The sequence below is a fragment of the Megascapheus bottae genome, chromosome 10 (assembly GCF_031878675.1).
Source record: "Megascapheus bottae isolate mThoBot1 chromosome 10, mThoBot2.hap1, whole genome shotgun sequence".
NCBI classification, from domain to species: domain Eukaryota; kingdom Metazoa; phylum Chordata; class Mammalia; order Rodentia; family Geomyidae; genus Megascapheus; species Megascapheus bottae.
Window position 1 is genome coordinate 50,733,154 of NC_143518.1, and position 143,756 is coordinate 50,876,909.

General features: G+C 42.2%; 2 protein-coding genes, 1 long non-coding RNA gene and 1 pseudogene across 10 annotated transcripts; 2 read left to right on the forward strand and 2 right to left on the reverse strand.

Moving 5' to 3' along the window:
* Window positions 1–17,611: 17,611 nt before the first annotated feature.
* LOC150058425 (acyl-CoA:lysophosphatidylglycerol acyltransferase 1) lies at window positions 17,612–90,177 on the forward strand. 7 transcript variants are annotated; one of them, XM_090341241.1, is made up of 8 exons: window positions 17,612–17,811; window positions 18,644–18,908; window positions 48,263–48,381; window positions 55,110–55,205; window positions 57,273–57,546; window positions 62,072–62,198; window positions 89,507–89,607; window positions 89,731–90,176. In XM_090341241.1, exons 1-8 carry the CDS (start codon window positions 17,692–17,694, stop codon window positions 89,748–89,750), a joined length of 1,122 nt encoding a protein of 373 aa, XP_090197367.1. In that variant the 5' UTR covers window positions 17,612–17,691; the 3' UTR covers window positions 89,751–90,176. The 7 variants fall into 7 exon arrangements, 6 of the variants coding, with proteins under 6 accessions (XP_090197367.1, XP_090197365.1, XP_090197368.1 ...); XR_016536883.1 differs by lacking the exons at window positions 89,507–89,607; window positions 89,731–90,176 and adding exons at window positions 64,674–64,741; window positions 72,089–72,170 and having other exon boundaries at window positions 17,613–17,811; XM_090341238.1 differs by lacking the exons at window positions 89,507–89,607; window positions 89,731–90,176 and adding exons at window positions 72,089–72,195; window positions 75,758–77,844 and having other exon boundaries at window positions 17,614–17,811.
* Window positions 24,851–25,090, reverse strand: LOC150058426 (ragulator complex protein LAMTOR5 pseudogene; annotated as a pseudogene).
* A 23,025-nt stretch (window positions 90,178–113,202) lies between the features above and the next one.
* Window positions 113,203–126,557, forward strand: LOC150058427 (serine/threonine-protein kinase Nek2). 2 transcript variants are annotated; one of them, XM_090341244.1, is made up of 8 exons: window positions 113,203–113,396; window positions 114,347–114,564; window positions 115,263–115,503; window positions 117,281–117,363; window positions 118,102–118,228; window positions 119,831–120,050; window positions 122,077–122,202; window positions 125,744–126,557. In XM_090341244.1, exons 1-8 carry the CDS (start codon window positions 113,301–113,303, stop codon window positions 125,965–125,967), a joined length of 1,335 nt encoding a protein of 444 aa, XP_090197370.1. In that variant the 5' UTR covers window positions 113,203–113,300; the 3' UTR covers window positions 125,968–126,557. The 2 variants fall into 2 exon arrangements, with proteins under 2 accessions (XP_090197370.1, XP_090197371.1); XM_090341245.1 differs by having other exon boundaries at window positions 125,768–126,557.
* Window positions 115,345–119,781, reverse strand: LOC150058428 (uncharacterized). The gene is made up of 3 exons (XR_016536884.1): window positions 119,657–119,781; window positions 117,529–117,617; window positions 115,345–115,431 (listed from the first exon to the last, which is right to left on the reverse strand). It is a non-coding gene; the product is annotated as an uncharacterized LOC150058428 (long non-coding RNA).
* Window positions 126,558–143,756: the final 17,199 nt, after the last annotated feature.

A 143,756-nucleotide genomic window follows, 5' to 3' on the forward strand; every position in this document is an offset into this window, starting at 1 on the left:
CTATGTTTTTTTAAAAAATTGTTTCAATACACTGTGGCAATTTGAGGTTTAACACAAACTTCTACAACTACAGCACACTAAAGGTTATAAAACAGTTGGAGAATTGGTTGTATTCCTCTGATTATTTATTTTCCCAACTGTGTTGAAACCTGATTAAAAAAATCTGTCAGAGCCAGGCCTATCCTGCTTTGATATCCACACTCAGTGAACTTTCCTCTACCAAGCAGTCTCACTGGACACAAAACATAGATGCTAAGGTAGTTTGCTTTTGAGGGAATTCAATAATAGCTTTTCATACTTTTGGTTGTAACTCTCCATCAATGTTATTAATAATTAATAAGATAATATGCTATAAATATATGTATTGTTACCCACAGAGTTGCAATGAAGAGCAAAGATAAATGTATATCAAGTGCTTGATATATAAATGATAGTTACAAAATAGTAGTTATTATTAATATTATTAATTTGCTCCAACTCTACAGTCAGAACTGATTTGAAATTCTGGTCTTGGATGTGCAATGTAGGGCAAGGTAGTTAAAGTCACAAACCCTCAATCTCCTCATCTACTAATGGTAGGAAATAGTCCCTCTTTAGAGTATTATTGTGAAGATTAGCCGTGATATTTCTATGAGAAGTTAGCATTGGGTCAGCTAGTGAGTAAGACTCTAGTCTCCAATTAACAAGCAAAAAGCCAGAAGTGGATCTGTGGCTCAAGTGGTAGAGCATCAGCCTTAAGTGAAAACATTAAGAAACAGCATCTAGGTGCAGAGTTCAAGCTCCAGGTAGGCATGCGTGGGCATGCACCCCCCCACACACACAAGTAACAATGCCTTTGTTTGGTTTGTGCCTGATGCCATCACATATGCTATCTCTTGTCATGTCTCTGCATGCCTTTCCCTCCTTTTGAAATGTCTATGCTTTGAAAATAATGAAGCCTACTTGGAAGAATTCCACTGGACTCTTCCCCTTGTACCCTCATCAAGTTGATTTTGAATACTTTTAATTTTCCTTAAATTCTCTTTGCCATTAAATTCTTGATGCAAAGCCCATTCTTCAGACTCAGCACATTTTGTGACTTGGAAACTTTTCGTTCAGTAATAGTCGTGCCATGTCCTTCCTTCATTGCAATCATGGTGCTTGACTTGCATTTGCACTTGTTTTCTCAAAATGTTTTCTTACCTTCTCTTGATCCTTGAGATTGAGAAATCCACATAATTTTTTACATCCATTTAGCAAGCAATTCCTTTTGCTAAAGGTACTTGGATTTCTCTCACCTATGGCTATCTTCTTATTGTGTCTATTTGTTACTCAAGGATCTTTAAGGTCTCTTTCAGTTTGTCCTCCTCTGTAGTTTCCCTTTATTTTTGAGGATGTAATAATGTTATTTGAGTGTGCCATTTTTCATTCCAGTTTCTAAAGTAAGTCAAGGGTTGGAGGCATAGTTCAGCCATAGAGAACCTACCTAGCAAGAGCAAGGTCCTGAGTTCTGCCTTTCTGCCCCCAAATCTTCCCACCAGGTACAGGTAACTCACACTTGTAATCCTAGCTAATAAGAAATCTGAGATCTGAGGATCATGGTTTGAAGTTAGCCAGGGTAGAAAAGTCCTATATACTTACATATATCTTTATATTTAGTTACAATATTTAATTACATTATTATTTATTTATACATCAATATTTCTCTGTAGATGTCTATCCACCTATCTCCCTATCTATAGAAAGTCATATCTTAAACTGTAACCCTTCCATACATTACCCTGACAATAAAATAAAAAAAGAAACTCATATCTTCTTTTTCTCATTAGTTGCTCAACGAGAACTCACTACTTAGAAATTTGATGTGTTTTTTTTTCTTAATTTGACAGTACCATAGTCTGAACTCAGTGTCTTGTACTTGTTAGACAAGTACTCTACAATTTGAGGTGTGCCCTGGCCTTGTACTGAGAGTCTCCTATCCATACCTCCAGAGTAGCTGAGCTTATAGGTGTGTGCCATTGTGGCTGGCCTTAATGGTTTTTAAATAACAGAACAAATTGAGAAATTCTAGCAACTCTTTGCTTACTACATTTTGAGAAACATGAATGAAAACTTTTCTAGTGGTGCTAAGCAGATAAAGATGACTGCAAATCTATTTGAGGGCAGGAAAATAAGACATGTTAAACCAAGAGGAGGTTTGTTTGTTTGTTTTGCCAGTCTTGGGGCTTGAACTCAGGGCCTGGGCACTGTTTCTGGGCTTCTTTTGTTAAAGGCTAGCATTCTACCACTTGAGTCACAGCTCTACTTCTGGCTTTTTCTGTTTTTGTAGTACTGAGGAATCAAATTCAGGGCTTCATGCATGGTAGGCAAGCACTCTACCACTAAGCTACATCCCAGGCCTAACAGGTCAGATGTTGATACATTGAAAATATGATTTAAGTTTTTAAAAATAGATGTAAAAGACTGATGTGTGGTTCAGTCAAGAATGTCCCTGACCACTGAGCTGCTGCTTGGTGAAGTGCAAGCCATAGCATTCCATGTCACCAGGGATATGAAAACTAATGCTAAACATAAGGTCGAGTCAAGGTCAGGTGCAAATCTTGTGTCTTGTGGCCACGACTGCAGCCTCCAAACCCAGGCAGAGGCCAATAATTGCTCTTGGAGACATTGGTAACAAAGTGAGTGAATAGGTACAGAATAGAGTGCCTCTGAGAAAGAAAGTAAAAACTACAGCTACTGGAAAAATTATTGCTGAGAAGCTCCTAACCCCTCTGGCAAATGTAAAATATACGTGTGTGTGTGTGTGTGTGTGTGTGTGTGTGTGTGTGTGTGTGTGTACCACATCTTGAACCTGAGTCTGAGCCTGAAGGAAGAAAAATTTGGTTGATATTTGGTCAAACCCCTGAAGAAGAATATCTACACGAGCCTTTCTCTAATGTAATTCTTACAGTGATAGCAGGGATAAGACGGAGATGATTCAGATCTTTGGGCAAATACATAAAAGATGTTATGGGTATCTGAGATAACTTGAAGAACAAAATAACCACTGGGTAGGGAAGTCACTGGGCTCACCAGTGCTAAATTGTCTAGTCATTATACACTCAAATGAAATTCAGGTTGCTGTTCCTTTATTCATCAGTTCATGCAAAATAACTGTGCTAGCTACTTAGGAGGCTGAGATCTGAGGATCAAGGTTCAAAGCCAGCCCGGGCATTAAAGAACCTGAGACTCTTATCTCCAATTAACCTCTAGAAAATGGGAAGTGGCGCTGTGGCTCAAGGGGAAGGGCAATAGCCTTGACCTGAAGAGCTCAGGGACAGCACCCATGCCCAGCGTTCAAGCCCCACCACCGTCAAAAGTACATAAATAAATAAAATAAATAAAAAACTGAGGGGCCGGGAGTTTGGCCTAGTGGTTAAAGTGCTTGCCTAGCATGCATGAAGACCTGGGTTCGATTCCTCGGTACCACATACATAGAAAAAAAAGCCGGAAGTGGTGCTGAGGCTCAAGTGGTAGAGCTCTAGCCTTGAGAAAGTCCAAGGACAGTGGTCAGGCCCTGAGCTCAAGCCCAGGACTGGCAAAAAAAAAAAAACAAAAAAAAAAAAACTGAGCCCCTTCCTCGGGGCCACCTACGGAGGTGGCTGCCATCTCCTGCCCTGCACCATGGCTGCCCTCAGACCTCGGGTGAAGCCCAAGATCCTTCAAAAGAGGACCAAGAAGTTCATCCGCCACCAACCAGGCCAAGATATCAAGACGAAGCGAACCTGGCGGAAACCCAGGGAATTGACAACAGGGTCCCCAGGGGATCCAAGGCCCAGAGTCACCAATCCGGCCTGTGCAGGGAAGAAAACGAATAGATGGCTCACACACACCTTTTATCTGTGCTTAAATAAACCACAAAACTGCACCATCATCATCATCATCATCATCATCATCATCATAACTGTGCCCAGACAGTGGCTGCAGCTGGTTGATATCACTGCCATGTTTATTGCAAGTAAAATAGGAAGACATGTACACTCCAAAATTTGGGGGTTTTGCTTTTGTGACTGATACACTAAACACCAGCTCAGACCAATGGAAAGGAGAACTGTAAATTTTCAACTTCCACCTGGGTTGCCCTCAATTTCAGATACAGAGCATGGTTCATTGAGCAACATCATTCGTTGAGCAACTTCATACCTTGAACAGCATTGAACTCGGAGCAACATCATACTTGGGTCAAATACCGGACAGAACTATGTGGGACCAGGATATGGTGTACTTTCTTCCTTCCAGAAGTGCAGAGGAGATTTTTGCTTAGTACCAAAATTTCTTGATAATGGCAAATTGACACCAATTACATAGTCTTACTTGTCATACACTGAAGAATTTCTTCCTCCTATTACGAAGCTCTGGCTTGGGATATCCTTGTGGTGAATCATGGGCTTTCAAGTACATGTCCATAAAGAATACGAACCAGCATAATGGCTCATAATCCCAGTTACTCAGGAGAGAGAGATGGAGAGGATTGTGGTTTGAGGTCAGCTTTTGCAAAACTTAGCAAGCTTCCACCCACCTCTACCAATAAACTGGGCATAGTACTATGTTATTGCAGTTATGTGGGAGGTCTAAATAGCAGGATGACAGTCCAGACTGACCTGAACAAAATAATATGAGACCCTATGTGGAAAGTAGAGACAAAATGGGCTTGTGGTATGGCCTGTAAAGAGACTGCCTAGCAAGCAGGAGGCCCTGAGTTCAAACTCTAGTCCTGCTACAAGCAATCCTACTCTTGCACAGCTGAATTCTGTTCTTGTTCAATATTTGGCCAAGGCTATGACAAAGATGTAATTCGTAAACCTGACTTAGAGTATTATGCCTACAAATAAAATTAGCAACACCAGCCACATGTACATATCATTCTTTTCAGTGAAGTTTTTTTAGTGATCACATTTTTACTTTTCATAGATTAAAAAAAATTAAAGCCTATGTAATATACCTTTACAAGCAGTCAGTACACTGGAGGTATTGACAGTTTACCCTATCATCTTATGACTGCCTGGCATCTTAGCTCTGTTGCCCAGAATCACAAGAGAGCATCCTACTAAATTTGCTAGCCTAGAGAAAGATCAACAGTCAAAACTGGAAGTACAGCTTCTGCTAACTGTACATCATGGTTGCACTATTGTAATATCAAAAATTATAATTCAAAGTTAAGCATGAAACAAATTGTATGGAATGCTGGTCAGGGAGCTAGCTATGGAAAAGATTTGCAAAGTGACTCAGGACTGGCTAGTTGAGATCAGAAGCCATATTATGTTGTGTTACTTTCCCCTACAGGGCTGGGTGATCTTTTGTCTTGTTTTATTTTGTTGTTAACTAAGCCCAAGAGTCCTGTGTAGGTGTGGAAAGAAAGAGGTCAAGTCGAATCCTAGTTTTCTGTGCAGGTGTAGTATAGACTAGAGGAAAGGCAAGATGAAGAGAAAGTAAGAATGGGAAGAGCAGCAAGTTGTGGTCAGAGGCTGATGTGGTCAGATCTCACACTTGAGCAGCTCCAGGTGGTAAGAAGCTCTGAGCTGACACAGAGTGAGTTGTTGGTGAACAGGTGCTATATAACCTCCAAATCAGCTTCCTCTAGTTTCTAGATATTGGGAAAGCTTTCTTTTCCCTTTCCTCCTCTTTCCTTTCTTTTTCTCTTCCTCCCCCCTTCCCCCACACTGTTCTTTTTCTTTTCCTTGCTGGTGGTGTTGGGGATTGAACTCAGGGCCTCATACTTGCCAAATAGTCACTGGATCACACGCCTAGTCCTTCCTTTTGTGTTTTGTGATTAGGACCTTGAGCTCTTTCCAGGGTAGATCTCAAACCACGATCCTTCTACAGGCACCTACCAGCCATATTTATTTTGTGATTACAGATGTGAACTACCATGCTTAACAGCTTTTAACTTTTTGACTGAATTGATTGTCTTCAAGGAATGGAAGCAGGATTTATTGCTAACTTAAAAGGTGGAAAAGCCATGTTTGGTGATACTTCTCATTCCAGCACTTGGGAAGTGAAAACTAAGAGAACACTGAATTTAAAGACAGGCTGAGCTTCATAGCAAGATCTTTTGTCAAAAGAAAGGAAACTTTCCTGGTCCTACTCCTGTCACATATTCAGTTGACTCCCAAAGCATCTAAATTTATGTAGTTCAAAAAAATCTTAAGACAAGCTAGGTGCGGTAGCTCACGCCTGTAATCCTAGCTACTCAGGAGGCTGAGATCTGAGGATCGAGGTTCAAAGCCATCTCCTGGCACCAAAGACCAAGAGACTTTTATCTCTAATTAATTACTAGAAAAGGGGAAGTTGGGCTGTAGCTCAAGGAGTAAGGAGGTAGCCTTGAGCTGAAGTGCTCAGGGACAGCACCCAGAGTTCAAGTCTCATGACCCCCACACATACAAACAAAACAAAACAAAACAACAACAACAAACAACCTTTGTGGTTTTAGAAGGCTGAGATCTGAGGATCGCAGTTCAAATCCAGCCCAGGCAATAAAGTCCATGAGACACTTATCTCCAGTTAACCACCAGAAAACCAGAAGTGGTGCTGTGGCTCAAGGGGTAGAACCTTAAGCTGAAGAGCTCAGGGACTGGGCCCAGGCCCAGAGTTCAAGTCCCATGACTGACAAAACAACAACAATAACAACAAAACAAAACAAAAAAACCAACAAAACACCTTTGTGTTGACCAGTCAAGTCCCATAGAGCTTGTGTCTTGCTACCCCTTCAGGACCTTTCTATCAGTCGCCACAAGAACTCAGCACTCTAGAAGTGCTGGCTCTATCCTCATTTCAAGAACACATTATGATATTGTTCACCACAAAATCTGTGCCCTTCATTTACCCTTTGAACCATAAGAGGTTCCATTTCCACAATGCAAACCACAGTGGAATCTATAGGTAGCAGAATAATTTTCATGGGAAAAAAAATAGACCTTCAGGAGTCAAGGATAAAACAGAGGAGCTAGAATAGAAAGTCAAAATTATGGGAAAAAAACCCATCCAGAACCTGCTAGAGAAGTCCAGGAATTAGCAGACTCAGCTAAGAAATCAAATGTATGTATAATTGGGATCAACGAGGGGAAAGAATTTAATAGTAAAGGTATTGAAAACCTATTCAGTAAAATAATAACTGAGAACTCCCCCAAGCTTAAGAGAGTAAATCTCACCTGCCTCGCAGAAGCATTTCACTTGAGTGAATATACTTTCTGCTCCCTTCTTTATAGGTATCTTGGGGTCATCACCCATTTCATAGCTTAATCCTATCTCACTATGGGAAGTCCCTTTAATGCAAGTGCTCAGAACATTCTGTTCCTTTCTTTCAGGACACTTAGTATTGTTTGTCATTACATAATTTTTTAAGTAGTTTTTATATCCAACTACCCTATCGGGCCACTCTATATGCTTCTCCTCCCCTCCCCTCGCCTCCCCCCTCTTCTTTCTTACTTCATGTCCAGGTTGCTTTATAAAGGTAGAGAAAAGAGTTGGGGTCCTGATAACCCCTTTGGGGGCACACCTTCATTGACTGGAAGATCTACTAGATACCATCTTCTAAATCTTCTAAATATTCCACTATCTTCCAGTAGTGCCACAGACTGGGGACCGCAAGCTTTCAACTCATAGACCTTTGGGAGATACTTCTCCAAACCACAACAGTACTTGAATACCATATTTATTATTTTGAATTAGAGTTGCCTGTGCATGACAGGACACTCCAAAGTACAGTACAAGAATGGTGGCTAAGGCTGGGAGTTTGGCCTAGTGATAGAGTGCTTGCCTAGCATGCACGAAGACCCGGGTTCGATTCCTTGGTACCACATACTTAGAAAAAGCCAGAAGTGGTGCTGAGACTCAAGTGGTAGAGCTCTAGCCTTGAGAAAAACCAAGGACAGGGCTCAGGCCCTGAGCTCAAGCCCAGGACTGGCAAAAAAAAAAAAAAAAAAAAAAAGAATGGTGGCTAAGAAAGTTGCATATCATTCATAATCTCTCTCATGTCAAAGATCAGAAGAAAGCAGTCTGGAGTTAGGTGGCTTGAGTATCAGGGGTTAGACATCTATTGTTGCTACTTTACTTGACACTTTCACCTTCAGGTCTAAAATGCCTAATTGAGCTCTAATAACCTTTCCTAGTTTGTTAATAAGAAGGAAAGATGTAACAAAGAATGACTCCTATCCTTTAACTTCAGAGAGGTCACAGCTGCTACTTCCATTTATATCCCATTGGCAAGAACATTGTCACATGATCACATCTCACTGCAAAGGAAGCTGGGAAATGTAATCTATGTTTTTGTCAGCTATGGCTCAGCATTAAAAATAAATCTTGGTGAGACAAAGGACAAAGGGTGAACCAATGTAACAGCAATACTCGCAAGATAATGAACTCTAGAAATGAACTTCAGAAATGAACCCTACAGCTTGGGGCATGGTGGGGGAGGGAAAATGGGAGAAAAATGTGGGAGGGGTAACAATGTTCAATAAGAAATGTACTCACACTAAATCCACCAGCACAACAATGTTCATTGCAGCACTATTTACCATAGCAAAGATATGGAACCAACTCAGATGTCCCTCAGTTGATGAGTGGATCAACAAGATGAGGTATTTGTACACAATGGAATTCTATGCTGCTGTCAGAAAGAATGACATCGCCCCATTTGTTAGGAAATGGAAAGACTTAGAAAAGATCATATTAAGTGAAGTAAGCCAGACTCAAAGGAACTCAGGCTCAATGGTTTCCCTCATTTGTCATAATCAGTAGAAACCTTGGGCTCTCCTAGCAGAGATTTGCAATAGAGCAAAACCTTGATACAAAAGGCCATATAGTAGGACGCTAAATGAAAGGATCTCTAGGATATAGAAACATAAGCCATATAATGAATGATTGTTGTCCTTAATGTACTATGTTATCACTCATCTCTTTTGCTGTCCCTTAGTTATCTCATATTGTTACAGTATCTCACTCTGTTACCTGATATATTGGATATATTTGTATTTGGTTATTTGAAATTGGATAGGGAACGGGGGAAAACAAGATGAGGGGTGGGGGTGGGGGTGGGGGGAGGGAAATAGGGACCAAGACATGTGAAAAGGTATCAATGTATGGGAATTAATGCACCATCTATCTGGCAAATATCATGTTACCTTTCTATTAATTACAATAAAAAATATATGAAAAAAAGAAATGTACTCACTACCTTACATATGTAGCTGTAACCCCTCTGTACATCACCCTGACAATAAAATTAAATTTTAAAAATTCTCCATAAAAATAATAAATCTTAGAAGCTAAACACAAAGAATGAAAACTGGGAAAAATTATCCCTACCTGCTAAACTCATGCACAGAAAGTTCTACTGCTGGCTTTCTAAATGATTTATGATTTACTTTCCCACTGCACAGCTATAGCTGTTTTTTCTTTTTTAATCATTGGTTCACTTTAAACCTTTGCCAAAATGAGGCCTTTTACCTCTTTGTCTCTAAGACTAATCAAGCCCTTTTTCATTTTTACTTTTTTGTATTCTCTCTTCCCAGGAAGGTTCCTGTCAGCTTACATAAATCCTACATACATTTGTTAGCCAGCACCGCCTACACCTCCCCAAAGGCTCAGTCTCTTGCCCCCTTTTGGGACTCCAATTGTAAGTACCAAATGCCCAAATAGCATAAGGTCATTTCATAATATTCTGAAAGTATATATAGCTAGGCACTGGTAGCTCACACCTGTAATCCTAGCTACACAAGGGGCTGAGATCTAAGGATCAGGATTCAAAGCCATCTTGGATAGGAAAGTCCATGAAACTCTTATCTCCAGTTAATCACAGAAAAAGCTGTGGAGCTGTGACTCCAGTGGTAGAGTACTAGCCTTGAGCAAAAAGAGTTCAGGGACAGCATATAGGCCCCGAGTTCAAGCCCTAGGACCAGCAAATATATATTTGCTTTTTTTCCTCCAAAAAGATGGGAGAAGCAAAGTCTAAGTACGTAGCAAACATCTAACAGTTAATAATATGTAAAAATAGCTCTATTTGTCTACTACTTATCTAGATCTCTGATTTGTTTAGGAGATTTTGTCAGTCCAAGTTAGTTTACATGATGATACACTTCAGTCTTTCTCCTATGAAAGCATACTCATCTTACAAATACCAACAGACTGTATGTTAAAAGCCCTCATGAAAACAAGGCTTGTTCTTTTATTCATTTGTAATCCTGGTTTGTTTCTAATTTCTGAATTGATGTGTTAGTGTTTGCTGTGTTGTGCTTCTCAAAACTGATATGTACTGGCATCACTGAGGACATCTTAATAAAATTCAGGTGGTCTGGAGTTGTGCATAAAATTCTGCATTTCCCCCAAAATTCCAGGTGACACCATGGTAACATTAGATAACAAGGCTATGAAATCATTCGATTACCTGCTTCATTACAAGAAGATTCTTTCTAAAGCCAAAGATCTCTGGGGCCACCCCAGACTTGCTGAATCTGGGACCTCCTTCAGAGGTCAAGCTTTTTCAGAAATCCACATAAATACCAAGGTTGAGGTTCAAAAGAACTCCAGATGGTTCCTATGATAAGGCACATGGAAGAATTATTAAAATAGAATTAAGGAGCTTTCTGAAGAAAGTTATCAGTGCAGCCTAAGGTGGAGTAACTGTAACTACCAACACTTGATTCAAGAACTGAATGTATACAATAATTTCACTTGAAATCTTCTAAGCTTTGAAATCCCTTACTTGCAGATGCAACAGTTCAACATCACTCTTTTGCCCATACATTCATTCCTAGTACTTAAAGTAGGAGCTGTTCTACGATCCCACAGCTTCACCTGAAGGCTTCTCATCGAGGCTGTTTGGTTTCCAACAACTGATTTCAAAAAATTTAGATTTTAATTTCAGAAAATGCTTTGAAGCAAACTTTGAGAAAAAAATAATTGTAAAGTATGTTTCATGAAGTATTTCTTAAAGGCATTTCTAGAGTTAAGAATTTTTTTTCACATCCTTCTACTTACCAATAATTACCTACCTATTGGTGTGTGTATGTGTGTGTGTGTGGTGGGGGGAGTTGTTAGCATCCAATAAGATTGTGTATGTGCAAAGAAGCTTTGTAGTCTACAAAGTGCTGAAAAAATGCAAAGTGGCATTTCAGTAAACAGTTTAAGTGCCCAATATGACTGATTTACTTCAAGCACATAGCTACAGTAAGAACAGAATAAAAACAACAAAAAAGCATTGCTTACACCTATTATGATGTAAGCTGATGAGAACCACAGAAAGAGTCAAGCTACTACAGTGCAGAAAGCTTGGATAAGAGGAGGAAATATAACCCAGGTTAAGGACAGGTAATACGCTTTAAAGGAAACATTAAACACCACTATCAGCTTCTTGGCTTTCGATTGATCAGATTATCAGAGAGGAGATATAAGAAAGCAAAAGATAAGGGTACTTGGAGAACAGGGTGTATAGGAAAGTTGGACCTCTATAACCTGGCTAAGAGAGTGCTCTGGGGCCCAGAAATCAATTGACTATAGAGGGTCAACAACAATCTGCCAGTGCTGAGGAATTTCCTAGAACTGAGGTCCAAAGGACCTCAGCCACCTGAGTAGTAGGTTTATATTCCTGAGCCACCAGCCCTGGGCTAGAGGGATTCTCTGATGTCTCAGCTGAACCATGAGGGATGAATTTGATTAACTAGACACAGAAAGGAAAAGTATGAGCTTGTAAGTACAAAGTTAATACATTCTTTCCCTAGTGTGGCCAGGACAATGAGAGACAGAGCCAGGAGTCAGGGGAGAAGAAAGGAGAAAGCGACGAGAGAAGAAACCAGAGAAAGTAATATCCTCTAGAAACTTCCTTTCACTCAGTGAACTGTTTTTTCTGCCAGCGGCTTCGTAGAGAGCCACGGCAGCGTGTATCAGGAATGGAGCTGTGGAGCTAGAAAACTGGGACTGAGTAGTCTCACTTCATCAAGGCCAAAATTGCTTAATCACCCGATTTGTAAAATGTAATAACGGGATCCTAACAAAGTTGTTATGAAGATTAAAAGAGTGAATACACATAAAGTACTGAGAAAGTGCCCTGGAATGTTCAGTGGTCAGTGCCAATGATTCTTACTATTTTAGCCTAACAGAAAGAACTGTTATTCATCAGTTTTGTTTATTTGGGCAGTTCTTTGTCATGGCCTATGTCATGTAATAACATGTCTTTCTTTCAGTTCTTATGTTAGGAAAACAAAAATTTAAATCAGAACCTTTTTTATTCAGGGGCATACTTTGTGATTTTTATAGATTCTATAATTTTAGTCTTGAGAGGGAGCAATAGCTGGGTGCCAGTTTACACCGGATCCTAGCTACACAAGAGGCTGAGATCTGAGGATTGAGATTCAAAGTCAACTTGGGAGGAAAAGTCTGTAAATTTTTTTTTTTTTTGGTGGGTCTTGGGAATTAAACTCAGCCTGGGCGCTGACCCTGAGCTCTTCACCTCAAGGCTACTGCCCTGCTCTTGAGCCAAGCTCCACTTCCCGTTTTTTAGAGGTTAACTGGGAGATAATACTCTCAGGTCCTTTTGTGCCCGGGCTGGCTTCGAACCTTGATCCTCAGATCTCAGCCTCCTGAATAGCTAGGATTACAAGCATGAGTTAAAAAAAAAAGCCGGAGATAGAGCTGTGTTCAAGCAGTAGAATGCCAGTTTGAGTAAAAAAGCTCAGAAAGCTGGTCACTGGTAGTTCACACCTATAATCCTAGAGACTCAGGAGGCTGAGATCTGAGGAGGGTGGTCTAAAGTCAGGCTGGGCGAAAAAGTCCTTGTGAGACTCTTATATTCAATTAACCACTCAAAAATAAGAAGTGGAGCTGTGGCTCAAAGTGGTAGAATGTTAACCTTGAGCACAAAAGCTCAGGATCAGTGAATGCCCAGACCTTGATTTTAAACCTTATAACCAGCACCAAAAAAAAGGGGGGGTGGTGGTGACAAAGGACATTGGGCATTATCTGAACAGGACAGAGGTATGAAAAAGACAGGCTTGTTTCCTTCACAGTATTGTGAAGGATCAATCCTGTCCATAAAGATTACTGATATCTTATCTAAAAGATTATAGATACCTTATCTAAAAGATTTTAAGGTAACAAGTCCATTATATATATAAAATAATTTCTGTTGGTGATAGAGAAGAAAATGATCTATCTATCTATCTATCAATGGATCTATCTGTTTTGCTTTGAGGATAAAGTTGACACAAATCAGAATGCCTGTTTATTTGGGGTTGCTTATGTGATGTGGTTGGGACCGGCAGGTTGGCTTTCCCCCTAGAGAAACAGTTCAATGGAATGTCAGTGCTTTCAGTGCCCAAACAAGCACAAGTAGGTAAAATACTATTGTAATTGCCACTAGGAAAAAGAGAGGGCCCAGGGAGGCTTCTTCTGCCCAAGGGAGCCCTTTCCTGATTCTAATCTAATCTGCTGTGTATGTGTGGACTAGATGGGTCCTTTCCAGGTATTGTGGTTAGATTGTTTACAAATGTTTGGTGACTCCAGGAAATGTGAGAAGTCCTAGTTTTCTTTCAAAGGATCATCAAAGATGTGGGCTTTGGAAACAAACAGTAAGACCTGTGGTCTATTCCTTTTTGTTTCCCCATTAGGGATGTTCAAGAAGGTTATAAAGTTTTGGACTTTAAGTTTATATTTTGAAAGGATGGCTTTAAGGTACTAGGATTGCAGACTAGAAGCATGTAGTCATTGAAAAAGGTCCTTGCTTTCTACAGGTCTGTTCACCTGACTATCCAAATCCCCGTTTCAGTCATTCACAGCATTCCCCATCCACCTGCAAGCAGTACAGTCGGAATAAAACACAGACAAATCTTAGCAGACTAAGTGATTAAGGGGTTATCATGGTAAGAGGGAAAAAAGAAACTTTTAAGTAAGAGGAAAGTGTTTTATGTAAGTTGAAAAAGGAAACACTCTGTAGCTAAAATAAACTTTAAAATACATGAACGGGACACAGTGCAAAAGCCTTGTGCTTTTAAGCAAGAGACTCTGAGATCAAACCTAGCATGTCTCATTTAGGCAACTGACTAATTAAACTGTCTACCTAGTACTGTGAGGTGTGCTTATGCTTTGCTAATAAATCATTCTTTACTGTTTAAAAACCAAGTATAAGAAATAAATAAGCATCATCTGAAATACTTCCTTGAAGAAATAGCCCACAAATAATTTCTCTTGCATTATATAATAGATGCTAAATTGTCTTAAGCTAAATCCACTGCTGTGGTTAGAAAGTTAAGAAAACCAACTCCTCTCTACATCTTTGGCATGAAACTAAGGCATATCTGCACCAGGAATATAATATGTTATATTATTTGCTGAGTTCTCAGAAAAATCTAACCGTGGACTGGGATTTATCAGCAGTGAGACCCTGGGTTCAGCTCCTAGCAAGTGCCTTTCATCCAAAAAGAACAAAAAGTCCAACAAGGTTGTGGCTAGTCAGTTGAACATGTGAAATGGTGATGATCAGAGCTTTCACGATGCCTGAACAGGGTGAATAAGGAGCAAGGGAAAAGTCAGGAATCTGCAGAGTAAAACTAGAAAGATAATTTTGTAGTTGAATTGTGCCACCTCAATTCCTACATTGGAGCCCTACCCCCTACCTGTTTGGAATGAGATATTTGGTCCTTTATATAAATCATTAAGTAAAAATGCAGTCTCAAACATGGTCCCTGATCCAATCGGATCGGTGTCCTTATGAGAGAAAAAGCTGGAGAGAGCAAGCAGACAAGTGCATACACAGTAAGATGACCCAGTAAGAAGACTGGCAATTCTAAGCCAGGGCAACATACCTTGCCCACACCTTAATCTTTGATTTTGGCCTCCAAAACTGTGAGGAAACTGGTTTCTGCTGTTCAAGTACCTAGTCTGGGGCATTTTGTTTAACAACCCTGGCAGATTAATACAAAGGAGACAGATATGATCAAATGATTTAAAAAAATTATAAAAGGTTGTGATTATCTTAGTATACAAGTAGATTGAGGTTTTTTTGTTTGTTTTTCAAATTATGGCCAGGTGTAATGGCTCGCGCCTGTAATCCTAGCTATTCAGGAGACTGAGATCTGAGGATCAAGGTTCAAAGCCAGCCTGAGCACTAAAGTCTGTGAGACTTTTATCCTTAAGTAACCATTAGAAAATGGGAAGTGGTCCTGTTCCTCAAGGGGTAGGGCAGAAGTTTTGAGCTGAAGAGCTCGGGGACAATGCCCAAGCCCAGAGGTCAAGCCCCATAACAACAACAAAAAAGGGCAAATTATGTACACTTTCTACATCAGAATCACCTAGGATACCTTTTTAAAAAGCAAGTTCCCAAGCACGCTGGAGAGAATCTGGCTGTCTGTTGGGATAGATACCCAAGTGATGTGTTTTGTATTCTCAGGCCTGAGGTATATTGCTAAAGGTATTGCTTACTCTTTGGCTCTTTTCTGTGTTTGGATACTGGGTGTTAATTCAAATGTTTGGTGGATCTGGTGCTCTGGCAGATGCTTTGCCATGCAAGAACCAATAATGATTCCCTTAGCAGGTTATTTCTCTCCAGGTATCAGCAGGTGTTTATCCAGCATGTGAGAAAGCTGATGGGCTGGAACACATGGAGTCCTCAGGGGGATTTACTTTCATTTCTGGGAAGAAATATGTGCCTCACTTATCTTACTTAAGAATATAACGAACATAGTTTAAACAATAATCTTCTGCACAAATCTTATTTCTCTAATTTGGTTTATTTAAAGGTCCTAAAACCTCGGCACATACATAAAGTATGAGTATAAGAAATAGAATGGGCATACATAACAACTATGGTTATGAATCAGTCTGGTTTCTTTGGACAGTTCTTTGTCATGGCCTATGCCTTCCATTTTGGTGTGTGGGGTAATGATGCTGGATTGAACCCAGGACATTGCACATTCTAGGCAAGAGCTCCACCAATGATCTACATTCCTGTCCAATGCCTTCTTATGGCCTATGCAGTTAAAATAGAATAGTAAAATACAGTTATAAAAGGCTATTAGGAAATGGAAAGGAATCTAGCATGTGTCACAAAGGCTCTATGCTTTCATTTATTTCTTCACCACTAACAGAAAATATTCTTTCACATGCATAAGACAAAGTTTCTTCCCTTCACCTGTGGACCAAAGAGGAACTCAAGAGAGAGGGAGAGAAAAGGGAGAGAGAGAAGGGAGACAGGGAATAGTTTCTGTTTGGAGAATCTCGGTGATGAAATTTTTCTTTTGTTGTTTTGAGACAGGGTGTCACAACGCATCCAGGGCTGGCCTGGAACTCCTTAAGCAACCAGACTGGCCTTGAACTCTAATTTCTCCTGCTTCATTCTCTTGAGTACTGAGATTGTAGTGCTATGCCCTCAGTCTGGGCTTGAACATTTTCAGAGTAGACAGAAGAGAAGGCACTTATTCAAATATGACCGTTCCTAGTTGCAAGTAAAAACTGTGCTATTTACAAATGTTATTAAGGGGCATAAGGTTTTATACATATCTTTTGTTGTTTTGTTTTTGGAAACACAAGTTTAGGCTTTTCTTTTTCTATTTTCCCATTGATAGCTTTTAAGCCATAACGCAGCTACACTAACTCTGGGGGTGACCAGGCCTGTCTGAATTCCCAGGACTACGGTTTTGTTTTTGTATTTTTCTCAGCACTTATTCAGTGTCGGGCAATCGACTTGGTGTTTCAGTCTCAACCACATTTCAGTTTCTCTGTGTACCCCACTGAGTTCCCACTGTATTCCTGCGGGCAGGGGTTGGGGGCGGCTGGGAAACTGGAATTGTCATTTATGTTCCAGGTGTTTTCCAGAACAAGCATTCTGGCATTTAGGAAGAATGGATTTAAAACTCTAGCCTTCGTACCCCGGGGAGGCGGGGGAGCTGTGCCCTGGGCACGACTGGCTTTCACTGGGAAGGGAAAAGGGACATTAGGTCTTCGGGAAGAAAGCGACCAAGTTTGGGGCGGGGAAGGGGTCCTAACAATGAAAGGCGGCCGCGTGAGCCGCCGAGGGCTCCGGGCTGGGGCGGTGGAACCCCTCGAGGGGCGAGAGGGGCACCCCCAGACCTTTCCGGCCCGCGCTCCGCCGGGCTCTGGGCGCCGCGAGGTCCCGGCCTAGCGGGCCCCGTGGCTCCGGGGGGCCCGACCCGCCAATCGGCGGGGACGGCCGCGCCTTCTGTAGGGGGCGCTCTGGGGGCGCAGTCCCGACTCCCGCCGCTTCCTCCCGCCGCCCCTCCCCGCCAGCGCCCGGGAACGAACGCAGCCCAGCCCGGGGGACCGAGCCTCGGAGCCGCCGGGGCCGGGCGGACCGCGGCCGCCGTCTCCTTCCGCCGGCCATGCATTCTTCCGGCTCCTCAGATTCCCGCGGCGCGGGCCGGGCCCCAGCCAGCCCGAGGTAACCCGGGGAGCGGCGGGGCGCAGGCCCCGGGGAGGGGGCGGGGAAGGGGTGTCGCCCGGCACGGGACGAGGGCGCGGTAGGCCCCGGGGAGGAGGCGGGAGTGCGGGGCAGCCGCCCTCCTCCTCCTCTCCCCCCTCCTCCGCCTCCTCGGGGCCCGCCCCGGTGACAGGTCCGGCCTCTCAGTCCTCGCCGTCCCTCTGTCCGCAGGCAGCCGCGAGGGGAGTAGGGCGCCCGCGCGCGCCCGCTCGCGCCGCGCGCCTCGGGCCGTCTCGGCCGCCGCCGCGTCCATGACCGCGACTCCTTGGCCGGGGACACCCGCCGCCGCCGCCGCTGCCGCCGTCGCCGCCGCCCCGCCCCGCGCCCCGAGCCGCCGGCCCCGGGTCCCGCTCGCCCCCGCGCCCGCTGAGGTGAGCCTGGAGCGCGGGCCGCGCCCGCCCGCCGCCGCCGACCCGGTCCTCAGCCTCATCCGCCCAAACCGCTGCGTCCCCCCCCCCCCCCCGCACGGCCGGCGTCCCGCTCCCCGGCTGCCTCCGCATCCCTCGGTTCCCGGCTCCCCGGGCGGTCCCGCCGGGCGTCTTCCCCTCGCCCCGCGCCCCGGGGCTTCGACCCCCGCCCCCCCTGCTCCCTTCCCCCTCCTCCCGCTTTTCGCCCCCTCGGCCGGCTCTCCTCCTCCACCTTCCCCTGCTCCATCCTAGGCCCCTTTCCGGTTATAATTGAGGGAGAGAAAAAGATAAAGGGGAAAGGAAACAAAAATCGGCCCCGTCTCCCCGCTACCCACCCCGCTCCCGGCTGCCAGTGAGGCACTGGCGGATGCCGGAGAGCCTGGAAAAGCACGAAGCCATGTGCGGGAGCCGGGGCCAGGGTCCCCGGGCTCGTCACTCGGGGCTCGCCCGGGGCGTCTGGAGCCGGAGGCTCTGCGGCTTCCTCCGAAAAGCCCCGAGGGACCGCCGCGGTGAGACGCGGTGCGGCGGAGGCCGCCGGCGGGGCGTGGGGATGGAGTCCTCGCTCGTCCGAGCGACCGCCCGCGTCCCCGCCGACAGCTCCCTTGACCTTGCGCGGCCGCTCCCCCCCTCCCCGCTCTCTGCCCCTCTGGAATTGCCCGGACACTGGCACCCAAGAAGCCCCAGACCCTCGCGGGGGTTCCCCCGCGAGTGTGTGCGCGTGTGCGACTCTTCCTAGATGCGTGCCATCCATGTTCCTTTTTAAAATGAATTTTCTTTTCACCCCCACCCCCACCAGAAAGACAGGATGGACTCCCAAGTGAGAATGGCCGTGACTCTGGACGAAGTTCCCTGGCTGGGCTGGATGTGGGTGAAAGCCCTGATGAGATTTGCCTTCATGGTCGCCAACAACCTGGTGGCTATCCCATCCTACATCTGCTATGTGATTATTCTGCAGCCCCTTCGGGTGCTGGACAGCAAGCGGTTCTGGCATATAGAGGGAATCATGTATAAATGGCTTTTAGGAATGGTGGCCTCCTGGGGATGGCATGCTGGATACACAGGTAAGAGCAGAAAGTGCTTTCGTGGAATGCATATGGGAAAAAAAGAACAAGACCGCGATGTTATGTTTAAAGTCCAGAGCCATGGCTGACGATACCTTATGCTTTGAGTTCAAGGTGCTTTTATGCGTTCAGTATTGAACAAGTAAATAGAAGACAGTGCCTGTGCTCTCTGGTTTCTCAATGAGGAAACATGATGTTCTCAGAAGTGTAATTTCATAATTAAGTATTGATAAGTTCCTCGAATTTTTTATGTGATTGACATTCATTTATTAAAACTGGTCTGTAAAAGCTCCCAGAAGGAGTGAGATATATAGCATTTATAGAGATATAAGATGGTCCATAAACGTTGGACTGCTAGTCCATAAACACTGGGAATTGAGAAAGGCATCTGGGCTCTGCTTGTGCTAACACATTGTAATACGTGCTTTAAAAAAATCGAATGTAATATTGTACCGTGTTGACATTTTAAGCCAAACCAGAAAAAAAAAAAGGATCTTTTCTGTTAGGCATGCTTCCTTTGTGCTCTAGCATCTATATTTTATCCCACTTGAGAGTATTAAATTATAAAAATTATCTGTGTTAAGACAACTTATTTCTTGAAATCTTTATGGAGATTTCTGTTTAAATTGCATTTTAGGGAGCAGGAGTAGAACTGTTCTGAAGTGGATTTTTTTATAAAACTAAATGAGAAGTAGATTTGTCAACCTCTGTAAATCCTCTCTGAGAGCTTCTGCTTTCACCTTGGCAATACCATTCCCTTTATTGTATTTACTTGATATTTTTCTCTAACAATTAGGATAATGAAGAAAGGTGTGAGTTATGCAGCACCTGTCAGACCTGAAGGTTTTACCCACAGGAATGTATAACTGATAGGCAGATTGCTTAGTGACCATAGTCTGCAGTTCATAGCGTGGAAAAGTGAGGAGGGTCAGGCTTCATGCAGTTCTCCATTTTAAATCCTGCCTTCCTCTTTCTTGCCCAAGCTGCAATTGCAGATTTTGTCCATACCCAGGAGAAAAGGACTGACAGCACACAGCTTTTATTCTGGCAGGCTCTTGCTATGTCAGAATTTTCTCAGATGCTTCACATGAAGCTTTCTCCCCTTTCCCTCTCCTTTTCAGCTGTGTTGTGGACTCTGCAAGCACTGAAGCCTTTAGGATACATTGCTTTCTTATCATTGTCTTGAGATTCTAATGCTCTTGGAAATAGTAGGTGATTTCTAGACCTTTTTAGGACTTTATGGTACCAGTAGCAGTGATAGAAGAGGGAGTGGGGGGAAAAGGAAAGTTCTAGTCTATGCTGTGCTGCTGAATTCTTACCTGACTCATGCTGCTGTCTTAAGAGTGGCTTTGCTTGATATAGTTTGTCAGATATGCTATGCAAAATGTGATGGCCCTCTTCTTTATACAACTTTCTTAAATTTGCTTCTTCCATTTGAAGTCAGTCTTTTTATTTATTTATTTATTTTACCAGTGCTAGGCTTGAGCTCAGGGCCTGAGCACTGTCTTTGGACTTTCTCAAGGCTAGAGCTCTACCACTTGAGCCGCAGCACCACTTCTGGCTTTTTCTATGTATGTGGTACCCAGGAATTGAACCCTGGTTTTGGAGCATGCAAGGCAAGCACTCTACCACTAGGCCAAACTCCCAGCCCCTTGAAGTCAGTCTTTTTAGAAACTGATTCTAAGTGTTTATTCTTTTTACATGATGCAGTTACTGGTGTTTAAGTTTATGTGTATGATATATCTATATATGAGTCAGTGTTTATATATATGATATATTTATGTATTATTGATAGAACAAATTAATTTGTAATTGACTTTGAGATTATGAAGAATGCAGTGCTGCTGGTTGAAGTTAGTTACCTTTTGCCCCAGCACAGCTGCAATGTCTTTTTAAGCGTATTTCCATGGGGTGTCTTTTCCTTTGCTAACCACAGAATGGCGACTTTACCCTGCCCCCCCCCCACTTGCTGGGGAAGTGCTCTTGGTATAATCTATATATTTGAGTCTCTCTGAAGCTTCTACAGTTCTTCAGGCTACTGTATTTTGACAATTAGATCAGTTTCTTATTCAAATATAGAGTACTTTAATGCATATATGATAAGTGGTTTTCTAATAAGCAGAATAGTTGATGCTAGAGAGTCTGGTCATCATCTAATCAAAAAGAGACCAAAAGAATGGAGGGATGAAATTTGTTGGAAAGTCATAACCAGGTGTAAAGAAGCCAGCCTACTCAAGAGTCGATAAACAAGTATACCCATAAGAAGTATGTCGGTGGTTACAAGCAGCCTTTCTTTGACCTATGTGCTTAATTTCTTCCTTTAGTTTGTGGAAGGTGGTGCATTTAATTTTTGTTCTTGTTGTTGCTAAGGCTTTTCTTTCCCTAACCCCAGTTTTCACAGATGGAAAATTAAACATTCCAAAGGAATTCTGCACAGCAGAATTAGTATGTCCATGTTTTAGAATAAAAATTTTATTGAGGAACCACTTATGAGAAGCCTTAAAATAGCAGTTAAGAAACTGAAAATTGAACATTTGTTTAGAATATCAAACTTTATATTGTGCCATTTCAAAATGTATAAGACTTAGCTGTGCTGATATAGACTTAGGGTGATTATCTAATCTCCATTGATTGCCCTGTATGATAGCTACTAATTGAATGCGATTATTTAAACTTAAATGAATTGAAATATAAAACTGAAATTCAGTGACACCAGCTACATTTAAAATGCTCAGAACTTGGAGGTGTACTGTTGGCCACTTAGTGGACAGTGCAGATACGGAACAATTGTATCATCACTTGTATCACCCCACTTGACGGAGCTAATAAGCAGTAATTAGGACTTTTCCCCTTAGGTCATTATATTTTATCTTTAAAAAGAACATTTGTCTCTAGTTCTAAACAGAGTTCTGGACCAGAGGTGCAACTTAGTGGTAAAGCATTTGTCTGGCATGCCTAGGTTTGGTCCCAGCATTGCAAATAACTCCTTTTGATATACAGGAAGATTTATTAAAGTTCTGCAGAATCGCTCCTTAATTTGAGACACACATTACAAAAACATTATGAGGAATGTAGAGGTCAGCAAGCCCAAGAAGTTAAATGAACTTTCTTGTATTTAGTTTGCATTCACAAGAGCTTGAGACTCAAAGATGAAAAAGGGATTTTCCTGGTCTTTCTGTCTTTGCTTAACTAATAATGAACTTCTGCATGTTTTATTTGGATCAGAGGTTAACCAGTACATCCCTCCCACCAGTTTAAGTGAAGGTTGGGGAATTTCAGAGATTTTGCACAAAATGTACTTATTTAAAATTGTTTGAGAATTTTTCATTTGTTTTAATAAACTCATTGTCCTTTAAGCACATTTGATTAAAATCTGTAAATAAAACAGTTTAAAGATTATCATTGTAAGTAGAAGCTGCAAGATGTCTGTATTGAATTGAATCTTTTGGGTCAGAGTCTGTCTGGTAGGGAATTGAGGGGTGCCTGGGGAATTGCTGTCAAGCTGGTTTTGCTTAGCAAATGCTCTTTCACTTAGATTGGGTATTTGCTTGGGGTGGCTTTAGGGTAAGCTGATGCAGATTAGTTTTAGCTTCCTCCCACTCCCCTGCTGTGGTGGCTGTATGTTTGTCTTCTTGTTTTATTTGATTTTGTGGATTATTTTAGTAGTGCTCTACTTTTTTTCTGTGGCATAGAAATTTGTTATGTACAAAAAAAATTACTGCTTAGGAATTATACTTTATCTTGAACTCCTAGAGAAAGTTTGAAAGGTGCACCTTTTAGAGAAGTTTTTTCTTTTTTCTTTTTTTTGCCAGTCCTGGGCTTGAGCTCAGGGCCTGAGCACTGTCCTTGGACTTTCTCAAGGCTAGAGGTCTACCACTTGAGCCTCAACACCACTTCCGGCTTTTTTCTATGTATGTGGTACCGAGGAATTGAACCCGGGTCTTCATGCATGCTAGGCAAGCACTTTAACCACTAGGCCAAACTCCCGGCCCTAGAGAAGTTTTTTCTGTCTTGGAGCCACAAAACTAGCTTAGTATGTCAAGATAGAGATATATATATATATATTTTTTTTTTTTTTTTTAAGGGAAATTGAATAGAATTTAAAAAAACACCAGAAACATCTATATCTGAACTAAGTGATGTTTCAGGTAGTATTTTTTATTATGAGTGCACTGAAAGGCACTGTTGTAGTGGAGCTAATGAGACTCTGAGAGTCAGTGGTATTGATCTAGCTTTAACTGTAATATTTCTGCTCACCAGTGGGGATGAGAGGCCTACCTGCTCCATGTCTGCTGGATCTTTTTATGGTCCTAGAACATAATTTGTTGTCTGATGCTCAGAGTGTTCAGTAGGTGTCTCCTTTTTGTTGTTGTTGTCACTTGTTATATATTTTTATTTTGATTTATTTTTGCAATGTTAGGGGTTGAATTCAGAGTCACACACATGCCATGCAGTTACTACAGAACTGTATCTTTAGCTCAAGTGTCTTTCTTTTATTTTAATTTTTGAGACAGAATCTTGCTATGTAGTCCAGGCTGGCATTACATGTGCAATCCACATGCCTTAGTGCCTGAGTGCTAGTATTACATACATGTGCCATTAAGCCTAGCTCCAAACATCTCTTCCTTGCATAATCTCTTTCTTTCCTGATCCTACCTGAGAGTCCCTTGGCTACCTGCCTTCCTAAAAGGTCTAATATTAAGGTGGTTGCAGTCCATAAAATATAAACCTAATCCAGATACTATAAAGTGGATATTTGTTAATGTTACACAGCTTTTATTGAGCTTCTGTTATGTATAGGAACAGGTGTCCTGAAAGTGCTGTCAGACATCACAAAACCTAATCACCAACTTTAAGGAACTCAGTCGTAATGGTGGAGAGGCAATATGATGCTGTCATAGAGATGTAGTGTAGAGTTTAAAAGAAGGGGCATCATTACCAGATCACTACTGACCAAGCGTCTGTTCTACTACTGTAGTAGGTGGTAGGAAGGGAATAGGAAACATAAAGAGAGACTTCAGATTCCTGGGTTCCTCACTCCCATTAGGGCAGCATTTCTCTGTAGGCATCTTGTCTAATTCTGTTATCAGAATTAGAGTAGATTTTGTTGTTGGTAGTAGGGCTTGGAACTCAGGGCCTAGGCACTGTCCCTGAGCTCTCATTGCTCAAGGCTAGTGCTCTACCACTTCTAGCCACAGCTCCACTTCTGGTTTTCTGGTGGCTAATTAGAGAGAAGAATCTCATGGCTTTCCTGCCGGGCCAGCTTTGAACCATGATCCTCAGATTTCAGCCTCCTAAATAGCTAGGATTACTGGTGGGAGCCGTTGTTCCTTGGCTGAGAGTAGATTTTTTTTTTCCTCTAACAGATTTATTTATTGTATATAGAAAATTCTATAGACAAGGTGACTTAGACCAAATTTTTCCCCTCTTGCTTACCCAATCAAAGTAGATCAACTTGCTATTACATAAATACTCATTTTGGTTAGTTCTGTCATAGCCATTTCCTCCTGCTGAAAACCCCTTGTTCCTCACTTTCTTTGGACACAAAGAAACATGCTTCAAAATGTGATCCTTTCTTAGCCAGATGCCAATGGCTCATGCCTGTACTTATTCCTGACTACTCAGGAGGCCAAGATTTGAGGACTGTAGTCTGAAAACAACCAGGATGGGAAAGTCCATGAGATTTGTTATTTCCGATTAACTACTCCCAAGAAGCTAGAAGTGGAGCTGTGGATCAAGTGGTAGAGCCTTGAGCATGAAAAATTCTTACATCTTGAGAGTTTAGGGTAAAAGCAACTTATATAAATAGAAAAGTCCCAAATGTATATTAAGTGAATGATCTAACCACTGGAACTTCAATAGTTTTACAAGTTTTATAAGTTTTTATTAGCACTGACAGGTTGAATCCCTATGATAGGTTTCTAGAAAACGGACATGAGATGTCAGGAGGCCATTTTGTGCACTGCCACTGTTATGCTGTCATGTTTTTGAATCATAATATTCCCATTATCTGACTCTAGACATACCACAGGAATATCAGTGGGGTCAGAGGTTAGCTTAGCTGCTTGCTGGGCAAGAACAGATATCACTCCGGCATGTTCATCCGACAGAGTACCCCGGCAGCCAAGATTAGGTCCTTGTGAATCTGTGCACAAGACTCCAACAATGGACGGATTCTTCATTCCTATTATAATGAATCAAACCATGTTTTTTCCTGGTGAGAGAAAAGTACCGAGGGCCCTAAAATGCAATACCAAAGATTTTTCGAGAGTAGATTTTTTTTTAAAGATTTGGGTAATGTGCCAGTTTGAAGTGTTATTTTTGTGGCAATAATATTAGTTTACATATACTGAAATTTAAGCTAAGTAGTATTCTAAGTGTCATTTCACTTTGCCACTTTTATTTTTATATTTAATGCTCACAACCATTATCATCTGGCTACCATTATTATCCCCTTTTCTTTTGTTATTGATGTTGAAAATGAAACAGGTTTTACAGTTACTTTCCCTTAAGCATTAACTGAATTGATGTTGCCACAAGTTTATTTTTATATTTAAAGAGCCAATATTGATCTTTCAATAATATTCCTAGTCTGTTCCTTAATTTTTACTAACTCTATTTGCCCCTTTGCTTTAGAAGTATGAAATTTCTTTCTGAAGCTAAAAGTCATATCTAAAAGCAACATCACATATATGGACTTCTGCAGGGGGCTATCAAAATAACACTTCAATGGAAATATTTGTGGTATACTGGAAGTTTCATAGTCCTACTTTGTGTTTTTAATCAACTATGTTAACTATGTTGTTCTATGTTGTTAATTATGTAGTTCCCTTTTGTTTGATATTTAAGAAGCTTATTTTATGTAATATTCTTAATTATCTATTGATAGTAACTCTTCATTGATCAAAGATTAAATTATTTTTTGTGCCAGTACTGAGGCTTGAACTCAGGACCTGGGTGCTATTCCTTGTCTTTTTTGCTCAAAGCTGGTGTTCTACCACTTGAGCCCTAGTTCCACTTCCAATCTTTTGCTGGTTAATTGGAGATAAGAGTCTCATGGGCTTTTCTGGTGGTTAATTAGAGAGAAGACAGGTCTTAGGGATATGTCTGCTCAGGCTGGCTTTGAAGTGGGATTCTCAAATCTCAGCCTCCTGAGTAGCTAAGATAAAGTCAAGCTTAGAGATAATTTTTACATTTTTAGAACTTCTTATTAATTTATATTTGAAGGACTAAACAGATTATGAAATGCTTGGTTCATCCTTTCCTAAGTATCTTGCAGTATTACACAAATGTCTTCTGGCATTAAATGTTTTTGTGGAGATGTGGAAAGCCAGCTGGATATTTTCCCAACATTAGTCATTTGATCTTTATAGCCTATGTACCCAAAGGATTCTCTGCCTCTGTTATCTAGAGATTTTACTGGGATATGTTCGTGTTGGCTTTTTAGCTCAAATTTTTGTGGAATACTGTGTTCTTTTAAAGTATAGATTTAAGTTTGGTTTTATTTCGGAATAGTTTTGTTTACTTCATCTTATTTATTCATCTTACATGAACATCATTTAATGTCTCATTGTTTTGTTTTTCTCTTTTGGAGACTCTAGTTGTATGTATGTCCTTTGTATGTTTTTCTATGTCAGTTATTTTCTTTCCCTATAATTCTTTTAAATACTTTTTCATTTCTGTCTTTTATGTTCTTTCTGTGTCTTGTGAAATGTCTTCTCTTTGTTCTTCTTTCAGTTTCTTTGTTTCTATAATAGTTTATTTATTTATTTTATTTTTTTCTTCAGTCCTGGGCCTTGAACTCAGGGCCTGGGCACTGTCTTTGGGCTTTCTCAAGGCTAGAGTTCTACCGCTTGAGCCACAGCCCCATTTCTGGCTTTTTTCTATGCACGTGGTACCGAGGAATCAATCCCGGATCTTCGTGCATGCTAGGCAAGCACCTTACCATTAGGCCAAACTCCCGGTCCTTCTGTAATAGTTTTATATATTCTTCTAGATACTTGTTTAGTGCTGGTAGTTTTTGCTTCCCTTGTTCCTCTTACCTAGATATTCTTCTTTGAGTTTGTATATTTCTGCTTTATGGTCTTGCTCATAGGGATGGTGTGGCTTCGTTGTTTCTTTTACTTTTTTTTTTTGCCAGTCCTGGGCTTGAGCTCAAGGCCTGAGCACTGTCCTTGGTCTTTCCCAAGGCTAGAACTCTACCACTTGAGCCTCAGCATCACTTCTGGCTTTTTCTATATATATGGTACCAAGGAATCGAACCTGGGTCTTCATGCATGCTAGACAAGCACTTTAACCACTAGGCCAAACTCCAAGCCCCTGTTTCTTTTACTTTTGTGCACAAATATTCAATCATTGGGCATGGTAGTGTATACCTAAATGAGTGACCTCAGAAAAAATTAACTAGATGGTAAAATTGGTCTTCATCCTGTAATAATCCACAGTACAGTAGATTGATAAAAGAAATATTTGTACAGGAAGGACTGAAGAATAAGAACTTATGCTGTACTTTCTGATAGTGATATAGACATAACTGTCTCTGGAAAGCAACAAGGAAATAGAAGAGAAAACACAGAGCTCTTCTTTCCTTCAACAAACCCAGGGAAACCTCCAAAGTACCTGAGAACAGGGCTGGAATCCAAGAAGGTTGGCAGAGGCCATACTGCAATGATGCAGAGATGGTGACATACCAGTGTTATGTGTTGAGCTGACAAGGCTCAGCTGCGGCAGATCTCTGCATCAGGTGCAGTGAACTTCCTTAAGGAAAGGGGTTTAGCTAGCATGCTCCAGTCACATCTGCAAAAGGCAACTAGATCTCACTTGAAGAGGAATAAGACTTGTGACAATAAAAACACATTCAGGCACCATGTGTGAAAAAGACTATCTATCTCAGCTGGGTGCCAGTGGTTCATGCCTGTAATCCTAATTAGCCTTGAGCTGAAGAGCTCAGGGACAGGGCCCAGGCCCAGAGTTCAAGCCCCAAGACCACCACCACCACCAAAAACAACAAAATACAGTAGTGTAAAATCTAGATCATTGGAAATTATTGTTTCATATTTTAAAACAGGAAGAACAAAGCAGACCTGTTTGATTTCTGCTTACATTAAACTATAGGTAACTAAAAAATAATATAAGAAAAAATTACATACAATGTTATACTTTTCCCCTGTGGTGTGGTAAAAGATTTGGTCAAATCTTGCTTCCAGAACACTTTGTCAAACTTTAAAACATTTGTTAAGCATTAAGAAATCATATAAATTTACTGGGTACGGTAGTGGGTGGTGCAAGACCGAACCTGGAGTCAGAGATTGGGGATAGTAAGTTTAGAGAAAAAAAGCTAGAGAGACTCCATCTCAATCAGTGGTGGGGCAGCTGTTATACCAGTGTTGGGAAGCTGGGCTCAGTGGCACACACCTGTCATTTCTAGCAACACAGGGAAGGACAAGTTAGGAAGGTTGTAGTCAAGGTCAGTCTGGGCATAAGGGAAATGGAACTGTGGCTCAAAGTGGTGTAGCATTAACTTTGAGCAAGGATAGTGCCCAGGCCCTGGGTTCAAGCCCTGATATCCACAAAACAGAAAAGAATCATCAATCTACAACATGTCCTTTGCATTGTATAATTAATATGCACTAGTAAAAATGAAAAATATACCAGGCACTGGTAGCTCATGCCTGTAACCATTGGTAGTCTAGAGGCTGAGATCTGAGGATCACAGTTGAAAGCCAGTCTGGACTGGAAAGTCTATGAGACTCTTACCTTATGGATACCAATTAACTACTAAAAGCGGGAAGTAGAACAGTGGCTCAGAGCAGTAGAGCTTTGAGCACAAAAACTCGGACAAGGTGGGAATTTGGCCTAGTGGTAGAGTGCTTGCCTAGCTTGTTCGATTCCTCAGTACCACATACATAGAAAAAAAGCCAGAAATGGTGCTATGGCTCAAGTGGTAGAGTTCTAGCTGTGAGAAAGCCCAAGGACAGTGCTCAGGTCCTGAGTTTAAGGCCCAGGACTAGCAAAAACAAAAACAAACAAAACAAAACAAAAAACCTCAGGGACAGCAATCAGGCACTGAGTTCAAGCCCTTGGACCAACATTAAAAAAAAATAGAAGAAAAGAGGATCATTTTTTGTTATATATTGTGACAATAGTAAGGCTGGTTCACCACTCAGTAATCCTAATTTAAAACTATTTCCGTCTCTCTGGGCCTGGATCTGAGTTGTGGCAATATGGCCAAATGCACCAAGAAGGTTGGCATCATCGGTAAATATGGCGCCCGCTATGGTGCCTTACTCTGGAAGATGGTTAAAAAAAAAAAAGTTGATGGCCGGGAGTTTGGCCTAGTGGTTAAAGTGCTTGTCTAGCATGCAGGAAGACCTGGGTTCGATTCCTTGGTACCACATACATAGAAAAAAAAGCCGGAAGTGGTGCTGAGGCTGAAGTGGTAGAGCTCTAGCCTTGAGAAAGTCCAAGAACAGTGCTCAGGCCCTGAGCTCAAGCCCAGGACTGGCAAAAGAAAAAAATCAATTAAAAAAAAAAAGTTGAAATCATCCAGCATGCTAAGTATACCTGCTCCTTCTGTGGTAAGACCAAGATGAAGGGGTGAGCTGTGGGCATCTGTCACTGTGGTTCCTGCATGAAAACAGTGGCTGGTGGAGCCTGGACCTAAAACACTGCCTCTGCTATCACAGTCAAGTCTGCTCTTAGAAGACTGAAGGAACTAAACGACCAGTAGAAGCTCTACCATCTGAGATATCCCTAGCCTACAATAAATGGATTAATTTATAAAAATAAATAAAACCATTTTGGATTTGAAACTCTTTCTTCCTATTTTATACTGAGAAAACATTTCACAAGTGGTTGTTTTATAAATATTGTTTTCAAAAGTTAAGACATCAGTTATAGAAGTGTGGAGTTTATGATTGATCCCTTAAATGTTTATTGACTGTTTACTACCAGTTAGGAAAGGTTTGTTGTTGTTGTTATTTTGGTGGTTCTATGATTTGAATTTGGGATCTTTGGTTTGCTAGACTCTCCCACAGCCCTGCAAAGTTATTGATTTATAAAATCACGGGCTAGAGACCGTGATTTAGAATAGCATGGTAACAGTCTAAAAAATTACAGCTTTGGGTAGTTTTATAAAAGGGAAGATCTTCAGGACTTGCTGAGGGATTGAGCATGTGGGAGTGGGGATTTTTTTTTTTTTTGGTCAAGGGCCATTTAGATATTTATAATATCTTTTGTGAGCCAGATAAAGTTATTAATACAGGCAGATAGATGATCATGAGCAGCTGATGAAGGGTACCTGTTTATAGCTGGACATTCTCTGCACTGCAAGTAACAGGGGTGCCCTTGAAGTTTCAAATAGGAGCTTCTGGGTAGATTGGGAAGCAACAAAAGGGAAGACTAACATTTAGCATAGGGTAGGTGAGAATTGTCCATTTGGAGTTATGAAATAGAAATGGATATACAGGCTGGGAGTTTGGCCTAGTGGTAGTGTGCTTGCCTAGCATGCACGAAGACCCAGGTTCGATTCCTCGGTACCACATACATAGAAAAAAGCCGGAAATGGTGTTGAGGCTCAAGGGATAGAGCTCTAGCCTTGAGAAAGTCCAAGGACAGTGCTCAGGCCCTGAGGTCAAGCCCAGGACTGGAAAAACAAAAAAACAAAAAACAAAAAAAAACCAAGAAATGGATATACATTTTGAAACTCAAAATGGGAGCTGAGCTAGAAAGAGAAGTGGGCATTTCAAGGCTTTTAAATCTGACCAGGTGGGTGAAATGACCTAAGGAAGACTTTAATTTTGGATATTGAATGGCCCAAGTACTGCTAGCCCACGGTACAGACCTAAGAGGATCAGCTAGAGCGGCAGTGGAAGGAATTCTTGCTGTTAGAGTGCAGCAAGAAATCAACAGCCTTTCAAGACGTGTGCAGGGCAGCAGGGCGGGGTTGCAGAATACTCTTGAGAGCTTTGGGTTTATAAGATAAGAGCTAATATATCTTTTAATACTTTTGGCAAGAGCAGCCTCATTGAGGTGGCAGAACTAGAAAGTAGATTGACGTAGGTTGGAGATTAGGGATGAATGGAAGAGAAAATGGAGACAAGATGTTTGGCTTGAAGGAGTAGAGGGTGGGAGTTGCAGAAGGATACAGGGCTAGGGGAAGGCCCTTTAAAATTTTTTATTTTTGCCTGATGCCAGTGGCTCATACCTGTAATCCTAGCTATTCAGGAGGCTGTGATTTGAGGATGAGGGTTCAAAGCCAGTTCAAGCAGGAAAGTCTGTGAGCCCTTTATATCCAATTAAGCACAGAAAAAGTCAGACATGGTGCTATAGCTCATATAGTCCTAATTGAGCAAAAAGGAATTTAGGGATAGTGCCTAGGCCCAGAGTTCAAGGCCCAGGCCCAGCCCAAAATTTATATTATTATTATTATTATTATTATTATTATTATTATTATTATTATTTTGCCTGGTCCTGGGGCTTGAACTCAGGCCCTCAGCACTATTCTTGGGTTTTTCTCAATGCTAGAGTTCTACCACTTGAGCCACAGCACCACTTCCAGTTTTTTCTATGTATGTACGGAGGAATCAACCTGAGTCTTCATGCATGCTAGGCAAGCACTCTACTACTAGGCTAAACTCCCAGCCTCAGAATTTTCTTTCCTCTTTCTTTTTTGCCAGTCCTGGGTCTTGAATTCAGAGCCGTGTGTGTGTGTGTGTGTGTGTGTGTGTGTGTGTGTGTGTGTGTGTGTCTCGGTTGTGGGACTTGAATTCTGTGCCTAGGTGTTGTCCCTGAGCTCTTCAGCTCAAGGCTAGGGCTCTACCACTTGAGCCACAGTGCCACTTCTGGTTTTCTGGTGGAGATAGGAGTCTCACAGACTTTTTGTGCCCCAACTGGTTTTGAACTATGATCCTCAGATCTCAATCTCCAGAGTAGTTAGTATTACAGGTATGAGCCACCAGTGCCTGGCTCTGGGTTCTGTCTTTGGACACATTTTGCTCAAGGCTAGTGCTTTGCCACTTGAGCCACAGTGCCACTTCTGGACTTTTCTGTCTATGTGTACAGAGGAATCAAACCCAGGGCTTCATGCATGCTAGGCTAGCACTTTCACACTAGGTTATGCTTCCAAAACAGTGATTTTTAAAGAGGGAAAAATCTGTAACCTGCTGGAACAGGCATCATTTACTTACACAGCTAATATATTTAGAAAACTAGGCTTGTTGGGATTGAACAAGAAAATGTCTATCAGCATTCAATACATGGAAAGTACTTAAGTATTGGCTCTGGTGGTAGAGACAAGCAGAGAGGTTCAAAGCCTCCATAAACTATTCTAGGGGCAGGGAGTGTGGCCCAGTCATAGAGTGCTTGCCTAGCATGCATGAATATTGGATTTGATTCCTCAGTACCACATACACAAAAAGCCATAAGCCCAAGGACAGTGCTCAGGCCCTGAGTCTAAGCCCCAGGATTGGCAAAAAAAACAAAACGAAACAGACCAAAACCCACAACTTGTCTATTTCCAAACAGTTTAGTAGTAAAACTGCTTTCCTGTAGTTCTTCGGCATCCCCTCTCCCCTTCCCTGTCTCCCCTCTCCTTTTGCCCTTTTCTTAACCCCCTTCTTTTTGTGCTAGTATTGACTGGGCTTGAATTCAGTGTCTGGGTGCTGTTCTTGACCTTTTTCACTCAAGGCCAGAGTTTTATTACTTGAGCCATAGCTCTACTTCTGGCTTTTTTTGCTATAGCTAGTTGTAGATAAAAGTCTCCTAGACTTTTTTGGCCTACTAGCATCAAACTAGCATGTTCAAATCTTAGCCTCCTGGGTAGTTAAGATTACATGTGTGAGCCATTGGTGCTTGGCCTGAATTTTCTTATTTGCTTTTTTCCTTGCCTTAAAGTTTCTTGTTCCATTTCTTTTAAAGTTTGAATTTGCCTTTCTTAACCCCACAGTAATAACCCCTTTCCACTGTTCCAGTTGCCACCGTCTTCTTTCTTAACCTCTATGGTATCTCTTCAGTAACTGTGGTTTCTAACTACCAGGCTGGGATTTTCCTCAGTGCTTAGTTATTCCCCAAGACCAGAAATATGCATATACATATTAAGAACTATCTGTGGGTAATAAGTTCTTATTTGTGCAAATATTTTCCTAATATATATAACTTTTTGCTAGGAAATCTTCTAAAAGCATTGTGAACAGGTAGTTGATTTTGTTACAGTTGCTTTTATGTTATTTTCACTCAGTGGTAGAACTACTGTGTAGAGGTCTGCCTTATTTCTTGGCCTTGTAAAGAATGCTCATACTTGAAAGATTATTCATCATTGCACTAAAAATACTCAACATTTTGCATTCTGCTTCATGTTCTTCACCATTTTACCTTTGCTGTACCAGTCTCTTTAAGCAAAAATTGCTTGGACAAAGGTTATGATTCTTCTACTTCACTTCAGAGATTAGCCCTTGGGTTATATCCTGTTCACTTCCTGTTTTGTAAGTCCCCTCCAGCTAAAAGTTTTACAGCTGAACATTTGCAGTCAATCTGATGAACAAACTGACTACACTCCAGTTGAATGTATTCCTAAGAGAAAATTTCATGCTTCTTATTGATAGCTCTGAATCACTTGTAATATTCAATGTACATATGTGAAAATAGAACGAGGTAACTTGGAATAGGTGGGATTGGGAGAGATGGAGGAGAAAGAATGCATGACAGTGGATTAAGATGCATTGTATTCATAAACTGATGAATTGAAACCACTTTGTACAATGATGTAAAGATAATTTAAAAATTAAAAATAAATAAGCAAACGGTCTTGAGAAGAGTTCACTTCAAGTTCACTATATGAGTAATGGTTAGGTAACTTGCTCAGTGAGCTTGAAAGAGCCTACAACAGACCTACCTGGTCTGAATGAAGCTCTTTGCTCTGTTGTTTTATTTTTGTTTTTTGCCAGTCCTGGGCTTGAGCTCAAGGCCTGAGCTCTGTCCTTGGACTTTCTCAAGGCTAGAGCTCTACCACTTGAGCCTCAGCACCATTTCTGGCTTTTTTTCTATGTATGTGGTACAGAGGAATTGAACCCGGGTCTTTGTGCATGCTAGGCAAGCACTCCCGGCCAAAGCTCTTTACTCTGAAGCCCAATCTGCCACAAGAACATAGCACATTTGACTTTTAGTTGTGTGGTTAGTACTCACATTAAATGGGGGAATCTTTGCTTTGGTTTCAGTTGTTAGCAAGTCCTCAATCATTGTCAGAGTTATGGTGCTTAGTTGAGAGTGTTACCTTACATGAGTATCATATCTGATCCTTAGCTTTATAAATAAGACTAATTCCTAGTCCTGGCTTATGTATCTTTGCAGGTATTGTAGACATTGAGACAATGAATGAATGCTTTTCCAAGTAAGAAAACTTCACTAATAGGTAGTTCAGTTCCTCATTCACTCATTTCCTTAAGACTTCCTTTTTTCTTTCTAGATTTCAAATTTAGGGAATGTAGCCAAGCCTCAAACCAGAAGCTACATTAACCCCAACTGTGAATTTCTTTGCTTAAGAAATTAGTGGGTATTTGGCTAATGCGAACACTCATATTCTGCTTTCTGCTTGTTAACTTTATGGGCTTCCTCAATTTTATCCCACATTTTTATTAAAAAAAAATACTTTTGGGCTGGGCGTTTGGCTTAGTGGTAGAGTGCTTGCCTAGCATGCACGAAGACCCGGGTTTGATTCCTCGGTACCACATACATAGAAAAAAAAAACCCGGAAGTGGTGCTGAGGCTCAAGTGGTAGAGCTCTATCCTTGAGAAAGTCCAAGGACAGTGCTCAGGCCCTGAGCTCAAGTACAAGACTGGCCAAAAAAAAACTACTTCCATAGGGCCAGGAGTTTGGCCTAGAGGATTAGTGCATGCCTAGCATGCACGAAGACCCAGGTTCGATTCCATTGTACCACATACATAGAAAAAGCCAGAAGTGGTGCTGAGGCTCAAGTGGTAGAGCTCTAGCCTTGAGAAAGTCCAAGGACAGTGCTCAGGCCCTGAGCTCAAGCCCAGGACTGGCACACACACAAAAAAATACTTCCATGTGGCAAGCTAATTTTATCCCTCATACTCAGAGCCTTCATTTCTTCCTTTATTGTATCAGTTTTGCTCATCTGTTGGTTTTCTGTTTTTAAAATAATGTCAAGCGTTCTGGTCTCTAATAAGCTCGCTTTCCAAACCTGCCTCTTCAGCCATATCTCTGGAAACTCTTCTGGCTGCACTGTAGAATATTCCCTCTTTGTTTAGATTCCTTTCCTTTCCCTTGCCTCAGGAACCTTCCTCCATGATTAATTTACTCTTTCTTTAACTTCCATAAAAATTCTTGGATATCAATTTATAATTATGGGTTGCTTAGTGATAGAGATACTTTGAGAACTTTATCATTAGACAATTTTGTCCTCTATAAACATCATAGAATGTATTTACATGAACTTAAATTACACATCCAGGTTATATAATATAGCCACTTGTGTGTATGCAGCTCTTCATTGCTTAAGACATCCTTATGGGACTCAGACTCTTAAAGAATTGAGGATACTCCAGTGCAAGGCATGAATGTGAGACTGGTCCTGGCTAGTAGCTGTCCTCCTTGTGTGGAACCTGTATTTCTTTTTAAATAAGTTGTCACTTGGCATGGTGACTTAAAACTTTTATATTCTATTATATGACTTTCAAAAGTAATCCTACAAGCCAAACTTAAATTTACAGATGAGCTTTATTTTCTGTTTATCCTCCAGGTCTCTGCCCAGGAGTAGTATCCATGGCTTTGGTATCTCTTCCCTTCATGTTTCAGCTCAAAAGAATTTCTGTTCCTTCCTCCTGTGGTGCATGTTATTTTATGTCTCCCCAGTTTGTCTTATACTTCCAATGAAGGAGCAATAAAGGACTCCTTAAGAACAGGGGTCATATTTTAAAAGCTAGCTTATGTTGTATATGGAAGGAAACATCTTTAAAAACTAAAATCACACAAGTCAATGAGATGTTGGCATGATGCTGGGCACATGAGAACTGCAGGTGACAGGGTGCAGCAGATTCATGATTCCAGTCTCATGCCTACTGCAGGGCATACATCTGTTGAGTGAAAAGGCAGCCACAATTGCATATATGAATCAAAATAATTATGTGTCTTTCTTTCTGCCCACTCTTTTCCTCATCCACTTGATCTTCTATTTCTGTTTGCTAAGCTCTTAGAGTTGACTTTCGTACATTAATAACTTCATGGTAGAATTCCAGTATACTTTTATATCTCCCACAATGATGGAACCCAATGTCTCTGTGCAGAGAATAAACCTAGTTGAATGAATGAATGCAGAATCCAGTGCTTTGGGGATAGTGAGCAGGAGGCGGTGCAAATTAATTATACTTGCCATCTGTGCGAATTTTTTTTTAAATTACTCAATCAAGCAAGGAGCAGCCATGGAGTTATGTTGCTTGTATTTGTTGAAAATACCTGTAAAGATTTTGGGTGGAAATATATTTAAATTCTTTTCTAGTTCTAAATTTCTTTAAGATCCAAGGCCTTATTGTTGCCTATTTGGAAATAACCATGATAGCATAAAAGGAATAGTTACATAATGTACTTATTTTCTGGCAATTGACTGTAATTATTTATCATTAGAAGAACTTAGCATTTTTTAATTGTTTTCTAGAGTGTCATTTTAAGAATCTAAAGTAGTTGCTGCTTAATTTCATTACCCAGTTTTCCCAACAGGATAAGATTACATGATCTTTGATTTACATTGTAATCCCTGGTCAATTTACAGGTAAATGAAGAGGAGCTTTTTTTTTTAAAGGGTTGAGAAAACCTATTAATATAGCTTATTACTGGTTGCTAATGATATTAATGATGTTTAATGATATTAAACATCCTTTCAGATTTCATAGTTGAATATATGAATATATATCTTTGTAATATTGATTCTTAGTCCATGAACATTATTTAGATTCTTGATTTCTTACTTTCGTGTTTGATAGTTTTTAATATATAGATTCTAGGTGCTTTAGATTTAGGGTTACATATTTTATTTTGGGAGGTTTGAAAAAGATTTCAGAGTCCTGTTGTTCATTTCTAGAATAAAGAAGTGATAGATATTTTGGTATTGATCTTGTAACCTGCCGCTTTGTAATTTTACTCATAAGGATCTCTTTTTATAGATAAACTGGATATTCTAAATAGGCGATCATGTCAACTATGAGAGGTTTTTGTTTTTTTGTGCAATCCTGGGGCTTGAACTCAGAGCCTGGGTACTATCCCTGAGCTTCTTTTGCTTAAGACTAGAGCTCTTCTACTTGAGCCAGAGCTTCATTTCTGGCCTTTTTTTTTTTCTTCGTGGTGTGAGGAGGTAGTAGTTTATTGGAGACAAGACTCAAGGACTTTCTTGCCCAGGCTGGCTTCCAATTGTGATCATCAGATCTCAGCCTCCTGTGTAGTTAGGATTATGGTCATGAGCCACTGGTGCCCAACTTGTGAAGATTAAAAATATATTTTTAAACTTCAAGTGGTTCTACAAAGAGCTACAGTTTAACAAGCCCATTTATGTGTTTCAGTGCTTCTTGATTAGTCACCCCTGCCATCACTCACCCCATCTTAACTGCCCTTTCCCTCCAGACTCATTTCACATTTCCCACTTCCTAAATCATATATTAAATATTGATTTTGTTGAATATTCTGCTTTTGTTTGTCCCATTCTCTTTTTCATTCATCCATTCCTCTTCTCCTGAGCTTCCCCCATTCAAACTTACTTCAGCTTTCTGATACTCATCTTGTTAAACTGTTTATTGTTTAAAAAGAAGATTAACTTTGTGGATTTCCATTCCTGCATAAGGAGACTGTGCATCACTCTCCGTTGAGTTTTATACCTCCCTTTACAGCCAGTTTCTTTTTATTACATCATTAATCTGGTTAGGATCTCTGGCACAATGTTAAGGAAAAATGGTGACCTGGCTGATCCTTGCTTTGATTTCAGCCTAAGAGAGAAACACCACTAAACTGTTCACACTCCCAAGATAGTAACCTCAGTCCATTTATGAGGGCAAAGTCCTTATGGCTTAATCACTTCTCATTAGGCCTCATTTCTCAGCTTTATTGCATTAGGGAAGGAGATTTCAATACATGAGCTTTGGAGGATGCATTTGAAGAGTAGCACATGTTGTATGTAAGAGATTGAACCTAGATGTTTCTGTTATTCCTTGGATCTCTCTTTTTCTCTCTCTCCCTCTCCCTTTCTCTCTTCTGTAACTCCTATTCTTTGAATGGACTTTGTTTAGATCTTTTCTCTCCTTGTTTTCATCTTGACTTTTGACCTACTGTAAGTTATCCCAACTTATCTCTCCATCTTCTATTGAGGCTTACTGTTTTCTGTCATATTTCCAACAGGTTCCTTTTCATTTTAAAAGCACATTGTTCATATCTCTTAGATATTATCTCATCTTACACTTCAGTATAGGGTTTTTTTTTTTTGGTGTGATATGGAACCTAAAGTTGTTTTTTGTTTGTTTGTTTGTTTGTTTTGGCCAGTCGTGGGGCTTGAACTCAGGGCCTGAGCACTGTCCTTGGACTTTTCTCAAGGCTAGTGCTCTACCACTTGAGCCACAGCACCACCTCCAGCTTTCCTGGGTCTTTGTGCATGCTGGACAAGCATTCTACCACTAGGCCAAACTTCTGGCCAAACCTAAAGTTTTAATCATGCTAGGATCTGTACCACTGAGCCAGATCTCCAGTCCCATGATGTGAGTATTAATGTGGTTCAAGTTTTCATTTTCATGTAATATCACTGTTTCCCCCAGGTTTTTCATTTTTCTGTTTGCTTTGATCTCTTTCACATGAAGAGTCTTTTTTTTCCCCCTTGAGCAATCTAGTAGTATATGATATAAGGAAGGTAAAGCCACTCTCTTGTGAATAGACCTATGAAATCATCCAACAAAACAAAAGTATTAGTCCAGGAGCAGGGTACCAGTGGCTCATGCTTGTGATCCTAGCTACTCAGAAGGCTGATATTTGAGAATGGGGTTCAAAGCCAGCCTAGTCAAGAAAGTTCTCAAGACACTTAGCTCCAATTAATCACCAGAAAAACTGGCTCAAGTGGTAGAGTGCAAGCTTTGAGCAAAATAACCCAGAGACAGCTCTCAAGCCCTGAGTTCAAACCCCCAAAATCACACACACACACACACACACACACACACATACACACACACTTAGTCTAGGGCCATGATATCTACCTGTTATTTCAGATAGGCAGCTTTAGATAGGAGGATCATGGTATGATCAAGCAAAAATGTGAGACTCTATCCAGAAAAACAACTGAAAGCAAAAAGGACTAGAAGTGTGGCTCAAGTAATTAACATAAGATCCCGAGTTCAAGTATGGATTCTGCCCCAAACAACAGATTGGCATTAGAAAGGCATACATATTTTTCATTTTGTTTTAATATAGTTATGTGGGATTAGGGACTTCATAGGAAAAAACCTAAAATTTACAAAGAAATATTTAGATTTAAACTCTTACATACGATTTTATCAAACAGCAATAAATTATGAAGAAGCAACTAGACAATGAAAGAGTATATGGGGGGAAAATAAGGGTCATTTTGGTTAAGTTTATTTGTACATCTCCATGTTGTCATCTCCTTGTTGACAACTGACTTCCAGTAGTGAGAATGTTCTCTTCTTCATACCTGGAGGCCATCTTCTAATGGAGAATTTATACTTTGCTTCGAGGCAGATAAGGGGAATGCTGCCCTCTCTCACCTGCTATTGCTCAACTTCCTTCAAAAATACTTTAGAAGGGATCCCTTTCAACTACCTCCTCATCCTTTTAGGTTTTTTTTCTTTTAATTTTGTTTGTAGGAGTAAAAAACTAAAAAGTTCATTGATAGACATGCAAGTGGCTGAGGCTTGTTGACAGAGAGGATTTTTGTTTCCAGTAAGATTCCTGTTCATTATTTACTTCACTCAGGCTTATATTGACCTAATTCATCTTGAAGCTAGAAGTTTCAGAATACAAATGACAGGGGAAGAATTTTCTTTCTTGCCCCATTTGCCCCTAACCTTACCTAAGTTCATTGCACTCTGAGTATAACCTAGACAATGAAAAGCCATAATTGTTAAGCTTTTGGAGATTCATTCATGGATGTATTATCCATGTTGGCATATCTAACTTTACATGATACAAGAGGCATATGCTTTTCAGATATAGCAATTGTAAAAGTGACTTTACTATTATATAACCTCTAGGATAATACTAGGTTATATTTCATTCATATTTACAACATCAATGAATAGCATTAATGCTTTTAGTAATGTTTCATAAATGAGAAGACTAAAGCACAGACAGAATGGTAAAAATAGTTTATGACATAACCAGGTAGGCACAATACTTTATTAACTGTTACTTGTGGGGGATAGTTCTGGGATTTGAGTTCAGGGCCTTGGGTGTGCTAGGCAAGTGCTATATTACTTGATCTATGTCTCCAGCACTTCTTGCTTTTAGATTATTTTTCATATGGGGTCTCACATGTTGTCTGAAAGGCCTCACACCATGAGCCGCCTACATATGGCCTTCCATGTAGCTGGAATGAGTTTGGTCCTCTTTAGCCTTGAACTATGATCTTCCTGATCCTCCCAAGTAGCTGAGAGTACAGGAATGAGCCACTATGCTAAAAGATAACTTATTGTTTATAAATTAAATATATAATATTAATAATGATTTATATGATTAATACAATTTTTTTTGATTGTGAGGCTTGAATTGAAGGCCTGGGTGCTCCCCCTGAGCCTCTTTGTGCTCAAGGCTAGTGCTCTACTCCTTGAGTCACAGCACAGCTTCTGGCCTTTTCTGTGTATATGGTACCAAGGAATCAAACCCAGGGTGGGCAAAAAAGTTCTTGTGAGACTATCTCCAGTTGAGACCTCAAAAACTGGAACTTGGCTAGGAGTTTGGCCTAGAGGTAGAGTGCTTGCCTAGTATACAAGAAGACCTAGGTTCGATTCCTCAGTACCATATACATAGAAAAAAGCCGAAAGTGGTGTTATGGCTCAAGTGGTAGAGCCCAAGGACTGGCAAAAAAAAAAAAAAAAAAAAAAAAAAGTAGAAGTGGGTTAAAAGCGTGCCCAGCCTGGCTTTGAACAGCGACCCTCAGATCTCAGCCTCCTTGAGTAGCCTCTAGTGCCCAGCTAATCAATAGTTTTTTTAAAACATTTTTGATGAGTTACCATTTTTTTCTTTCTGAAACGTGAACTGTCGTGATCAATTGTAATCTATAACTGTTGATTATGTGGGAGGGTATATGAAAAAGAGAGAGAATTTAACAAGAAATTTTCATACTACATTACAACCAAAAGACTTTTCTTTCGGCTGTTATTGTTACCCTTCAGTCCCTTTGGAAATAGTAGACCTGACCCAATTCTCTTTTAGAATGAATTCCCAGAACAGTATGTTGTATTTTTGTTCTTCTAATCAAGTACAGTGTAAGAATTGGCTTGTAGCCATTGCTTCTATTTTTAAACATAACAATATTCCTATCAATTCATTAAGATATTAGCTTTACTATATTTACTGATCCTGAGAGGAACATAGCTACTTTATATATAAACTGTTCTTTCTTTACCATGGTTTTTATTTTTTGTTAGTCATTTAATTTCCCAACAGTGATCCTTGAACTATATATTCTAAAAGAAAAATTGCATCTACTAGAAATTTAATGTTGAATAATAATGCTATTTGTTTGTGAAGCTGAGATTGGGAGGATTGAAGTTTGAGACCACCCAGGTCAAGAATTTGCAAGAACCCATCTCACCCAATGTAAAGTTGGAAGCCATAGTGTAGGCCTGTTATCCCAACTACATTGGAAATGTAAATAGGATGTATAAGCATGGCGGTTGGGAGCTGGGAGTGTGCTCTAGGTCTTGTGTTCAAACCTCAGTTTTCTTTCTCTCCCATACCCCAAATACTTTGGTATTCAGTGTATTTATGTTGATATGCAACCAGTCTCCTAAAGTTTTAATTTCTGAAGACTAAAACTTGTTGGCCTTCCGTGTGTGTGGTTCTACACTATGGACTCAACCAACTGCAGATTGACCATACTTGAAAAAAAATTGCCCCTGAAAGAAACTTGCACAGGCTTTTTTCTTGTCATTAATTTGCTAGCTAGCTAGCGTTTACATTGTACTAGGTACCAGGCTAAGTAATCTAGAGATGATTTAAAGTATTCTGGAGAATACACATATAGGTAACTACCATGTCTCTTTACAAGGCCTGGAGCATCCACAGATTTGGGTATGTTCAGGGGCTCCTAGAACCAGATCACTGCAAATAAGGAAGGGTAGCTAGTCACTGCACACCACCATCCCCTCCCTCAGACCTTAGCAGCCATCGTTCTGTTTTCTGCTTTATTGATTTTGAACTAGTCTCCGTTTTTGTTGTTTTCATAAAGATGTAAATGCTCTGGCATATAGTGTTGCCAGTCTTACATACATGTCATTTTGCAGATGAATGAGTGTATCTGTAGGATGAATCCCTAGAAGGGAAATGGCTGGGTAAAATGGTTTGTGAACTACTTTTGAAATGTAGTGACAAATTGACTTTTAAAAAAGTACCAATTTGGGGGCCGAGAGTTTGGCCTAGTGGTTAAAGTGCTTGCCTAGCATGCATGAAGACCCGGGTTTGATTCCTCGGTACCACATACATAGAAAAAAAGCCGGAAGTGGTGCTGAGGCTCAAGTGGTAAAGCTCTAGCCTTGAGAAAGTCCAAGGACAGTGCTCAGGCCCTGAGCCCAAGCCCAGGACTGGCAAAAAAAAAAAAAAAAAAAAAGTACCAATTTGGCCTGGGAGTTTGGCCTAGTGGTAGAGTGCTTGCCTAGCATGCATGAAGACCCGGGTTCGATTCCTTGGTACCGCATATGTAGAAAAAAGCTGGAATTGGTGCCGAGGCTCAAGTGGTAGAGCTCTGGCCTTGAGAAAGTCCAAGGACAGTGCTCAGGCCCTGAGCTCAAGCCCAGGACTGGCAAAAAAAAAAAAAAAAAAAAGAGAGTACCAATTTCAGCTACTTAAGCCCAGGGACTGGCAAAAAATGATAGAGCAATAGAAAGAAATAACCTGTATTATTATAATTTTTCGTTGCTGTATAATATTCCAATGTCCACTGTTACTTTTTTATTTAAAGAATTTATTCAGATTGATTTTTACATCATATTTTATTATTTTTATTTATTTATTTATTTATTTATTTATTTATTTATTTATTTGCCAGTCCTGGGCTTGAGCTCAGGGCTTGAGCACTGTCCTTGGACTTTCTCAAGGCTAGAGCTCTACCACTTGAGCCTCAACACCACTTCCGGCTTTTTTCTATGTATGTGGTACCAAGGAATCGAACCTGGGTCTTCGTGCATGCTAGGCAAGCACTTTAACCACTAGGCCAAACTCCCGGCCCTACATCATATTTTAAATGACGTGTTTAACAAACAAGTATTCAAGAAGGGAATCTCTACATACAATCACTGGCTCTTAGATTTTAGAACATAATTAAAATTAGGCTGAGGGTTTATATGTCATAGATACATATTAATCTATGTAATAAAACATTATGTCTATAGAGTCATAAAAAAAGTACCAATTTCAACATCCCCCAGCAATGTATCGGTTGTTTAAATTTGCTTCAGTGAAGCGAGCTTGTCAACTGAACTGAATTGGAAAGTTGCAAAGGAATGGTTCTGACAAAGCTATGCTGCTGAAGTTTGCAAGAAGCTAAGCTCTCCAGGTTTTACCACTGTTCCTAAGGATTGTATTGTATTCTACTTTTTTGGGGCCGTGGTGGGGGCGGGGGTTTATTACTGGGACTTGAATTCAGGCCTTGGGCACTGTTGCTTATTCCACTTGAGGCTAGAATTCTGCCACTGGAACCCCAGCTCTTCGCCTGGCTTTTTGCTGATTAATTGGAGTTAAGAGTCTCACAGACTTTCTTGCTCAGGCTGGCTTTGAACCAAGATCCTCAGATCCTAGTCTCCTGAGATCTTGGGATTAGAGGTATGAGCCACCAGCACCTGGCTTTCATTAATTTTTTTTTTTTCCCATCCTGGGTTTGAGCTCAGGGCCTGAGCACTGGCCTTGGACTTTCTCAAGGCTCTAGACCACTTGAGCCTCAGCACCACTTCTGGCTTTCGGATCTTTGTGCATGCTAGGCAAGCACTCTACCGCTAGGCCAAACTCCTGGCCCTATTTTTTTCTTTTTCATTTAAATATTTTTCATAGATACCACAAACTATTACAGCATCTGACAGAATGATGGTATTTACCTCACTTTGTGTGTAGGTACCACACTTAGCACACTGATACATTTTTAGTTCTGCTGAAAATTTTTTCACAGATGACTAAGATCATTAAAGGGGATAGACACCTTGCTTAATTGAGTTTCAACAGATAGAAATAGGGCCCTTCTCTTAAACCAACTCTTAGGAGCAACTCCACCATGTTATGAGAAGATCCAGTGGTGATAGTAAGAGGGAGATGGGGAAGAGGATGTTGAGGACTGTGAAGCAGGGACTCTGGGCCTCCTGATCCCTGGGTATCCAGCACTGTCAACACATCATGCTTATCCTCTTCCTGATACCAGAGTGAGATGAGGCTAAAGTGTAAGTGACTATAATGTATAGTGAACTTCTGGTGATTCACATTAGGCAGCTGAAGAACCCTTTTGAAAACTGAGGTCCAATTTTATTTTTAAAAATAACTTTACGGGCCGGGAGTTTGGCCTAGTGGTAGAGTGCTTGCCTAGCATGCACAAATACCCAGGTTCAATTCCTCGGTACCACATACATAGAAAAAAGCCAGAAGTGGTGCTGAGGCTCAAGGGGTAGAGCTCTAGCCTTGAGAAAGTCCAAGGACAGTGCTCAGGCCCTGAGCCCAAGCCCAAGACTGGCAAAAAAAAATAAAAATAAAATAAAAATAAAAAAAATAAATTTACTATATAAAATGAGTCAGAGAATATACATATAGTTTTGTGCAATACTTTTATCTATAGATTTTAGATAAATTTATTCCCTCCATGCATTGAATAACAAATATTATTCCTTCTTTAAAAAGATGGAATACTCGGGGCCCGAGTTTGGCCTAGTGGTAGAATGTTTGCCTAGCAAAGACCCGGATTCGATTCCTCGGTACCACATACATAGGGAAAAAAGCCGGAAGTGGTGCTGAGGCTCAAGTGGTAGAGCTCTAGCCTTGAGAAAGTCCAAGGACAGTGCTCAGGCCCTGAGCTCAAGCCCAGGACTGGCAAAAAAAAAAAAAAAAAAAAAAAAAAAAAGATGGAATACTCTGTGTATAGATTGTCTTATGATTTGTCTGTATAGGAATAGTGGTCCAGAGATACAGTGAAAAGACAAAACTCGGCTGGAAATTTGGCCTAGTGGTTAAAGTGCTTGCCTAGCATGCACGAAGACCCGGGTTCGATTCCTCGGTACCACATACATAGAAAAAAGCCGGAAGTGGTGCTGAGGCTCAAGCGGTAGAGCTCTAGCCTTGAGAAAGTCCAAGGACAGTGCTCAGGCCCTGAGCTCAAGCCCAGGACTGGCAAAAAAAAAAAAAAAAAAAAAAAAAGACAAAACTCAAGCCTAAAGGATGGGATTTATCTCAGTAATAAAGTTTGCCCATGGGCCCGGGAGTTTGGCCTAGCGGTTAAAGTGCTTGCCTAGCATGCACAAAGACCCGGGTTCGATTCCTCGGTATCCCACATACACAACCAAGCCGGAAGTGGCAGAGACGAGACTGCGACGGCGACAGAGAGCGAAAGAAGCGAGCTGAGCTGAAGTGAACAGAGCCCAACCGAGTGGTGGCCGGAGCGAGCGGGGCCGGAGCGAGCAGGGCCGGAGCGTGCGGGAGCGAGCCGAGCCAGAGCCAGCGAAGCCGAAGCGAGCGGGGCCGGAGCGAGCAGAGCCAGGAGCAAGCGAGAGCTGGCAGGGCCGGAGCGAGCGGGGCCAGAGCAAGCCAGGAGCAGGGCCGGCCGGAGCGAGCGGGGCCAAGAGCAAGCTGGAGCGAGCGGGGCCAAGAGCAAGCTGGAGCGAGCAGGGCGGAAGCGAGCAGGGCCAGAGCGAGCGGGGCCGGAGCGAGCGGGGCCGGAGCGAGCGGGGCCGGAGTGAGCGGGGGCCAGAAAGAGAAGGGGGCCAAAAAAAAATAAAATAAATAAAGTTTGCCTTGCATGTGAAAGGCCTTGAGTTTGATTCCCAAAACCATGTTAAAAAAAAAGCAAGTTTCTCCTACTATGCTCGCAACACTGACCACTGACTGGTTTTGTGTATACTGGCTGTGGCTTGAACTCAAGGCGGCCTGCTGCTCTCACTTGGCTTTTTCCACTCAAGACTGTACCACTCCGGGGCCGGGAGTTTGGCCTAGTGGTTAAAGTGCTTGCCTAGCATGCATGAAGACCCGGGTTCGATTCCTCGGTACCACATACATAGAAAAAAAAGTTGAAAGTGGTGCTGAGGCTCAAGTGGTAGAGCTGTAGCCTTGAGAAAGTCCAAGGACAGTGCTCAGGCCCTGAGCTCAAGCCCAGGACTGGCAAAAAAAAAAAAAAAGACTGTACCACTTGAGGCACAGCTTTTACTGATTAACTGGAGATAAGAGTCTAGTAGACTTTGCTGCCAAGGCTGGGTTTGAACCTTGATCACCAGATATCAGCCTCCTGAGTAGCTAGGATAACAAATATGAGCCACCAATGTTGTACTAACACTGATTACTTGTAATGCCAGATGTGTAGGGGAGGTCCTCCGCCCCCGCCACCTTGCACTAATCAAGAAGTCACTTCAACAGTGGACACCAGTTGGGCATCCTCTAATCTAAGTCAGTTTAGACATCATCAACCTGAACATGGTATCAGATTTCATAGGTTGGGGATTAATCGTCAGAGCTCCCCTTCCCCCATACACTATCTTTAGGTGTCAGTCACCAGCCCCAAGTTGTTTATCTGTGTCTTTGGTATATCTTCTATAATAAACTGGCAAATTCTTCCCTGGGTTCCGTAAGCTACTTGGGCAGATTAACTGAACCTGAGCAAAGGGTTGTGGGAACACACATTTTATAGCTACTTGGAAAGGTACAAAGGGAGGATCATAGAGCTTCTATGCCTTCTCTGGGGTGCTACTCTCCAAGAACCCCTAGATAATCAGCTCCTTGAACCCCATCCTTGGGGATTTTATGGAAACTTAATTGCATATCAAATAATAAATACTAACATGTGTGGAGATACCCGCAAGACCTGTCTGCTCAGCATTCCTTCCTTATTACATCCTTCTTAGAGATATGGGTCTGAATTCTTTCTGAATGATATCATATCAGACAAGAAAGATCAGAGAAAGACAGGGAAGATTAGATGACCTATGACTACCACAAGAAAAAGAAATTCAAGTTTCTATGGTCTGCCTTGAGGAAGCAGTTAGGAGCTAAGAACCTTAAACAATAGCTATATATATTATAGCTCATAATATCACAGTTAGTAATATAGTATAGTTTGGGGGTTATTATACAGATATGCTCTATATCTTTTAATGGATTTATACTCTTCTTTTACATTATCATTTTGTTGTTTATTCTCATACAGGTAAACATTTAACTTGTAACAAATGTCCTACATACCTATCTATATTTTTCCTATTTGGGTAATCCTATTTGTAGTTTATAGAATAAGTTCCAGGAAAGAGAGTTTTTGCATTAAAAATATTGACCATTTTATATATATATATATTTTTTGCCAGTCCTGGACTTGAGCTCAGGGCCTGAGCACTGTCCTTGGACTTTCTCAAGGCTAGAGCTCTACCACTTGAGCCTCAGCACCACTTCCAGCTTTTTTGTATGTATGTTGTACCAAGGAATCAAACCCGGGTCTTCGTGCATGCTAGGCAAGCACTTTAACCACTAGGCCAAACTCCCGGCCCAACCATTTTATATTTTAGTAGATATTTGGGTCTCTATAAAATGATCTGTCAATATCCTGATTGTGTATGCATGTGTGCCTGTGCACGTGTGCATGTGCTGAACCTGAGGTTTGAACTTAGGGTTTGGTCACTATAACTGAGCTGCTTTTGCTCAAGGTTAGCACTCTACCACTTGAGCCATAGCTCCATTTCCAGATTTTTCTGTGGTTAGTAAGATAAGAGTCTTCCTGTCTAGGCTGGCTTCTAGCTGTGATCCTCAGATCTCAGCCTTCTAAGTAGCTAGGATTATAGGCATGAGCCACTGGCAACCTGTTCATGGTATAGAAGGTGTCCTCATTAATGTATGCCATTTTTTCCTAATAGTGGGTTTCCAATTATATAAAAACTTTAACACTTTGAAATGTTTTAATTTACAGTGATGGAATGGGGAGAAGATATTAAAGAAATTTCAAAAGATGAAGCAGTGATGTTGGTGAACCATCAGGCAACAGGAGATGTATGCACACTGATGATGTGCCTACAGGACAAGGGACTGGTAAGCCATCCTGAAGGCAGCATGCCACTATTGTTTGACACATAGACTTATACTTTGTATGTATAGTTTTCCCAGAACTATAGAAAATCTTGGTAAGAAAAAAAATAAGTAACTTGAAGTAACTTCAGAATAATGACTGAGGAACTTAAAAAGGTAAACAAATGGGATAGTGTGAATTACATCTCAATAAAACTACTTAAAAATAGTAAATCAGGGCTGGGAGTTTGGCCTAGTGGTAGAGGGCTTGTCTGGCATGCACGAAGACCTGGGTTCGATGCCTTGTTACCACATACATAGAAAAAAGCCAGAAGTGGTGCTGTGGCTCAAGTGGTAGAGCTCTAGCCTTGAGAAAACCCAAGGACAGTGCTCAGGCCCTGATCCCAAGCCCAGGACTGGCCAAAAAAAAAAAAAAAAAAAAAAAAATAGTAAATGAAAATGAAGAAAAGTTAATGCAGTCTAAGTGCATAAGTGATAAGTAATCATTTTGAGAAATGCAACCAAAAATTTGCTTAAAATTTGCTTAAGGAAAGAGCGTAAAAGCAATGAGAATATTATGTTAGCATGGGATCTAGGCCAGGAGAAATTAAGTTCATTGTTATTTTGGGTTGCATTTACAAAGACAGAGACATTGGGCTAGTTTTATCTAGTTTTATTTCAAGTTTGTGTTTGAACTGTTGATTTTTACATTACTTATATTAATAACTAAAGTATATCTATAAGTATATTTTAATTTTTTTTTGCCAGTCCTAGGGCTTGAACTCAGGGTCTGAGCACTGTCCTTGGACTTTCTCAAGGCTAGAGCTGTACCACTTAAGCCATAACACAATTTCTGGCTTTTTCTATCTATATGGTACCAAGGAACCAAACCCAGGTCTTCATGCATGCTAGGCACTCTTAGTGCTAGGTCAAACTCCTGGCCTATAAGTATATTTTAAAAATAAATTTGATCTTCATCATTAGAAAGAACTACTACCTAAGAAGTTAAAGAAGTTAAGTTTATAGAAACTAAATGAATGAATAGTGTTTAAAATCAGTTGAGTTAGTATTTGGCCTAATTGTAAGTAAACAAAACACTACATGTTAGTTAAGTGCTTAATGTTTATAGCCAATGACTATAAGAAGTATAGAGGCACTGTCCTTTCCTCAAGGAGACAGCAGTTCAATGAGAGGTGTAGCAACAGTGTCATGAGCAATTCTTAGTTGTAAAATGAAAGGACTTTAGCTGAGAGTGAGCTCACTGTTATGTGGTGAATACAGAAAACGTGGAGCTAGCACAACGGTGTTCATTGCAGCATTATTTACCATAGCAAAGATATGGAACCAACCCAGAAGCCCCTAGTTGATGAGTGGATCAACAAGATGTGGTATTTATACACAATGGAATTCTATGCTGCTGTCAGAAAGAATGACATCACCCCTTTTGTAAGGAAATGGAAAGGCTTGGAAAAAATCATATTAAGTGAAGTAAGCCAGACCCAAAGGAACCATACTCATGGAGCTGAGATCTGAGGATCAGTCTGGGCATGATCCATGAGATTCACCACCAGAAAACCAGAAGTGGTACTGTGGCTCAAGTGATAGAGCCATAGCCCTGAGCTGAACAGCTCAGGGACAACACCCCTGACTTTAAGCCTCATAACTGACAAAAAACAAACAAACAAAAAAAACAGTGATTACTCTGAGATCATCCAGTGTTCTTAAGTGGTTTTTGAGTCTCAAAGAATGACTAAAATGAGCAGCATAATATACCTAATTGTATTCTGTCTCCAGATAATAACTGTACTAACCAGAATGTTAGATAAGCTGAAATTCATACGTCATGTTGACAAGGGGAAGGTTGGTTGGTTTGATTACATAAAAAGTTTCTAATTAATTTGTGGTTCATTTTCCTGTCCTAAGTAATTTTGTTTTTATTTTAAGGTTAGTTAATACTGATTTTTTTAAATTAATTAATTAATTTATTTTTGTGCCAGTCTGGGCTTGAACTCAGGGCCAAGGCACTATTGTGATCTTTTTGCTCACAGCTAGTGTTCTATCACTTGAGCCACACCTCCACTTCCAGCTTTGTTGTTGTTATTGTTAGTTAACTTGAGATAAGAGATTCTCAGACTTTTGTACCTAGGCTGGCTTTTGTTTGTAATCCTCAGATTTTAGCGTCCTGAATAACTAGGATTACAGATATGAGCCACCAGCACCTGGCATTACCAATCGGTTTTGATAATGCTCTGAAATTACTAAGTAATTTTAAACCTAGGATTTTTCTTATTTCAGGAAATGGAAATTGAGAAATATAAGAGCAAAAGCGTTAAAATAATCTCTACTTCCTGCTTAGTAAGCATGGATATATATTAGGTTATATTTGTATGTGGGAATGCTCATTTGCATTCATTCATTTCTCCATAACATAATTTATATCCGTTTACAGAAGGAAGGTTATTGCTAAATTGTGAATAGTCTTAAAGTATTCTACAGTATTTTGAATTCCAGAGACTTCAGGGACACCCACTCATGATTTCTAGTGGACACACGTGTTAGTACAACCACACTGTTGCTCAGAGCTGTCCTGGGCATTGCTGGATGTTTTGCATATCTTATTGCACACACTAAATGCCTTTTTTTTTCTTCTTTCTTGATAAACCATGGCACATTTCAAATGAAGTTATACATGGCTTATCTTGCATTTATTTTTGCACTGGTGTATTAAACATGTTTTCCATGTTAAATGTGAACTGAATATGTACTGCTGTTTCTAATGTCTCCCACCTTAAAGCTTTCATTTTATTACCTGAATATTTTCTGAGGAGAGAAAAAAGTAAAATAAGTATGTATACATTAACAAATTAGTTTAAAGTTTATTGATTTACAACATTTTACCTAAAATAAATTATAGGAAATTTCAGAATATAGCTTTACTAACTCAATTTAAGTGACTCTTCATTTTGAAGAGATAAATCTACAATAAATGAAAGATTAAACATATGAAGCTAATTGCTTCCATGTTGATATTTTAAACCCAGAAGCCAATAAATTATAGCTATACTTCATATGGTCTGTGAAGTTAAAATGTTTCATAGGCTGAATTCATTTTTTATGTCTATATTTTTCAACAAACTCCACTTAATTTAAGTCTTGGTTAAGTCAAACAAAATAGCCATTATTGCAAAGCTAAACTAGAATGAAAAATCAGATCCTAGTGATTTGATACAGAGGGATCATCTAACTGATGATATATGGTAACTCAGTTCTTCACTGGGTACATATGTCTCTGTTTTATTTTATTTTTTTTACTTTTGGTAGTTTGAACTTGGGGCTTCCTGCTTACTCAGCCGGTGTTCTACCACTTTCACCATACCTCTAACCCAGGTCTTTACTGAGTATTTTGCTTTGAACCTTGATCCTCTAGCTCTCCTGAGAGCGAGGATCACAGGCATGAGCCCCTGGTCTCCAGCTTAAAAATCTTTAAGTGATTTAGCCAGGCATGGTGGCTCACACTTGTAATCATAGCTACTTAGTAGGCTGAGATCTAAGGATCGCAATTCAAAGCCAGCCCGGACACTAAAGTCACTAAAGTCTGTGAGACTCTTTTTTTTTTTTTTTTTTTAATTTTTTATTGTAATTAGTAAAAGGGTTACATGATATTTGCCAGATAGAAGGTGCATTAATTCACATACATTGATACCCTTTCACATGTCTTGGTACCCATTACCCCCCCGCCCTCCCGTGAGACTCTTATCTCCAATTAACCACTCTAAAACTGGAAGTAGCCCTGTGGCTCAATGAGTAGGGCAATAACCTTGAGCTGAAGAACTCAAGGACAACCCCCAGGACCAGAGTTCAAGTCCCATGACCAACCCAAAAAAATCTTCAAGTGATTTAATACAGTAAAGTTGATAGCGTGGAAAAACTAAGGAACTAACTGTAATTTGTCACCTTTGAACTTTTTTTTTTTTTTTTTTTGCCAGTCCTGGGCTTGAGCACCACTTCCAGCTTTTTTCTATGTATGTGGTACTGAGGAATCAAACCCGGGTCTTCATGCTTGCTAAGCAAGCACTTTAACCATTAGGCCAAACTCCCGGCCCCACCTTTGAACTTTTATAATGCTTTGTAAGTAGACATGAATACCAGTTACTTACAGTTTTTTTTTTTCTTTTTTTTGTGGGTCATGGGGCTTGAACTTGGCCTAGGCGCTGTCCCTGAGCTCTTCAGCTCATGGCTACCACCCTACCTCTGGGCTTGGGCATGGTCCCTGAGCTCTTCAGTCCAAGGCTACCACCCTACCCTTGAGCCAAGCCCCACTTCCCGTTTTCTAGGTTTTCTAGAGATTAATTGGAGATAAGAGTCTTAGGTCCTTTTGTGCCGGGGCTGGCTTTGAGCCTAGATCCTCAGATCTCAGCCTCCTGAGTAGCTAGGATTACAGGCATGAGCCACCTTGCCTGGCTTAGTTTTTTTTTTTTTTTCTAACATGCAAATTAACATAATTCTTTGGCTGGAGATGGTGTTTACATTTATAATTCCCAAGGGATGCCAAAGTAAAACTCATTGCATTTTACAATGAACTTATAGCTTTTACTTTAAGGCTTATAATAAGGATTTCCTTGTTATTTTCCTCAGCAGGAAATAACAATTAGTCACTTCATTGATTAGATCCTGTTTGTACTTTGAATTTTAAAATTTGCTTGATAGGAAGTCTTCTGCTCTTACAATGAGAATCTTGTCAGCAATGGATTGTGTTTAAGGCCTGAGACATTATAAATACACCAGCAAGCGTATGGATTTCCACACACAAATAACTATTCTTTTTTTTTTTTTTTGCCAGTCGTGGGCTAGGGCTCAGGGCCTGAGCACTGCCCTTGGACTTTCTCAAGGATAGAGCTCTACCACTTGAGCCTCAGCACCACTTCCGGCTTTTTACTATGTATGTGGTACAGAGGAATCAAACCCAGGTCTTTGTGCATGCTAGGCAAGCACTCTACCACTAGGCCAAACTCCTGGCCCAAATAACTATTCTTTATAGCGTAATAGAACATATGAATCATCCTATTAAATTATTTTATAATTTTTTAAAAGTTTGAACAGTAACTTTTTATATCTTAGCCATTAAGGTATGTTCACATTTTTATAAAGTTTTAGTGCTTACTAATTAAGTGTATAAACTTTGTTAACATTAACCATTTATTTGTATTGATTCAATATGATTTCATAAACTTCATTTAGGTAAAACAGATTTGAAATCTTGTCTTTATTTATTTATTTATTTGCCAGTCCTGGGCTTGAGCTCAGGGCCTGAGCGCTGTCCTTGTACTTTCTCAAGGCTAGAGCTCTACCACTTGAGCCTCAGCACCACTTCCGACTTTTTTTTGTATGTATGTGGTACCAAGGAATCAAACCCAGGTCTTCGTGCATGCTAGGCAAGCACTTTAACCACTAGGCCAAACTCCCGGCCCCTTAAGTCTATATTTAAGAAGCTAATTTGTGCTGGGAATTTCGATTTCTTGTTACCCCATACAAAAAAAAAAAGCCAGAAGTGGTGCTGTGGCTCAAGTGGTAGAGCTCTATCCCTGAGAAAGCCCTAGGACAGTGCTCAGGCCCAGAGTACAAGCCCCTGGACTGGCCAAAAAAAAAAAAAAAGTTAATTCATCTTGGCTTGTTATATAGTGATATGTGTGTTTATTAGATTTAACGTATTTAGTCATTGAGAATATATCTGAGCTGGGTGTGGTGGCTCACACCTGTACTCTTAGCTACTCAGGAGGCTGAGATCTGAGGATCCCTGTTCAAAGCAATCCAGGCAGGAAAGTCCATGAGACTCTTGTTGTTTTTGCCATTCCTAGTCTTGAACCCAGGGCCTGAGCACTGTCATTGGGCTTTCCTCAAGGCTAGCGCTTGAAGCCACAGCACCACTTCTAGCTTTTTCTATGTATGTGGTATGGAGGAATTAAACCCAGGTCTTCGTGCATGCTAGGCAAGCACTCTACCAACTAGGCCAAACTCCCAGCTCCTAAAGCAAATGACGAAAGTCTTAAGTCACTTGTCTTTCCTTCTCTGTCTTTTTTCTTCCTGTCAGTCCTGGGGCTTGAACTCAGGGCACTGTCCGTAATCTTCTCTTTGCTCAAGGTTAGCACTGTTATCAGTTAGGCCTCAGTGCCACTTCCAACATTTTCTGTTTATGTGGTACTGGGGAATCGAACCCAGGGCTTCCTGCATGCTAGGCAAGCACTCTACCACTAAGCCACATTTCCCGTGAGACTATTATCTCCAATTAACCACCAGAAAACTGGAAGTGGTGCTGTGACTCTAGTGGTAGAGTATAGCCTTGAGCTAAACAGCTCATGGACAGTGCCCAGGCCCAGAGTTCAAGCCCTATGACTGACCAAAAAAAAAAAAAAAGTCTAAGAAGAATATATCTGAGTCAGGTACCAGTGGCTCACATTTGTAATCCTAGCTACTCAGGAGGCTGAAATCTGAGGATCATGGTTTGAAGCCAGCAGAAAAGTCTATGAGACTCTTATCTCTAATAAACTACTCAGAAAAAGCTAATAGTACCACTGCGGCATAAGTGGTAAACAGCTAGCCTTGAGCAAAAAAAGCTCAGAGACAACATCCAGTCCCAGAATTCAAACCTCAGGACCAGCAAAAATAAAAAGAGAAAAATGTCTAGATAATTATATTTCAAACTTAAAGTTGACGCTCTTTGTCCAATAGTTAATTATCTCTTTTGAACATTTTAGGTTGTTGCACAAATGATGTGGCTGATGGATCACATTTTTAAGTATACAAACTTTGGAATTGTTTCGCTAATTCATGGGGACTTCTTTATAAGACAAGTAAGTGCTTAATATATTTTCCTTCAGTGATAGCTTGGTCAAACTGATTACTGATTTTGAAATGAGGCATAACAAGACAGCAGAGCCAGTTCTGGTGTCTTAGAGCTCTGCCTTTGAGTCTTTGTCTCTTAAACATTTATTTCAGCATGAATTTAAGAATACCTAAGTAATAAGACCCTTATAATGCCCTTGCCAAAAATCTGTGACATTCCTGCTCTTCATCTTTTTAGCTATATGAATTGGGCATGTTACTCAAAGAGTCAAAGTTTCATTTTTCACTTGGAAGTAACAGGTAGCAAATCCCCACAGATTTTGGGAATTAGATAAAGCACTCAGAAAGAATAGTGCTTGCAAACTACATCATCATCATTTTGTCAGGATAACCTTTTTTTTTTTTTTTTTTTTTTTTTTTGCCAGTCCTGGGCTTGAGCTCAGGGCCTAAGCACTGTCCTTGGACTTTCTCAAGGATAGAGCTCTACCACTTGAGCCTCTGCACCATTTCTGGCTTTTTTTCTATGTATGTGGTACTGAGCTATCGAACCTAGGTCTTTGTGCATGCTAGGCAAGCACTCTACCACTAGGCCAAACTCCCGGCCCCAACCATTGTTATTATATTATTATTTTTTTTTTTAGTTGCAAAGCTTTATCATATGATGTAGAAGATATATTAACTACTAGTAGGGAGCTCATTACATATAAAAATAAGTAATAATAATAGGAAATGTTTGGAAATTCATACTAGTGAAAGTATACCAGGTTTCTGTGAACCCAGAAAAAACATTGCAGAAGATCATATTTGGCATAAATTTTAAAGAGGGTAAGTGGATTTATGGATGAAAATAGATTAAGAAGGGTCCCAACAACCAGGCTCGGTGGCTCACACCTGTAATCTTAGTTACTCAGGAAGCTGAGATCTGAGGATCACAGTTCAAAGCCATTCTGGGCACTAAAGTCCATGAAACTCTTATCTCTAGCTAACCAGTAGAAAACTGGAAGTGGCACTGTGGCTCAAGGGGTAGGACAGTAGCCTTGAGCTGCAGAGCTCAGGGACAACACCCAGGCCCAGAGTTCAAGTCCTATGACCAACCAACAAAAAAAACAACAACAAAAACAAAACAAAAAAAGAAGGATCCCAACCATGAGAAATAGTTTAGGGTAAGAAAAAGCAGCAGCACTAGCAGGGCCTGGTGGCCCATGCCTGTAATCCTAGCTACTCAGGGGGCTGAGATCTGAGGATCAAGGTTCAAAGCCAGCCTGGGTACTCTTATCTCCAATTAACCACAAGAAAACTGGAATTGGTGCTTTGGCTCAAGGGTTAAGGCAGTAGCCTTGAGCTGAAGAGCTCAGGGACAATGCCCAGGCCCAGGGTTCAGCCCCACAACTAACAACAACAACAACAAAAGCATTAGAACTTAGCCTGCTAAGAGATTAGTTTAGATTATGATACTTCCTGGTTCCAAACTACAGATTTTGCATCTGAAACGTCTTACTTATGACAAGTCCATTTTTATTTGGCCTCTATCTCCCTCTGCAATGTCATATTCTCTCAGTAACTACTTTGTGCATGCCTTCAGCCACATTGGCCTTAGTGTACTGTTCTTTGAACATTCCAAGTCTGTTCCCACCGCTGGGCCTTCATCTCTTTTTTGTTCTTGTCATTTGGAATATTCTGCCTCTTATCTTCATATTTTCTCACAGTAGCAGAATCTTGCTCAATTGTCACCTCCTTGCAGCAGCTTGTCCCAACCCTCTTAACCCTCTTTTCTTCCCAATACATGTCACCAACTGAATTTACACCCTAGATTTACCCGCTATGCTTCTCAGATAGTAGGCATTCCATCACTATGTTGGTGAATGAGCAAATTGCTTTGCTTTCAGAAACAAAGATTGGTTGAATCACTAATAATGTCTCTCGTTTTACCACTGGAGTCACAAAGAGAAGGGTATGTGTGTGTTGTGTCACTGTTCTATCCTATTGTTGGATTTTAGAAGCCACTATTTCTACTTAATTTTTCAGCATTTCAGTTTCAGAGGTACCTGTCCTTACTATGTACATGTACCTTCTAGGGCAAATCTCATCGTGACCAGCAACTGCTTCTTCTCAGGAAGCACCTAGAAAATAAGTACAGGAGCAGAGATCGAAAGTGGATTGTTTTGTTCCCCGAAGGGGGCTTCCTCAGGAAGAGGCGAGAAACGAGTCAGGCATTTGCAAAGAAGAACAACTTGCCATTTCTTACACACGTCACTTTGCCAAGGTTTGGGGCCACACAAATTATTCTGAGTGCACTGGTAGCGCGACAGGAGAATGGAAGTCCAGCAGGAGGAGATGCCAAACAATTAGGTATGATGGCTTTTAGCATTTCAAACCTGATAGGAATTGAAGGTTATTCTGGAGTTCCAGAATGTGTAATTGGTTTTTAAAGATCATTTTTATCAAATAGAAGTAATACTCAGGAAGATGAAACAATTCGTCTGTGCTTACAATAATTTGTTCAACTAATACAGAAATGTTTATAGTCAAAGGTGTCTTACCTGCCCACATATCTTTCCTTAGGATAAATTTCACTGCAAATTAAACCTTCCTAGAAATATAAAGATATGTTATGAAATTCTTTGTGTGGCACAGTTGCCTAGAATTGAAATTGCTAAGTTAAAAGAAAAACAAAAATAAATTGTTGGAAAAAACTATCACAGTAATGGTACATTTTTTTTTAATAATTGTTTTTTCTTTTTGGCCTGGAGCTTGAACTGAGGGCCTGGGCACTGTCTTTGGACAGGTTGTGCTCAAGGCTAGTGCTCTGCCACTTTCCGCTTTTTCTGTGTATGTGGTACCAAGAAATCAAACCTGGAGCTTCATGCATGATAGTCAAGCACTCTACCACTAGGCTATGCTCCCAGCCTCACTGGTCAATTTTTTTCTTTTAAAGCTTCCTGGTTTTGGGGCCGGGAGTTTGGCCTAGTGGCAGAGTGCTTGCCTAGCATTCATGAAGAGCCGGGAAAAGCCAGAAGTGGTGCTGAGGCTCAAATGGTAGAGCTCTAGCCTTGAGAAAGCCTAAGGATAGTGCTTAGGCCCTGAGCTCAAACCCAGGACTGGCAAAAAAGAAAGAAAAAAAAACCTTCCTGGTGTTTGTTTGCTTTTAGTAAGGAATAAATTGAATGTAGTTTGACATTTTTTAAAGTGTTTTTAAAAATGGATTTGCTATTTCATTGCAAATTGAAATTTATCACAGCATTTGTTGTAATAGAAATGATCAGAGGGAGAATGGATAAGTAATTATTAAATACCTGTTCTATGGAATACAACATCACTACAATGATGATTTTGGAGAGTTTTTATTGGCTCAGCAAAATGCTTTTGCTGTATTGTTAGTAAGGTGGGAAACACACGACTCTTGTGAAGCTGTTAACAAAGGCTATACACTATATGGCAGTAAAAAAGATAGTAACAGTGTTGGCATTGATTGTTTCTGAGTCGTTGCATTATGGATGTTGCCCTTGTTTTTAGTACTTCTTGAGTTTCTTTTTTTTTAATTTTCTGGTACCAGGACTTGAATTCGAGGCCTTAAGCTGCTCGGCTTGCTTATTTGGCTGGTACTTTATCACTTGAGCCATGCTTTCGGTCTTGGGTTTGCTTTTTTTTTTTTTTTTTTTTGGTCGATTGTGGGCTTGAACTGTGGGCCTGGGCTCACCCACTTCCAGTTTTCTGGTGGATAATCGGAGATAAGAGTTTCACAGACTAGAGACCGGGCTGGCTTTGACCAAGATCCTCAGATATTAGCTTCCTGGGTAGGTAGTTAGGATTACAAGCATGAGCCACCAAGGCCCGACTGCTTTTGCTTGTTAATTGGTGGTATGTCTCCCTGACTTAGTTACCCAGGCTGAGATTCTCAACATCTGAGTCTTGAGAATAGGTAGATTTATATGAGTAATCCAGTAAGTAGCACCTTGTTGAGTTTCCCATTTTTAAAAGTAATTCCTTTTATGACAAAGAGTATGTAGGCAGCCATAAAAAGACAAAATTGTCTTGTGAAGGTTTGCAGAAGGTGTTTGTATCAATTGTGTGAATCTTCTAAGCAAGCTGAAAGCCACTACCACTATAGAAATTTAGGGGAAAATTACAAATTCAGAAGCTGAATAATAATTAGCAGGCCTTTTTCTCTAGTCACATTTATTATTTTAATATTCTTTGAATAAAATAAAGATTGAAAAATTGACTCTTGGAAATATCTTTTTAAAAGATGACAGAGTGTGTAAACATAATGCGCATTAGATTGCACTGAGTTTTTCTGTTCACTTGTTTTTTTTTTTTTTTTTCAAGAAACTGCTTGGCAGTCAACTATCTTTCATCATCCATTAAAAAGCCAAATTGAAAGAGTCTTTTAATAGAAAAGGGAAGTTCAGAATGGATGGAGAGACGCTGGCAGTTGCCAAGCCAAAGCTGAAAGCAAAGGTCTTTCAAGCAGAATTAATCTCACTAAGGCTAACTGTTGTCTTAATAGTCTGTTGGTCATTACCTTGACCTTGTGCTGTTCCAGGTCTCAAAGGAGGGGCAAATGTCATACCAATTGCTTAGAAATAAAGAAAGATGGTTCTCTTTTCGAGAAAGACAGTTTCTCTTTATAACCCAAGCAAAGTGCTTTATTGTTTATGCTTCCTTAATTTTTTAAAATTGTAACTGTTTAGAAAAGGTCATAATTATTTCTGAAGTTTGACCTGTATTAGACTACTTTCTTCTTTCTATTTTGATAATCTGTATTCTGTTTTCCTTATTGTTCATATTTTCTAGTGTTTTTGTGTGTGTTCGTTTGCCAGTCTTGGGGCTTGAACTCAGGGCTTTTTTGGGGGTGCTGTCACTGAGCATCTTTTGCTCAAGGCTAGTACTCTACTGCTTGAGCCACAGTGCCATTTCTAACTTTTTCTGAGTAGTTTATTGGAGATAAGAGTCTCTCATATTTTTCAGCCTGAACTAGTGCTTTATCCCCTGTAAATACAAACCATAATTTTTCACTTCTTTTACTGAGTGATGCATGTAACATACAGTTAAATCCTCTCTGGTTAATTTTAGATGCATTAGTATTTTTTGTGTGTTTAATGTATAGTTCATCACATATTAAATTGAACTATGAAGGTTTCCTTCATTACTTTATTATGAAAGTTTTCACATAAAACTTAAAAAATTTACAGTGACGGCCGGGAGTTTGGCCTCATGGTTAAAGTGCTTGCCTAGCATGCACAAAGACCTGGGTTCGATTCCTTGGAACCACATATATACAAAAAAGCCAGAAGTGGTGCTCAAGTGGTAGAGGTCTAGCCTTGAGAAAGTCCAAGAACAGCGCTCAGGCCTTGAGCTCAAGCCCAGGACTGGCAAAAAAAAAAAAAAAAAAATTTACAGTGACTATCTATGAGCTGCCCAACTAAATTCTTTTTCTTTTGTTGTTGGTGGTGGGACTTGAACTCTGGGGCTGGGAGCTGTCCCAGAGCTCTTCACTGATGGCTACCACCCTACCCCTTGAGCCACAGCACTACTTCCAGTTTTCTGGTGGTTAATTAGACATAAGAGTTTCATGGACATTTTAGTGCTCAAACTGCCTTTGAACTGCAATCCTCAGATCTCAGCCTCCTGAATAGCTAGGATTACAGGCATGAGCTACCACGCCCAGCTTTCCTAACTAAGTTCTATAAGAAATTGCTTTATTTGCTTCACATTTCTTTCTACTCTTCTCTCCATCCATCTTGTTGGGTTTTTTTCCTTAATGTATGTCAGAGATAATTAGTATCCTTTATCCAGAATATATAAAAATGTTTACACAGAATCTATTCCTTTAATGGTACAGATTATGATTTGTTTGTTTTCTTTTGAGATGAGACAGTCTTGCTATGTCTTCCAGGCTAACCTTGAACTCACAGTCTTCCCACATAGTGCTGGAATTACAGTCATGTGCCCCTCCTCCCCAGCAAGTTACTTTTAAATGAGTTTAATTAAGAGTTTTTTGTTTGTTTGCTTGCTTGTTTGTTTTTGCCAGTCCTGTGGCTTGAACTCATGACCTGGGCACTGTTCTTGGGCTTTATTAAGGTTAGGGCTCTACCACTTGAGCCACAGCACCACTTCTGGCTTTTTCTGTGTATGTGGTATTGAGTAATTGAACCCAGGGCTTTGTGCATGCTAGGCAAGCACTCTACCACTAGGCTATGCTCCTGCTCACTCCCCCCCCCTCCCTTTTTTTTTTTTTTTTTTAACTTTTTAAAAGTTATTTTACTTCCTTTGGAATCTTGTTCTAAAATCTTTAAAGAACTTATGGCCAGATTTTAATGTATCAAAGTAAAAATAATGTTTCATTGGTTCTTGATGTTCATTTAGGTTTAGGCTTGCAAATAAGAGATTTTTTTAAATTTTCTGTTTGTTTTTTGTTTTGGTCAGTTCTGGGACTTGAACTCAGGGCCTGGGCACTATCCCTAAGCTTCTTTGTGCTCAAGGCTAACATTTTATCATTTGAGCTGCAGTGCCACTTACAGTTTTTGTTTTTGTTTTTTTGCCAGTCCTGGGCTTGAGCTCAGGGCCTGAGCACTGTCCTTGGGTTTTCTCAAGGCTAGAGCTCTACCACTTGAGCCACAACACCATTTCTGGCTTTTTTCTATGTATGTGGTACCGAGGAATTGAACCCGGGTCTTCATGCATGCTAGGCAAGCACTCTACCACTAGGCCAAACTCTCGGCCCCCACTTCCATTTTTTGAGTGGCTAATTGGAGATAAATGTCTCATGGAAACTTTTAACTTCGTGCTGTTCAAATAATATATACCATATCATCTGCCACACATAACATAAAATCTGATCCTACCTTAAATAATTTTTTTAATTTGTTCTCAGAGAGCAAATCAACAGGCCTCCAGTGGATAATAGATACAACCATAGCTTATCCCAAAGCTGAGCCTCTAGATATTCAAACCTGGATCCTTGGGTACAGGAAACCAACAGTCACACATGTACACTACAGGTAAGAATTCTTCATCAGTACTCAGTATATATCCAGCCATACTACCTCAGGACAGTATGAAGGTTTTAATTATTTTTGTTGTACTGGAGTTTGAACTTGGGATCTTGCGCTTGTTAGCTTGAATCACATTTCATGGTTCATGTTACAGGAATAAAAATTACTCTTATGCTGAATCTTTAATTTTAAACATTTGAAGTAGTTTTCACTCACTGAATAATACAGGTCTCTAAAAACGATCCTCTGCAAATATTTATTGAATATTCTTGCTAACATCTTGAGATTTTTTTAATGTACATTTTTGGAGAGAGTTTCCTGTAAATCTCTGAAGTTATTCATATTAAAGCATGATATGGATAAGGCTTGTATAGTCCATTTTGCTTTCATCTCCTTGTCACACACTTCAGCATAGTAACTAATTTAAAATGTGAGGAATTAGTCCCAAGGAAGATAACAGTAGCCATAAAGGATACTTCAAGACAAGAGGAAACTTGCTCAAATTGCATAGCCATTGTTAGCAAATGGCCAGCTTGTTTTCTTATGTGTTTTGTGTGTTTAATCAGCATTCTCTAAGTATAGAGTTGGAAGAATACTTATATATAAATATAAGTGTACAGTTGAAAAGATTTAGAACTTAAATTTTGTGACTTAAAAGTAAACACTAGTCAGGCATTGGTGGCTCACGCCTATAATTTTAGCTACCCAGAAGGTTGAGAGCTGAGCATTGCAGTTTGAAGCCAGCCCAGGTAAGAAGATTTTTCTCCAATTAATTACCAAAAAGCTAGAAGTAAAGCTATGGCTCAAATGGTAGAGAGCCAGCTTTGCACAAAATGTCTATGGGACAGATAGCACCTAGGTCTTGAGTTCAAGCCTGAGTACTAACAGCAAGAAAAAAAAAAGCAAATACTAAAGTTTGGACTTTTGATGTATGATAGATGGCTGTAAAATTACAGCTGATTCTACTGTTTGATTTAAACTTCCAAAGTAGAGTGTAATTCTCTCCCTCCCCCCCCCCCTTTTTTTTGTGGTATGCTCGGGGCTTCATGCTTGCTAGGCAGATACTCTACCACCTGAGCCACATCCTTGGCCCTTTTTGCTTTTGTTATTCTTTGAATAGGATCTTGCTTTTTACTTGGGCTGGCTTGGACTGCATTCTTCCTTATTTTGCTTCCCACCTAGATGAGATAAAAAATGTACACTACCACTCCTAGATTTTTATTGGTTAAGATAGGAGTCTCACAGCTTCTTTGCCTGGACTGATTTTGAACCATAATCTTCCCAAGCTTAGCCTCTGGAGTAGGTAGGATTATTGGCATGAGCCACTACACCAAGTTGTAAGAGTGTACTTCTTCGGACTGCTTTGAATCTATTCCATGAATGTTGTGTGTTTTTCTTAAGTTATTGAATATTACTATATATAAGGTGATACACTAGACCCTGGAAGAATTGCTCTAGGAATAGTTTTATTTCTTGTATATGAAACATACCTAACCTTAGATACTTAAGTTATAATTAGTAAAGTTCAATATTAATGTCCAAGCTAGGGTTACATGGTAACCGGATATGCTTACCATATAGGCAGATTACATTTGTATTGGATGTACATGATATTCCTAACAAACTGTACCCTGAGGAACTGAAACTAAGAAGAAAACACTCTAGTATACAGACATTCGGTTATAGTTAACCCTACTTTCCTTTTTTTTTTTTTGGGGTGTGCATATGCCCTGTCCTGGGGCTTAAACTTGGGGCCTAGGTGCTGTCCCTGAGCTTTTTTTTGCTCAAGGCTAGTGCTCTACTACTAAAACCACAGCTCCACTTCTGAATTTCTTTTGGTGCTTAGTTGAAGATAAGAGTTTCATGGACTTTTTTGCCTGGGCTGTTAGGAAGTAGAAGGAATTTACTTGAAGATAATCAGAAAAAAAATAAATGATGAAGGATCTTAAAAACTGAAGAACTGACCTATTTTTAGAAAAATTAACAGGAATAAGGATAAGACTTTTAAATTCACTTGAAACAGAGGTTCTTTACCATTGGGCTCATAGATAGCTCTCAGAACCTTTTCACTGAATTGATTTGCAAACTTTTGTATATAATGTGGTATTTTTCACAAAGAAGGCTCATAGCATTCACTGTATTTTCAAAATTATTCATGTCCTAAAAATAAATAATTTATATCTTAGAGAACAAAACTATATTGTTGATAGAGAATGAGAACTGTTTGATTTGATATAGAATAATACTTCTAATGATTAAAAAGAAGCTTCACAGAAGTATGTTTCTTTATAAAAATGTTATTGATAGAATACAGATTTAAAAAAGAAAAAGCTTTGTTGTGTTTGGTTTGTGAAAATTAAATTAAGGTATGGAATAATACTCTGAAAATTTCATTAAAATTACACGTTATACCCAGCTATTTATATGCATACCCTAGGACTTATGGGACAGGTGAGGAAATATACTTTCCTTTTCTTTCAGGAATTTGTAAGACATTGTGACTGAGGCAAGAGGATTGAGTTCAAGGCCAGGAGGATCTAGAGTTCAAGGTCAGCCTGCTATAGTAGTGAGACCCTGTGTCAAAAAGCTAAAAAACAGGGAAGTGGTGCTGTGGCTCAGGGGATAGGGCGGTAGCCTTGAGCTGAAGAGCTCAGGGACAATACCCAGGTCCAGAGTTCAAGTCACACAACTGACAGAAAAAAAAAAAAGAAAACCTAAAAAACAGGAGGGAGAGAGGGAGGTGTAAAGTTTTAAAAGGGGAATTAAGGTTTAACTATGGAAAACATTTGAGAAGAAATAACTTTCCCTTCCCCTCTCCCTTTTTATTTTAGTTAAACTGGAAGATAGTTTATTACTACTAAATAAGTAGTAGACACAGTACACTGCTGTTAAATAACCAGCAAATTAAACATGATTAGATTTTAGTTGTAGGCAAGAGTTCCCACTGGGGTAAAAGGAACTTTAATTTCTCTCCTTGAAATAAGGAGAGTGTCTGCACCATTCCAAATTGGGACAGTAGATTAGAGAAGATGATGCTTTTATTTTTTATAAATTTGAGAAAAAATGCAGTCTTAAGTGTAGTGGCATAGATAGATGACCAAAAGCAGAGGCATTGTTGTCATTTCTGATTTGATGGCAGAAATACTTTGGAGAGGGTATTTAATTAGGCACTTGAGGCAAGAATTTACTTTTCTACTTGGGGGTATTAATTCAGGGAAGAAATATCTAAATATATTTTAAGACAAATACGCTCACTGCCTAGATAGTGTATGTACATATTAACATTTTGACATATTTGCTCCAAGGTTTTAATTAATTGTAATGAGTCTATATATGAAGCCTCAAGTATATTTCTCTTTTATTGCCTAGAACCAACTGGATTATTTTTTTTTGCATTTTTTTATTGTAATTAGTAAAAGGGTTACATGATATTTGCCAGATAGAAAGTGCATTAATTCACATACATTGATCCCCTTTCACATGTCTTGGCCAACTGGATTATTTTGAAGTAAAACTTGAACATCATTTCATTTGTCATTGGGTATTATGTAAAATATTAAAACATAAAATATGGAAATTTTACTATTTGTAGAGGGGAAAACTCAAAATTATAAATAGTTTAGTTACTCCAAATGAATCTGTAATTTTAATGTAATTCTAGGATGGTTCTAGGAAACTTGACACAATAGTTATAAAATTCATTTGAGGGACTAAAGATAAATGAAAAGCTGCAGTAGATGTGTGTGTGTGTTGGTCCTGGCGCTTGAACTCAGCCTGGATACTGTCCCTGAGCATTTTTGCTCAAGGCTACTGCTCTACCACTTGAGCCACAGTTCCACTTTCAGCTTTTTGGGTGCTTAATTGGTTCACTATACAATCCTTTGGGTTTTAAACTCAAAGGTCTGACCACTTCTTTTCATACTGTTTGTAGCTACCACCACTTCTAGCCTGTTCCAAGAAGACTGTATTTTGTCCTAATACCTCACCTAGTTTTAACTTTTGCTCCTCTAGCATCTATTTCCCACATAGTATCTAAAGTAATCCGTTTGCATTCTAAGTCAGCTTGTGTCAGTGTGTTAGGCTGGCAATCTTGCTGTGGCCTCTTCGTCTAAACTGGGAATCTTGCAGTGCTGTGGAAGGCCCCTTTGCTTCCTTCTGACTTCATGCCCACTCCTACTTACCTCCCTTTGGTTGCACTGGTTTTCTTGCTGTTACTGAACACATTCCTACCTCAAGGGACTTGGTGCTGGCTGTTTCCTCTACAAAGAGCCTTCCTTTAGAAATCTGCAGGATTAATTCCCTCTTTCCCTCTTTTAAATTGTTCTTGTCCCCTAAGCCCAATATGATCTTACAGTTCTTGTTCCTTTTCTTTCTTTCTTTTTTTCTTTCTTTTTTTGTCAGTTGTGGGGCTTGAACTCCTGGCCTGGGCACTGTCCCTGAACTCTTCAGCTCAAGGCTAGTGCTCTACCATGTTGAGCCACAGCACCACTTCCAGAGATAAGAGTCTCAAGGTCTTTTGTGCCTGGGTTGGCTTTGAACCGAGATCCTCAGGTCTCAGCTTTCTGCGTAGCTAGGATTGTGCCCAGTATAACTTTTAAAAATTTATTATTATAAAAGTGATATCCAGAGAGGCTACAGTTAAAGTCAGGTAAAGAGAAGGAAGCTTTAATTGATGAAGAGAGAAGGAAGAGTAATGGAAAAGAGAAGAAATGGTGGAAGATAAGCAAATACTTGTTTTTTTGTTTTTGTTTTTTTTGGACAGTCATAGGGCTTGAACTCTGGGCCTGGAAGGTTGTCACTAAGCTTTTCAGCTCAAGGCTAATGCCTACCCCTTGAGCCACAGTGCCACTTCCAGTTTTCTGGTGGTTAATTGGAGATAAGAGTCACAGACTTTAGTGCCCAGGCTGGCTTTGAACCTCAATCCTCAGGTCTCAGCCTCCTGAGAAGCTAGGATTACAGGCATGTGCCATCATGCCCGGCTAGACACTTATCTTCCAGAGCAGGAATCAGTGAGCACATTCGCAGTGTAATCATCTCGAAATAGTAACACTTGGGACAGGAGCATCACCTAGCATGCATAAAGTCTTAGGTTTAATTCCCTGGTACCACATACACAGAGAAAGCTGAAAGCAGCACTGTGGCTCAAGTGGTAGAGGGCCAGCCTTGAGAAAGCCCAAGTAATTCATGTTCATAAACTAGATGGAAGCAGCAAAAGATGCTGTTAGAAGTTAGTGGGACTTTATCTGAGATACAAGGATCTGGGAAGGAAGGAATAGGGAAGTTGCTTGTTCATTGTCTATCTTATAGTATACTTTGATTTTTTTGAAAATAATATGCAGTGTTACTTAGTTTAAAATGCTTCTAATTGTTAATCTTAACTCATTTTTTTGGGCCAGTCCTTTTTTGGGCCTTGAACTCAGTGCCTGAGCACTGTCCCTGGGCTTTCTCAAGGCTAGAGCTCTGCCACTTGAGCCACAGCACCACTTCTAGATTTTTCTTTTTTTTTTTGCCAGTCCTGGGCTTGAGCTCAGGGCCTGAGCACTGTCCTTGGACTTTCTCAAGGCTAGAGCTCTACCACTTGAGCCTCAGCACCACTTCCAGCTTTTTTCTATGTATGTGGTACCGAGGAATCGAACCCGGGTCCTCATGCATGCTAGGCAAGCACCTTAACCACAAGGCCAAACTCCCGGCCCACTTCTAGATTTTTCTATGTATGTGGTACCAAGGAATTGAACCTGAGTTTTCATGCATGCCATGGCTAGCATTGTACCACTAGGCCACACTCCAGCCCAACCTTTACTCCTTTAACCCAAATTCAAGTGACACTTTTTTCTATAACCTGAGCCACAAATGAACACAAACATTCCTTCATTTAAACTCACATGGTAATTCTTTAAACTCTTTATACAACACTCGCCATATTTGATGGCTTATTTCTTTCATCACTTTGCTCTCTTACTAACCTTTTTTTTTTTTTCTTTTGCCAGTCTTGGGGCTTAAACTCAGGGCCTGAGCACTGTCCTTGGGCTTTCTGAAGGCTAGAGCTCTACCACTTGAGCCACAGCATCATTCCAGCTTTTTCTAGTGGTACATACTAGGCAAATATGTATGTGGTATGCAGTACATACTAGGCATGCTATAGGCATGCTAGGCGAGTACTCTATCACTAGGCCAAACTCCCAACACTCTTACTAACCTTTTGAAATCAGGAATTGATTATTTCAGCATCTCCATCCATGCTTGGTTCCTTACGTGTAGTTGACATGTTTGAATTGAGGGTTTAATTAGGTTTGTTGGCTCACATTTTGGTATCTTGATTATTTAAAAGTTCAGGTATTCTAGGGCTGGGAGCATTGCTTAGTGGTAAAGTGCTCGCCTAGCATGCACGAAGCCTTGTGTTCAATTCCTCAGTATCACATACTCAGAAAAAGCCAGAAGTGGAGCTGTGGCCTGAGTGGTAGAGTGCTAGCCTTGAGCAAAATATGTCCAGAAACAGTGCCCAGGCCCTGAGTTCAAGTCCCAGGACTGGAGGAAAAAAAAAAACAAAAAACAAAAAAGTTTAGATATTCTGACTTAAATGTAGAGAGGAACATCTACTCATTGTTTTACATCTTTTTTGGAAGTGTAATTTTATCTAGTAATTTAAATCAAATTCTATGGATTTCCATGAAATACTCTGTCAAAAGCCCATTTTAGATTATTGGTAGTAAAAATGTTTGTTTCCCAAAGAGAAGGAGTTAGTTTTCTATTTGGATAGCTATTGGTCTTCTAAAGGTTTATTTCTGATATGTCTACATTTAATTATTTAACCACCCCCGCCCCCACCAAGGCCTCTTATTTGATTCCAAGATAACTGCCTGATATTCACTACATTTGATCCTTTGCTGAATTAGAGGATTGTTCATTTCAATGTTTTAATCCTATGGCACACAGTAATCAGTAATCGAAGTAGATTGCTCTTTTTTTTAAGTAAAGATTATAGAAAAGTTTATTAAAAGAGCAGTATCCCCTGGGTACTGATAGCTCATGTCTGTAATCTGAGCTACTCTTTTAAGACCATTTAAATTGGAAAAAAAGAAAAAGAAACAAATGATTAAATTTTCTGTGCCCAGAATTATGATGGTTAATAACTGAGGAAGTTAATTCTGGTAGCATCAGCCCCATGCATCCATGTTCAAGATCTCATCCAGTGACTTGTGTAGTGTTTAGACCCCACTCACTCCTTTGAAAATTCCTTGATTTCCAGTTGCTATTGTTACCCTAATCTCTGACTTCTGATTTGTCAACCAATAAGACTTACACAAGGTTCTGTATAAGTTTTGTCCTCCCTATATGATTCTAACAGAGAATTATTCTCAGAGGAAAAGTTGTAAAACTTGAGGCAGGTTAGCCCTCATGTGCTGTCTTGCCTCCCATAGCTGCCTGCTCTTAGTGACTCTCAGTGCAATTTACAATATGCTTTTGTCTAGAATTTATAATTGTTATCTGTGAATGACTATGCTATTACAGAAAGCAGAACCCCTCTCTTACTTTAATAGATATTGAAAGTCACAGGAAGGACCAGGCATGGTTGCTCATGCTTAGCCATGTGGGAGGTAGAGATCAGAAGGCTTGCTATTTGAGGCCAGCCCAAGCAAAAAGTTAGCAAGACTTCACTGGAATTAGTAAACTAGATACTGTGGCATGTACCTGTCATCCTAGCTGTGGAGGAGACTGTTGGTAGAATGATTGCAGTCTGAGGCCAGTTCTAGTAGAAAGAGAGCCTACCAAAAATATAAGGAAAGCAAATAAGGACTAAGAGCATGAGGCCCTGAGTTCAAGCCCCACTACTGCTAAAACATAAAAATAGGAAAGATTACAGAGAGCCACAGCTCAGCCTTGAACTTTATGAGATGAGAGAATAGGCTTTGCTCTTAAATATGCCTTTGCTCACTTCTCTGGCCTTTTGCTTTTGGTAATGTTATATGGTACCAAATAATTACACATGCACAAGCCTCAGACTTAATTATAAGGTGCTTATCTTTGTGACTCATAATGTTTTTATTTAAGATGAATGTTGAAATGAAAACATGAGACAGCTATAATCTTAAAGAGAACAAAGAGGACTCACAGATGGATCCTCTTTGTAGCTTCAGATCCTCAGATTTCAGCCTCCTGAAAAGTTAGGATTTTAGGCATGAGCCACCAATACCCACCTTCTTTAAGATCTTCAATTATAGAATTCTATCATCTGTGAATAGGGATAATTTGACTTCTTCCAAGTGTGAAGCACTTGGAGACTACATTTGTGAAAGGACCTAGGCTGGTTAGATTTTTTTTTTTTTGCCAGTCCTAGGGCATGAACTCAGAACTCAGGCACTGTCCTCCGACTTTCTGAAGGCTAGTGATCTGCCACTTGAGTCACAAACCCTACTTCTGACTTTTCTGGGGGAGTATGCTAGGCAGGCACTCTACCGCTAGGCCATACTCCCAACCCATGCAACTTGATTCTTATCTTCCATTATCAGGGAGTCAGAAATCATGTGCAACAGAAGAAACATAGTCGTAAATACCAAGATAATCCTTTAAAAAGAGGTGACAATCAATTCCCCGGGGAGGGAGAAATGGAAGGAGGAGCAGAACTGCCATTTCTCATATGCATTTTTGCAGGTCTTTAAAAATTGATTTTTTATGCCTTTAGTAAAGAAAAGATAGTGAAAACTTGCCACAAAGTTGGAAAACAAGAAAAGCTCATAGTAAGTAACACCAGCACTGCCCCCTTCCTTCTCACTTCATTGGTGTCATTAATGAACACAGTCATATTTCCTGTTGAATGAAGACATGATCCCAGAGTCTTTAGTCAGTAAAAGTTGTCTCTGCTGGACATGGTGGTCATGTGTGTAATCACAGGCGATACAATTATTCCTAGTAATTATTCATAGAGCACAATTTAAAAATATGTCTTCAGCACCTAATAGAAAGTATGCTACTGAATGTTTTATATGAATGTATAAATGACTGTTGTGTCATCAACAACAACTTCAAAAGGTCAGGAGGCCCTGAGAAGCTGAAGAAGCAACCCTTTCAAAAGCTCAAGGTGGGCAGTAAGTTCATTCAGCTTTTTTTTTTTTTTTTTTTTTTGGCCAGTCCTGGGGCTTGAACTCAGGGCCTGGGCATTGTCCTTGGATACTTTTTGCTCAGTACTAGTACTCTGCCACTTGAGCCATAGAGCCACTTCTGGCTTATTCTGTGTATGTGGTTCTGAGAAATCAAACCCAGGGTTTTGTGCATGCTAGGCAAGTATGCTACCACTAGGCCACACTCCCATCCCAGCCTTTTTTTTTTTTTTGTGGTCATGGGGCTCGAACTCTGGGCCTGGGCGTTGTCCTTGAGCTGTTCAGCTCAAGGCTAACACTCTACCACTTAAGCCACAAAGCCACTTTTGGTTTTTCTGTTGTTATTTGAAAATAAGAGTACCAGGAATTAGGCATGGTGGCTCATGCCTCCTAGCAACTTAGGAGGCTGAGATCTAAGGATCACAGTTCAAAGCCAGCCCAGAAACTAAAAAGTCTGTAAGACTCTTTATCTCCTATTAATCACCAGAAAACTGGAAGTGGTTCTGTGGCTCAAGGAGTAGGGCAGTAGCCTTGAGCTGAAGAGCTCAGGGACACTGTCCAGGCCCAGCGTTCAAGTCCCATGATCAACAGCAACAAAAAAAGAATACCATGCACTTTGTTCATGCCCTGGCTAGCTTTGAACTGTACTCTGATCTCAGCCTCCCAAGTAACTAGGATTACAATTATAAGCCACCAGCACCTGACTCATTCAGCTTTTTATCATCAAAGCTAATGTATGGTTCTAAATGATTTTCACTTCTGAATTAAGGGTCATTTTACCCCTTTTTCCCCTCTTAATAGGATCTTTCCAATTAAAGATGTACCCCTGGAGACAGATGATCTTGCCAATTGGCTCTATCAACGGTTTATTGAAAAAGAGGACCTCTTATCACATTTTTATGAAACAGGTACCTAGTCTCTTCTATTTACACGAATTTGTAAAGTTTCTAGAAATTTCAAATGTGTGCTTTTGAAGAGAGAACCATTTTTTTTCAAAGTTCTGTTGATACCCTAAAGAAAACAGGGTATTTTTATAGTTAATAAAATAGTTAGAAATTATGAAAAAATAAGTTTATGTTAAATATATTCATTTTTATCAGCCTATGGGCAAGTACCATGTGACAAGTGTGATGTCACACAGTGGATCTAATTCAAGAGGGTACACAAGAAGGAACACGGGTTTCAAATGTTTGTAGTACTTCATACCCCCATTATGTGAGGTGGTTTATGAAGTAGTGATAACATCCATGTCTAATCACTATACTTGATTATTAGTGTATTTGCAGTCATTTCTTAAAATTCTAGTAAAAAAAATTAGAGCCAGGTGCTGTGGCTCACACATGTAATCCTAGCTGCTCAGGAGGCTGAGATCTGAGGATCGCAGTTCAAAGCTAGCCCAGGCACTGAAGACTGAGAGACTTTTATCTCCAATTAACCACTAGAAAACTGAGAGTGGCATTGAGGCTCAATGAGTGGGGTGATAGCCTTGAACTGAAGAGCTCAGGGACAAGAGTCCAAGCTCCTCTACTGACGAAAAAAAATTTAGGCTAGGAGTGTGGTCCAGTAGTAGACTTCTAACCTAGCATGCACGAATCCCTGGGTTCAATTCCTTGGTACCACATACACAGAAAAAGCCAGAAGTGGCACTGTGGCTCAAGTGGCAGAGCACTAGCCTTGAGCAAAAAGTATCCAAAGCTCAGAGCCCAGGCCCTGAGTTCAAGTCCCAGGACTGGCGCCAAAAATGAAAATGTAAGGAAGAAAGATTTATCACATGGTTTCGGAGGTTTCAGTCCATTGCTTGGGCCAGTGGTCTGGGACCAGGCAGAAAATTACTTTAGTGGATGTGATGTGTAGTGTAGCAAAGCTGCTCACCTCATGGTGGCTGGAAAGCAAAAATGATGAGGGGGTCCAGGGTCCAAAAATTCATCCAAGGGCTCGCCCTGCCTCACTAGTAAACTCAGTTCTTTCATGACATCCCAGTTCCTAAAGGTTGCATCATCTTCCAGGAATGCCACAGGCTGGCATCTACTGTTTCCCGGCAATAATTCAGAGCCAAACCATGAATTCTGCTGCTGGCTCCATCTCATGGTCAGCATTTAGTTCACTCTTTAAGTCCCCAAAGTTTCAGAGTTTCAACATTACTTAAAAATCCAAACAAAGTCTTTCCTGAGACTCAAAGTGAATTCTTAGCTGTGAGCCCAGCTACAAAAATCTCAGTGTTGGGACTGGGAGTTTGGCCTATTGGTAGAGTGCTTGACTAGCATGCCCGAAGGCCCGGTTCAATTCCTCAGTACCACATACATAGAAAAAAGCTGGAAGTGATGCTGAGGCTCAAGTGGTAGAGCTCTAGCCTTGAGAAAGTCCAAGGACAGTGCTCAGGCCCTGAGCTCAAGCCCAGGACTGGCAAAAAAAAAAAAAAAAAAAAAAAAAAAATTTAGTGTATGGTCACTTGATCTCCGAAGATCTAGGCAAAAGACACAAAGTAGAAAGAAGCTGCTTACCTCGTGGCATCTGGGAAGCAGAAAACTTTGTTTCCATGAAGAAATAGTTTATTTCTTAAATTTTCATGGATATAGGCTTTACTCCTTGGAAGGTAACTTATGTCGATTTGAAGCTCTGTTCTGTTCTGTCTTCTCAGTATTTCATGAGAACTGCAATAAGAAAAACATGAGAGGAGGAGGGAAGGGGGAAGAAGAAAGAAAGGAGTGATACTGGTTGAATGCCAGAGACTTCTCAAGTGCTTTGAGGGATTGCTAGGCTGTAGGCTTATTTTTCTAGTACCTAAATGGGATGAAAAAGGAAACAAAGGTGTCTTGGATCTCAGAATCCAGTCTTGACTGAAGGGCTGAGAAGGCATGAGATGATGAGATGTTGAATGTTGAGAGTCCAACATGGGGCCAGGAGTTTGGCCTGGGGATAGAGTGCTTGCCTAGCATGCACAAAGACCCCTGTTCAATCCCTTGGTACCACATACATAGAAAAAAGCCGGAAGTGGTGCTGAGGCTCAAGTGGTAAAGTCCAAGGACAGTGTTCAGGGCCTGAGCTCAAGCCCAGGACTGGCAGACAGAGAGAGAGAGAGAGAGAGAGAGAGAGAGAGAGAGAGAGAGAGAGAGAGAGAGAGAGAGAGAATCCAACATGGTCCCTCTCCTTGCTAATCCTCAGTCATTTGTCTTGTGATATCTGGCCTAAATTGTAGCAAGAATAATGGAATAATGGAAGTCCTTTTTTTTGTAGTGGGTCAGTCGTAGGCTTGAATTCTGGGCTTGGGTGCTGTCTCTGAGCTCTGCAGCTCAAGTCTGTCACTACCACTTGAGCCATAGTGCCACTTCCAGTTTTCTGATAGTTGGAGATAAGAGTCTCATGGACTTTAGTGCCAGGCTGGCTTTCAACCAAGATCCTCAGATCTCAACCTCCTGAATAGCTAAGGTTACAGGCATGAGCCACTGGCACCCAGCAAGTCTCTTTTTAAGAAAGCTGTTTTCATATTAGACCTTGAGATCTTAAAGTGCACTCTGAATTGCTTGCAAGAAGCAAATCCCTTTGTGAATCAGCTTACCCTGGGGGATTATTAGCAAGGGCAGACTGAATGCCGAACAGTGGTAAAGATGACCTTCAGTAAGTTTGCTCTGAAATAATCTAGTTTTCCTTCCAGGAGAGAACTTAGAAATGTCTAATTACTTTGTATTCCCCTTTTTTATTATTGAGATATATTTCATAACCCATAATGCTTCTTGAAAATGTCAGTATTATATAAGCACCTTTTTTTTTTCAGCCCTGGGGCTTTATCTTAGGACCTGAGCAAGGCCTAATGCTCTACCACTTGAGCCACAGCACCACTTCCGTTTTTTTTTCTATGTATGTTGTACCAATGAGTCAAACCCAGGCCTTTGTGCATCCTAGGCAAGCACTCTTACCACTAGGCCAATCTCCCAGCCACAAATATATACAAGTAGTTTTCAAGATCAGAAACCAACCTAACTTGTAAATAAAGGAATTAGTATAAATTTTGCTATTTCAGAAGTTGTTTGATGTCAGTTTTATAGATCTGTGGAACTCTGTCAGGATTCAGTAGATATAAGACAGGAAACCAGAATCCTGGCTCTCAGGCAGATTTTATTTCATTGGCAGACAGGTAGAAAACAAGGAGAAGGGCAGAGACAGAGACAAGAGCCCGTTACAGATTGGGGAAAAATGCCAAGAAAGAAATAAAGCTGGAGGGAAGAATGACAGGGCTCGGGGTGGGCATTTTTCTGGTGTGGGTTGGATGCCACTGATCCAGCCATTTACTGAGAAGGAGAGTAATAAAGTTAAGGGCCAAAATATAAGACAAGAATACACAGTTTAAACAAAAATCTCTCAAAAGCAATGAAAAAAATCACAGAAAAACACAATTGTAATTAAAATAATCTTCAACTTTTATTCCAGGATATCTGCTACCACAATAAAACCAGTTTCTATCATATCTTTTAGGAGCCTTTCCACCTCTCAAGGGCCATAAAGAAGCTGTTTCCAAGGAGATGACTCTCAGCAACATGTGGATCTTTCTCATACAGTCTTTTGCGTTTTTGTCAGGCTATATGTGGTACAACATCATTCAGTATTTTTACCATTGCCTATTTTAGAAATTGACTTTGTCAAGGTCCTCATGGAGTTCAGACTTCCATAAGTGTACATTATTTTACATGTGCAAATCAAAATACTATCAAAAAGCAAAGGCAATTCAATGGATGGATTAATGTTTATCCCCCTTTGGGATATTTTAAAACTTCACTAAAAATGAAGATCAGTAATATAATGACCTGCTAATAATATATTTTAAGAAATTTCCATGTTTTAAAGCGAAACGCTCTACCATATATTTAAAGAAACATCATATTTGGAAAAGAAGAAATCATAAAAATCATCCTAGAAGACATCTGAAAGAAACTCTGTTGCCACCAGATACACCTGGTCATGTAGTTCAGGCTCTGAAATTGTGCGCACCCCTCCTAGCTAGTAAGCTCCATCAGAGCAGTGCTCCATGGCGCCCTCGTTTCACTCACCCACACTGTGGTTCTGGTAGTCTGAGAAGAGCAGCCGGGCACCTCCTGAAGATTGGTGTCCTGGCTGTGTGCAGTAACAGACTCCAGTCCTCAACCTAGGAGGAAACCCAATGTTGGCTTTCTTGCGGGTGGGGCAGTGTCACTGAACACCTGGCATTGACTGTGCTCCTTCAGAGGCTAGCTCAGGCCAACACCGTGTTTACGTGTACTTGTGCTCTCCTTCCTGCTGTGACTGTGTCACCAATTTTCTTTCTGTGCAGAAGGCATATCACAAACTGATGGTTGTAGTTTACCGAATACGCTTTTACCAGATGCAGACATAGCCTGACCTCAGGCCTCTGTTTGCAGCAGGAAACTTTTTCACATCGCGACATAGGAGCACTAAATGCCATTGGGGATAGTTGAAACAAAACATTCAAATGATCAGACTAGTTTAGTAGGAATATAAGAGCTTGAGCAAGACATTGATTGGCATAGAGTGGTGATAAGGTCTTGCGGGCGCCCCAGAGGTAGTGCAGATCGCAGTGTGTTTGTCATTACAACAAGCAGCTGGCCACTCAGGGCAGCCTAACCAGGGGCAGACTGGCACAAAAGGCTCTCAGTCTCTTCCAGTGACGATGGTAAAGCCAAGGTTCTATTAGTTCTAGAAAGCTTTTTCTTTTAACTTGTCATTGTGTTCATTTGATTTACCTCATAGGAGAACCAAACTTTATCAAAAGTTCAGGCCCTACATCAGTGTTTAGGTAGAAGATTTTGTTTTCGTTTTTGGCTTAGGATTGTGAGACTATTAAGAACCAGGAATAAGTCAGTGGTAGTTTTCTGTGATGTAAGCACTATAGATCTCCACTAATCCCATAAATAATTCTGAGAAGTAGACTGTTGAACAAAAATAAAGGCTAATGTTCTGTTTCCAATAAACAAAAAAAAATGTGGATTTTCCCCGTTATGTGGGAAAGCTAAAGCAACACCAAATAAAAGCTTACAGCAGCTTCATCTTTAAAATAACTCAGAGAATACATGAAAGAGAATGATTCATTAACTGAAAATACCTCATGAAATATTATGCCACTACTGTTAAAATGCAGACTATGTTGGGTGTGGTAACAGTTGCTATTAATGGGGTTTTTTTGGAAGTTCATTGTGTGTTCTACAATGAGTGAATTTGTGGAAAGTCTCATTTAGAGGTATCAGTGATGATAGTAAGCCAAAGAGAAGCTGTACAATTTTTTTTTTAAAACATATGCCAAACACTACTCAGTTGTAGGATGAATTGAAGTTGTTCATTTGAGGCATTAGCCATCTGTGGGAGAGGTTGCCCACTGTCAAGTATAGCATGTACAGTCCTAGCTAATAGACCATTTCCTCATTGCAAAGGAAACTACAGGGTAGAGTGGTCAGTTGTCTAATCCAAAAAATAATGCATCTGTGCATACATAATAGTGGCTTTGGGCCACCTTTGCCATCACTGTGCTCCAAAGGAACCATGATTTTATTAAATATACTGTATGCAGTAGACACATTCTCCTGTTAAGATGCTTTACATTTCCAACGCAGTGTCATTTCCACAGTCTCTAAAGTGATCTATAGATTTGTGATTACCTTTTGAAAACAGATCCATGCGTTATAAATAGATGTGCACTTGACTGTCCTGCCCCTCTTCAATTCTTTCTGAAAATGTTTGCAAAATATGTTTGAGAACATTGATAGTGCTTTCCTTCTTAGTAACTGGAGTTCCCTGCTTGCACTAAGACATGTAAAGAAAGGATCATGTTCATTTATGGCAATCTGGGGCAGCAGCAATATGCCACTATACAGAATTGAATAAAAATTCCTATCTGTGCTTTCTTTGTAAAGTGAAACAAAAGGAGGTTATGCTTTGTTGTAAATGTGTTGGGGGGAAGACTGTCTGCTTTATACCAGTGGCTTGTTACAAATCTCAGCAGTTGTTGGGCTTAGTTGGACTTCCTAGATTCCCACTGTAGGAAGGTTTGAGAACTCCCTACTGAATTCCAGTGTCAGTGAGTCATAGAGTCTGATCAGCCACAATAGGGTCCAGTGACTCTCAAAGTGACCAAGCCAGTAACTCACTCTTAGCTTCAAAAAGAGCAATTGGTGTTATAGAGAAGCTTATACACAATGCAAACTAAAGAAAAGTCAAGGGAGAAAGTGAAGTTTGGGTGGGCAAAATTGCTGAGAATAGAAGATAGCTATTAATTCAGATTTGTCATGTTATTTAATCTCTTCTGATGTTACAGCTAATTCTTAATTTTCCACAGTAGTGGAATTAAGGATTACTGCATAATTTTTACTGGTTGGTTAATCCAGTAGTAGTAAGTCATAGGGAAGCCAAAAAAAAAAAGTTCTGTGTATGAGTGTGGGTTTTTACTCTCATCAAACTTTCTTTTCCTTGCAGGGATGCTTACTAATTTAAATTGTTTTTCTGATTTTTTTCTTTGGATCAATGAGAGAATTGATTGACTTCTTTTGCCTTTGTATTCATGATTGTGTTAATAAGTAAGTGAAGTGAAATGGAAATATAGACTACTATCAGGAAGAAGTACCAAAGCCTGACTAATCCCGGGGCTGGGAAAGGCATCCCTGAATAATCAAGAGCAAGTGGAACTAAAATTGTTTTGAACATGAAATCTTCAGTTCCCTAGTGTAAACCTCAGAGCATCATTTTGGTGTTGAGAATACAACTTCATTCTTGACTTTTGTTGCTCACTTCTTGTGGTTTGGTCTTGGTAATTTTTTTTTGACAATCATTTCTGAAGACCCTTCTGAACTATTTGGTCCTGGTTATAATCTTTGATCATGAGTAGTCTTGTATTCTTTTTTATATTTAAAAAAATGTTTTATTTGCACTACTGAGTAGGAAGAGTGTACTATTTCTGTTTTGTTTTGTTTTGTTTTAAGTCACTACAAAGGACTTCACTCCAGAGTTACCAATGTGAGAGTATTCAACTGTGGTCCACAGTGGATGGATAATAGTGGTTTGTTATGTGGTTTTGTTTTGTTTTGTTTCCTTTGTCCTGCAATGCTGTGGGCTCTACATTGTTATCATGCAAGGCAAAGTCAAAAGGAACATGGGGCAACAGGTGTACTAGTTCATTTTAGGAGGATTCAAGACTAATGTGTTTGGGACCAAAACCACCTAAGTTGAAAAGTTCCGGCTCACACAAGGGCCGAGTGTACTCTGGAGCAGTCATTGTCGGGTGCTGTATTATAACCATTTTGCACCAGTCCCCAGCACTTAGGAAGCGGGCCGTGGGAATACGTGCCGAGCTGTTGGGGGAGGGTGACTGTAGCCATATGAAAATAAAACATGGGAGTTTCTCCAAAATTTCCACCTGAGGATTTTTACATTTAATATTTTTTAAAAACAGTTCAAAGAGCAAAAAGATTTTAAGTGTATTCAAGTTGCAAAGTGTGCACACATTTCAAATGGCTTTATTTTTATTGTGTAAAACTGTTGAACACATGACTGTGATGCACAAATTCTTTACATGTAAGGAATCTATGCATTTTACAGTAACTTCCTTGATGATTGGGTAATGAGACAGTTACACATTCAGCTGCCATTTTTTATTAAGTGCTTTCATTTTCTTTACAGGTATTATGAAGTTCTATTTATTTTATGTGGATGGATTTTCATTTTCTGCTGTAATGTTTACTTTGGCTTGTTGACCTTTCTTTGTGTACCTGCATGATATGACGTACTGTGTGATGAGAATGAGTGTAAAGGCTGTGGCCTCTGTAACTGACTTCTGTAAAGGGCTGGTCACACATGAATCTGGCTTACGAATGCATTTGGATCAAAAAGTAGTAACCAGATCACCTTTTCAGAAATTTAGATGTAAACACCAAAAGAAGCATTTTTCTCAGCAAAATAGCTGGTTCTATTTTTTTTTAAAACGTAGAGAAAATAAAGTTGATTTTTTTCAAGTACAATGCTTTTCCTTCTTAAGTAATGCGGTTGGAGTGTTTGTGTTCTGGGGCTGTGTGAATACCAACCCCTGTAGGCATGTACCTAGAGCCTATGAAGCAGCCAAAAGGTTGAGAGTAAGCTGAAAGGCCAAATGAAAACATGGCAGGCTTCCTTCACTGATTTCATGATTTGTCCCCTTCTTTCTGTCTTCCCAGTCTGTGGTATGCTGGTAATAGTCTACTGTCCTGAAAAAAAGAAGTATGTGTCCATGAGTAACTAAATTATAAATATCATTGATCCAGATTACCAATTATATCTTGATTCTCAACAAGATATTAAATTGCTGTTTGCTAAACCATTATAGTCAAACTAAGGTCTCAGAACAACCAAGATGTGCATTTCAGCATTATGTCCTGAATTACTAACTCGTCTCCCAATAAATGTATCGTCATCCAATCTAATATGTGATTTACTGTACTGTTAAATTCTTCTCTGCTTATACAGAGCCATATGTATAGAGCACCAGTTTAACTTCATATAACTCAATTTTAATAATAGTTATTTAACAACTTGCTCAGCAAATACCGGGGGAAAAGAATCCTAAAGTTATTGATTGGCTCTTGGGAGCCAGTAGGAGCTGTCTCCAGCACACCACTGCCCTATTATTTGTAGGGTTGGATTTCTGAGTTTTGTTTTTATCTGTTAATATTGGATAAACTTCTCAAAACTAATTTACTTGCTGCCCACTAACCCTTGCTACCACTAACCCTTGAAGAGGCCCAGAAGGCTGAGGAAAAGCATTCAGATCAACACTAGTGAGTGAGCTTTTCATCTGAGAACAAACTTCCTTAAGTGCAAGGGAAGCTTGTATATTTCTACAATTTTGTTTTTATTATTCAACGCTAAGTAAATGTATTATAAGCATCTCTGATACTTCCTTGTAAGCATTTGAAACATAAATTGTTTAGTTACTTGTTTGTAGAATGTTATCCCACTGAAAAATTCAAATGTGTCAAAATACTTTGTCTTATTACCAAATAAGTTAGTTACAGTTTACTCTACCTCTTTTTTATCTAGATTTTAATCTGCTGTTCTGGTGAGGTTCTAGTTTCTTCCTCTGAGAAGTACTTTCTGTAGAAGAACAGATTGGGGCAGAGGCATGAAAATAAATTCGAAGCACTCAGAGATCTATTGCTGACCAGTCTTCTTCACAAGCTGGGAGGAAAGCTATTGTTTTTAATGCCCACTTAATACGAAATTACATATTTAAAAAATGTTTCTTCCTGGTGGAAAAAATGTATTTTTAAAAGGAAAAACAAAATCTTCTTGGCTCTAAGAAGTCAGCTGTATGAACAGGTGAAACCATATCATAAATGCTGATATGATAGCAATCAATAAATTTTTACCTCTCAGGATTTGGGTAAGTTTGTTATTGACCTTGAGGCTAGAGAAACACTGTTTACAGAGGTCAAGTCATAGAAAAAAAAAATGGGTACACAAGCAAAGCCCAGAAAGAGGGCTAACAAACCACTGGAAACAAAACAGGCTCCTTTCATAACCAGAAAAACTTAATTAGATATAATGATCAAATATAATTGGATCCTTTAGACAAAGGAATTGAGATGCTGTTTTCTGTTAGGAATCATGGAACCTCTCGCAGCACAGACCGCTGGGAATACTCCTGCCTTTTGCGTGTGAGCCTCACTCTGGCTCTGACCCCAAGGACATAGCCATCTCATGGATGTGAGGGCTGTCTTAAAGGGGTCACTGAGAAAATGCGTGACTTAAATACCTGCCCTGAAAACTCTTCTACTTCATACTTCATTCTACTTCATTTTCATCCCTCTATTTCCTTTTTTTTTTTTTTTTTTGCCAGTCCTGAGCTTGGGCTCAGGGTCTGAGCACTATCCCTGGATTTTCTCAAGGCTAGGGCTCTACCACTTGAGCCACAGCACCACTTCTGGCTTTTTGCTACGTATGTGGCACCGAGGAATCGAACCTGGGTCTTTATGCATGCTAGCCAAGCACTCTACCACTAGGCCAAACTCCCAGCCTCTATTTCCTTTTGATGCAAAAACTCCCTGCAGTATCCTACTAGTTGGCATTATCAGGGCCAGTTAGATGGACAGTCAAGGGAAAGGGAAAATTCCTAAATTTAAATGGCAACAATAGATAGTCTCAAGGAAATGGGCCACATTTAACTGTCCATGGAGCCATCCTGAGCATTCAGCTTTGAGAATGTCTCTTCCCTAAGGTGTACACATGCACAGGTACACATATAAGTATGTGTAAATGCACAAGAAAAGCATAGTCCTTACCTCTTAGGCAGCTCCAGGAGGCTTAACAAAGGATACTTGGTCATCATCTATAGTCCATGATAGAACTTTTTCTTCAAACATGTATATGCAGACATACAACCAGTAAGGGCAAAGATAACTTTTAGGCCTTTATTAGACTTATTGGATCTCTGGTGTACTTATGTAGGGAAGGAGAACAGTGGCAGCTTGGGGCTCCCAAAGGCACAAAAGTCTAAGTTTTGAGACAAGGCACTGGCCAGGAACAGCTTCACTTGCTGTGTATTCTTTGGTTAAAGCAAGTCACAGGAAATTTCTTTTGCTGGCATCAGGTACCTCATGTTTGCTTGGTTTGCTAGTTTATGGCTGGTCCTCTACCAAAGAGTCATAACTCCAGCATTGTGCTATTTCTTTGGGGGGAGAGGATGGTCCTGGGGCTTGAACTCAGTGCCCAGGTGCTACCCCTGACATTCTTTTTCTCAAGGCTAGCACCCTACCACTTGAGCTATGGTACCACTTTTGGCTTTTTCTGAATTTATTGGAGATAGTCTCATAATTTCCTGCCTGGGGCTGACTTCAAGCCGCCATCCTCAGATTTCAGTCTCCTGAGCCACCATCAGTCCCTGGTGATAGAAACTTTTTAAGGATTGGCTATCATAGTAGAACATCCCTCAGCTAGTTAAGAATATTGGTTAGGGACCAGGAGTTTGGCCTAGCGGTAGAGTACTTGCCTAGCACATATCAAGACCCAGGTATGATTCCTCTGTACGCCATACATAGAAAAGCCAGAAGTAGTGCGGTGACTCAATTGGCAGAGTGCTAGACCTTAAGAAAAAGCCAAAAGACAATGCTCAGTTCAAGCACCAGGACTGGAAAAAAAAAGAAAGAAAAGAAAAGGAAAGAAAGAAAGAAAGAGTATTAGTTAGGTCTAGAAGAGTTCTCATCCTTGATAAATTTTCCCACAATCCCCATTAATTGGAAATGTTTCAAGTTTCCAAATATGTAGCAGATTAGATCTGTTATACTGCCTCTCATTCAAGTCACAATCCAACAGACACCTAGCTAAATGAATAAGGCTTTGGTTGAGATTAGCCTTTATACTATTTTTGACACTGACTGGTGTAAGACTCATTGTTCCTTGAAATTTCAGAATTATTTGGAGCCTTAGAAACCACTTTGCTCTGGGAGGGCAGATTTTATTCTGGTGCAGTTCGGGTCCATTGCTGGTGGCATCAAATGGCTCCTTGATAACTGTGGAAACTAGAATCAGATCTCTTGACTTCTATTCAAATGCTTTTCCCAAAACTGCAGACTGCTGTGTTCAGGTTTCTATTTTTAGTAAATGAGAAAGATCAAGGATTAAATACATAAAGGGGATGATGGATCTAAGAGTTCTACAGTTTCCTCCTCAATTTTAAAGTGAACTTAATAGCCTCCCAAATCAGATAATGTGTGTGTGCACCAGTGCCAGTGCCAGTTCTGGGGCTTGAACTCAGCCCTGGGTGCCATCCTTGAGCTTTTTAGCTCAAGACTAACACTTTACCAATGGAGCCACAGCTCCACTTTTGGCTTTTTGGTAGTCTATTGGAAATAAGAGAACAATAGCCTTTCCTGCCTCGGCAGGCTTCAAGTGACAGTCCTCAGACCTCAGCCTCCTAAGTAGCTAGGATTGAAACATGAACCACTGGCACCTAGCCAAAGTCAGGTAACTTTTACAAGTGCTCCTTTCAAATACTTCAAAAATACTATTCATCACCTAAAAAAGAGCCAGAAACCCATGGTTTTGTTCTTTTGGGGTTGTGGCTATGGAAGTGTGTGGTGATTTGCTCTGTGTAGAATATAAGTGAGTGCCTTAGCTTTGCACTGAAGAAAATAGATTTCAGTCTTGGAGTACTTCCTGGTATTTCTGAATTCCAGGTATGAAACTGGTGCTGGGTGATAAATTCCAGTCTGTGATTATTACATTTAGTGCCCAAATGTCCTTCCATCGAAGCCCCATTAATTTCAAGGTCTTATTCAAAAAGGAACCTAAAGAACCACAGAAGCCACGAGCTTGAACCCCAGTTCTGCCCTTTGGTATTTTTCTTCTCAATTTCACTCACACGTGTCTAATGGGAAACTTTCGAAGTGTTCTTTATGGTATAAAGTAGGCTGAAGCATCTGAGGTACAAGGTCATTAGCACATATGCTGAACGTTCAGTAAGGAGGATATGTTTATCTGCTCCGTTGGGCTCGACAGAGGATGTAATTATTCCTGTACTTAACTGTGCCCAAACTCCAAATGACCTGAGCTGTGCATAAAAATTGCATTACTCACATAGGCTATTGCCTATCAGCCTATTTTTCCAGACCTGTACTCATTGAGTTTCTAAGCTAGACAAATGCAATCCACATCACCAGCTCTTGACCCCTCCTGATATATCTAAGGCCCTCCCCATAAGAAAAAGCTCTGAGCTTGGGGAAGCAATTATGAACGTGAAGAGACAGGAGCATAAAGAAGAAATAGGATCTGCTAGACAAAAGACATTACATAGTTTTAATTGGGACCTATTTTTGCTTCTGAGACATGATGTCACCTATGGTGAAGACCTTGAACTAATTATCAAAAGAGAGGGAAATATAATTTCTAGTGTTTGGAAGTGAGCCACTGGCCCATGATTCCCTCTGCATAATTCATTTGATCCTAAATATAAAACTCGGCATCCTAAAAGTTCAGAAAGATGAGAGCAATGTTGAAAAAATTTTCTTCACAGTTGCAGAGGAGATCTCTGAAGTTTATGTCTTGAGAATGGATGCTTTATCTTCTAGTGGTAAGTGCTGGGGATCAATTCTTAAGAATCAAGGTGGGGCTGGGAGTTTGGCCTAGTGGTAGAGTGCTTGCCTAGCATGCACAAAGACCTGGGTTCGATTCCTTAGTACCACATACATGGAAAAAAAAAAGCCAGAAGTGGTGCTGTGGCTCAAGTGGTAGAGCTCTAGCCTTGAGGAAAGCCCAAGGACAGTGCTCAGGCCCTGAGCCCAAGCCCAGAACTAGCAAAAAAAAAAAAAAAGAATCAAGGTGCCAGAAGTAATAGATAAGAATTAGTCCTCTTTGTTTATGCTTACTGCGACTGTGGTATACTACAGGGGAAATTGAGGTTGCTTTGATCAGCAGATATACTGGGTGGTAGCAGTGAAAAGCTTATTTTCTATACTGGTATTGGTGTTTTAATGCAAGGCCTTGTGCTTTCAGCTTTCTTGCTCATGGCTTGTATTCTACTTTTTGAGCTATACTTCCAGCTTGCATTTTTGCTGGTTAATTGGTATTAGAGTTGGACCTTTTTTTTTTACTTGTCTGACTTCAAACCAAGATCTTCCACATCTCAGCCTTCTGAGGAATGAGTACAACAGTCACTGGTATCAACAGAGGCGATGATTTGAAGGTCTTAAGAGCCTGTGATTCCTCAACCTCATACCTAACAAATTGCATTCACAGATCTCCAGAGCAACACCAGAAAGTGGAGGATTTCAGGAGAGGAAGCAAGATGCAGGGCGAGGTTGAGATTATGGAATGGATGTCTTAGTACTCATAAGCCATCATCTTATAGGATGCTTAGCATGAACTACTCATAGATATAGAGATGTCTGCTCAGGCACCATGACATTCAGAGCAATACTGGACTACTCACAGTCAAGGAGGCCTGGTTTGTCTTCCCAAAGCATTGCTAGAAGGAAAGAAACAATTGAGTTAATAGACATGGAGTCTATATCCTGGTTTCTCTATGAAGGTAGAGCAGTGTAGTAGCTAACCACATTGAGTAGTCAGGCTTTCAGAGTACATTAGTGTCCGTATAGGGAGGGCCACAGGAATAGTGGCTGTACCTGAGTGGTGAGGAGGCTGGTGGTCAAGAAGCCCGTGGTTCTACCTCATTTACTCTTCATTCCTTAGATCTTGAAAGAGGAAGGACAGAACAGCAGGGCCAACTTCTGTAGCCTCACTTGAGGTGCCTAATTAACAGAGTGGCTTAGTCTAAGGCAAATAGATCCTGTCATGTCAAGAGTATTTCCTGATGGGAGAGGAGTGGCAAGCAGAGTTGGCACAGGCTCTGGGTTACGAACACTGGAAACCACAGACAGACAGGAGGGAAGCTAAAGGCCTTGCTTGAGCCAGTCAAGTTTGTGCTGAGCTATGAGAGTTGGAAGGCTTTCAGCCCAACCAGCAAATGGATTTAGCCAAGCTCCTGAATCCACTGTCAGGCTTTATCTAATGTATCTAAGGCCTTCCAGGGCAAGCCAAGCTTGAGGTCAGAAAAGCAATTTCTGACCCTGGACCCCGCCTGGAAGAGAGCAAACCAAGGTGCACCCTTCCTGCACTGCTCAGGTCTAAAGACATTCACTCAGAGATCCTTGACCTGACATTCCCAAAGAAAATTGCTTGTACAAATTGTGGGGATGAGGTAAAGCTCTCATGATTCTAGAAACTTCTATGTCCTTCTCTTGACTGATACTTTCACAGCATGTACTGGGCTCTTTCTCCTTCTGTGACTGACGTTGATGACCCCGGCAATTTGAGGTAGTTGTTACTGCTTTTATTTATCTGTGAATTTCTGCCTTTCTTTATTTGGGCAATGGTAAGGGAGGTTCTGAGACCCTGCTTTATTTTTGGCCATGGTTAAACAGAATTCTAATACACTGAAAGCATTTGGAGAAAACATAGAAGGGCTGTTGGGACTCATACCATTTTTAGACTGTTAAAGTGAAACACATCTGGAGAAAAGCAAACATATTGACTATAACAACAAGGAGGAAATAATTTAGTACAAAAGAATCAGTGGGTTTGGATTTTTTTCCTTCTCTTCCAATAAACTGAAAGACTTGGTAGCTGAGGCAAGATGTTCATTGTTGATGGAAGGAAAAGGAAATAGCCCAATCAGAAGAATAAAACTGCTCAAGTAGTAGATTTGATGGTTTTTCTCAGCCCAAGGAGAGGGCCATTAGCATCCAGGAAGATCACTTGACTTCATGGGAAGGCTGGAAGAAACTCACAATACTTCATATGTGAGGGCAGTTGTTGTAAGAGTCCAGGATGAGACAAGCATTCTCTTGTCACCAGAAGAATTCACACAAAGGCTGAGCAAGCCAGTACCAGGGGTGCTGGGTGGAAGAACCCTACTGGGACTGGGGGTGGGTATGAGGGTTAGGACTGGACCAGCTGGCCCCTAAAGCCTCTCTCCTTCAGTAGGCCCTTGTCACAGAGACCCAGATCAAAGCTCCCACTGTGCCTTGTCTTCTCTATTGTACTCAGAGAGGCCAGACTACAGGGTCATTTCACCCTCATCACTACCGAGGCCTCTCAAGCTTTAAACCCTCAGCCAGGTTCAGCCATGTCACTTGTGTACTAAGTGAAAAGCTTGAGGGGCTGGCTGAGAAGTGTTTTATTTTTTACTTTGTTTTTACACAAAACAATTCCCAGCAACTATATTTAATTTCTTCTTTTGTCCTATACACAATAAAGCTATCTAATCTTTACCAAGTATCTAATCTCGCCTTTTGATCAATGAATGTCATGTTCAATTCACTGACAATCTAGAAGGATCTTTCTGCCTTCATAAATACACAGTATGAATGTCAACAGAGCATGCAGAACACTGAAAGGAGCAGGTCTCAAGCTTGTGAAGTTAGCCCTTCCACCAGGACTCCCATGGAGGAAATAGAGTGGGAAGGAGCCAGATGTCTGGATTCCTTAGTGTCCCTGCTCTGTCCTCCTTCTCAGGCGCAGGACAAGGTGTTCTTAGAGAACAGGAAGGTAAGAGTAGCAAGTGAATCAGCACTCAGTTATAAGCCTGGGGGCCCTAAAACATAGATGGGAAACCTAGCCTCCACCAACTGCCTATCTCCTCACTGGCTAACAGCTATCTCTATGACCACTAATCCACTCTGCTCCCTCCCTCCCTGAAAAAAACAAACAAACAAACAAACAAACAAAACCCTTCTGGATTGCTCCTGAAGTGAGTTACTAAAAGGTTCCCCATCACTGGAAGGTAGTGGCTCACACCATCTAATCCTAGCTACTCAGGAAGTGGAGAGGTGGGGCAGGAAAATGCATGAGATTCTTATCTTCAATTAAACTCCAAAAAGGCCAGAAGTGGATTTGTGGTTCAAATGGTAGAGTACTAGCCTTGAGCAAAAAAAAAAAAAAAAAAAAAAAAGGGTTCGGAATCAGCACCAAGACCCTGAGTTCAAGTCCCCCCGCCCTACACATAATGGTCCCTCCATCCCTAGCACCAGAGAATCCCCCCAAGGACAATGGCAGAAAGACTCAGCTGTGTGTTTGAGGTGGGAAATAGCCCAAGGTGAGTGAATGGTACAGAATCACAATGTCACAATGACATTGGAAAACAGTGAGCCCAAGGGACGGGCTGAGCTGCAGTGACCACTCCGTGGGTCAGTCCAAAGGCTCAGTTTTCCCTAGGGACCAGCCTCCCAAGAGAATACTGAGCAGAAGTGGCTTATGAGCAGAAAATTATTTCTATTGTTCTGCAAATTCCACCCTCCCCCGCCCCCCATATCCTCTCACTGAGAGGTGTACATTCTTGGAGCAAGCCTCATTCCCCACTCCCTCCCTAGTGGAATCACCATTCTGGAGAAGGGAACCCTGGGACGGGGCTAGCTCAGGCACTGTCACCATAACAGGTAACAACCCAAGGATGAAATAAGATAAGCTATGGCAGTGCTTCAGGGCTTGAGGGGGGGCAGGGCTGCAAGGGGTGTTTGGATAGAAAGGGAGGTAATCCTTAAAGTCTTCCTAGAAAATGGGCTGAAGCCTAAGTAAAGATCCAGAATGAACCTCACTGCTGGCAAGAGAATGAATACCAGAGACTCTGCTGCTCTGCTCCCCAGATACCTGCCACAGCTCACCTTGAGCTCTGATTACAGCCAAGGCCCTTTTCCTGAGTCTTATTTCCTCACTTCCTAGGCTCCAGTTATGGCATCATTCTGAGAAGCTGATTGGCAAGCTGTTCTGCCCAGAAGCCCCAAACTTGAACTTGCCAGCAGAGGCGGAAACATTATTAATTTGTGAGCGGAAAGAGCCACATCAAAAGAAGTAAAGGAATATTAGTGTCTGATCCAAAGAACTTTAATTTTCATAATTTCCACCTCTTGAGACAGTGATCAGCCATGCCACTTCTATCTCACAAGGTCTTCATGAGATCCAGTGAACCCACACCTATGAATGGAACTTTCTTTCACACTGCAGCAGTCTCATGTAAATGTGAAAAACCAGTTTGCTGCCTTTGTGCCTTGTTCCAAGACTGGCCTCCTGGGACACACAGTGGACTTTGTTATTGGAGCTTGTGAGCTTAGCAAACTCCTGTTTGTCTGGAATCTGAACTAGATGCTCAACCAGGCCAATGGTAAGTTGTCTCAGGGTGTGGGGGTGCTTGACCTGGGGTTGGAGCCAGAAATTCTCCTTCCAGAGCCAAACTTGAGGAGCTCTGTGGCCTGAAGCAGTCTTATATTTTCTGAGCCTCCTGTGCCTCAACTGATAAAAAGGGTTATTATGCTTACTCCAGTCTGTATCCTGTGACTCCCTGCACAAGGTGTGTTCCACATATAAATAGCTCCAATAAAACCTTTTCTCCCAAAGCCTTGTGTCTTCCCTCCTTTGCCTCCTGGTCGATCCATAGGAGAAGAGATCAGCGGTGTGTAACACTTGTGCAAAAACAAAACAAACCACAAGAGTCTGGTATTGATGACTGGCTTCCCCAATTCAATTGTGTGAGGGGGGGGGAATAATATTGTATTTTTTCTTAATTTATTATTGGTGTGTATCATACCTGTAAACCTATAAGCTTTCTTCCTTCCAATTTTAGTCTGTCTGTCTGGCATATTTCCCTCCCCTCCCCCAGCAAGTAGATTATTTATTCTAATCTGAGGGCTGTTTCCAGACGTTTCTGGAAAGATGAGAAGCCCACCTGATGTATACGTTCAAGGAAGCCACCCAGGCCTTTGCCATTCGACGTTTACTTCTCCCAGGACCCCGAGAATTGGGCGTCGTAGGTGACCTCGAACCCCTAACTGCTCTGTGCAAAGGGATTTGCTACCTTCTATTTGAATGTATCCCCTCCTTCCCCACATAAACAAGAAGGTAGGAAAAAAACAGAGGAACTTAAACTCTGGGCATAAAAGGGACCATTTTCTGGCAGGCAAAGAATGGGGAACCCGAGTCCACCCTCCCACACCAGCCATCACCCCAGAAGATACAATGGGGGGGTGGGAGAGAGAGAAACCGAGAGATTCGCAGTATTTCTTGTGGAAACTGGACTGCATCATTATCCACAAAGAAAAAAGAAAATGAACAATACAATCTCACCCGCTAATGAATATCAATAAAACTGCAATGATGGATAAAAATAAATAAAGGAATAAATAGCTCCATAGTCATGTGATATGTCAACATAAGGTATTATTACTGAGTGGGGGGGGAGGATGGGATGAGCTTTCTGACTTGATTCCATAGCATTCATCTATCCATCAAGCCTTGAAGGCAAGATCCTGAAATGTTTAAGATACATTTGTAAAAACAAAAAGTGCCCCAAAAGAATGACTCATCTTTATTAGCCAGCTGTTTTGTGTTGAATGCATTCTCCAAAGTTCTTGTGTTTGAGACTTCTGAGAAGGAGGCCCTTTGAAAAATTGGATCAGGAGAGTTCTGCCCTTGTGCATGGATGAATGCCTTGTGATGAAGGTTAGTTATTGTGGGAATGGGTTACTGGTAACAAATTGAACTTGGTCCTTTTTTTTTTTTTGGTCTCCTAGGGGGTTTATTTTGTTTGTTTCATTTGGCTGTGGAGCTTGAACTCAGTGCCTGGCCATTGACTCTGAGCTCTTTTGCTCAAGACTAGTGCTCTGCTGCTTTGAGCCACAGTACCACTTCCTGTTTTCTGGTAGTTCAGATTTTCCTGCCTTCGCTAGCTTCACATAGCAGTCCTTAGATATCAGCCTCCTGAGCAGCTAGGATTACAGGCATGAGCCGCCAGTGCCCAACTCCCTTTCTCTTTTGCCTGTTTTACCCTTATACCATGAGACAATGCAACTAAAAGGCTCTTCCTCAGTCTTGGCCTTCCAAGCTTCTAGACATGGGAGCATGTAAGTTTTTGTTCTTTATAAATTCCTCAGGTGCTGGTATTTATTATAGCAGCATGAAATAGATGGAGACACCAGGGTAAAAATATTCTTACCATGGTTGTTGTATGTTCCAGAAATGGAAGCGGTACAATAACCACAATTATTGTGTGTCCCATGATTGTTGCGTGTTCCAGAAATGCAAGACAATGAGAATCCATGTGAGGAATGACAAGGAAAGAGAAGGCATGGCCGAGACGTGAGATAGCGAAAGGTGAAACAGACCAGCGTGCTATAGAAGGGGCTATAGAGGAGGCAGTGTTGTGGTGGGGGGTCTGAGAGGATGACTTTGAACAAAGCAACATCTGTGGCACTGATAGGATTAAGTCAAGACTCCTGACTCCCAATATATTTTTCACCTTGTGTTATAAGGAAACTCAGTCCTGAGAAACATAGAAGTCATCATTTAAAAAGCCAAATTGGAGATCTGGTAGACTATTGGTAGACTCTTCTTTTAAAGACCAGCAACCCCAAACACAGCTAATACGAAGCTTATATAGGCCCAAGCCACACCGGGTGTGTGGAATCAAACCCAACAAACATGCTATACATGAGCAAAGCAAACTAGATGAGTGCCCTTAAACCTAACAGAAAAGCAAACCATCTAGGGAAACAGGGGAAATCAAGGGCTAATTGTCAAGGGGGGGAGCGTAGACTCAGTTTCCTTACTTCCTCTGGAAGAGACTGAGGTTCTCTAAACTACAGAATTGTATGTATTTCACATAACTAAAGTGAAAAGTCATGTGGCTCCTTACCTTTCCCCCTTAGATGAGTTTCAGGACCAGAGGGATGAATTGTTGTAAGGTGAATCCAGTTAGTGAGATACAGAGAAGCCACCTCTTCAGAGGTCGAATTGGGAATCTTGATTAGAAAGCTGGCATCTGCAAGTGGACTATTGTCACAAAGACCTGAAGCCCCACAAATATACCCAATACTGTTAGAAAACTGAGCTGAGAAAGTGAGAGATGAAAGAAAGAGTAGAAAAAAAGAAATACCAACAATCCAAATCAACCCCAATGAAGAGCTGAAGTGAACACCACGATGACCAGAGAAGTCAGGAGACAGGACCAGACCCAGCACATGAGTCTGGCCCTAAAATCTGGTCAGTTCTGGGGGCAGGGTCACAGGAAACTGGAGAGTCTCCCAAGTTCAAGGCATAGGATTGACAGGTCCAGTAACTTATCATCCAAGTCCCTGCTCCCCTTTAGGAATTCAGTTGGGAGGTGCGATTTGGAGGTGGGGGCAAACAACACCACACATTTACATATCTTCTCTGAGTCTAGACAACATGGTTTATCTGCATTTCAAAGGTGATTTGTCTCAGCTCTAAGCTCTGGGAGCTGGGTGGCCATTCCCTATCACATGGTTAGGTGCCAGGATGGCTGTGAAAACAAGATGACTTAGAGTTAGACCATGTCTTCCCCTTACTTTAAGAAGAGGGAGAATCATCAGATAATGGTCAGCCATTAGGTTAGGGAACTGGTTTGGGGGAGGCAGTGGTGGGAGGTAGAGCTTTGTTCTGGGAATCAGATAGCATGGAAGTGGAGAAGTGAGCCAGAGAGGAAGGTGACATGTCCCTACAGCACACCCAGGAAGCTCCTAGATGGAAGGGAAAGGTGAGAGAATACAAGTCATGTAGCCAGCTGACCTGCATGTGCAGGCATGTGTGGATCTGGCAGCAGAGACAGACAGACAGAAAGACGTGGAGTGCCAGGAAGGAACCAAAACCATGGAAAAGTTTGTGAGGATCAAATGAAGTTGAATGAAGAAGACATAGAGTCATGGGAAACAAAACCCAAGAATTCAGAAAGGAACATTGTTTTGACATATAGCCTGATGTAGAAGAGCAGATGGAAGCTGGGGTCCAGGTGAGAGGTGACCACTACATCTAAGCTTGAAATGGGCAGAGCCGTGATCCTCGGGGGAGATGCAGAATATAAGAAATTAAGATAACCCTAGGTTTAAGGCTAAAACACTGGGTGAATTGAGATACCATTTGCAGAAGTAAGGATGATGGGAACAGGCAAAAATCAGAAAAGACAGGTTTTCAAACATTTTCTAGATATGTAAAGGGACATGTCCACTGAGTGACCAGATTCCCAGATTCAGCTCAGAGATGTTGAAGACATAAAATGGAAGTAGTTGGAGTAGATGAGGTTGCTTGGAGTTGGTTGGCTACTGGGGATCCTATGGGTTTCAGGAAGAAATGAGTCATGGCAGGGAGAGGCTGAGTGTGAGATCAAGTTCTCTGGAGGTGAGAATAGGATGAGAGGGTGGCTGAATGTTTCCACTTGGTGAAATGAACAAAGAGATCTGAGAAAAATCAACAGCTCAGGGTAGAAATACCCAGAAGCACCATGGCAGCCCTGAGCTGGGACTGCTGGCAGGGACCCAGCTACCCTTCTTGCATGACTATTCGGTCTCACCTGGAAATAAGTACCTGGGCTGGATATTGTTGGTTCACAGTTCCAGTCAGGTTGTTTCCATGTGTGCAATAGCTTGTGCCACTGGGCTGCACTCCACGAGGACACCGAAGGCCAGGCTTGACCCGAGGAAGAAGTGAACTAGAAGACAGTTTTCTCCTTAGACAACTGGGCAGAAGGCGGAAGGAAGGGGGAGGATAGACTAGCAACCAGGGGCTATGACATTGTCTGTGTTGTGTCCAATAGAGAGGAAATGGTGATTCTCATTGGCTGGGGCAGCATGGTACAATGTACGGGTTCTAACCACTTGGATTCAAATCTGAATTTAGCCACTTGTTAACTGCTATGCCTGTTTTCCCACAGGCAGAAGAGAACGTGGCACACAATGTACTGATGGAACCAGTGCCTGGAACAATGGCTGGCATAGAAGCAAACACTCAGTAAACACGACCAGTATCTAGAATCAGTTCTGAGTCCACATACTTCTGCCTCTGCATTCAGTAATGACTGTCCAGCTTCAGAGTACTCCTGCACAGATGAAGGAGGACTGCAGGCTCAATTAAGGTGGGGGAATAGCACAATGGGGAGGGATCTGAACAGCCTGGATGGGGCAAAATTACTATCGGTATCCATGTAATTGCTATGCTTTTTTTTTCTAATGACATCCTTATCTCATGACACTTGTAGTTTACATTTTCCATCTTTATGCATTAATTTCTAAGACTAGTGTATAAAGTATTACAAACTGGATGGCTTTAAACAGCAGAATTTTGTTCTCTCAAAGATCAGATTAGAAGATCAGGTCCTTCCAAGGGCTCTACAGAGGAAGCCATCCCATGCCTCTTTCCTAGCTTCTGGTGTTTTCCAAACCACACACGCAGGCACGCACTTCCTCCTCCTTCTAACATTAAATCATTAGATTTAGGGCCCACACTAAGCCCAGGATTTATTATATGTACAAAAACCCTATCTTCCAATAATGATAACCTCCTCCTCCTCTTCCTCCTCCTCCTTCTCCTCTTTCCTCCTCTTCTTCCTCCTCCTCTTTCCTCCTCCTCCTCTAGCTCCTCCTCCTCCTCCCTTTTTTCTTTTTGGCAGTACTAGGGTTTGAATTCAGTGCCCAAGCTTGCTAGGCTAGTGTTCTACTGCTTGATCCATGCCTCTAGCCTCCAATCATATTGTAAGGTGTTGGGTAAACGTGAGTTTTGGTGAGGGGGACCCTCCTAAATCCATTGTGCCTTATCTTCACAATGGACCCCAGAGCCAAGACAAGTCTTGATGTTTTCATTTTATAAATTGGGGGGAAAATTGGGAGAGTAGACATTAACTAGCCTCAGCCTACAGTTGTACAACTAGTTTGTGGGAACAGATCCCAGATTCAAACTCTCGTCCAGTAACTCCTTCCCTACCAAGTTTTGTCACACACAGATATTTCGTGTGTCTATGTGCAAGAGAGATGTGAGGAAGGGCATTTGGCCTGTCTGTCAAGCTCTCCTAATTGGCGTTGACCTTTTCTGGTCACATGTCCCATGGAGTAGCCTTGCCCTCATTGGTTCCCTGGCCCAGAGGCACATATGGGGACCAAAGCCCAACACACTTGTTCTGTGCTCAAATGGCCCAGAGATGACTGTGTGAACCAAGCCGAGGGAACAGCGACTGCTTTGCGATTTAGACTTAATAGTGACAGTCTTGGTCATGCTGCTGCTGGCCACAGGAACAGTATCCTCACAGAGGAGAGCAGACACCGTGTGTGGAACCTCTGTGGCACTGGAGAGCTGTTTACAGCTATCTGTAAGGACTTTCCTATGGCTTCGTTACCTGAGCCAATATATCTAAATAGGTTCCGATTTGTTTTCTGTCACTGACAATCGCTGCAATCTGAATTAGCCTCTCAGCATAAAACGAAGGCCGGCTCATTGTGGTTACGAGAAGGTCAGTACACACAATTAGGAATCATGTTTGCTTTTCAAGTAAAAGTTGGAAAATAAAACATTTATTTAAGCAAATCAGTATGCCTCAGTGAGGAAAGGAATTAACACCAAAGTATTAATGAAGCTTTTTTTTTATTCAGTAGAAAAGCAAAGGGGAACATTCAGTTCTTTACTGGTTTTTGTTTTTTTTTATCACTGTATTTTATTGTTGGGATAATGTATAGAGGGGTTACAGTTACATTTGTCAGGTAGTGGATAAATTACTTCTTAAATATTGATACCCCTTCTCATGTTTTTGTCCCCCTTTCACTCTCCTGACTCCCTCCCAATCATCTCGTTTTTCCCCTTCCCCTCCCTATTTCAAATAAACAAATAAACCTATATACAATATATCAGGTAACAAAGTCAGATACAGTAACCACATGAGATTAACCATAAGGGGACAAAAGAGAAAAGAAATAACTTCATGTAGTACATTAAAAACACCAATTACAAAGATAAACCTCTTGTTTCCATATCCTAGAGTTCATAGCTTATTGTGTGTCGGGCCTTAGCTTTTTCATTCACAGTTTTACCACTTGAGCCATAGCTCCACTCCCAGCTTTTCGTTAGTTAATGGGAGGTAAGAGCCTCATGGATTTTCCTACCCTGGCTATCTTTGAATCATGATTCTCAGATCTCAGCCTCCTGAGTAGCTAGGATTACAGACATAAGCTAGGCACCCAGCTAGTAATTTCATGTCTTAAATAGCTGTACTTTGTGGTAGACAGACTTGGAATATGGTCCCAGCCACCAATCCTCTTCTTTTATGATATTCAAAAACTTAGGGATTCTTTCCCTTGTATATACGTTGAACTTGCTACAGGAACTTGTTCCAGACAAGGTGACAGAATGTGGTTAGTTTATAAAATTAGGATGCAGAGACTCTTTCTCTTTGTGGTTTTGATTAAGCAAAATGGGCCATACTGGAGAGCCCCATATCGTAAAGAACTACTAGTGGCATCTGGCTGATAGCCAGCTTGGAACTGAGACTCTCTGCAAATCAACAGAATAAACAAAGAAAAATAGTCAAAGAGTGGCTCCCGTGCTTCCCCAATGTGGATGATAACGGGCTTTCAGTGTTTGGCTGGGCCATACACGGAAATGCTTCTCCCTACAGTTAAACCTTCCATAAGCAGTTTCCACAGTTGGACTCAACACACACTGTATCATCAGATGTGCTGAAGAAGTAACGTGGTAGGAGAATTATTTGCTTTAAATGATGACACATATTTAAGATTGGCTCTGAAATTTAATTCCTTTGAGAGAGGAGTGAAAAGTGTTAGATGCTTTAGTGCTGAATTCACTAATATCAGTGCTGTGTTCTGCAAAGGGAAAGGAAATTCTACAAATACCTTTCCTTCTTTCTGTTGGTGTTCATCTGGTTTGTTGGCACTGTTTTTCTGCTTTTTCTTTGCTTTACTACTTTCATGGCTCAGTTTTCTAACAGTGTTAAGTGCATTCAGGCTGCAAGTTTTCTGGGGACATGTGTCTACCTGTGGTCACCAACTTTCCAATAATGACTTCCAATTCCACCTCTCAAAATGTGGCTTCTCTGTTTCTTGCGATTGCATTTCTGTACAACAGGACATTGAGTGAAATTAATGGAATTGAATAAAATTGATGAGGAAACTGATGTTTCATGGTAGTCCACCAGACCTAAAACATTTTCTTTTTTCAGCTGTAGACATACTTATTTTCACTAATAGTGCCAGGGAGTGAGGTTCATTTGCTCATACATCTAGTGTCTACAAAGTACCCCACACCATCTGTGCAGCTGGGATAAGCCATGAAACTAGGGCTCTTGCTTCTGAAGCACCCATATAGCATATGTATAAAGGAATCAGGTCCCGGAGGAGGTGATTTCAATGCAGTCATGACTGCTATCATGCATACTGTGAAAGAAGAGAGACCCAGACCTAACCCATCTTGGGGTGGGCTGAAGAAAATTCCCTGAAAGAATACGTACTTTGTCAAAGCTAGAGAGGCAATCATAGGAGCAAGAAGAGATGCAAACTTGACCTACATGTAGTGACACAAAACAGGAAGGAATGATCATTGCATGGAGGTCCAGAATGGACTTGGCTGAGGTATTCATAACTTGTATTTTATGGAACTGGAAGCTTTGGGATGTCATGGACTACAATAAGGAAGAAGGGAAAGGAACAAATATATGGGGAATCTTTTCTTTGTCAATTACAAGAACCTGTTTCTTTATTGAGTAAATGGGACCAGTAGGGAGAATAGAAAAAGAAGGGTACCTAGGACAAGGACAGGATTAGCCCTGGAGCACAAGTGAAAGGAAAAAGGACCAAGTGACTGACAGAGACCCCAGTTTGATAGTGCTAGAGGCAAGGTAGAGAAAAGACATCCAGGCTAAATTCACTCACTATCTCCCAGGCAGCACAGGCCTCCATTCTTTTCCTAAGGCTCTCAAGGTAAACAGATTCCTTTTGTCCAATTTTCCTGCACTTCTCAGCAAAATGAAGTCCATTGCCAAGATTAAATGGCTTTTCCAGGTCCCTGGCCTGCAGCTAGGTTCAACTCTCCCAGGAGGCTCTGGCTAGAGTTCAAGGTAATCCTCAGTACTATTGTCCTTGTTGTTGTTAGCTGATCTAGGAGATCAGGTTTCTGTGGGGTAATGTTTACTGACTTTGTTTAAGGCCATACAATCCGGTAAATGGAGGAGCTTGAATGTGAATTATTGAGGAAATCCCAGGTTCTCAACATTTCCCTAGCCATTCTGGTATGTCAAGAAACCTGAGAGGATTCAGTGCTTGGGTGCTGCAGCTGGGATTGAGAAGACCTCCGTGTTTGTCACAGATTAAGACCCAAAGCCTGGGGTTTATCTCAGCCTTCAGTGGGATTTCCCAAGTGCTCTATAGTGAAGAGAGAACAACTGCCCATCCATAGAAGAAACCCAGCTCAGAGACCACACACATTCTGGGCCCTTGGTGTATGTGAAGACAAGGAAGAAAACAACACCTGTTGTAGGAGGAATTACCCCTGTCCATAGGGAGCTGTTGGCCACACACACACACACACACACACACACAATCATAACACCTAGAACAAAATACAAGTAACTAGAACAAAGTACAAAAGCAAGAGCTAATTAGACCTCTGTAGGAGATTGGCATGAAAGTCATCCATCCTCTCAGGTCTCCCTGTCAACCAGTGCAGAGGCACGCAAAGCACCGTCCAAATTTGCTCTGTACCTGCTGGGTCTTCTCAAGGAATCCTTCAGTTCCTTATGGAATGCAATGGTTACAAAGATCTTGCTTGTCCATCCCTTCGTTTTTAGCTTTTTTTCTGGACTAAAGAAGGGGAAGGTGGAGCGAGAGGGAGAGTAGTTTAGGAGTAGCCTGGTCAGACTCTTTAGTGTTTGCTCTGGGCTTGTTATCATAATCAGTAACAAAGATTGCTGAGCCTGTGTGTGTGTGTGTGTGTGTGTGTGTGTGTGTGTGTGTGTGTGTGTGTGTGCGCTCTCCAGATGCAACTATTCATGCCTGGCCATTCAAGGGTATATTTGTACATCTGCCTGTGGGCGTGACCCCCCTTTGATACTTCCTGTGTCTGCTGCAGTTGTCTGTGTGCATCTGGGCGTGTTATTTGTGTGTTCTCTGCATCCTCTTTAGCAAACACTCTGGAAGTTCATCTTCTAGGTGTTAAGTTCAGCATCATGATAACATCAGCAAAGAGGATGGACATGGAAATAAGTGTCATCACCACTTGCCTGGCTTTACCTAGAGCCAGCACATGTATCCTAATGTCCAAATCCTCTCTCTCCTGCTGGTCTGCCAGGAGTCCCTGACGAACTTGACAGTGTGCATGACTTGCCCAGTGAGGCTGAGGGTGCCTTTTCTTTTGCGTTGTCACTGGATCTCAGTTCATTTGTCCATTTACTCCTCAAACTTCCTCTGAGCTTCTGCCAGGCTAGCCCCTGCATTAAGAAGCATACTTAAGGAATGAGTAAGACATGGTTGTTTCTGGCTTCATGTCAGTATGAAAGGCCTGGATGCTACCAATCATGTGATGTGAGTGTGTGTGTATGTGTGTGTGTGTGTGTGTGTATATGCAGGTACTACATCTTGACTTCTGAGCCTGGGCACTGATGGCGTGAGCCATTAGTTGGCAGTTGGCTATTAATCATATGCCATTTAAAAGATTCTGAGAGCTGGATGCAGTGGCTCACATCTGTAATCCTAGCTACTCAGGAGGCTGAGATCTGAGGATGACAGTTCAAAGCCAGCCTGGGAACAAAAGGACCCAACTCTTATCTCCAGTTAACCTCTAGAAAACGGGAAGTGGAGCTTGGCTCAAGGGTAAGGCAATAGTCTTGAGCTGAAGAGCTCAAGGACAATGCCCAGACCCAGGGGTAGGGTGGTAGCTTTGAGCTGAAGAGTTCAAGCCCCATAGCCCACACACACACAAAAAAGATTCTGAGAAATGACATTTTCAGGGCCAGGAGTATAGCCTAATGGTAGAGTGCTTGCCTATCATGCATGAAGCCCTGGGTTTGATTCCTCAGTACCACATACATAGAAAAAGCCAGAAGTGGTGCTGTGGCTCAAGTGGTAGAGCTCTAGCCTTGAGGTAAGTCCAAGGGCAGTGCTCAGAACCTGAGTTTAAGCCCCAGGATTGGAAAAAAAAAAGTGAAATTATAAGGGCTGGGAGGGTGGCTTAGAGTGCTATCCTAGCATGCATGAAACCCTGGGTTCTATTCCTTAGTACCACTTAAACAGAAAAAGCTAGCAGTGCTGTGGCTCAAGTGGTAGAGCCCTAGCCTTGAGCACAAAGCCTCAGGGACAGCACCCAACCCTGTGTTCAAGCCCCAGGTCTGGCAAAAGAGAAAAAAAAAAAGAAAAGAAAAAAAGGAAAACTATATCCAGCTCATGTTTTTGGTATTTGTGCCTATGCCAGGTCCCAGATACTTGATAGGTATTACTTACTCTAATCTTGGCTCCTCTAGAAGATGGTCCTAGAAGTTGCATGCTATTTTTACACACACGCACTTCCTCTTAAGGATAACAGAACTAAGCCCAGCACTGGAGCCCCAAGTCTAGCTATTCTGGAGGGACACCTTTCAAAGCCAGAAGGCAAGAAGATTCTTATCTCCAGTGAACTTCTAAGAAGTTGGGAGTGGTAGAGTACTTAGGCCTAGAATCCCAGACAGGCACAAAACCAACACCCAACAAACAACTCATAAAAGATAAGAGAACTAGGGGGAGGAGTGGCTCACATCTGTAATCCTATCTACTCAGAAGACTGAGATCTGAGTACTGCAGTTTAAAGCCAGCTAGGGGAAACAAAGTCCTAAAGTCAGAGAAATTCTTATCTCCAATTAACCACCAGATGATCAGGACACAAACTCAGTACCTGATGTTTTCACTCATTAGCTAGCACTCTACCACCAGAAAACCAGAAGTGCAGCTGTAGTTCAAAGCAGTATAGTGCTAGCCTTAGCACAACGATGTTCATTGCAGCACTATTTACCATAGCAAAGATATGGAACCAACTCAGATGTCCCTCAGTTGATGAGTGGATCAACAAGATGTGGTATTTGTACACAATGGAATTCTATGCTGCTGTCAGAAAGAACGACATTGCCCCATTTGTAAGAAAATGGAAAGACTTAGAAAAAAATCATATTAAGTGAAGTAAGCCAGACTCAAAGGAACATAGGCTCAATGGTTTCCCTCATTTGTCATAATCAGTAGAAACCTTGGGCTCTCCTAGCAGAGATTTACAATAGAACAAAATCTAGATACATAAGGCCATATAGTATGATGCTAAATGAAAGGACCTCTAGGATATAGAAACAAAAGCCATATAATGAGTGATTATTGTCCTTAATGCACTGTTATCTCTCATCTCTTTTGCTGTCTCTTGGTTACCTCATATTGTTATAGAATTTCATCTTGTTATCTGATATATTATATAAATGTGTTTTTGTTATTTGAAATTGGATAGGGAAGAGGGGAAAACAAGATGAGGGGCAGGGGTGGGGGCACGGAAATGGGGACCAAGACATGAGAAAGGGTATCAATGTATGTGAAGTAATGCACCTTCTATCTGGTGAATATAATGTAACCCTTCTATTAATTACAATTACAATAAAAATATATGAAAAAGGAAACATATGAAATAGAAAAAAAACAAGCGGTATAGTGCTAGCCTTGAACAAAAGAGCTCAGGAACAGTACCCAGGCCCCATGACCAACAAAAGAAAAGAAAAGAAGTAACCAACCTTGTAGGGGTTAGAAGTGTGGCTCACTTGGTAGAAGGCTAGCTAATGAGTGAAAACTTCAGGTACTGACTGAGTTTTGAGTCCAAGTCTTAGACTGAAAAAAAAAAATAAAAAAGAAACAGAACTGGGGGGTGGCAGGGAGGGAAATGGGGACAAAATCATGAGAAGGGGTATCAATGTGTGAGAAGTAATGCATCTACTATCTGGCAAATGTAACCATATACATTACAATTTTTAAAAATACAGAAACAGAACTGGTCCTATAAACTGAACATATCATAGAGACCAAGTGAAACAACCTAGGCAAGAAAGGAAGGGGACAGCCAAAGGCTGTAACAAAGGCTGTAACTCTACTGGTTCCTTCCTAGCGGGAGTCCCTGCTTTCCTCCTATGTGTGCCCCCCCCCCCGCCACAGCCCCCCCAACAGCCCCACCTGCTCTTCAGTTAAAAAAGAGGTGTCAAATGTTTTGCAGAATGGTATGGAGGGTCACTAGCAGCCCCAGAGGACACAGTGAGGGAGGGTCTGTCTGCGAAGGATTCTGGGAAAAATCTTTCCTGGCACTTGGAGAGAAAAAGTCCCACAGCCATTGCTGTAACTTTCACCTCCCGGGGCTCTTCTCAAAGTCAGATCAGAACAGGTGAAGAGAAGTGGAATTGAAAACAGAGAAGGGATCAGAACCACTCACTCTGAGGCTGGGCGGACAGGTCCCTAGACCCTTTCAGGAACATCTCTGTCCATAAAAAGCAGCAATTTGCTGCTATTACTGTTCCAGTAATTGGGTCAGTGTGGTCCTATAATCAGACATTGTGTCGTCTTTAAGCCTCCCAAAGGTTTCGAATTCCCTAGAGTCCAATCTCATAATCCATATCCCACCCCCAACACACACACAATATACCAGCCTACGGGTTGAGGAGAGGATTGTTCCTGTGCTCCTTTTATGGCACCCCTACATAGTGACAGAGAACATGGCAGAGAGGGCAGATTTGATCAGGGCCTTGTACTCACATTCTTCTCCCTGGATGCTCCCACAACCACCTGAGGGCCTTTCCCCCAATTATACAACGCTACCCTTCACTAGAGATCCTGAGTGAGGAAGCCTGGTGTGTAGCACCAGTATTACACACACACACACACACACACACACACACACACACACACACACACCCCATACACACATTGAGACCTGTAGAGTATCGAGATTGAAGGTGTGATCTCACAGATAACTTTTTGGCTAATATTAGTTAAGGCACTAACATTTTCAATTATTTGTCTGTTTTCAATCAGTAAATGAGAGCAAGTGTGAGGCATTCCTCTAACTCTCCTTTTCTGTTGTTCACTCAGAGAGGACAGGGCATTATGGTGGCCCTGTGGGGTACCTGTACACTCGCAGCCTTCCTCAACCTTCCAGAACGCAGCCCCTGATATCGCTTCAGAGTGAGATGTTTCAATTCGCTTTAGTGCCTTGCTGACCTCCCAAAAGCTTTGGGACATGGAGGTGGGGGGAGGGGAGAGAGAGGGAGGGAAAGAGAAGGAGAGAACACTCTGGTCTTTCTCCCTCTTCCTATAAAGCTACCAGGCTTCACAGCGTTCAAACATTCAAGCAAAGGGCTCTGCTCTGATGACCTTACTTCATCTCATTCACCTGTAAACACCATAATCAGATTACATGTCCATTCCCTTCTAAAGATTAGACTTTCACATGAGTTTTGGAGGCGATTAAGCCATATTCAAACACAGCAAGGATGGAAATGATGGAGATGATCTTTAGTTATCTCCCCTGTGCCAGGCAAGGATTGATTCAATGTGACATGTGGGAGGCTCCAGAGGCAAAAACAACCAACAGGTCTGCTTTTCCTGGGGCTGCGGGCTTTCCCAGATGCAAACTTTCAGTATTGAAATGTGGGACAGGCCCAGGCTTGGTTATCCTGTGACACAGACATAGCACAATGGGATTAGGTAGGTGAAGCGAGTATTGAAATGCATACCTGAAGAAGGCTCAAGGATCTTCAGGGGAACAAAGGTGTCAGAGGTTTCCCTAGTGTGGGAAGAAAGCACGGAGGACTGGGAGAGAGCAAGGGAAGGGTGACATTATCCAAAAAGAATGGACTCATTGCCTGACTTATGAAACTGTACCACCTTTATAATAACAATAAAAACATTAAAAGGAAATACCAAGGATAGGTACATTATATTCATGGTGGTCATTCAGTAGGCTCTGGATTGCTAAGTTTTGAGCAGGATATCAAAGAAAAGTAATCAGAAAATGACCCAAAGCTAGACAGAGGATGTCAGCTTTGGTTAGCATTGGTTTCATGTGAAGCCTCCTCCTCCTCCTCTTCTTCCTCCTCCCCATCCTTCTGCTCCTCCTCTTTCTCCTTCTCTTCCTCTTCCTGTTCCTTTCCCAGCTCACACTCCTTGCTCCAGTCCAGTGGTCATGCTAGTAATACTGTTCCGTATCTCAGACTTCAAGGAGGAAGGTTTCATGTGAAGCCGCCGCCGCCACCACCTCCTCCTCCTCCTCCTCCTCCTCCTCCTCCTCCTCCTCCTCCTCCTCCTCCTCCTCCTTCTTCTTTTCTCCTTCTTCTTGCAATCTTGGGACTTGAACTCATTGCTTGCGTGCTGTCCCTGAGCTTTATTTTTTATTTTTTTCTCAAGGCTAGCATTGTACCACTTTGAGCCACAGCACAACTTCCAGTTTTCTGGTGGTTAATTGGAGATAAGAGTCTCAGAGACTTTCCTGCCTAGGACTGGCTTTGAATTAGGATCCTCACAATTCAGCTTCCCGAGTAGCTGGGATTACAGGCGTGAGGCACTGTACCCAGCTTCAAGTTGTCTTTTGTTTTGTTTTTTTGGTCTGTTGTGGGCTTGAACTCTGGGCCTGGGTGTGCTGTCCCTGAGTTCTTTAGCTCAAGGCTAGTGCTCTGCCACTTGAGCCACAGCAACGCTTCTTCAACTTCATGTTTTAATGAATTTTTATTGCTGGGCATTGATGGCTCGAGTCTAAAATCCTAGCAACTTCAGTAAGCAGAGATCTGAGGATTACAGTTCGAAGCCAGCCTTAGGAAAATTGATAGGACTCTTCTCCAATTAACCTGCAAAAAGCCAGAAGTGGGCCTGTGGCTCTAGGGCTAGAGCACCTTCTTTGAATAAAAAAGGCCAAGCCCTGAGTTTAGGCCTCAGTACAAAAATAACTAATTTACTTATTTACTTCTGGTACTAGGAAGCACGCAAGGCCTCATGCATGCTGAACATGTGTTCAACTCTGAGCTATGCTCTCAGTCCCAAACGCTTTCATTTCGAAAGGTTTAAATTTACCAAATACTCAAGAAGACAGTATTTGCAGTTTCTTTCTCTCCTGGGAGTGTCCTTTCTCACTTCCTGTTGGAGCCAAGTTTGCTGTCTTTTGTTCTGTTTTTATGTGATTCTCCTGCCTCACTTGTTTTGTGGTGAGCACAAAACCCACAAGGCTGACAAGGGGGAACCTGCAGCTTCTCTAATTGTCAAAACAACCCTCATCCCTATGGCACCCTTCTCTCTGTGGGCACAAACATACATGGGCCACCCAGTGGGTAAGGCCCACACCCAGGAGCCTAGATGAGGGAAAATGTGGCCTGGGAAACAGCAGCCAGGAATTCACAGACAACTTATATTAATGAATAGCTTGATTAAAAGCACATATGCATTGTTTTTCCTGTAAGCCTGTACTCCCTCAGACATGGCTTAGTAGAGAGAGAGCCCAGGGAGAGGAGGGAGGGAGGAAGAGAGAGAGAGAGAGAGAGAGAGAGAGAGAGAGAGAGAGAGAGACAGAGAGAGAGAGAGAGAGAGACAGAGAGAGAGACAGAGAGAGAGAGAGACAGAGACAGAGAGAGAGACAGAGAGAGAGAGACAGAGAGAGAGAGACAGAGAGAGAGACAGAGAGAGAGACAGAGAGACAGAGGTTGAGAGAGAGAGAGAGGTTGAGAGAGAGAGGGAGAGAAAACAGAACAAAACATCAAAATCAAAAGAGCAGCTCTCTCCCTCTGATCCTGGCCTGCTTGCCCAAATAATTAGTGTGCTCTGGGGATTAGACAGGAGTATTTGAACGAAAGTAATTTATCCTGGGAAAATGACTCCTCTTAACAGAGAACCATATTTATGGGACACAATCTATCTTGAAGATGGGTGCCTGTCTTGGTGGGATCATGTGACAGTACCTAGTCTTGGCTTCAACGGATGCTCAGATATCAATAACCCAAGACCAACCTTGAAATCTCTGGGCCCAATTAATAAAGTAGTATAACAGCAGGGATGCGGAAATTCACAGTGAGACTAAGGAGGATATTCTTACTTGAGGAACACAAAGACAGAAAATGACCCAAAGCTAGACAGAGGATGTCAGCTTTGGTTAGCATTGGTTTCATGTGAAGCCTCCTCCTCCTCCTCTTCTTCCTCCTCCCCATCCTTCTGCTCCTCCTCTTCCTCCTTCTCTTCCTCTTCCTGTTCCTTTCCCGGCTCACACTCCTTGCTCCAGTCCAGTGGCCATGCTAGTAATATTGTTCCGTATCTCAGACTTCAAGGAGGAAGGTTTCATGTGAAGCCCCCTCCTCCTCCTCCTCCTCCTCCTCCTCCTCCTCCTCCTCCTCCTCCTCCTCCTCCTCCTCCTCCTTCTCCTCCTCCTATTCTAAAATAATATTTATTGAAATGAACTTCAGGACGTGGAAGCAAGAGGACTTTTTTCTTTGTTGCTGTTTTTAATTTCTTTTTGTCTTATTTGTTTGTCTGTCTTTGGGCAGGGTAAGTAGGGCAGAGAAATGGAGGGGAAAAAGGGTAGACCAATGTAGCAATGGTACTCCCTAGACACTATGTTGAAAATGAACTATGCAACATGTGGGAGGGGTTGGAGCAAGGCAAGTGGGGGTGGAATTGGGAGAGACTGAGGGATTATGTTGTTTGGATTCAAGCTGTGTATTCTGGAGAAATCTACGCCCTTTCGCATAACATCCAACAAAGATGCTGAAGAGAATAGGCAGGAGTCTAAAACTCACTGAAGGCCTTGAGACAGATCTCCCCTGAGGAGTTTCCAGATGTTTCCTGAAGAAGAAGAATGAGGAGGAGGAGAAGAAGAAGAAAAAGAGGAGGAGGAGGTGCCGGAGCCAGCCGGTAGCGAACCGGGATTCCTGACCTTGGGGGTGAAGACTGGGAAAAGAAGAAGACAAGAAAAAGATGGGGTTAGGGGGACTCCAGCCCAAGTCAGCAGCCCAAGACTGCAGCCTAAGGCGAGCTTAAGATTGTAGCCTAGTTTATTTCAAGTTCCAACCTTAAATACCTTTCTTAAAACCAGGGCACTGCCAGGGCGTACATTCGTACAAAACAGCAATCAAGTCTCAAATAGGTTAAATGAGAAGTGACTGACCCAGCCCAAAGTCATGATAACAGCTTACTTCTTGTGTCACTGACCCAACAGTCAGTCCCCAACAAGGAGGAAGAGGAGGAGTAAAGCCAGGTAGGAATTAAATATATAGGACCACCAGACAGGGCCTCTCCTCTCCTCAGCTGCCCATCAAACTACCTGTCTCACTGGAGGAACTGAGCATGTGCATGAGATGGAGAGGGGGAGGTGAACAGGAAGAGCAACAGAGAATGCTGAGCATTTGGGGAAGTGCTCTTTGCTAGGGAAGTGGCTTTCACCCATGTTTGGCCTCCTTCCCCATGTTGAGCAGACAAGAGAGATCCACAAGTGTGCCTGGAATGTGGGTCTGAAGATCCACCCAGAGCAGGGAGTGGGGAGGACGCAGGGGAAGCCAGATGATGAGCCAGGTCAGCCATGGAAGTGTTTGCTGGGGAAATGCTGGCTGGGGGACAGCCATGCTGGAGGGTGTATAAAATACTTCTGTGCAATCTCGGTAGATAGCTGGAGTTCTGGGGCCTTATATTTTTCCTTCATGACTACCCAGTAGAAAAATTCTTCTAAAAGCCATAGCAACTAGCACATCTGGGACATTTAGGAAGGCCCAACTTCATTTCCTTCCACAGAAGCTGGCAAGGCAGATCTCATCCCCCCCCACTCTGACCTCCTGAGGGCACAGAGAAGCATCCAGAACTGGTGCGGGGGTGGGGGGAGTAACTGCCAGTGGTTTCACTTGGCTTGTGAGCAGGGCTGAGTGACAGCCTTGAGTCTGTGTGACTCAGGAGCAGCGCCTTGAAGCCCCTGTTCCCCATACTGGGCGCTCATAGCGAGTGCTGTTGTAGCAGGCAAGCTTCTGGAGCTCAGCAAGGATGTTGACATGGGGTCAGAGAGTATGGGCCAGACCTGTGGCATTTGCTGTTCATAGGTACTGCAAACTGGGTCGTTGCTGGATTTTTGTTGTAGTTTTTTTTTTTTCCATCCACCCTGAATAAAAATATATACAAACCATGTAACCCAGTTTTCAAGATCTTGCATCCCCATTGGCCTTCAGTTTCTATCTTCACTCTCCATCCTGGGCAAGACACAAATGTTCCTGGGGCAGAGAAGCAAAGTGCAAATAGGCAAAACAGGCAGGTTATCCCAGGAAATAGCTCAGGGCTGTCCTCACACACATGATACTGGAATTTGAACTCAGGACCTCACATTTGCAAGATGGATTTTCTGCCACTTGAGCCAAACCTACAATCCTTTGCCTTTTGCTTTCTCTCCCCCTACCCCATAGTCTCCCAGTGTAGCTCAGGCTGGCCTCAAATTCTCAACCTTCCTGCGTCAGCCTCCTGAGTGCTCGGATTACACCGCCCCCATATGTGCGTAGCATCTAAAAATCTTCATGAAGCACGTTAAAGAAGTTCCATAATCCCTAGCTCAGACTGCCCCCAATCGAGTCAAGTGGAGATGAGATGTACACAACATCTGATTATAAATATTCAACTACATTGGGGTTCCTGTAAGGATAGGTGTCTATAGGTGGCACCATGTTGATGCTGCCTCTTCATTTCCCATGCAGTAATGTACAGCCCTCTAGTGGGCTAGCTACATTGTTGTAAGGAAACTCAGTTGTGACATGAAAGGGGAAATAGAAAGCAAGGAGGTATGGCTTCTTTCATTCCTTCATGAAAGATATAAATGTTCACCGAGTCTCTGCTATGTTTTAGGTGCTGGAGGTTCTTCAGTGATGAAAAGACAGTCACTATCTCCTATGTTCATCCGTTATTTAAAACAAAGAGCTGAACAAATTTGGGTCAAAAAAAAAAATCACAAGCCGGATTTTGTACCTGTAAAGTTTGTGATGCTTTTCCAGCTAGAGCCCTGTGAACAGAGAATCCTCAGTGCAGATAATCTCTTATCTCAACAAATGTGAATGAAATCTAACAATTACAACACTGTTGGCAAGTGAAATGTGGGGAATGGTGCGGGAGAATGGTTTTGGAGTTTTCGTGGCAGATGACACAGGAGGAGAAACTTATATCTTATCTATGCCAAACTGTAACCATCTTGACTTTTCTATGTCAGCAGTACAATTCACAATGGCAGAATGTGTCTACCGGTTACAGCTTCTTCACTTCCAGGACTATCTATGCATTGTACTCGGGTATTCTTGGCACCTGATACTTGACAAGGCCTTGATTTATATTTGCTGAGGCTGAGGTGTTAATGTAGTAGACGGATAGGCTGGATACATGAGTGTTGCATAGCAGCCACTCCGGAGTAATTAGGAGCTCACAGTGGACTGCAGTCAACTAGGGAGGAAATTGAGCATAAGGTGTATTTGAATGTGTGGTTTTGAAGTTTGAACAAAGGGTCTTGTGCTTGCTCAGTTGGCACTCTACCACTTGAGCTATGCCTCCAGGCCTGCTTTATATCTGGTTATTTTGGAGACAGAGCCTCACAGACTTTTCTGGTGAGCTATTCTTCAAGATTCTAGATCTCAGCCTTCCAAGTAGCAAGAGTTACAGGTGTGACGCACTGGTGCTGGCTTCTGCTGGTTACTTTGAACAGGCTCTCACTGCTAGCCTGAGCTGCGAGTATCTGAGTCTCAATCCATCTACCTACTTTAAGCTTACTAGGATGACAGATGCAAGCCGCTGAAGGCGATCTTGTTGTTAGGGTCCAGTCCCCCAATATTAGGGTCCGTGATCAAAGGAACAAGGCTGACACAAAAGCCGAAGTTAAACAGAGTTTTATTCCTCGCCTAGCATCGAGAATCATATTGACCGGTCAGGGCCGTCTTTAAGATGGGAGTGAGAGGGGCCCTGCCTAATCTTACAGGCTACCTTTATAGACCGCCAGCCATGTGGCTGGGCTGGCCAAACACAGGTGGCCAGTGAAATTCAACATAGTTGATTGATGACTGGGGCAACCACTGACACCTTTGCTGTTTGAACGGGCCTATCATCTCGGTGGGCTTCTGGCGCACTGCTCTGACAAGGAAAGGGAGGGAGTTTCCTGGAAGGCCAAGGGGGTAAGGTGGGAAGGAACTGGGGAAATCCCTTTCATATAGCTCCAATAGTAGAGCCCAACCCTGAATGAAAAAGCTAAGAAAGAACTTGAGGCCCTGAGTTAACGTTCCAGTATCAACACACACACACACACACACACACACACACACACACACACACACACACACACACACACACACACACACACACACACACACACACACACACCTGTTAGAACTGCTACAACTTTCACAATAAGCACTCAGTAAACATTAAATGAACACATATGCTAAGAGTATTTATCCATTCTCCTGACTTGGCTCTTTTCCAGAGAATCTCTGCTACAGAACTGGTGGCATTTGAAAGTGGAATACTTCAGGGTTCACTACAAATCCTTGCATAACTATGAATAAATGGCTTTCTCAGATTTTCATTTAACAATGTTTTGTTGTATGCTCCACTATTCCAGGACTTACACTAGCTGCAAGACAGTTTGTTTAGCTACTGTGAAATCATTGATAAACAAGTGTGTTCTTTCATGTACATCAGGATCTGAGGGCACTGTGGAGAGAGGAATTTACTATGTTAGACTCCTCTGAGTAGAGATAACAAAGGTGGAATGGAATCTTTCAAGACAAGTTTTGTTCTCTGGACAGATATGATTGAGGTAGGGGAAGGGGTGAAAGAGGGAGGACAAATAGAATTCCAGACAAATCAAATGATGGAAGGAATAGCCGTTGGAATGAAGAGAAACTGAAAAAGTGTTTTGAATTTGAGCAGAGTGAAAGACTGGCCAGTTGCTCGTGGAACACACCTGTTAATCTTTGCTACTCAGGAGGCTGAGATCTAAGGATCACAGAACAAATAAAGCCTGCGCAGACAGAAAAGTCCATGAAGCTTTTGTTTCCAATTAACCAGTAAAAAACTAGAAGTGCAGGTGTGCTCAAGTGGTAGAGCACCAACCTTGAACAAAAAAAAGACAAGAAAAAGCACGATACCTGACTTTAATTCAAGCTCAAGTACTGGTACATACGTGTGAGCACAGCTGAAAAGCAGACAGTGAAGGTTCAGAACTAGATTTGGGGTAGGCTAGCCAAAGAATTCCATGAATTGTAATTGTAAGATGCATACACACACACACACACAGAAAAGAAAGGAAGTAAAGAAAGGAAAAATACGTAATGCAAATGATTTCAGCCAGCCAGTTTTAGCCACTTACATAACGTATGAGATACAAACTAGTCTTATTCCTTTGAGGTAAGATGATGCCCTTGATTATTAATTTAAAATTTCTCCTGGTTGGAAATTCCAATTATGCTATACTCAGTGCATGAAATACATTATTTTCAAAGTAATAGGTTTGTAGTTCTTATTACTAGAACATCAGGTTCCTTTTAATCCCACACTGAGTAGATATTTAAAGAAAATTGACCTACTTATGCATTACCAAATTATTCACTTTCTGGTAATACACATTATACTCTGACAAGCTCTGGTTGAAGAGCTCTAGGACTTCTCTCCTGGGTAAAAATAAGACTGTTCCATTTAGCTAGGTGAGTTGGTTTCCATGGAAGCTACAATTCATGAAATTCATGAAGTACTGCCAACAAATTATGTGCTGGGCACCTTAGGTGTCTGGCAGTCTTTTTTAGTAATTTGTTTGATAGAAGTCTTAAAGGTAACACTTAACTGTTTCTGCTTTAGGACTCCCATATTCCCTTCTATATTCTGAAACACCAGGGCCCTGTTGTTCTGCCATGAGGTTTTTACACTTTTCTGTAGGTTGCCCAATGTGGTGTTCAGTATCTAGCAATGAAAGGAGGTTTTTTAATAATTCCCGTGAATAACTTATTTTTACAATAGTGCTAATTTTTTGTCTGTTGGACAACGAAACAAGAGTGTGCTTCTATTTTTCCTTGAGAAATAAAAATACTATTACTTCCTGGTTTCTCAGGTTTGTGTAGATGGACATAAAGTGAATGACACACCCAGGTTCCGCAGGAAGTCAGCCACGTGGGGGGGGAGAGTGGGGAGGTTGAGGGGGGGAGAGAGGGAGGGAGAGAGAGGGAGAGCGCAGAGGTGCAAGAGAAGTGTGGGTAGGGTATTTTAAGGTCAACGTGGAAAGGTCAGAAAGAGTCTGAGATTCATGGACCCCAGTTACCTTAGGGACCTCATCTGAGGGTCAGAACTGGGGAGAAAAACACTTCCACCCTACTACCAAAGCGCCCCCCAACCCCAAACCCAGAACCCAGGCTTTTTCGCCCCGCCCTCCGGCCTTGGGTTTAGCTCCGCCCTCCTCTCTCTAGAGGTCGGGAGCAGGCGCCGACCCGACGCGGTTGCCTAGCGACGCGCTCTTCCCAGGATACCTCGGGCGCTGTGTTCTTTTCTTAGCCAATCAGAGAAGCGTGTCGGCCTCACCTTCGGCCAATAGATTGCGAGGCCGGGGCCCGCGACGGTTAAACTGGGCCAGGACCGGGGTTCGGGTCGGTGAGGTCTGGGAGTAGCTGCAGCCAGGCGGCGGCGGAGGTTCAGCGGCCGCGGGAGGCGACCCGGCCATGCCGTCGCGGGTGGAGGACTATGAAGTGCTCTACACCATCGGCACCGGCTCCTACGGCCGCTGCCAGAAGATCCGGAGGAAGAGCGACGGCAAGGTGAGCGCGCGGCCCAGTCTCCGCCCCTGCGCTCCCCCCACCCCCGGGGCTGCGGGCCCGGCGGCCCGGAAGTCTCAACCTGGCCCCTGCCTCCGCGTCCCGCCGGTGCTTCTTTTCATGCTTAATTCTTTTTCCATATTTTCTCTTACCCGTTGTGTCTTGCTTAGTGTCTTCCATAGGTGGCAGGCACCTCGCTGTGAACTTCTGTTAAAGGGGACAAGGGACAGGACCACCACAGCCTCTACATTCACATGAATTCCTTATTATTGTGATAAGTGGATTCCCAGTAAATGTAGATCTGGTTCAGGAAGTTACATTGCAGTGGAAGCTGCCTGGCCGCTGCCGGATCTTTACTGAGGTTCTCGGAAATAGGCAGAGGGGACTTGGACCTCCTCAGTTACTACCTTTGACCACAGTACCACCCCCTATTTCTCACTAAAAATTGAGAGTAGGGATTTGGAGAGCTCTGGTATATTTCATGCACCTCCCTGCCCTGGACATTCACTGCTTATTAAAGTTTAGAGAAAGATTAAGGAAATAAGTCGAGGACTTACAAAGTTTATTGAACTGAATTTCACGATCATGACTTTGGAGTGGAGGATGTGTTTAAAAGGGAGGTCACTTAGCCGGGCGTGGTGGCTCACGCCTGTAATCCTAGCTACTTCCAGAGGCTGAGATCTGAGGATTAAGGTTCAGAGCCATCCTGGGCACAAAAGAACCTGACTCAGGGGAAGTGGGGCTTGGCTCAAGGGGTGGGGCCTTGAGCTGAAGCCTTGAGCTGAAGAGCCCCGGGACAGTGCCCAGGTCGAGTTCAAGCTCTTGACCCACTAAATAAGTAAATAAATAAATAAATAAATAAGAGGTAGCACTTATGCGATTTTGGAACCTTTATCTACTTCGTTGATTGTTTCTGAGCATAAGTTCTTATAACTTGGAAATTTTCTTTTCAGATATTAGTTTGGAAAGAGCTTGATTATGGCTCCATGACAGAAGCTGAGAAACAGATGCTTGTCTCTGAAGTGAATTTGCTTCGTGAACTGAAACATCCAAACATTGTTCGTTACTATGATCGAATTATTGACCGAACCAACACAACCTTGTACATTGTAATGGAATATTGCGAAGGAGGAGACCTGGCTAGTGTAATTACAAAAGGAACCAAGGAAAGGTAAATGCAGTCTTTTTAAAATGGGTCTAGGTTTGTTACTGTTAAGCATCTTGTGTTAGGATCAGGGACATAGTAATATGGAAGCAGGTTTGTTTGGCTTGTCTACATACAGAACCCCTGAAAATGACTGGAAAACCAATAGCCATATTTATGTAAAGATAACTATTTGCTGGGCACCTGTGGCTCACATCTGCACTCCTAGCACTCAGGAGGCTGAGGTCTAAGGATATATGTTTGAAGTCAGCCTGGGCAGTCATATCTAAAAGTTAACTAGCAAAAATTTGGAAATGGAGATTTGGCCAAGTGGTAAAGTACCATCCATGAGCAAAAAGTTAAGTAAAGGTGGGCACTGGTGACTCATGCTTGTCATCCTAACTATTCAGAAGGCTGGGATATAAGGATCATGGTTCAAAGCCAGCCCAGGCAGGAAAGTCTATGAGGCTTATATTTCCAGTTAGCCATGAAAAAACCTGGCAGTGGAGCTGTGGTTCAAATGGTAGAGTTGAGCACAAAAGCTCAACGGCAGTGCTCAGGCCCTAAGTTCCAGACTCTAAAACCAGCAAGCAAACAAAAAACCCCATACAAACAAAAAGATAATTTATTTCTCTTCGTACATTTTTAAAACAAAATAATTGACCTTAGCCATATCTGTAATGTTTTTATTTGAAGTAACATTTATACACTGGCTTTGGTTTCAGGCAGTACTTAGAGGAAGAGTTTGTTCTTCGAGTGATGACTCAGTTGACACTGGCCCTGAAGGAGTGTCACCGACGAAGTGATGGCGGCCACACTGTGCTGCACCGCGATCTGAAACCAGCCAATGTCTTCCTGGATGGCAAGCAGAATGTCAAGCTTGGAGACTTTGGCCTAGCAAGGATATTAAATCATGATACGAGTTTTGCAAAAACATTTGTTGGCACACCTTACTACATGTCTCCTGTAAGTATTTCAGGATTTACCTACTTTTAATATCCTAATGCTAAGTGTTCCAACGCAAGGGATTTAGGGTTTTGCTTGATTAGTAAATCTAACAGCCTGGAATTACTCATAGTGGGTTTTTTTTTTTTTTTTTTTTGTGGGTTATGGGACTTGAACTTGGCCTGGGTGCTGTCCCTGAGCTCTTCAGCTCAAGGCTATTGCCCTACCCCTGGGTTTGGGCACTGTCCCTGAGCTTTTCAGCTCAAGGTTATTGCCCTACCCTTGAGCCAAGCCCCACTTCTGTTTTTTCTAGAGGTTAATTGGAAATAAGATTCTCAGGTCTTTTTGTGCCCGGGCTGGCTTTGAACCTTAATCCTCACATCTCAGCTTCTGACTAGCTAGGGATTACAAGTCATAGTGTTTTTATCTTTCCTGAATGTGTTACACATTTTACTTAGGTAGTGTATCTAATGCTGGATATTTTGTATCTAACATTTCTCACTATTCTAAGGAGCTCTGCTGTATATCTCCTTGCATGTACTATCCTTCCTTCTTATTTCCTTGGCTTATAGATAGTCATAAACGTAAAATTGCGAGGACAAAGAGTATAGCAAAGTTTGGGGTGTCATTAAATATCGTCTGATGATTTTTCAAAATGCTTTCATCAATAAGGGCAGCAGTGTGTGTATGGAGTTTGAGCAGATAAGAAGTTTCTTCCATAGTGTACAGTCATTTCTTAACTGTTTCCCAAATAAGTTATGCTAACAGATCTGACAACAATATAAAACTTTATAAACTTAACAATTTTGTGACTAAAATTAGATACGGCAAAAAAAAATAAATTAGACATGGCTAGACAGAGCCATTTTCTCACTGTATCATATTCCACATAGAAAATCTTTACAGGAAAATTATCCAGAAGGGGTACTTGGAAAATTTGAAACCTGTACAATTCTTTTGTTCCTTTTCCTTCTGCCCTTGTAATTAGACCATCTGTTTCCCTAAGGCATTGCTTGTTGAGAAGTGTGCTATCAGACACTTGTTAGGGTCACATCTAGCCTTGTGGAGATTTTAGTGCTGCCAATGGGCTCCTTGGGAATAATGGGTCTGGTTGACCAGTATGAGGGTAGGCATGAAAGAGAAGCAAACCATTAAAGCAGGCAATGAGAATATATTACTGCTGTATAATAGATAATATATAAATGAGTAATTCAGTTAGTCTTGCCTGTTCATTTTAATTTAAGCTAGATACATGTTTAGTTACACTGAAATTTTTTCTTTTGAATTTAGGCCCTGAGCTCCTTTACTCAAAGCTAGGTCTTTACCACTTTGACCCACTGCTCACTTCTGATATTCTGTTGATTAATTGGAGATGAGAGTCTCACAGATTTTTTTTGCCTAGGTTGGCATGATACTCAGATCTCAGCCTCCCAGGAAACTGGATTACAGGCAAGAGCACAGGCACCAGATCTCAGGTGCAGTTTTTTTTTTTTTTTTTTTTTTATTGGTCATGGGGCTTGAACTCTGGGCCTGTGCGCTGTCCCTGAGCTCTTCATCTCAAGGCCTACTCCCTTAAGCCACAGTGCCACTTCCCATTTTTCAGAGGTTACTGGGAGATAAGTGTCTCATGGTCTTTAGTGCCTGGGCTGGCTTTGAACTGTGATCCTCAGATCTCAGCCTCTTAAGTAGCTAGGATTACAGGCATGAGCCACCAAGCCTGGCTCAGGTATAATTTTTTTAGCTTTAAAACAAAATGAAGTCTTACCTCCTTCACTCCCTCACCTTTCTTTTCATCTAGGAACAAATAAATCGCATGTCTTACAATGAGAAATCAGATATCTGGTCATTGGGTTGTTTGCTGTATGAACTGTGTGCATTAATGTAAGTATGATGTGGGTTGATTTCCAGTTAAGGTTTACAACTAACTGTTACTCTTAGTGGTTCAGCATTTTGAGCATCCATGCTAATAAAAACATATTCAGGTCTGAAAGTAGAACCAAGAGATTAAAAAAAACCCAGCACTATTATGTAACTGGAAACTGTGACCTGTGAAACTCAGTCCTCATTTGTTAAGTATCTTGGCTGATGCTGAGTCCATGGGGAGAGTTCATAGGTCGGGCAGGTAATGAAGGTTACTGTAGTGGCAGAGAGGAAATGAAACAATTATCAAGGGAAAAAGTCTGGAGACCAGATTAGGAAAGAACTCCCATTCTTCCCAATTTTCAGTTTTTTCCCTTTTGGAACTATTCTGTAGAACAATGATTTTCTCCCGGGAATGGGAAAACAATTTTGCTCTCATGGGGACATTCTAAACATTGTCTGGAGACTTTTTGTTATCACCACCAGAGAGCGCTGTTGGTAGCTATTGACTAGAGGCCATGGATCCTGCTAGGTACCTTAAAATAGGGGACAATCCACAAATAAAACTATTCAGTCCTCAATGGGGACAGTGGTGAGGAACTACTAAAGTTGGTTATAGAAGAGAATCCCAGTACAAACATAAATACACATTGGTGTTTAAGCTGTGCTTTTGATTTTGAGCCATGTCCTATTATGTACTGTATGTTTCCATTGTTAGTTTTAATTGCTTCTTCTTTTCTTCTCCATTTCCTGTCTCAGGCCTCCATTTACAGCTTTTAACCAAAAAGAACTGGCTGGAAAGATCAGAGAAGGCAAATTTAGGAGAATTCCATATCGTTACTCTGATGAATTGAATGGCATAATTACAAGGATGTTAAATTTAAAGGTAAAGGTTATAAGATTTTATATTGTCTGGTTTTTATCTGTTAAATTTTGAAGTATATATTCTCTTGTAGAGTGGCAGAGTCTGAAGAAACATTGAATAGTTTCCTTGGCTAACTATACTCATTAATACAAGAGAAGAAACATTAACTTCCTTAGCTAAATATACCCTGTTAGCACGCGTGGCAGCATATGTAAATCAGGAAATGGAGCCCCCTTGCCTACCTGCCTTCTGCCCTTTTTTCCTCCCACTCTGCTGCCGAAGCAGATGGTCAGGAGCAAGGAACGATTGCAAAAGTTTCCATATGCTCAGTTTCCCTTTCCTTGCCTACCTCATAGTGTCAGATAATAAAGAAGTGGCCAGAAATCTGATACTATTTTGCCTTTAGTTCTAATTGAGAAATTATAAAGATCACAGGGAGAGAGAGGGCCAGGGGACAAGTTGAGTAGAGAGAAATAACTTGAATAGAGAGATGCGGGAGGGGGAGGTCATGGGGAGAAAGAAGATATCCCGGGAATAGGCTCATGTGAGGAAGGGTGGTAATGCTGCAGGGATGGAAGAGATAGTAGAGTTGAGATGTCAGGGAGTACTTCCCTACAACGTCCTAGCAGTTCTCTAAGACCAACACGGAATTGCCATGATACTTCTGTTTTAGTTTTGTTTTTATATCACAGGAAATATTTATTCATATTATGCAACTATGTATTGCTAAAGTTTTTTTTTTCCCAGTCCTGGGCTTCAGCTCAGGGCCTGAGCACTGTCCTTGGTCTTTCTCAAGGCTAGAGCTCTACCACTTGAGCCTCAGCACCACTTCTGGCTTTTTTCTATTTATGTGGTACCGAGGAATGGAACCCGGGTCTTCGTGCATGCTAGGCAAGCACTTTAACCACTAGGCCAAACTCCCGGCCCGCCATGATACTTCTGGAACTTACGAAGGTGTGATGAAAGAAGGGAAAAGTTAAGTTGGAATCTGCATCTGCCGGGTACATGCCTGTACTTCTAACTACTCAGGAAGCATCATGTTTGAAGCTAGTCCAGACAGGAAGCCTGTAAGACTCGCATGTCCAGTTAAACACACACACACACACACACGAAGCTGTGGTTCAAATAGTAAAGTGGTAGAGCACCAGTCTGGAGTGTAAAAAGCTGAGGAACAGGGCTCAGGCCCTGAGTTTGAGCCCCTATATAAAAAGGAGAAAAAGACTGGGAATGTGGCCTAGTGGTAGAACTTGCCTAGCATGCATGAAGTCCTGGGTTCAATTCCTCTGTATCACATACACAGAAAAAGTTGGAACTGTTGTTGTGTTCAAGTGGTAGAGTGCTAGTCTTGAGAAAACTCAAGGACAGTGCTAGGCCCTGAGTTCAAGCCCCAGGACTGGCAGCAGGGGAAAAAAACAAGCGAGAGAGAAGAGAAGAGAAACTGCATCTCACCTTGAGGACCCAGACCCTTAAGGCTAGTGAACTTATTTTTCCAGATGTTTAAACATCTGTCCCTAAAGAAGCCCTTTCTTTTGCCATGTCGTATATCAACCCTTCTATGTAACTGCCCTCTTAGGATGGGGATTCTGTTCTGCATTGTGATGTACTCTGAATGTTCTTAATCAGGATTACCATCGACCTTCCGTTGAAGACATTCTTGAGAATCCTTTGATAGCAGACTTGGTTGCAGAAGAGCAAAGAAAAAATCTTGAGAAGAGAGGGCGACGATTAGGAGAGCCTGAAAAGTTGCAGGATTCCACCCCGGTACCGAGTGAGTTGAAGCTGAAGGAAATGCAGTTGCAGGAGCGAGAGCGTGCCCTCAAAGCCCGTGAGGAAAGACTGGAGCGTAAGTCGTGAATCTTTCCAGCAGAATAGTGTATATCTACATCTGTGTGTTCTGTACTCAGAAATCAAAGCATCTACTCAAGACTCAATCAGAAGCCTCCTAGTACTTTTTTTATCTGTAGTGGAGCTTGAACTCCGTGCCTCAGTGCTTGGGTGCTGTCTGTGAGCTCTTTTGTTCAAGGCTAGCACTCTACCATTTGGAGCCCTAGCTCCACTTCAGGGTTTTGACAGGTTAATTGGAGAAGAGTCTCATGGGACTTTCCTGGCTGGGCTCATCAGATTTCAGCCTCCTGAGTAGCTAAGATTATAGGCATGAGCCTTCAGTGCCTAGCTTTCTTTGTGCCCAACTTTCTGTTGGACTTCTTTCTCTAGAATCAGTTACTAGTTCTTATACGTTGTTAACATTCATTGTGCTGGCCCTTACGTGAGAAGTATTATACTTTATGATAGTTATTTTGTTTTTGATCATTAAAGCTTTTCCGTTGTAAAGCAAGAGTTTTACATTTTCTGACCTGCGCTATTAAAACCATGTGTTTCATCTTCTAAAGAGGGAGGCTCTAGATTTAACATGCCACACAGTTCACAGGACTGCAAGTGTGCAAACCATGGAGAATATAGGTACAAAATAGTTTAGGTTAATAGATAATACAGATATTATTAACATAAACTTGATGAGGAATAACTGAATTGAAGGTAATTCTTTTTTCGTTTGCTTTGGCGGGTACTTAGGCTTAAACTGAGGGCCTTATATTCGTACTCCATTTTTTCCATTCAAGACTGTCTTCAGGTCTGGATTTTTGCTGGTTAGTGGAGACTAAGTCTTTAAGGATTTCTTTGCCCCAGCTGATGTCAAACCATGATTCTCAAATCTCAGCCTCCAGAGTGACTAGAATTATAGCACTTGGCTTAACTAGATTTTTTTTTTTTGTCAGTTGTCCCTGAACTTTTTTGCTTAAAGCTAGTACTCTGTCTACCACTTTGAGCTACCACTCCACTTCCCACTTTTCTAGTCGTTAATTGGAGATAAGAGTTTCATGGACTTTGCTGCCAGGGCTGGCTTTGAACCACCGTCCTCAGATCTCAGCCTCCCTGAGTAGCTAAGATAAGGGGTGAACCACCAATGCCTGGCTTACAAATGAGCTTTTGATGTTGGAAGTCAATATTCTTCACTACCAAGGTTGGATTACAGATAGCCACGCCAGACCACTCTTCAGAGACAGAGATGGGCCATGTATCCTCTTTTGCACTCATAGCCAGATACCCATTGCTAACTGGTTTTCTACTGACATGTATAAAATGTATAAAAGTATAAAACATCCTGTGTGTTCATTGATATTTTATTTCCTAACGATAATGAAACATTGTATAGTGCTGAGCTAGGCCTACTCACTAGGTACAGCCTGTGCTTTTGTAACTTTTCTGTCAAAAGGAAACACGCACACACACACACACTCATACTCAAAACTGTTCTTAATATCTTACCCGTCTTATGTAATTTTATTCAGCAGCTGAAATTTAGCTACTCTTTGAATTCTAGGCCATGAATAAATAGTTGCCTTTGTCACAAATATGCAGAACTGCTCCTTACTGGTTTGTTTTGTTTTTGGTTTTTTTTCCCCTCCTGTTTGGGTGTTGCTATTGCGCCAGAAGGTGCTCTTGTCCTATGAGGCCAGGAGATGCCCTGAAATTTTGCTGTTGCATGTTTTCTGTGGAAAGCAGAGATTGCTTGAACTTTTTATTGCACATGCATTCCTCTCACACAACATGACCTAGTGAAAGCTAACTATTTGCTTAAACAAGTCCTTACAAGTAAACATAAGATAGCATAAGACAGCTAAGTCAACCACTAAATTAAAACTACCTCAGTCAGGTTGCCCAGGTTATCCACAAGAAATCGTTCACAAAGCATGACTCATCTGTGGTCAGGCATGCTAGTCTGAGTGATAAGATTAGTTGTAATGTAAATTGCTTTATGGTCAAAGCTCCTCGTTAATGTTTTGCTTTCTTTTTCCATTCCCTTTTGGAAGAGAAGGAACATGAACTTTGCATCCGAGAGAGACTAGCTGAAGACAAACTGGCCAGAGCAGAAAGCCTGATGAAGAACTACAGCTTACTGAAGGAGCACAGGTTCCTGTCTCTGGCAAGCCATCCAGGTATGACAGCCATCTCTGAGCTAGACAGCTATACACCGTGGTGCTCTCTGGGTGGCTTTGTCTTGTATTTTATAAAGTCAAATTTTAAGGTATTTTGTGGAATCAATATACTATAAATAAAATTCTTTTTGCCTGTTGGCTGACTTACTGATTCATAGACTTGAGCAGTCAGATTTTATCTTTTATATACCTTATCAGGCTATCTGATAATTTAGGATTTTTTTTTTTTTAAAACAACAAAGCATCTTCAAAGCTAATGTAGATTTGATCAAACTATTCTCAGCTCACACCTGTAATCCTAGCAACTCTGGAGGCTGAGATCTTGAGGATCATGGTTCAAAGCCAGTCTGGACAGGAAAGTCGATAAGGCTTTTTAAGTACCAGAAAACTGGAAGTGGAGCTGTGGTTCAAAGTGGTAGAGCACAAGCATTGAGCACAAAGAGCTCTAGGATAGTGCCCAGGCCCTGAATTCAAGTCCCATGATGACCAAAATAAAATAAGATAAAAACCCTCTATTTTCTTCTGTATATTTTCAAGCAAAAGTCCTAGTGTTTTAACACCATGACCTCTTATGTTTCAAAGTATGGCAGCTACAGAAAAGACATGCATTCTGCTCTTTGCTAAGCCATCTAATGCACAGTCCTGCATCTTCTTTACTCAGTGACTGGTTTTTGTAGACATCTTGCTCGGTTGCTGCCTTCCAGAGGCAGCATCCCTTGACGTATGGTTATCTCTGCACCGGGGGATCTTTTAATGAGCTTTCTCTATTTCATAGTAAAATCTGTGAACATTTTATCTCATCATCAGGATTTAGGGAAATGTAAAGTGCAGAAATAATTTTCCTCTTCATTTCTTTATGACACAAAGTATATGACATTTTTTTTTGTTGGTTGTAGGGCTTGAACTCTGGACCTGGGTTGTTGTCCCTTGGCTCTTCAGCTCAGGGCTACCACCCCTACCCTTTGAGCCACTTCAGTTTTCTAGTGTTTAATTGGAGATAAGAATCTCACAGACTTCGCTTTGAACTGTGATCCTCAAATCTCAGCCTCCTGAGTAGATAGGATTACAGGCCACCAGTGCCAGGCTGAAATATTTGACTTGAAAAAAATCTTTGGTTGAGTTTTACAGAGCTGAGCATCTGAGTTTGTAATGGAATTTCTGATGCTCCCTTTATTTCATATAGACAGCAGTGTGAAGGTGCCATTTTCCATTCTTAGTAGATGATTGAGGCAGTCTATGGATTTGGTAAATGGAATAGTCTTTTGCAAGTGGGATAGAGATTTTGTTAGTGCACTGATTGCAATAACTGGTGCAAAAGATCACATGGACCGTAGCTGTATCTATCTGTTAAAGTATCTCTTTATCATTCTGGTGATTTTTCACTACTGAAACTTGATCTCAGAGCCTTGAGCTTGCAAGCACTCTACCCATATCCCTGCTCATCTTGCTTTCAGTTTATTTGTCAGATACAAACTTTGTCCCTGTGGCTGTAAAATGAACTCCTCCTGTCGCTGCCTCTTAAATAGCTGGGATTATACGTATGTAGCACCACACCTGGCTTATTTTGGAGATTGGTTCTCACTAACTTTGCCTAACCTGGCCTTTGAACCATGATTCTCCCATTTCTGTCTTCCAAGAAGATAGGATTATAGATGTGTACCCCCCCTTCAGTTCTGCTTCTTTTCAACTCCACAGCTACCCATAAATGGCATACTTAGATGAAAAAGCTTATATTGCCTTTCTATATCCTGAGGGTTCTCGAAGACTTCTTTAGGGGTGACTCTTCTAGTTTGTTTATTTACATCTTGGTCTGATAATCTTTGAACAAAGGATGAAAATAGCTGTAGGTGATATATTCCACTGTATGGGAGACAGAAAAATCTAGGAATCTACCAATGGGAGGATGAATCTTGGCAAATATTTGAGCTGCAGGAATCTGCTCAGGATGCAGAGATGTTTTAGAGCATTGGGCTCTACAAGTACTAAGCCTGTCAGAGCTCCAAGCTGAGCAACAGCAGTGGGAGAAGGCCAGTGTGAAGTCAGGAAACTGGAAACAGCCTCATCCATTTTATGGCTCGGGTAGACTCTAACTTTAGCCACATCTTTTCCAAAGCTGACTTTTATTTAGTTAACATACATTTTCTTCTATTGAACGAGATACCATTCTTGTTAGAAACAATTTTTCTTTTTTGTACAATTATCCCATTAATAAGATAAAGTGAGGTTAAAACTAGGCACTGGTAGCTCAAGCCTGTAATCCTGGCTACTCAGGAGCTGAGATCTGAGCATTGTGATTCAAAGCCAGCCGGACTGGAAAGTTCATGATATTCCCATTGGTGATTAACCAGTAAAGAAGCCAGAAGTGGAGCTGTGGTTTAAGTGGTAGCTCAGGGACAGCACTGAGGCCCTGAGTTCAAGCCTCAGGATAACCTCTTTCACTCTTCCTCCACCCCCCACACTCTCTGAGATTGTGGAGTTAAGATCCAGCAGCAATCCTGTTGGCTTTGGAGCAGACTCAGTGGTGAAGGGAGGAGTGGGGGCTGCTGGCTGGCAGGATTCCTGGGTGCTGTCTCACTTTTTGCCATCCATCTATATAGCCCCCTGGCTTCTTCCTTCCTCGTCTTCATTGGCTCTTTGCTCAGGATTCATCTAAGTGGCTCTCTCTCTTTTCTGTACCCTGGTGACCCAGCAGGCCTGTCTCCATCATGGTTTTCCAGGTCACTATTAGGTAACCCAGTCTGTGTTGTTTATTTGTTTATGATCTGTCTCCTCCATGGCCCGAAGTAGGAGCTCAGCAAATATTTAAACATGTTCTCGTTAAATGAGTACAGAAGAAAAACTGCAAAGATTCTAGAGTAATCTGTGAGTCCTGTGAGTGATGGCATTGCTGCTCTGGTTATGTGACTGCCTCGCACACGCAGAACTTGTTAAGGTTTCTTTTGGAGCAAGTTTCTGGTGAATTGAACTACTTTGAACTAAGTACTACTGAGTACTTGATCAAAAGCATAGGTTTTCTCCAGGGGAAAGGCCTCTGCTTCTCTATTCTCCCAGAAGCCATGTATCCTGCCTAGGACACTTGGTTTCAAGACCACAGACAAGTTACACTGATTTCCAAAGTGTTGCATTGTGGCCCCTCTCCCTCACTTTAACTTCCAGAGAATAGTGGATTGTTCAGGAAGCAAACCAAGGAACAAATATTCCTTAATATGTTGTATATTCCAAGATTATTTTCACAGTGGTTTGAAAGGCAGATTGTACCAATGTTTGGTAATAAAGCCTGTAATCCTAGCCAGTCTGTAGGCTGAAGTGGGAAGGTCATGAGTGTGACACCAGTCTGGACAAAATTGTAAGACCATATGTCAAAAAGAAAAGAGAAAGATAGAGTGATTTCTGTCAGTTCCTCCATTCCTCTAACCACCTGTTCTGGAGCAAATCAGGTCCTGAGATTTCAAATGTGAACAAAAGACTTAAGTAGTTTTTGTTAAGTATGTAGGTACTGAGTGCCTTTTCAAGTAATCCGAATCCCATTTTCTTTCTAAAGATCTGCTTGATCTTCCATCCTCAGTAATGAAGAAGAAAGTTCATTTTGGTGGAGAAAGTAAGGAGAACTTGAGGAGCGAAGCGTTGGAGAGTCAGCTCACCTCCAAGTCCAAGTGCAAGGACCTGAAGAAGCGGCTCCATGCAGCCCAGCTGCGGGCACAAGCCCTGTCAGATATCGAGAAGACTTACCAACTCAAAAGCAGACAGATCCTGGGCATGCGCTAGCCCATCCCAGAGCCCAGCATGGTATCTTTTAATATTGCCATCCTTTAAAGATGTATATTTAGCTGCTGTAGCTTTATATACTCGGTTCTGTGAGCCACACCCCTTTTGTGTAGCCAGTGACATTTTGGAATGGCTTTTGCTCTTTTCAGCAATAGTTGGACAAGATGTTCACATCTTTAGTTTCTCTCTCTAGAAGAGTGATATTGCCTTGGGTGGTTGAGCTTTTAATCCTGTGATTACTACTAGAGATGGAATACATTCTAGATTTTGGGAGCAAATAATGTTAGAAGAGGAAAATAGCCATGAGTAGCACTTGCTGAGATGTTTTAAATGGCTGAGTGATGTGCTTTCAGCTATCATGGCTGGTTTTCAATTGTATGTCTGATTTTAAATGTGCTTAAACTTAGAAAACCTTAACTGGATATAAATTGGTCACTAGTTACCAAAACATCTTGTTTATACATATTCCATTATAGGTCAAATCTATTTGCCTTTCTGGAAATTTATTACTGTGATGTCCATATTTCATTCCTTTTAAATTCTATTAATAGTATATGAACTTGCTGTCATTTAACCTCTTTCCCAACAAATAAAAGACTGCTTTAGTTTTCCTATACCTCTTGTCTCATATTGGTAAAGGTGTTACTGGGGAAAGAATGGATTAATGCTGTTTTGCTGTGATGACATCTTCCCACTTGTCTCTTTAACCATGAACCCTTATATGCTCATGGCCCTAAACTGTCCCAGCTTCCCAGGGAACTGGGATTGTTTTCAAAGTCATAACTGGGGAAGGAGCTGTTGGAACCCAGTGTGGGAAAGCCAGTGATGCTGTGCTATATTCTGTGGTGCCCAGGACAACTGACAACAGGGTATCCATGGTGGCACTGCAGAAAAACTTGACGTGTTGAAACTTGCTAGCCTGTACTTCCTACCCTTAAAGGAAACTTGATTTTATTTATTTATTTTTATTTCTTGGTGCCAGTCCTGGGGTTTGAACACAGGGCCTACGTGCTGTCTCTCAGCTTTTTTACTCAAAGCTTACTTGAACCACAACTTTGCTTTCAGCCTCCTGAGAAGCTAGAATTATAGACATGAGCCACTAGTGCCTGGCCGAACTTTGAATTTTGATGGATCTTTAAAAGAAGACTAGGGGACCGGGAGTTTAGCCTAGTGGTAGAGTGCTTGCCTAGCATGCATGAAGACCCGGGTTCAATTCGTCAATACCACATACATAGAACAAAGAGCCAGAAGTGGTGCTGTGGCTCAAGTGGTAGAGTTCTAGCCTTGAGAAAGCCCAAGGTCAGTGCTTAGGCCCTGAGTTCAAGGCCCAGGACTGGCAAAAAAAAATAGGTTTTTGTCGCTGCCTGCCGTAACAACGCATCGTTTCGGAGACTCAAATAGCTGCAAGCAGAGGTTTTTATTTCTTTCTCTCTGCTTCTCTCTCTGACTTTCTCCTTCTCCCTGCCTTTCTCCTCTCTTCCCTGGAAATCCTACACTATTTATATCCTTAAGCAACCAGTCACAATAAAGGTCATCTGCACAAGCAGCAAACAAACACGGAGAAAATCTAGCGATCCACTCTATCCACGAGCACGGAAGAAACAAATGAACAAATGCAAAGAAACTCCTGGTCAGCCAGTACTGACTCACTGGTGAGCTGCCAGGTGTCTTCATCGTGCTTCCTCAGGAGGCTGAAAGCAATGTCTCCAACAGGTGTTGAATACGAAGATTTGTTATACAATTGGTAGTGTAGTCTCACCATTGAAAACTGACAGTATTTAGCCAAACACCATCCCACACTGAAGATTGTGACTATATACATCCAAGGATTAACCTAAAAGAAACATTTTGAGACTGCGTGTGTATGTAGTGGCTCATGTCTGTCATTCTAACTGTGCAAGAGCCTGAGATCTGAGAATCACAGTTCAGAGCCAGGCTGGGCACTAAAGTACATGAGACTCTTATTTCCAATTAACCACTAGAAAACTGAAAATGGCGCCGTGGCTCAAGGGTAATGTGGGAGCCTTGAGCTGAAGAGCTCAGGGACAGACAGCACCCAGGCCCAGAGTTCAAGCCCCATGACTGACAAAAAAATAAATAAATAAAAAGGAAACATTTTGATGTAACTCCTGGCCTGCTGTCATTTGCCAAAGCCTGGTCTGACACAAACATGGAGCTCTTCAAAAAAGGGAAACCCGGGCTGGGAGTTAGGCCTACTGGTAGAGGGCTTGCCTAGCATGCACGATGAGCCAGGTTTGATTCCTCGGTACCACATACATAGAAAAAAGCTGGAAGTGGTGCTGAAGCTCAAGTGGTAGAGCTCTGTAGCCTTGAGAAAGTCCAAGGACAGTCAGGCCCTGAGCTCAAGCCCAGGACTGGCAAAAAAAAAAAAAAAAAAGCTGTGTATTGCCATTGCATTAAAAATCCCCCTTTAAAAAAAAAAACAAAAACCAAACCAAACAAAAAAAAAAACAAAAAAGGGAAACCCCATCAACAGGGCATACAAGATTTTTTTTTTTTTTTAGCTTCTATGTCACCCCTGACCCTCTGCTTCACGTGCTATTTGCTCAGTACTCCTATAAAGAGAAGAAAAATTAGTCTGAATTACACTATCCATAATCTGTACTATGCCAGTTTTAAATGAGCATTTGGCTTCTATGTATTATCGGTGGGTTTACATGCTGGCACGGCTTCCATGCCTGGAAGTTGTCTTAAGCCAGCCATCATGGGCATCAGTTGCCTTGCTCAGTTCCCTCTCATTCCTTCTCCAGCTTCACTGAATCGTCTGGAGAAGTCTAGCCACTGGTTTTCATTCCCACAGACCCCCCCCCCCCATACCCATGGCAGGTAGAACACCCCCAAGGACCTTTTACTTCCATTTATGGCTTTCTTTGCATCCAACAGGGTGCCTGAATGATCCTTGCTAAGACATAGTCACCGCCGGGCTGCTCAAGCATCAAGATGCCCTGCCCTGCCTGCCCTGAGATGCTGTGGGGCCCAGATTCCCAGCCCCAGCCATCCTTTGCTGTGCCCAAACCCCTGCTGAGAATTAGTGGTCATGGGATGATAAGGGGAGGCTGGCAGAGTACCAGGAGGCAGAGCAGCCCTGAGCGGGAATCTGGGGTAGGGAGTGGGGCTGTGAGTTGAGCTGCGGCTGTGAGCTCCTCCCCCCCGCCATGCTCCGCGCTCCATCGGGTTTTCTTACAGAACCAAGACTGAAAGACACAACCCTCAAAAAATTCACATCTGCAGCCACAGATATTAGATGCCAGGAGCAGGGTTTTCCGAATGCCAGATCCTATGTGACTGCCCTGGTCATTCATCCCGGACACGAGTCCTTGCTTTAGGAAATTTCGTCTTTTCTACCCAACAAGGTAAGGAGCTCTCCTTCATTTTGAAATCTGGTATGCCAGTGTTCTAGTTTGAGTTCCGCATTCCACAGTTCTCCTTCATTCCATTCATACCTTCCCTCAGTGAGCCAACCACGAGCACCCACTGTAGCTGTTTAAGGTGCTGACTATGCAACAGTGAAGAGAGACTGTCGTTCCAGCCCTTAAACATACCCGTTCAAACGGGGCAGAACAATAAACAGAGCAACAGATGGAGTGCATTAGTAAGTGATCTGGAGCAGAATGAAACAGGAAAAGGGACTAGGTAACAGGATTTGCAATGTTAGAATAAGTGGCCATTAGGGGTACAGCAGCAAGAGGAGGAGGCTAGTCTGGGGGAGAAGTGTTGGGTGGGGTGAGAGTGCTGTGCAGAAACCAGAAAGGGAAGGAAGAGCAGCACAGAGGTGTGTGGGGGTGGGACCTAAGAATGGGCAGACCTTTGGAAATAGAGGAGAGACATTTTCTTTTTTTGCCAGTCTTGGGCTTGAGCTCAGGGCCTGAGCACTGTCCTTGGATTTTTCTCAAGGTTAGAACTCTACCACTTGAGCCTCAGCACCACTTCTGGCTTTTTCTAAGTGTGTGGTACCAAGGAATCCAACCCGGGTCTTCATGCATGCTAGGCAAGCACTCTACCACTAGGCCAAACTCCCGGCCCAGGAGAGACATTTTCAATCATTATGTACCCCCTCTTTCCACTCAAAAGCCAGCAAGACCTTGTTTTCTGTTCACCTGTAAAGCTAGGAAAGTCTCTAGGTATTTGAGCAATAATGGTGGACTAGAGGGATATCTCTTTGATAGGAATGTTACTCCTGAATGATTTTTCTCTAGCATATTTATTTGTTTCTCTCTCTCTCTCTCTCTCTCTCTCTCTCTCTCTCTCTCTCTCTCTCTCTCTCTCTCTCTCTCTCTCTCTTTCTTTCTTTCTTTCTGTCAGTAATAGGATTTGAACTCTAGGCCTGGATGTTATCCCCGAGCTCTTCAGCTCAAGGCTATTTCCCTACCCCTTGAGCCACAAAGCCACTTCTGATTTTCTTGCGTTAATTGGAGATAAGAGTCTCATGGACTTTAGTGCCTGGGCTGGCTTTGAACCATGATCCTCTGATCTCAGGCTCCTGAGTAGCTAGGATTACAGATGTGCCCAGCTTCTCACCTATTTTTCTAAGATGCAGTGCTACATTCACATCACTGCCATACACTATAGAACTTACCTTTGTCCTCCTCCTCCTCCTCCTCCTCCTCCTCCTCCTCCTCCTCCTCCTCTTCCTCCTCCTCCTCTTCCTCCTCCTCTTCCTCCTCCTCCTCTTCCTCCTCCTCCTCCTCCTCCTCCTCCTCCTCTTCCTCTTCCCTTTTCTTTGGTGCCCATCTGGTGCTTGACCTGTCCCTGAGCTTCTCTTTGCTCAAGACTAGTGCTCTACCTCTTGAGCCCCAGTGCCACTTTTGGCTTTCTTTTCTGCGTAGTTTGTTGCAGATAAGGCACTCATCACCTTTCCTGCCTGTCCCCTGACTTTGAACCACCTTCAGATCTCAGTCTCCTGAGTAGCTGGTGTTCTACACTAGCACCTCGCCAGAGCTTACACTTTTAAACAAGTTACAAAAGTCATTCGATAGATTGACCACATGTTCTTACAAATGTGCACCACAAGGTGGTACTATGGTTCTGTGAGACCAGAAGCTCTGCACTGTCTAGGGCAGTTGGTAGGTAGTTAGGAAGAGATGAATGCCAGGCTTGATGAGTTCAATACCTTCTGCCCATATTTCTTTTTCTCTTCCTCCCTCCCTCCCTCCCTTTTTCCTTCCTGCCTGCTGTTCTTTCCTTTCTTTCTCTTTCCTTCTACTTTACCAGTACTGGGGCTTGAACTCTGGGCCTGGACACTATCCCTGAGCTCCTTTTGCTCAAGGCTAGCACTCTTTCACTTGAGCCACAGCTCCACTTGTAGGCATAAGAGTCTCACCAGATTCCTCCCTAGGCTGGTCTCACACTGCAGTCCCCAGATCTCAGCCTCCTGAGTAGCTAGGACTGCAAGCATGAGCCCCTGGCACCCGGCTCATTTCTTTCGGTCTTACAATACCTCTGTGAGAGCAGGTATGGCTAGAATCAGCATTTCGTACCAATAGGTGGGCTCGGAGATCCCAGGCGAGATGAGGCTCAGCTGGTTTCTGAACTGACACCAATGCTACAACGTCATGATCTTCACATCACCCTTTGCTGCTTGTGACCCACCATAGCCTTCGGTAAGCTGTGCTTCCAAACCATCTGGTTTCCATAACGGTGATGATAAGATGGCAGTCCATTCCTCATTCACCCAGGACACCTGAAGCATGATGACACGTCTGATGATGATACAGAACAATGTGGTAAGGCCCAGTGGCCTTCCATGCTTGGTATTAAAAGCCATTGGTAGTTAATGTGTGTGTGGGGGGGAGAGGGGGCTGGGAGTGGCTTTCAAGTGAATCCATTAGGACTCAAGACAGATGGGTCTAGGATGGTTTGTAGACCCCCCACCCCCAGCATTGCCTACCAGATGGCTTCCTAGTCCCTCAAAAGCTCAGGCCAGATGCCCAATACACTCCGGCTGCCCACAGCCCTCTCGAGAGCCACTCCACTCAGTCCTCCCTCCCCTGAAGGGATGCTTTCCAGAAATCCCTTCTCCATGCAGGACAAAACTTCCTTTCAGTTCCTTCAAAGATGTGAGGTAAGAATGAACAGGAGATAAATACAATAGGTGATGTGCACAACTGTTCAAAAAATGAAGAGAATTGATGGTTACCAGCCAGAATGTGGTCTACTGTGACGTGGGAAAGGAATTCTGCATGGCAGAGAATGGATTTCCTAGACAGGAGGAGGTTGAAAGCAGCTCTCCCAGAGGGACGACAGCTCACTCCTCAACGGACTGTGAGCCTTCCATCTTCTCCCCAGAGGGACATACAGTCAGCATCCTAGAAGGATTCGTCAACACCATGTTCAGAGAGCCAGCAGAGCCCTGTAAGGGACCCCTTGCTGGGGTCTTTTCCTGTCTGTCCTTCTTTCCCTCCCCTTCTTTCCTTTCTTTCTTCCTTCCTTCGTTCCTTCGTTCCTTTCTTCCTTCCTTCCCTCCCTCCCTCCCTCCCTCCCTCCCTCCCTCCCTCCCTCCCTCCCTCCCTCTTTCCTTCCTTCCTTCCTTCCTTCCTTCCTTCCTTCCTTCCTTCCTTCCTTCCTTCCCTCTACCACTTTGCGCAACAGTTCTTCTGGTTTTCTAGTGATTAATTGGAGATGAGAGTTTCACAAACTTTCCTGCCTGGGCTAGCTTTGAACCATGGTTCTCAGATCTCAGCCTCCTGCGTAGCTAGGATTACAGATGTGAGCCACCCATGCCTGGCCTGAATTTTTGACACTATCCCATACCACAATTTTGCCAGGTGGCTGAACTCCTAGACAATCAAGGCTGGCCTTCTGCTTGATCCCTTCCTGATCATCAAGCCAGGAAACAAATGCCTTTCCCTCTGCCAGCCCTACTTTCTTTAAGACACACACTACCCTGGCTGTCTTGAGGCACTGAGGGTTGGGGAATCCTAATCACACATTCCCAGGAGATTTTCATGGTGCTGATTTAACTTAGTAACCTATATAACCCTAGCTACTCAAAAGCCTGAAATCTGAGGACCAGGGTTCAAAGCCCAGGCACTAAAGTATGTGAGACTCTTCTCTCTACTTAATCACCAGAAAACAGGAAGTGGCTCAGTGGCTCAAGGGATAGGGCAGATAACCTTGAGTTGAAGAGTTCAGGGATGTACACAGGCCCAGAGTTCAAGCCCCACAACCAAAAAAAAAAAGATAAAATTAACAACAGGGCTGGGAATGTGGCTTAGTGGTAGAGTGCTTGCCTAGGTTCAATTCCTCAGTACCACATAAACAGAAAAGCAGAAGTAGAGCTGCTCAAGAGGTAGAGTGCTAGCCTTGAGCAAAAGAAGCTCAGGGACAGTGCCTAGGACTGGCAAAAAAAATTCTATCAGGGAAGAAAATATTCTGTACTCATAATTTCACTTTCTATCTGCCCTTCAGAAGTCGTTTCCTTGTGTGTCTGTTGCTAGCAGGTCTTGAACCCAAGCCTCAGGTGCTGTCCTTGCTTTTTTCAATCAGGGCCGGTGCTTAGCCTCTTGAAGCACAGATCTGTGTCCAGCGTTTTGGTGGTTAATTGGAGATGAATGTCTCACAGAATTTCATGCCTGGATTGACTTCAAAGTTTGAGCTCCCCACCACCTCAGCCACCTGAGTAGCTACAGACACGAGCCACCAGTACCTGGCCAGAAGGAGCGCCTAACAATTCGATGTTTAATGTTTCTTTGTGTACTGTGTGTGTGCATATGTGTGTGTGCGCGCGCACGCATGCATGCGCGCATGTTCCCGTGCAACGTGTGTGTGTGTGTGTGTGCAGAAGTGAAAGTACACCTGCACATGTAGGTGTGAGCAAGAGTGTGTGTGGATGTGCCTAAGTATTTAAAATACTCGCAAGTCGGGCATTGGTAGCGCATGCATGGCTGAGAGCTGGAGGGTCTCATTTTGAAGTCAACCTGGACAGAAAAGCCTTTGAGACTCCATTTCTATAATGGAAAAAAGTGGGGTTAGATGTGTGGCTGAAGTGGTTGAAATACCAGCTAAGTGAGCTCAAGGCCTTGACTGTAAAGCCTCAGGTTCCAGCAAAAACAGAAGAGAGGTGGGGAAGGAGGAGAATGGGTGTGGAATCTTTCACACACATACAGTGCTTTTACTTCTTTCAATTAAGAAGAATCCTCTCTTGTAGATACACATCCATTGTCTTCATTCTTTCTTATGTGGCAGTCTTGCCTCCTCCCAGCCATCTCAGCTTGCTTCCTGGTGACACCGAGTTTCTGCGGGAACAAGATCGCCTAGAGTAGCAGTGAGTAAGGATGCAGCCCCTGTCTGAAGAATGTGGCACAGTGGCCTGGAACTGGCCTCGAGCATTTCACCTGCGTCCATTGCCTGGTAAACCATGTGGCCAATTAGTGGAGAAGTGGACATTACTAAATATTCTCAGCCAGGGTATAGCGCCCTCGCAAAGCATGCTGGATAAGCCCCCACAATATCCAGTGGAGTTTCAGGGCAGTTATAAATCCAGTTTAGATCTCCTGCTCTCTCTTTCTCCCTCCCTCCCTCCCTCCCTCCCTCCCTCCCTCCCTCCCTCCCTCCCTCCCTCTCTCTCTCTCTCTCTCTCTCTCTCTCTCTCTCTCTCTCTCTCTCTCTCTCTCTCTCTCTCTCTCAGCAGGTCTGGCCCTAGCCTTGGGATAGTATCCATGTGCCTTCTGTTGGCCCCAGGCTCTGAGCAGGGAGTACAGTGACTCTCTGACTCACATACTCGGCAGTTATCCTGTATGTGGCTCATTTGTTTAACATCCTGAGCTTTTGTTTCCTCATCTGTAAAACAGGGACAGTGATATTGCAAAAGACTAAACGGGATGAACTCAACTCAAAGACCTAGAACAGTATCTCCCCATAAAATTGAACTCAGGGCTTTGTGCCAAATGCTGTTACTGCTTGAACCATGCACAGGTCCTTTTGCTTTTAGTCATTTCAGAGAAAATCTTGAGCTTTGTTTGGGCCTTGATCATCCTACCCTCTGCCCCCTGTGTAGCAAGCTGGGATTGCAGACATGTACTACCATAGTGGTTCAAGAAGAATTTGAATTTTTTTGAAGATCATATGATTATAATAAAATGCAGACTGGGAGTTTGGCCTAGTGGTTGAGTGCTTGCCTAGCATGCACAAAGAACAAAGTTCGATACCTAGGTACCACATACGTAGAAAAAGCCGAAAGTGGTGCTGTGGCTCAAGTGGTAAAGCTCTAGCCTCGAGAAAGTCCAAGGACTGTGCTTGGCCTTTAGCTCAAGCCTAGGACTGGCAAAAATAAAATAATTAATAATAGTAAAATGCAAACTTTAAAAGTAAGGAAGAGTGACAATGGATCACACCTGTAATCTAACTACTCTGGAGGATCATAGTTCAAAGCAAGCCCCGGGCAGAAAAGTTCAGGTGGTATGGCTGCTACATGTTGAGAGTGAAAGGGATAAGAGCCTATGATTCTAATCCTAGTGAATTGTGGAAAGAAGGTGGGTTGAGGTTGGGGACTCCATGGTTGAACTTGTTTGCTATCCATCTGCTCTGGGCTGAAGTCCTAGAGCTAGAGATGGGGAGGGGGGAGATTAACTAGATTGGGGAAAGGCAAAAGCAGAAGACTTTTTTGGGGGAGTCAATCATGGATGGAGCTGAACTTAAGAGTCCAGGTGCTGTCCCTGAGAACTTACACTCAAGGCTGGCACTCTAACACTTTGAGCCACAGCTGTTTCCAGCTTTTTGGTGATTAATTGGAGATAAGAGTCTCATGGACGGTTCCTGCCCCAGCTGGCTTTAAACCATGATTCTCAGATCTCAGTCTCCTGAGTAGCTAGATGACAGCTGTGAGCCACCAGCTCCTGGCTGCAGAAGATATCTGTACACCTTGACCCCCACTAAGAAACTCTCAACAAGAAGGAGTGCTGTGGTGGCCGGCTTGACATTCTCCAAATCCTGGATGCTGGAGGGAGGGGCAGAAAGATTGGAAGAAGCCTAGTTTCCTGCTTGTCCCCTGGGAGGTTCCAATAAAACAGTCAGGCTTGGAGACAGGCTTGGAGGGGGTGACAGCCATGCTGCAGGAGTTGGACAGCACAGAGGAAGTGGTCATCTGACCACTTGCATTAAGACAACGAGCTACTTGTTACATTTGCCTTGAATGCCAGAAATCCCCAGGATGGCCAGCCCAGCCCATGAGCAAGCTAGAACTGGGCACAAACCAGCTAGAACATGGTATATACCACTCCAGAGCCAGGACATGTACCTCGAAGCCTGGGAGAGGTGAAGTTTATTATTGGTGATTGGGAGTTCACTTCACATTTGTCCCAGAGCAGTCAATGGAATAGCCTATTAAATGTGTTTCTTACTAACCCAATGGAGATTCCTTACAGAAAAGAAAAGACACTATTTTCCCCGCATTTAGTACTGGAGATTGAACTCAGGGCCTCATGCTTGCAAGGCAAGCACTCTACCACTTGAGCCATGCATCTAGCCAGAAGCCATATCGTTGCTCATCTGAACAGTGTGTGCATTTTGGTTAACAGATATAGCAAAACAAATCTGCAATGGTGCTGAGCAAGAAGGTCCTTATTGACATCCATGTGTGTCTGGAATCAGCAGATGAGAGGACACTGGACTAGAACCACCAACCTGGGGAGGACTGGCTAGAGGCTTGATTGGAGCACCATCCTGGGCCGAACGATCTCAGCAGTACTTGCGATGGGAGGAGACTCCAGACTGGCAGAGAGGGAGCAGAGGGTAGATCTAGACAAGTTAGGCAGCGCTCAGGGGTACAGCACTCATTTGCCCATACACGAGGCTCTCGTCATTCCCAGCATTGGAAAACCAAAGCCAAAACAGAAAAGAAAATGAAAAGAAAACAAGAATGAGAAGCCTCATTCATTATGTTCAGTAGTCTTTGGGTGGACCTGCAGGTCCCCCTGCTGTCCATCTCAGGTGCACCTGTGGGAAGCCCTGGTCAGTTGACTTTGCACTGTTACAGCAAATACTCCAGACTCACCACTTAAGAGGGACGGAGTGTTTCCACACTTGCAGAGGTATAGCCAATGGCTAATTGGATCCATTGGCTTGAGCCTGTGGTGTCATGGCACAGCAGGATGGGAACAAAGACTTGTTCACTTCATGGTGGCCTGGAAAAACAGAGAGAGAGAGAGGAGACAGAGACAGAGACACAGAGAGACACAGAGACACAGAGAGACTCAGACAGAGCAAGCATAGAAGACGCCAAGGCCCTAATATTCCTTCAAGGGCTTTTCTTCCATTAGGCTCAGTTTCTTTTTCTTTTCATTTTTCCCACTCCTGGGGTTTTGGCTGGGCCTGGGCACTCTGAGCTGTTGTTGTGCTGAAGGCACACTTTTTTTCTTTTTTTGTAGGAGTCTCATAGACTTTCCTGTGAGAGAACACATAGGTGAATCCTGAGCAAAGGGCCAATGAGGATGAGGAAGGAAAAAGCCAGGGGATGCATGGAGAGATGGTGAGGAAGACCGGGACCCGCTTCTAGCCAGCAACTCCTCCGGACACTGAGTCGGCTCCAAAGCGAACAGGATTGCTGTTGGACCTTAACTCAACTGTCTTAGAGATTCCTCCCTTTTACTGCTTACAGATACCTTGGGGTTACACTGGCATCTTTGTGGTGTGTGTGTGTGTGTGTGTGTGTGTGTGTGTGTGTGAACTTTCCAGTCGGGGCTGGCTTTGAGTCATAAAGGATCTGGCTTTATCATTACAACTTGAGGAACTTTTCAGTTGCAAGTTCACTTTCATGAAATATAGGCCTGATTGGACAGGGGGGCCCAGAGGACAGAGGAAGGGCATCAAAGAGAGCCAGGCCTCCCAGGTTGCCTGAGAGCCAGTCCCAGCTCCCAGTCACTCTGAGCCTCCTGGCTGTTCTCCTCTAGCCTATAAGACAGGATTAATTATTAATTTTTACAACTCCCCAGAGGCCGGTGTCTGTGAGTCACAAGGCTGTACATAGCTTTTCCAATATCCAGCCACTTCATAGTGGTTATGCTGGGTCAGCATTAACCGTCCTATAACCTGAGAGGTAGAGCACTGTCAAGGCCTTATCAGCCATGCTTGGGAGTGAAGGCCAAGTTCACTGGGTGCAGCTGGTGGCTCGGGAAGTGATAATGCTCTCTAAGAAACGCAAATGTCTTTATGTCAGAGCTGGGGCTCATTATGTCCCTGTCTTGGCATGAATCACCTCTTACCTTTGTGTCACTTAGCTGCACTTTTCAGAGCACTTTTATAGGCGTGATCTCACAAGATCCCCAAACAGTGCTATAACTGGCCTAGGTAGATACTGTTTTCATGCAGGAAATGATTGAAGGGAGGGAAGGGACTGACACAACATCACACACACCCAAGGACTTCTGTTCCCCAAGTGGACACTGCCCATAGGGGACGTCTGGCTGACCCACCATTTTATCATAGGGCTCTGCATTTGCAGATCTTTGTGTGTGGCTGGCTATCTGTAACTCCTTCAGAAGCAGATGTGGCATTTTTCTGAGTCTCTGTGAAGTTTATCAGACTCTCTGACCACACACAGGAAAAACAATTACTTTCCAATCAGTGACTGATGTTTTTCTGTGCCCATCTGATGGCACTACCCGTTGGTGTGGGTCTGAGATCGGCTAGGCACAGACACGGTCTGGAGTTTGACCTAGCCAAGGGAACTTGCTACAGTCCAGAGTTTGGTTGCCCTTGAGCCTGGAAGTGCTAGATACTGGCACTGGGGAACATGGGTGGCTTTTTGTTGAGGGGACGAATGTGCCATCAGGTGGCTCTGAGCATCTCTAAGCTCAGATATATGGAGCCTCTAATTTATGTTTCTTCAACTGTAAAAATGAAATAAAGCGGGGTGCCCACCTATAACTCATGTTGTAATCCTGGCTATTCAGGGGATTGAGAGTTGAGGATCTTCATTCAACGCCAGCTCAGGCAGGAAAAGTCTGTGAGACTCTTATCTCCAAAAATGTCACAAATAAGCTGTGAAGCTGTGAGTCAAGTGGAAGTGTGAGTCAAGTGTGTCAGTCTTGTGTGGAAAAGTTAAATGACAGTACCCAGGTGTTGTGTTCAAACCCTAGTACTTGTACATGTAAAAGAGAGAGGGAGAAAGAGAGAGAGGGAGGAGCCAGGGAGGAGAGAGAGAGAGCAAGAGAGAGCGAGAGAGAGCGAGAGAGAGCGAGAGAGAGCGAGAGAGAGCGAGAGAGAGCGAGAGAGAGCGAGAGAGAGAGAGAGAGAGAGAGAGAGAGAGAGAGAGAGAGAGAGAGAGAGAGAGAGAGAGAGAAAAGAAATGTTCAAATCTTTTGACTGAGCAAGTTTCTTCTAAGTGCTCAAATAAGTGTGAAAAAGTGAAAACAAGTGTTCGGGGATGCATGGTTATTACATATTTTGTACAAGAGCAGAAATGGGAGCAACTTAGATTTCCAAAAGGGAATGGTTACAAGAAATATCTTTTATGCAACCAAAACATATACTGTCAACCAGCCATTAAAAATTTTAAATCGGGGCCAGGAGTTTGGCCTACTGGTAGAGTGCTTGCCTAGCATGCACGAAGACCCGAGTTCCATTCCTTGGTACCACATACATAGAAAAAAGCTGGAAGTGGTGGTGCGAGGCTCAAGTGGTAGAGCTCTAGCCTTGAGAAAGTCCAAGGACAGTGCTCAGGCCCTGAGCTCAAGCCCAGGTCTGGCAAAAATAAAAAAAAATTAAGTCATCTTATTGAAGATGGACTGGGGCAATGTTTGTTCACAAGTAGATGTAGTATATGTGAATGTGCCACATGCATGCTCGGTGTTTGTCAACATGTGGTGGGAAGAATTTGAAGGGTTTTTTTCCTTTTATCTTTCTCTAATGTACTACAATAAATCTGTTTATACAACTCCATCAGACTCAATAGGGGAGTTGTTTTGGGGGGGTTTGTTCTTGTTTTGTCAGTCTGGGGGCTTGAACTCTGGATGCGGGCACTCGTTCCCGGGCTCTTCAGCTCAAGGCTATTGCTCTCCCACTTTGAGCCACAGTGCCATTTCTGGTTTTCTGGTGGTTCACTGGAGATAAGAGTCTCATGAGGACTTGGCTGCCCCGGTTGCCTTTGAACTGTGATCCTCAGATCTCAGCCTCCCGAGTAGCTGGGTTTGCAGGTGTAAGCCACTGGTGCCTGGCACTTTTTATTTTTTAAGTGCTCTACAATTTGAGAGAACTGGAGCCTGGCCAGGTAATTTATGCTTTGAAAAATTATTTACTGAGAGAAGACTTGATAAAAATGACTTCTCTCTCTTTCCTTCTCAGCTTGGATTAAGTCTGGGGTTTCTGCCAATGGGGTCCTAAGAATATATCCCCACTTACTAGAATGAGCTTGCCTTCGACACCTCTTTTTTTTGTTAAAACAAATAATGGGAGAAATACAAAATGCTTCTGATTTCGTTTTTGCAGGTCCAGATCAGGAGATCTGGGCAGCCATTGACTTCCCAGGGATGCTTCAGGAGGGTCCCATCCACAAACTTCACTTTGGGTGTCCTCTGGGAAGAAATGGCAATAGAGGGGCAACAGCCAGCCATGACACGAGGGTGACATTTGCCCCATACCTGAAGCAGCCAACTGTGCCTTGGGCTTTATGGAGAGTTCAAAGTTTCAGGTATCATTAAGTCCCCAGAGTCACAGATTTCCCTCAGGTGGAGCTTGGCCTCCCAGAAACCTTCCAAACACACAGAGATAAGCAAATGAGCCTCAAGAAGCTGGCAGGCAGCCAGCGTGGGGCTGGATGCCAGCTTCTGTGGCATGAGCCCAGAAGAGATTGCTCCCCAACTGGCCCCAACACACATACCTGCTGGGACAGCTCCTTCCCACGCAATGTGATGCGTGCTCCCTGGAGACCATCCCCTCTGGGCAAGAACTGGGGAGGTGGGAACACATTCTGCCCAGGTGAAACTTGGCTAGGACCCCAGGCAGGCTGAACTAGCCTGGGCCACAAAATGCCAACGCATGAGTTACCATGCAACCTATGCTCCCTTCACCCCCAACCCCCTCCACACTGCTAAGGGGCCAAGAAATGGACACCAAGATGCCAAGCCATGGCCTCACTCATGCTGAGTGCCACACCAAGGGAACAGTTACCAGGTAGGGGTATGGAGAGGAGTGAAGTTCCCTCAGGAAGGGCATGGACCTGCATACCCCAAGGGCTGCCATCTTGACCTTGGTTTGTGAGGGCCCACAGAGCACAAAGACAGGCTCCTCGCTGGGGAACAGAGGTCAAAGAGCTTCCAGGACAGCCAGGGCACAATAGGCTTTCACTCTGCCATAGCTACAGAGGTTTGTCTCCTCACAGTTCCCATCACAGTCACCAGATGAGCGCCATGTTGTTGAGAAAGCTGCCACTCAGAACCCACCCGTGGTGAGGTGAATTCAAGCTGGACACCCACACCACAAAACTAGGGAGCCAGGGTGACTTCACTGTACCTGCCTTGTGTCATGGAGCACACCCCAAAAGCCTGGCCCCTGCCATGGGCCTGCCACAGCACCTCAGCCCCCATGGCCTCACTCCCCTGAGAAAGTTCAAGTTTTTGCCATGTCTGCTGTGGGAAAGCTATCACTCTTCTTCTCCAGGGGGAAACATGGTTGGGGCTGGAGTGCTAACTTCCCCTCTTTCTGCCTCCAACACAGGCTCTTGGATCCGCTCTTCTTACCTTTCTTGAGCTGGGAAATTGGGTGAGTGAGCAACCATCAAGAAGCAAGCATGAGGCTATGAAGTTTCTGCAACCAAACAACTCTGATCCCTGCTCCCTACTGGAGGGCCTGACTCCCTTTGAGGAGATACTTTGAAAATTCAGGTAGCTTCTGAAGCCTTCTTTTTGTTTTTTCTTCTGCCAGTCCTTGGGCTTGAACTCAGGGCGTGGGCACTGTCCTTGGGCTTTCTTGAGGCTAGAGTTCTACCACTTGAGCCACAGCACCACGTCCAACTTTTTCTGTGGATGTGGTACTGAGGAGTCAAGCTCAGAGCTTCATGTATGCTAGGCAAGCTCTCTACCACTAGGCCGTGCTCCTGCCCTCATGAAACCTGATTTTAATGACTAAGAATTCCATTTATAAAGAGCCCCTTGCTCCAGTACTGTCCGTTCCACAATATACTGTTTACTGGTTTACACCAGTGTCTGATGTGAAGTCAGAGCGCCCTGCCCGTTCTTATGTGGGATGTCCAATTCTCTGTGATTTTTCTGTGCCATCCTGGCCCGGCTACCCCCACCACAGAGGCCCAAAACATGGCCATTTGCATTTGAGGTTCATACTGACCTGTGACAAATGGGACTCGGCATCACTATTCCTTCCCATAGACATATGTCTTCCTAGGGCTTTGTCCACCTGTTCCTGCCCTACAGAGAGGGCTTAAGCTCATATCTGTCTCAGCAGAGGAGAGAGCAAGGCCTCATAGACCCAACTTACAGGGCCCCAAATGTAAGGAGCTGTTGCCTGAAGGAGGGGTCCTCAAGGCCATCTTGTCCCTTCTATGTGTCACGTCTTCCCTTCATTTACTCTGTGCCCTAGTCTCGTGTGTGTGTGTGTGTGTGTGTGTGTGTGTGTGTGTGTGTGTGTGTGTGTGGCTTTTTCAGTGGTTAATTGGTGATGAGTCTCATAGACTTTGTCAGATTGGCTTTGAACACCAGTCCTCAGATCTCAGCCTCCTGAGTAGCTAGGATTACAGGTGTGGGGCCCTGAGTGCCCCACAGTCTTTATCTTGGTACGAACAATGACTTTGTTTCTAGGTATGGAAGCTGTTTCTGAGTCTACTTGCCTGGCAGACTTTGAAAACACAGGAGACCAGAGTTTGTTATTTTCCTTTTCTAAGATCACTCAATGATTCTGAACAACAGTTTTCTTGGTCCAGCAAGAGCAATGTGGTGTGGCAGTTAATGCACACATGCAGAACCACACAGGTCCCATCCACAACATGGCATCTGGCAAGATGGCCGATCAAGCTATGTAGCTGTGCTTCAAAGAGAAATAGACAACATGAAACATAGAAAGCAAGAATATAATTATGACTGGACTTTAGAATCATGGCCTTTTGCAATCTTGTCATTCTCTGCCATATCCTCTGGGTGGGAAGTGCCACAGAGCAGGCATGGCTCAGGGCACTAGAGTGCCTGAGCCCCATGGAAAGACAGATCAACAAGGAACTATATGTGGCTGCTGGTTGATCTGTATTTATTGAAGGGATTGCAAAAATCGCTGTGTGATGAGTTTATAATTCACAAATACACAAGGCATTGTAGGAGTGAACTCAGGGATGTAATCCAGTAAGGGCCTCAAATATGTGAGCAGAGTTGGGAGTGGCTCACGCCTATAATCCTGGCTACTCAGGAAGCTGAGATCTGAGGATTAAGGTTCAAAGCCAGCCCAGGTACAAAAAGACCTGAGACTTCTATCTCCAATTAACCTCTAGAAAAGGGAAGTGGGGCTTGGCTCAAGGGTAGGACAGTAGCCTTGAGCAGAAGAGCTCAAGGACAATGCCCAGGAGCAGGGTAGCCTTAAGCTGAAAAGCTCAGGGACAGCGCCCAAGCCCAGTTCAAGCCCCATGACCCACAAAAAAAATCAACCAAACAAACAAAAAAACCCCCCCAAAAACAAAAAAGGTAAGCAGAGGCTCAAATTCATTTAGCTACATCTTTCTTAGTTCCTTTGAATGGGCATTTTCCTAGGGCTTAATCAATTTAGAGTCTTTGGCAGGAAGGTAAACAATTCAAATATCTATGGCTCAATAAATGGATTTTTTTTTTTTGCCAGTT

Excerpts from the sequence above, each read along its gene's own strand:
- LOC150058425 (XM_090341238.1), top strand. The coding sequence starts at position 17,692 with ATGACCGCGACTCCTTGGCCGGGGACACCCGCCGCCGCCGCCGCTGCC. Across the intron at positions 17,812-18,643 it reads TCGCCCCCGCGCCCGCTGAG|AAAGACAGGATGGACTCCCA; the intron begins GTGAGCCTGGAG and ends CACCCCCACCAG. Across the intron at positions 18,909-48,262 it reads ATGGCATGCTGGATACACAG|TGATGGAATGGGGAGAAGAT; the intron begins GTAAGAGCAGAA and ends TTTAATTTACAG.
- LOC150058427 (XM_090341244.1), top strand. The coding sequence starts at position 113,301 with ATGCCGTCGCGGGTGGAGGACTATGAAGTGCTCTACACCATCGGCACC. Across the intron at positions 114,565-115,262 it reads ACAAAAGGAACCAAGGAAAG|GCAGTACTTAGAGGAAGAGT; the intron begins GTAAATGCAGTC and ends CTTTGGTTTCAG. Across the intron at positions 118,229-119,830 it reads CAAGGATGTTAAATTTAAAG|GATTACCATCGACCTTCCGT; the intron begins GTAAAGGTTATA and ends GTTCTTAATCAG.